This window comes from Rhinolophus ferrumequinum, chromosome 8 (assembly GCF_004115265.2).
Source record: "Rhinolophus ferrumequinum isolate MPI-CBG mRhiFer1 chromosome 8, mRhiFer1_v1.p, whole genome shotgun sequence".
NCBI classification, from domain to species: Eukaryota; Metazoa; Chordata; class Mammalia; order Chiroptera; family Rhinolophidae; genus Rhinolophus; species Rhinolophus ferrumequinum.
In genome coordinates this window covers 25,690,708-25,812,603 of record NC_046291.1, presented here as the reverse complement: position 1 = coordinate 25,812,603, position 121,896 = coordinate 25,690,708, and the positions used below count along the sequence as shown (strand labels likewise).

At 39.1% G+C, this 121,896-nt stretch overlaps 4 protein-coding genes across 5 annotated transcripts; 2 read left to right on the top strand and 2 right to left on the bottom strand.

Moving 5' to 3' along the window:
• Positions 1-5,160: 5,160 nt before the first annotated feature.
• FAM237A (family with sequence similarity 237 member A) lies at positions 5,161-9,218 on the top strand. Its single transcript, XM_033111656.1, has 2 exons — positions 5,161-5,572; positions 9,079-9,218. Exons 1-2 carry the CDS (start codon positions 5,161-5,163, stop codon positions 9,216-9,218), a joined length of 552 nt encoding a protein of 183 aa, XP_032967547.1.
• A 2,989-nt stretch (positions 9,219-12,207) lies between these two features.
• DYTN (dystrotelin) lies at positions 12,208-68,469 on the bottom strand. Its single transcript, XM_033112340.1, has 12 exons — positions 68,361-68,469; positions 63,034-63,108; positions 60,191-60,392; positions 58,483-58,568; positions 57,866-57,966; positions 53,373-53,444; positions 52,950-53,113; positions 47,692-47,803; positions 46,042-46,190; positions 28,877-29,036; positions 25,580-26,084; positions 12,208-12,311 (listed from the first exon to the last, which is right to left on the bottom strand). The coding sequence occupies exons 1-12, from the start codon at positions 68,467-68,469 to the stop codon at positions 12,208-12,210; spliced, it is 1,839 nt and encodes a 612-aa protein (XP_032968231.1).
• A 9,245-nt stretch (positions 68,470-77,714) lies between these two features.
• Positions 77,715-101,328, bottom strand: MDH1B (malate dehydrogenase 1B). Of its 2 annotated transcripts, XM_033112613.1 has the most exons (10): positions 101,218-101,324; positions 97,741-97,875; positions 97,398-97,540; positions 95,186-95,682; positions 90,747-90,888; positions 89,198-89,361; positions 87,643-87,782; positions 87,288-87,339; positions 82,418-82,498; positions 77,715-78,272 (listed from the first exon to the last, which is right to left on the bottom strand). In XM_033112613.1, the coding sequence occupies exons 3-10, from the start codon at positions 97,514-97,516 to the stop codon at positions 78,244-78,246; spliced, it is 1,224 nt and encodes a 407-aa protein (XP_032968504.1). In that variant the 5' UTR covers positions 97,517-97,540; positions 97,741-97,875; positions 101,218-101,324; the 3' UTR covers positions 77,715-78,243. The 2 variants fall into 2 exon arrangements, with proteins under 2 accessions (XP_032968504.1, XP_032968505.1); XM_033112614.1 differs by lacking the exon at positions 97,398-97,540 and having other exon boundaries at positions 101,218-101,328.
• A 1,986-nt stretch (positions 101,329-103,314) lies between these two features.
• On the top strand, positions 103,315-120,810 carry FASTKD2 (FAST kinase domains 2). Its single transcript, XM_033112612.1, has 12 exons — positions 103,315-103,441; positions 104,136-104,960; positions 108,151-108,254; positions 109,329-109,437; positions 109,718-109,841; positions 110,113-110,252; positions 111,396-111,568; positions 115,965-116,128; positions 117,100-117,312; positions 117,691-117,778; positions 119,491-119,605; positions 120,608-120,810. The coding sequence occupies exons 2-12, from the start codon at positions 104,238-104,240 to the stop codon at positions 120,725-120,727; spliced, it is 2,073 nt and encodes a 690-aa protein (XP_032968503.1). The 5' UTR covers positions 103,315-103,441; positions 104,136-104,237; the 3' UTR covers positions 120,728-120,810.
• Positions 120,811-121,896: the final 1,086 nt, after the last annotated feature.

The following is a 121,896-nucleotide window of genomic DNA, read 5'->3' as shown; positions in this document are numbered from 1 at the left end:
CGTCTTTCATCTTTCTATACCCAGTTTCCTCTCTTTTTCTAACCTGCTTATACGCTTGATTCCTTTGTGTCCTTCTCTTTCATCAGCATTTACCAACTTAGCTCAAACACTGCAATGATGTATCAATGACCGTTCTTTTCTCCTACATTTAGTCAGATGAGTACTGCAGGAGAAAAAGAATAACTAGAATTTATCAAGTACTTGCTACATACAGCAGCATTCTAAGTGTTTTCCATGTATGATCTCAATTTATGCTCACCAGCCATAAGGGAGATTTTTGCCCATTTTACTGGCAAGAAAACTGTTTTACACAGGTTGTGTGATTTGCCTACCATATTACATCAGATCGAATATTAAAGACAGGGGCCTTCGGCATTTCCTCACTTTCCATTTCTGCCTCAGCCCACCACTTCACCTCCCCCAACGCTCAGTTGAAATTGATCTTAATAAGCAACTTGGTGACCTCCTGTTTTTAGATCCAATGGAAAAATTTTTGTCTTCATTTCATTGATCCTTCTTTTCTGAATCTGAGTAATATGGTTGATATCTTACCTCTTTGTGAAAATCTCTCTCATTGGCTTCCAAGGCACCAAGTTTTCCTGGTTCCTCTTAACTCTCTGTTTCTTAATCATATAAATGTTTACATTTCCCAGTTGCTATTCTACTATTGTACTCACTTTACATACTTTCCCTGAGGGTTTTAAAATACTGGCTATATGTACATCTAAATCCCAAATCTAGACTTCTTTCCTTTGCACTGTATCCCAAGTATTTATCTTTAGTCCCCACCTTTTGCTTTCCTGTTCAGCATCTCCATTTGGATGTCAGTCCTCTCAAACTTAACAACTTTAAAAGCAATTTCTTGATTTCCCTTTCCTAAAACTACTCCTCAAAACATTTTTTCTCTCTTAGCTGATGGTAATTCCCAATTTACAGTGGCTTAGCCCCCAAATTTGGAGTCACCTTCAATTTCTCTTTTTCTTGCACCCTACATGCGGCTCATCAATAGTCCTGTCCTTTCTGCCATCAAAATATGTTCAGAATCTGATCAATTTCACTGACTCCCCAGCTACCACTCTCATGTAAACCACCAATGTATTACATCTGGATTATTGTACCAGCTCCTAACTGGACTCCTTACCTCTCTCTGCCTTTGTTCCCCTCTAGTCTGTTCTCTACTGAGCAGCCAGGATGGATTTTTGACCACCTCTCTGACCTCATCTCCTAGCGCTGTACCTGGAATACACTCTTCTCTATGCTTCCCCAATGCCCAATGGAGCATTTTTTTTCAATGTATATGCGTGATTCACTCTTTCACTGTAATAGGTCTTTATTCAAATAAACCTATCAGGAAGGACTTCCCAGTGTCCCATATAAAATTCCATCATCCTTTCTAATCCTGCTTTACTTTTTCTTGATGATTTTTTGTTTTTTCTTGTCACACTTGACACATTACATATATATTTTTCTTGGGCTTCAGAAGGATAGGTAAACTCTCATTGTTGACTCATGCATATCACTATGTTTATTTAATTAGCTATTTATGTGTTTGTTTTTGATACATAGCTGTAACTTCACAATTCAACCCAGAAACTAGAAACACAAATTATTATCCATATATATAACTTTAAAAATAAAATATAAACTTTATTTCCCCGCCCCCAGTAGAATGTCATTTCCATGAGTGCAGGGACTTTGCTTTTATTCCTTCTGTATACACAACATCTAGAAGAGTGCCTGGCACACGGCACTTGAAAATAAAGTAAGCAATGCCTGTTTATATTCCGAGGTTTTCAAGGGGAATGTAACTATCAACGTGTCCCAAACCCCCACGTGGGGGAATTAAATCCCCACATCCCTACCTCCGTTCTCCCTTCTCTCTCTACACCCCTTTCCTTGAATTTGCTCCCCAGAAGCACAGATTTGCTTTGAGTGCTTCTTCCATGCCTTTGCCCATGCTGGCTTCTCTGCCTAGAGGAGACCATCCCCTCCCTTTTGGCCTCGTGACACCTGTGTAAATCCTTCTTCAAGAGGTTCACCAGTCACTTCCTCAAAGATGTCGGCTCTGTCCCCGCCTGGCCCTTTCCCTTCCCGTGCCTCTGGACTCTCCCAGGCCAATCTCTATCCTTGTGCTCACATTCTCTTTCTCTAATGACATTCTCCAAGAGGCTGACGACGTCAAGAAATCCTTGAAGCAAGTCCAAGACTTCACCTATGATCTTCTCCCACATCATTAGGGTGCAATTAGAAGCAGGCATTATGCCCAGTTCACAGAGTGAGAAACTGAGGTACACTCCATCCAGTTTCAGAGCAGGAGAACAATCCCGGGACTCTTCAGGGATCCTCTCCAGATCTCTTTCTTCCTATTACTTGGGAAGGGGGTGGCTTCTCCATATTTTCCGTAAACCTTGCTATAAGCCTGGGTTCCCCCCTGTGCCCCTCTGGAAGGTAACCATGGATACTATTGAGCTGGCACAAAAGCGTTCAGTTGTTGTAGACTACAAGTGGTTTTCAGGACGCTTAGAGGGTTTGGAGGAGAGGGGTAAACCCTGGAAACACTTGCAAAGGCCGGGCCTCGCCTCAGGCCCCTGGGCTGGGTATATTTCATTCGGGGCGGAGCTAATGGTCAGCGGAACCCCAAAGGGGTGACAGGGCTCTAGCCCCGACTCCGATACTAACCAGCTGTGAGTTGGGGATCAAAGGCAATCCCAAGCAGTTCCTCTTCTCGGAAAGCGGGGACCCCCGCTGTGACTGTGGAGCGGTGAGCTGACGCAACGGACGCCAGCAATAACCGGGGTGCTGAGTGATCCAGGCCCCAGAGTCTGGAGATGAGGAGTCTCCCGTCCCAAGTCAGGGGGCGCTTCCAGTAGGGCCACGGCCCTCCTCATGTCCTTGCCCCACGGGTGTTTTTCTCCTTACAGCCAGGTCCACAGGCAAGCAGGAGAAAGTCACTCACACCCAGGACGTCTCCGGGAAGCACCTTGTTTCCTCGCAGCCCTTACTGACCGCTAGGAGGGTGCCCCCGTGCCTTCTGCGACCGTAAAGGTCCCGGGACTTCCCTCACATTTCTTTATTCTCAGACAAGGCACGCCTGGACAGTGGGCATCTGGGGAGTCCCGCTCGCTCCCAGACCTGCGCCGGGCTGCACCCCAACTCCCCGTTCCCGCCCGCAGCGTGCCGCCTGCCGCGGTGGGCGCTCAGAGGCTCCCTTCGGCAGGGCGGAGGGTGGGTGTGGGCCAGGGTCCAGGAGGGTGCGTGTGGCTAAGCCGCTCATTTACTGAAGAGAGGGGAGGGCGGGGCGGGGAGGGTGCGGGCGATGGCTGGGGGGCGAGAGGTGGCTGCAGGTTCCCGGCGCTTTGACGTAGGTTTGCAGAGGCGCGGGACACTCCCACTGCTTAAAAAGAGGCCCCGGTAGCTTTCAGGACACTGAAGCTGGGGACCTTCATTCGCTTGGGAGCAGCCTGAGCATTTTCTCTCCACACACTCCAGGGAGTCCAGATTGGGTGAGCAGGTAAGTGCGGAGGGGCGCCCTTCTGCCGCCTGCGAGTACAGGCGTAGAGTAAGGGGGCTAGTGGGGCACAAAGGACGCAGGGTCCCTGGCAGCTCTGGCCCGAGGTGTGAGAGGCGCTGCAACCAGGTACGGGGTCTAGACGCGCCGAGCTCAGCGCGGGCTCAGAGCGGGCCTCGTCGAGGGATGAGGAACTTCCAAGCCCCAGGCAGACTCTCCCGAGAGAAGGGACCCTACGCGAGCCACTGTGAGCGCCGTGGAGCGAGGCGACAGGGACCGGGACGACGCTAACTTCAGTAAGCTGGACAGCGTCCCGCCCCCGGTCTTACACTTAGCACGGACATCTCGGACTTGTCCTCTATGAAAAATCAACGTTTGGGGCCCCTCAATTTGGATATTTTAGTTCAGAAGAGGACATATTGAATATAAGTTTGTTCAGGGAGATATCCTGTGTACCTGATCTGAAATACAGAGAAAAATTTTTTGAATAACTTTGTATCTCAACGTGCTTTTTCAAAACAGGAAAATACATGTTCAGACAGTTTCTGAAATACTGTCTTTAGAGTGCCTCAATATGTGTTGTTGCTATGCAGGAATGAAAGATTCCTCTTGTGATGTTATCATTAAATGTTTGAGTATAGACATATTCCCATGAGCTGTGCTCTGCTTGCCTTTATGGTACTAAGACATCTAAAAGGTTTGGAAATATAAAATGACGCTGTGAGCTGGATATGCCCTCCTGCTTTCTTTTTACGTTAGAGGTGTTTCGGTATAATATACATTTTGTGTAGTCTGTGAAGAATCAGATAACCTTTTTCTTCTGGGAAAATTTAGGTTATTCTTTTAAGGACATCATTGCTCATTGCCCTTGTTTGAAGTGTAACATAATATTTCAAAGTGATATATGGATACCTTGATTTTATTGCAACAGGCTTTGATAGCCAGAAAAGTTGAATGAAAGGCAAATGATTTTTGTTCATATTCTTGAGATTTATAGCAAGAAGAGAGAAGTGAGAAAATGTCATGCTTATAAAAGTTATATCAGAATTGTAGAGCATTTTAGGTGTTTGTAAAGTGTCTATTGATTCTACTCTAATTGGTTAAATATATATCCCTTGATTCACATACTTTTTAAGCACATTATCTGTGTTTATTTTTATTTACATTTTATAATTCTTATACCTTTTTTTAAAAATTAAAATCACCTTGGATAAGAAAGCATCCAAGAGTCAAATATATTCAAATTCTTAAATGCATGAGTCCTTTATTAAGATAGCTAAGTTCAATTACAATATAGAATAATTAAAGCCATTAAGCAAGATTTTAAATTATCACTTAATATTCTTTTTTAAATTATATTCCTCTGTACTAGGGAAAACATGTTCACTTATTTATCTTACAAAAGAACACATTTTAGGAATAAATATTTCTTAGTATCTGTATCTTGGTTTTACACTACCTGCTGGACAATGAATCGGTTTTAGATAGAATGGGGCTTGTAGCATGGGAGGAAGGATAAGAGTTTTCCTAGAGACAGTGGTGTGTTTCTTTTGCCAGCACCAAGGTTCTTAAAGACATACTTGTTTTCTTTACTGAATGGAGCACACGCAGGGACTCATGTGACATGTTTCCATCTGTGCATTTTCAGGGCCATGGCTGACCCAGGAAACAGAGGAGGGATCTACCGCCCTTTGAGCCTCACCTGCTCCCTGCTCATTGTTGGAATGTTCTGTGTGTCGCCTGTCTTCTGTGATAGCCAGACAGACGTGCTGGCTCTTAAAAAAGCCAATCCCCAGTGCTGGGAGTCTTCCTCAGCGTTCCTCCTGAAAATGCAAAAGCCTAAAATTTCTAACACAGTTTCAGATTTCTGGGATTTTATGACCTATCTGAAGTCATCTGAGAACTCAAAGCATAAGGCACTGTTTTGGGAACTCTCCCAACGCTTCTTGGACATCTATGTGGACTGTGTTCTCTCCAAGAACCATGGCTTAGGAAAGAGGCACTTGGCTGGAAAGGAAGAGAAGATCTCAGCAGTGCATCCACAACACACAGGGAGAAAACAAGGTGGTCAATCCCTGGTCCCAAGTCTTGAAAGGGTCAATTAACTATGGATGTGCTGAACTCTGAGGAAGAGGGAAAATGGCTTTAGGGATGTCCATTGCCACATATACACCTCTCAGAGGTGACAGGAAGATAGATAGCACTTCCTTTTGTGGTTCATAGTAGCTGTTTATATCATCATATTGTCCTTATCCCCACACTTCATATGAACAGCAGCAAGGAAGAGTCAGAAAGACAAGTAAAGAAAAGCATGATTCCCAAAATACAACATAAGGCTATAAAGGGATGCCCCAAAATTAACTCTTTTTTTTTACCATTAGCCTGAACATTGGGTGTCACAACCTGTGTTTATTTGCCATGGAATTGGGAAGATGTGACTATAAGCCTTGGGAATATTCACAGCACATGTGTTCTTGACCCTTTTAAACTAAAACAAACAAAGAAACATTGTTTTCATGAAAATGGAGGGGGTCTTTGAGATGTCCTTAGTTTATGAAGTAAAGGGTAGAAAAATTTTCTGGCTTGTAAATTCATTCCTCATTGTTTTTTAAACGAATCTCAAATAAGTAATTAACTTCCAGCATGCTGAGTAACTAATGTTTCATAATTTGGAACTTCTTACAATTGTAGAGGTTTTCACTCTATATTTGTAGAGTGAAATATTTGTGGAGTAAATATTATATTCAAAAACAGTCTTCTCTGGAGGCACTAGAACAAGGGTGTCAAAACTTTTTTCAACATTTTTCACCGAGGGCCATATGCGATAAAATACACAAACAGCCGGGCCACTCACTCGAGGTGAAGTACGTATTGCCTCACCTGGTTTATTTAAGTAAACTAAATATATTTTTGGAATTTGCTGCGGGCCAATTAACAATGGATTGCGGCCGCAGTTTTGACAACCCTGATCTAGAAGAAATATCCTTTATAGAATTAGAATGAGGAATAATTAGCCCCTGTGAATAAGCTGAGAGATACATTAGCCCTATTCATATTGGTTTTTTCTTTCTTTTTTTGATGTTGTTTCAACCCATGAGCTTCCAATGGTTACAATAAGGGCCAATTGAATGGTAGTGACTCTGAGAATTACTTAAGCACCAGTGGAAAAATGAGGCATAACTAATTTTACATTTGTACATTTTATTGTGAGAATTGTTATACATTCCTATAATCTATTAAAATAGCAATTAACATTAGTAGTTTTAAATCGACCCTTATGAAGATATTGTAGAGCCTTTATATATCTAGTTTGTTTTAGCCACGGTAATTAAAAATCCTCATGATTTGCTGATCCATAAAACAAGCAATCCACTGCTATTATTTATAGATAAGTTTATTATTTTGGGAAGTGTTATTGTAACTTAAACCAATTTTCTTTCTTAGAGAAAGTATTCTTTCAGCAGCTTAGCTACTAAAGTAGAAATACAAAATGAGTATCTTTAAATGTTAGTTACCAATATTTAAAAAATATTTTGAACAGAGGCTGCCAAGACGTCAGCATCAGTAAGGACTGTATGTTTTCTTCATCTGTACTGTAGAGCCCTTTCTTCCATTCCTATCATATTGAGCTGTTGTACTGAAATGACTATCAATATTTATTTTTTGTATTTTGCACTCATTTTGAATTACTCAAATATGTGTTCAGCTGAACATGAAAAAGATTATATATAATATATACATTCTTTCTTTAAAACAGATTTTGATTTGCTTGCTTGCAATGAGGCTATCAGAATAGTCTGAGTCTGCATGTAATTTTTTGAGCATACTTCAACATGGAATTTCTATTTCCTTCTGTAAAAAAGAAGTAGGTTTACCTTCAGCTTTGGAATCCACTTTCTTCAGCTTGCTGCAGAGTTGCTATTGACCCAGCTGATCTGCAAACTTTAGCTGGAGTTCCTATGCAAGTAGCAAGAGTGAACATTTCACTTTATCGGAGTTATTTTAATGTTTGACATAAACAATTGTTTGCAGACCAGGAAACAAGACTTTCCCTTTGGTTTCTATAATTATAGTCAAAGAGGGTCTTGGGTCAAGAAGACACCATGTCTAAAAGTGAAATGGTTGCAGGAACATCGAGATTTCATCTCAAGAGGCTCGATGAAATCTCTAGTGGCTCAACTGGTCTCTGGATGTGCCTGCACAAATTCGTCACAAAGTTTTTTTTTGTTTTGTTTTTTTCCTGGTCTTTGGGGGATTAATATGCTACCTGGTTGGGATGGGGGTGAGGGTGAAGAGGTGTTTGTCTCTATTGTTATGGAAATCACATCATCAGAGCAGAGGGAAAGAACTAGAACAAGTGCCTACGTAATATGCAAAAAGTTCTGTTATTTTTATCTCTTCACATTAAATACACTTGAGAAATGTTGCTATAAACCATGCTTTGTTAAAAATATAAAGCTTCTATATAATTTTGTACGCTAATATATTTGTTACTGTTGAGTCAACAAATATAGAAGCAAGAGATATCAAACAGCTATGTAATTGAACAAGTTAATTAACTTATTTAGTCCTCAGTTTCTTCAACTGAAAGAGAGGGACATGGAAAGAACTGAATGACCATAAAGTCTCTTCAGGTTTTCCATTCGAATGTTCTGTGAGTCTATAAAAAGAAATGTACAAAAGGCATGTATTTAATTATGGAAAGAATCTGGGAGAGATTTACCCAGAGGACAGCGTACCAAGCTGGATGATGGATGACCTGGACACTGTGGTTTCTTATAACAATGACAAGCAGGAACAGAGGAATTCCAGAAGTGAGAATTCCAAAAAAATCTAAGGGCTAGAGATATCACCATTTGAGAAGACTCAAAATATCATTGCTATTTAGTCTAGAAAAATATGGGCTAACAACTGAATGCTGAAATATCTGGAAGGTGTGCAGAGGGTGTACCGGGTTTAACCACTACATTATGTTGGATTATGTGAAGGGAGAGAAGGACAGGAGGGAGGGCAGGGGGGGAGAGAGAGAGAGAGAGAGAGAAATTAATTGATTTAGGAAAAAGAGTAGGCTGGTAATAAACAGAAAATAACAGAGTTGAGGTTAACTCATGGAATAGTAAAGGCTTCAATACAAATGAAGGGATTTTGAAGTAAATCATTGTATGTGTCAAAAATAATGGCCTCTTCCTTCAACAAATATTGCTCTGAGAGGAATGAAAAACCTGCCTGTCTGAGCCTGGCAGTTTGCATGTTCTAGAAAAATCTTTGGGTGGTTTAAAGTTTTTTTCTTTATATTTTTATATTAAAAATTATAATCATTTTTACTTTTTTAATCAAGAGAAATATATCTTAATACATAATAACAAAGAAATGTATTACAATTTACTTAATTTATATTATATAACTAAACTGCATAGGACAGATAACACACCTCTGTAATAAATTTATACAGAATTTTGATCGCAGTGGCAGAAACAGCAAACTTCCTTTTAAAAACCAATATGTTGATATTTAATTAACCTAAAAATAATTTGGTGACTTAATTATTTGTTCCTTTTCTCTACTTTCAGGTGCATATTCTCAGCAACTAAGAATCCCTTCTGGGAAGAAGAAAGAGTTGATTGAAAATTTGCTAAGCATGCATCTGCACAGGAGTGAGCCTAAGTTCGCTGGGAAAGTGACCAGTGGCCTGGAAAAAAAGAGAAAATAAATCTAACCTCAGAGCTAACTCACATCTTGTAATTTAAATATATATCTATATATATAAATTTTTTCTTGTCTCCTGATCATTTATTTACTTGAAATGGGGGAATATCAAGTGATAAATATTAAGCCACATTCAGAGTACTTAGTTTCATTCTTTTAGGCTGCTAGCGTGTTCTTCAAATGGTGACATTACTGCCAGATCATCCCATTGTCTGAAAGAGTTAAAATAGCTTCCGAAGATGAATCTGAGGGCTACTCAGATTCTTTGTATGCATTTGGATCATTTGTTTTGGGATGCTTGACATTGTTAATGAACTAGAGTGCCATACAGTTAACGTGACAACATTGCATGACTTCCAAGCCATTAAACACTGGATAGCTTATGCACAAGCATATAAGGGACTATATTTGTTAGTTACCAGTTACTGATGGTCTGTAATACCTGAATCTTGTTTGAAAGAATATTTTTGAATATTTTGAACAGAATGAAGCAAAAAACAAAACAAAACAAAAAAACAGGTGAATAAGGTATTCTAATAGAAGCAAAATTAATAAAAGCTCTGGATCCCAAGTAATGTTATTGAAGTCTCTTTATTTCAATATTTAATATTATTAATATAATCCAAACTCTTATAAAATAGCAGTAAGTATGAATTATTTCCCAAAGAGCATATTTTCTGTTTGATTACATATTAAAACTTTATAATTGGTTACATTTTGCATTGAAAAGCAAGCTGAAAGTAAAATGAACAGCTTTATAAGAAAATAACCATTTAAATGTTTTCCCTCAAAATGACCAGGCCTGAATAAGGTTCATAGCAGAGAAGTCCAATTAGCAAATTTACTTGAGTTCCAGACACACTGCTATTTTTATCTCTAATTATTCTCATCTCTCAATCATGATGACTGTTATAACCAGTGATTGACAACCAGTCTGAATTTCAGAAATGTTAGCAATCCACTTGCTTTTACCGGGTCTAAAGAAAGCCTCAGGAAATGTTTTCACTAAGCGTTAGGGCCCTCCATAAGCTAAAAATCTTATGTAAAGTGTGTTATTAAAGACAGCTGCACCTGAGGATTAGCCAAGTCCTTCAATATGGGAAACATCTGGGGAAGGACTGGGAAGGGCCTAGCCTCAGCTTTTCTTGGATAGGAGGACATTCAAAGCTTCCACTCTGACTACCATTTCTGCATGCGCTTATGGTTTTGCTTTCATGCTACTCTCTCTAATGTTTTTCATCATATTCTCAAAAATGGCCACATAAACTCTTTACCTCTTATAAATCATTGAAAAAATGCCACTCTTACTATGCTTACAATGCCTGCCTCTTGTTTCTCCCTCACCTTGGTACTACACATCGGGGGCTGCCAAATTTTTCTGTAAAGGGTCAGATAGTAAATATCATGTGCTTTATAGGCTATCTGGTCTTTGTCGCAACCAATCAATTCTGCCTCTGTAGAATGAAACCAACGGTGGACAATAGGTACATAAATTAGCATGGCTGTGTTCCAATTCAATTTTGTTGATGGACCGTGAAATTTGAATCCATATCATTTTCAGGTGTCACAAAATGTTATTCTTCATTTGATTTTTTCAATTATTAAAAATAAATGTAATAACCACTCTTAGCTCACAGCCTCTACAAAACAGGCAGTGGGCAGGATTTAGCTTGTAGCTTGCTGACCAGTGTCTAGGGCATGCTTATCAAACTTGTAAGGAACAAGCTGGGATGAAGTAAGAAGGAGAATGAGTAACAAAACCAAAATCAAAAATTTGTGATAGGCTGAAAAGCAAATTCAAAAATATTAGGATGAGCTTGAACAGGGACAACCTAGTCCTAATCCTATCCAATTGGACATCATTTCACTCTGAACACAGTGCTAGAAATCATAGATCATATAAATAAAAATCCAAAGTCTCTCTAAATGGAACATAGACTGCACATCAAGATAATAGGTAAAACAATGTGAAAACATAACAATATTTATGGAGAGAGTACAGAGCAGTAGTGAGAGTAAAAGCCCAGGAACTGGGTTCAAGTCTCAAATTCATCAAGTAGAAGCCAAATGGCGTTAGACAAGTTACTGACCCCCTTTGTGCTTCAGTTTTCTCATAAAATGAGATAAGTACCTGCTATGTTTGTTGTGAAGATTAAATGAGTCAGTACCTGTAAGGTGCTTAGAAACTAAGTGCTCTAACAGTCAAAATATGTTAGCTATTACTTCAGATGTTAAGTTAAGCCTCTCTCTCCTACATACAAAGGAGGCACACAGGTACTTTGGCCAAACTCATTGGATTCAAGGTTTTAGTGAGAAATGTTCATGTTTTCAAAATAAATTTATGTTGAGATAATTTTGATTCAGATACAGTTATAAGAAATAATACAGAGACATCCTGTATATGCTTCATCCAGTTTCCCTCAATGGTAATGCCTTGCATAACTGGGATACGGTAATACAACCAGAAAATTGACATTGGTAGAATCCACAGAGTTTATTCAGCTTATGCTAGTACTGCATGCACTCACGTGTGTGTGTGTGTGTGTAAGGAACAAGCTGAACTCACGTGTGTGTGTGTTTCTGTGTAGTTTTTTGTAAGCCTATTTCTCCAGCAGGAGAATCCAGATAGAAAATTAGACCATCAATTCAGTAATTTAAATAACATGGAAGACAGTTACATGAATTCATGTGGATGACACATTTGAATATTACTATTAATACTAACATACTCAAAGTCAGAATGGCCCACTGCTGGAAACTCAGCACATCTGGATTTGCCTCGGCCTCTTCTTTCCATTTCCCTCTACCACCCCTCACTCCCAAGGCTTCTCTCTGAAGAACTAAGACACATGAGTAGGGAGATTGAAAAATAAAACTTCTCTTCACGCTTCACACCAGACTTTTAAGAAGATAGAAGGTGTAATTCTTTTTGTACAGATTTTGAAAATACATTTCATCATCAACCCCAGGGGCCTTTGAGACTGGATTCCTTTTCACTTCGAGTTGGGCAAGGTGATTTGTTCAACAAGGGCAGAGAAGGCCCTGCACATTCGCTCAGCTCCATGATACAGGTCCGTGCTTTCTGAAGATTGCGAGTCTGAAATCAACAAACAGGAGAGTCCTTCAGAGAAAATACCTGTAGGTTTCCAACCTGATCTTAATAAAGCTCTAGGACAGGGAAGAAATAGAATCCATCTCTTCTCAGTCCCTCATGACAATGCCCTTTCTCTAAGCTAGCTAGCAGATGAGATGACCATTATTTACCAGGAGCAATGACTAATCCAACCAGGTTGTTGGTTCTTTTTTTTCAAAAAGATTTTTATTAAAAATATAGCTAACATAAAATATTATATGAGTTTCAGGTGTACACAATAGTTGTTCAACATTAATATACCTAAAGAAGTGATCATTATAAGTCCAGCAACAATCTGACCTCATACTATGCTAGCACAATATTAGTGACTATATTCCCCATGCTGTACGTTACATTCCCGTGACTCACTTGCTCCATACCTGGAGATTTAAACTTCTTATTTGCTTCACCTTTCCCTCCCACCTTTTTAAATTTTTCAATTACAGCTAACATTCGATATTATTTTGTATTAATTTCAGGTGTATAGCATAGTAGTTAGATATTTGTATAATTTAAAAAGTGATTCCCCCTGACTAGTACCCACCTGGCACTATACATAATTATTACCATATTATTCACTATATTCTCTATGCTTTACTTGACATCCCAATGACTATTTTGTAACTACCAATTTGTACTTCTTAATCCCTTCCCCTTTTTCACCCTGTTCCCCAACGCCCCTCCCCTCTACCACCCCAATAAATCTAGTACCCATCTGACACCATACATAGTTATTACAGTATTATTGATTATATTCCTTCTGCTATATCCTACATCCCCATGACTACTTTGTAACAACCAATTTGTATTTCTTAATCCCTTCTGCCTTTTTACCCACCACCTCAATCCCTCCTGCCCCCCAATCTGGCAACCATCAAAATGTTCTCTGTATCTATGAGTATATTTCTGTCTTGTTTATTTTTTTGTTCTTTAGATTCCACATATAAGTAAAATCACATTGCATCTGTCTTTCTCCGTCTGACATACTCCACGCAGCACAATACCCTCCAGATCCATCCATGCTGCTGCGGATGGAAAGAACCCATTCCCATCTATGGGTAGGCAATATTCCACTGTATATGTACACCACCTCCTCTTTATCCATTCATCCATCAACAGACACTCAGGCTGCCTCCACATCTTGGCTATTGTAAATAATGCTGCAAGGAACATAGATACACACATCCTTTAGAAGTAGCATTTTGGATTTCTTCAGATAAATACCCAGAAGTGGGATTACTGGATCCTTCTTTGTCTCTTGTTATAGCCTTTGCATTAAAGTCTGTTTTGTCTGGTATAAGTATTGCTACCCCAGTTTCTTTTATTTTTCTCCATTTCCATTTTCATGAAATATCTTTTGCCATCCCTTTACTTTCAGTCTGTATGTGTCTTTCAATCTGAAGTGGGTCTCTTGTAGGCAGCTTATATAAGGGTTTTGTTTTCTTATCCATTTAGTCACCTGATGTTTTTGATCAGAGCATTAATCCATTTACATTGAAAGTAATTGTTGATAGATATGTACTTGTTGTCATTTTATTATTCATATATTTTTTTTCTTCTTAAAGAAGCCTCTCTAACATTACTTGTAATACTGGTTTGGTGGTGATGAACTCCTTTAGCTTTTTCTTGTCTGGGAAGCTATTTATCTGTCCTTCAATTTCAAATGATAGTTTAGCTGGGTAAAGTATTCACGGTTGTAGATCCTTGTTTTTCATCAATTTAAATATTTCCTGCCAATCCCTTCTGGCCTGCAAAATTTCTGTTGAGAAATCAGCTGACAATCTTATGGGAGTTTCCTTATAAGTTACCAGTTGACTTTCTTTTGCTGCTTTTAGGATTCTCTCTTTGTCTTTAACCTTTACCATTTTAATTATAATGTGTCTTGGTATAGTCCTGTTTGAGTTCATCTTGTTTGGGACTCAGCACTTCCTGGACTTGTATGTCTATTTCTTTCACAAGGTTCAGAACGTTTTCAGTCATTATTTCTTCAAATAGGTTCTCAATCCCTTGCTTCCTCTCTGCTCCATCTGGTACCCCTATGATGTGAATGTTGTTATGCTTGATGTTGTCCCAGAGGTCTCTTAAACTATCCTCATTTTTTTTTTTAATTCTTTTTTTTCCTTTCACTGTTCTGATCAGGTGTTTTCTAGTACCTTGTCTTCCAAATTGTTGATTCTATTCACTACTTCACCTAGTCTGATGGTGATTCCGTCTAGTGCATTCTTCATTTCAGTTATTGTATTCTTCACTTCTGACTGGTTCTTTTTTATGATTTCTATGTCCTTTTTAAAATATTTTGATTGGGGAATACTGGGGGACAATGTGTTTCTCCAGGACCCATCAGCTCCAAGTCGTTGTCTTCAATCTAGTTGTGGAGGGCGCAGCTCACTGGCCCATGTGGGAATCAAACCGGTCACCCTGTTGTTCAGAGCTCACTCTCTAAGCAACTGAGCCATCCGGCAGCCCCTCTATGTCCTTTTTTATGCTTACTATCCATTTGCTGTGTTCTCACTAGGTTCCTTGAGCATCTTTATAACCACTGTTTCGAACTCTGTCTCTGATAGGTTGCTTGCCTCCATTTCATTTAGTTCTTTTTCTAGAGTTTTCTCCTGTTCTTTCATTTGGGACATATTTCTTTTTTCCTCATTTCGGCTCCTCTCTTTGTTTCTTATGTATTAGGTATATCTGCTACATCTCTTGCTGGGTGGCTGTGGGGACAGAACCAGGAGTGCAGTTTCCAGGCTCTCGCCCTCACGTGGAAAGGTACTCACTCGGGTAGTAAATGGCCATCAACTGTGATTGGATGGCCTTCAGCTGTGGCTAGTTGGCCGTCAGCTGTACCCAGTGAGCCATTGGCCTCTCATATAACTGCTTTGGCTATGCTAGCAGAAAAATGGGGGCTAGCAAGAAGATGGTGGCTGAGCTAGCAAGAGCAGATTGCAGGTAGCAAGGGGAGTCAGTCAGTTGGCAGAAAAGTGGACAGCAAGTCGCACGTTGTGTGAATCCAGCCTCCAGTGAGACTATAGTGGTGTGACTCCCCTACCTATGGCCCTGTGGGTGTTCTTTTTTGGCCTCACCATATCCTGTGTTCTTAAGTGGGGAGCGGGACCAGAGACCCCGCATGATACCCTGCACGACAGTGGCCTTATGTAGTAGGAGCCCTGTAGGGCCCTGGCCCAGTCTCCCTGTTCACCTGAGCCAGGTGCTCCAGCAGTATCTCTTGTGAGGGTTGTGTGTGCACTCCTGTTATATTTGAGCTTTGATTGCTATTGACATGTCAGTGGGTGGAAATGACCCTCAGGCTGATTGGCTGTGGGATTTGGCCATGTCCACAGCTTTTGGGCTGCTGTGCCCGGGGCATACCACATGGAGCGGGATTTGCCCCAGCAGGCTCTGGTGCCTGTTGAGACTGCCCTTTGGTTGTGCCAATTGTGGGGCTAATTCAGTGGTGCTCTGCTCTGGTCTGAAGCCAACCTCTAAAAATGTTCATTCTAGGGTCTCTTGGGAGGGGCTCCGGTGCACGTCTAGGTCAGCCACTGCCTGTGACTGGTCAGGGACTACCTGGTTGGACCTACAGAGTGACCCACAGTTGGTCACGGCCTGTGGGAGACCTGGAGACATGTGGGAGAGACCATGTTGTGAACTGAGGATGGCTGCCACCAGTACTGGGCCTGTGGTAGCTCTGCAAAATGCCAGGACACACTGAGGCCTGCTGCCACCTGCTGCTCGTTACTGGCTCTGGTAAGGTTCAGCTGCTGATAAAGCCTCCCATGGTACAGAGTCAACAGGGTGGAGCTGTGGAGCTCACCAATTAGATTCAGATTTGGCTGTAAGTGTAGGGGGCAGGCTTAACACAGGAGAGATGGAACCCACCTGCCGGCTGCAGGGGAGAAGGACTCCACACAGGGAAAATGTCAACTGTCCTCCAGGCTTCTCTGCAAGGCCACACTCCTCAGTCTGCCCCCCGTTTGTCTTTGACACCCCTCGAGTCACTGTCCCTCTGCCGGAGCCAAGGGTGAGTACCTATGAGCGTGTGAATCTGTGTGTGGACCCTTTAAGAGGATGGCTGGGTTTCCTGAAGTCTTCTATCCCACCAAGATGGTCAGAATCCCCACTGTCTTTCATAGCCAGATGTTGTGGGGACTCCTTATTTCAGCACCAGTACTCCTGGCTGGGGAACCTGCTGTGAGGCTAGGGTTTCTTGCTTCTCCACTGGGAACCTCCGTGGCTGAGATAGCCTTCCCAATTTTCATCCACCACATGGAGGTTTGGGGCTGCCCTGTTTCTTGTCTCCACCCCTCCTATCAGTTTCAACACGGCTTCTTTATATCGTTAGTTACAAAACTTCAGCCAGACTTCAGATGGTTCTCCAGGTTGATTGTTGTATAATTTAGTTGTTATTTTGATGTGTTCACAGGATGAGGCAGGCACAGTGTTTAGCCACTCCACCATCTTGGATCGTTCTCAAGTTGTTGGTTCTTAAAGGGCATTTTAAGATGACTCCAAGTACAAATTTGAGTAGCCAGAAAGCCCACTCTAGAGCAGTGGTTTCCAAACTCTAGTGTGTATCAGAATCACCTGGAGAGTGTTAAAAGAGATTGCTAGATCCCACCCATGTTTTGACTCAGTATACAATGATGGTTAATTTTACGTATCAACTTGATTGGAGTCTGATGCCCAGAGATTTGGTCCAACATTATTCCAGGTGTGTCTGAAGGTTATTTCTGGATTTGAATTGTTAGACTGAGTAAAGCAGATTGCTTTCCCTAAATGTGGATGGACCTCATCCAATCAATTGAAAGCCTGATTACAACAAGGTATGAGTAAGAGAATTCCTTCTGCCTGACTGCCTTCCAATTTGGACATTAGTTTTCTTCTGTCTTCAGATTCAAAATGAAACACCAGCTCTTCCTAAATCTTGAGCCTATCAGCTTTTGCACTGAACTACTACCATTCATTGACCTTTCTGTGTTTCCAGCTTGCTGACTACATATAGATATATAGATAGTTATAGATAGCATGTCAAGTAAGTTCCCAGGTGATATTGATGCTGCTGGTTTAGGCACCACACATTGAGAACATCTGCTCTATAGCTATTGATTAATGGTTTGAGTGGTCCCCTATGACCTCTGTAATAGGGATTGTGCTGTAGAAAGATCTATAATTTGGCAGTTATCAACTAAAAGTTTGATATGCATAATTTTTACCCTAAGAGTTCAATTTCTAGGAATTGATCCTATAAACATACACATGAGTGCAAAGATATATGTTATAAAGACACTAACCAAAACAGTTTTGTGATAATAAAAAATTGAAAGTAATTTAATTATACATCAGTAAATAAATTATGGTGTATATATACTGTGGGGTATTATGCCACATTTTAAAAATGACATTGCTCAATGCCTAAGATATATTGTCAAGTGAAAAAACAAAAGTACGTACAATCTAACTTTTGTTGAGAAAGTAAAGACATACATATATGCAGAGAAAAAAAATTGAAGGAAAACTCACTAAACTGTTAATAGTGGATACCTCTGCAGAATAGTAGGCAAGGAATGAAGCATATGATAAAGAATTAATTAAAAAAAATTTTGCTCTTAAGCATTTTAATTTTACAATGAACATGTCATATAATACTGTTTGTGTAATTAATAAAAAAATAAGGTCACAGGCAATGAAAACATAGAAAGTCTTATTTTGCTAGCTATACACTTTAGTTAGATGATTTATATTGTAGCTCCAAGTGTGCTATTTTCTGTTGAACCATGGAGGAAAGTTTTCATGCCTTTTTTCCTCTATCTATTGTCTAAAACTGCTCCAGAATGACAAGGACTTTGAATAAATAGTATTTTGTTGCCTGAATAAAAAACCCTGGCCAGAGGCAAACTTATTTTAGGATATTCTGTTTCTCAGCCCACATGATAAACATTTAAAATATAGCAATAAATAAAGAGGGAAGCATTAATCCATTTCATACATGGGAGTTTTCTCATTGTTTGGTTGTTTTCTTTTTAAGCTCTAGTACCTTGAAATTTTAAAAATAGCTTAAGATATACACCAAGCACCTACTGTGTTGTTTGGCATTTACTTGAAATTCAGCACATAGGTGGAGGCCTAATGAGATGTTAAATAGAAATACCTGTGAAATCAACATTCTGAAGGATATTACAATGGGAAAATAATGCACTTGAATGTTATTACAAATCTATCTGATCTCTGAATGAATCAAGGGTATAGGAGAAGGCTATCAGAATGATGGATTTAGAAGTTTAAAAGTATTAGGTCATATAGTCTATGATTACTTTTCTGTGCAACTGAAATACTGAATCTGTGTCTTCCTTACAACAATAATTAATTAAGCAAACCAATAGTATTGAATATCTACTCTGTTCATCTAGTCTGCTGGTCATTCCTTCCAGTGCATTCTTCATTTCAGTTACTGTATTCTTCACTTCTGACTGGTTCTTTTTTACCAGTCTCTTACGGTTTCTATGTCCTGTCTTATGCTTGCTATCTGTTTTTGAAGTTCTCACTAAGTTCCTTGAACATCCTTATAACCATTGTTTTAAACTCTGTATCTGGTAAGTTGTTTGCCTTTATTTTGCTTAGCTGTTTTGCTGGAGTTTTTTCCTGTTTTTTCATTTGGGATATATTTGTTTGTTTCCTCATTTGGGCTGCCTCTCTGTGTCTGTTTCTATGTATTAGGTAGGGCTGCTATGTCTCCCAGTCTTGCTGGGTGGCCTTATGTAATAGGGGTCCTGTGGGGTCCAGGGGCACAGTCTCCCTGGTCAACTGCTCTGGGTGCTCCAGGAGTGTCCCTTGTGTGGTTTGTGTGTGCCCTCCTGTTGTAGTTGAGCCTTGATTGCTGTTGGCATGTCAGTGGGTGGGATTGACCCTCAGGTTGATTGGTCGTGGGGTTTGGCCATGTCCACAGCTTATGAGCTGCTGTACATGGGGCTTACCCTACGGAGCAGGATTTGCATCAGTGGGCTCTGGTACCTATTGTGACTGCCTTTTGGTTGGGCTACTTGTGGGGTTAATTGGGTGGTGCTTTGCTGTGGTCTGAAGCCAACCTCCAAGTACATTGGTTCTGAGTCCTCTTTGGAGGGTTCCGGTGCAGGCCCAGTCACTGCCTGTGACTGACCGGGGAGTGTCACGGGGAGTATCTAGTAGGCGCTACAAAGTGATCCACGGTTGGTCACTGCCAGTCCTGTACCTGGAGGCATGTGGGAGAGGCCACACTGCGAACTGAGGATGACTACCACCAGTACTGGGCCTGGGGTAGCTCCGCAAAAAGCCAGGACACTCCAAGCCCTGCTGCCACCTCCTGTAATGTTCAGCCACTGATTAAACCTCCTGCAGTACACAGTATGGTAAGGCAGGGTCCCAGTGAGTCAGCAGGGCAGATCAGCGGAGCTCACCAGGCCAATCAGATTCAGATTTGGCCTGTTGTGGGCAGGCTCAACACAGGAAAGATGGTAGTCAGAAGTTGTGGGGGCTCCTCTTCTCGGCACCAGTACTCTGGGCTGGGAAGATGGGTGTGAGGGGTTGGGGTCCTTTGTTCCTTCATGGGGAACCTCTGTGGCTGAAATATCTCTCCTGATTTTCAATCACCACACGTGGGTATGGGACCAGCCTGTTTCCCATCTCTGCCCCTCCTCCCGGTCTCGATGTGGCTTCTTCTTTATATCCTTAGTTATAAAACTTCTGTTCCGCTAGACTACAGATGGTTCTCCAGGTTGATTGTTCTATAATTTAGTTGTAATTTTGATGTGTTCATGGGATGAGGCAAGCACAGCATTTATCTGCTCCGCCATCTTGGATCTCCTTAATGCCAGATTGTTTTAAAAACATGTATCTATTTCTTTCTAAATAAATGCCCAGGATCCAGCACAGTGCTTGGCATATAGTAAATGCTTGATAATTGTTAAATGGATGAATGAGTGAATGAATGATGAACCAACTAGACATTTTTTTCTGTCTTTATGGAGATTTATTAAAATATTAGTACACATCCCTAGGATACCCAGGCAGCATTTGAGAAGACTACCTTCTAAATAAGTGAGATAAAGATACAGTAATGAACTTCTCTTTCTGGGGTTGCTAAAGCACTGTTCTTTATTTTCTTACAATTTGCTGAAGTTCATGCTTCATTTTTTGAATTTTTTTTGGCGCGAAGCTTTACAGTTTATTAACACTTATATTTCATTATTTCACTTGATCATAGCAACAATTCTGTGTGATGTAGCAATTACTGCCATTTCCATTTTATGGTTAACGCACCTAAGGTTCAAGAAAGCTAATGACCAACACAAAGCTAGAAAACTAGCAAATTATAGAAGTAGGATTCCTACCTAGTTTTTCCATCCTGGGGTACTGCTGCCTTTTCCTCATATTGTTGTAATATTCTGATACTGACCTAGAGATGAAAGAGTACCTAAATATTAATAATTACAAAGCTAACTCCATCCCGATGTGAATTCCACTTTCTAGACCCAAAGTTAGGCCTAACTCCTACCACCTCTGCTCCATACGTTTTCTGCACCACCAAATCATTTGTACAACATGCTCTTATTTTTTGTGGCTAACTGAATTATAATTATTTGTTCAACTTTCTGTTTTTAAAAATCTTTTTTCTGGGGTTCATTTTTTTATTAGTTTCAGGTGACAAAACAATGCAATAGTTAGACATTTCACCCCTCACAAAGTAATAAGACTCCTCCCCCAATCTATTGCCCCTCTTACATCGTATATATTTATTCCAAATTCATTGACTTTATTCCCTATGCTATACTCCGTATCCCGTGATTTTATATATATATATATTTATAGTTGACATACAATATTTTTCAGCTTCAGGTGTACAGTGCAGTGGTCAAGCATCTACACTATCCATGAAGTGGTCTCCCTAATAAGGCATATTCCCATCTGATGCCCTACAAAATCTTTATAACATTATTGATTATATTCCCCAAACTGTCTTTCATATCCCCCTGGCAATATTGTAGTTACCAATTTATGCTGTCTAATCCCTTCCCCTTCTTTCTCATCCCTACCCCTCTCCCTTCTAGCAACCATCAGTTTTTCCTCTATATCTCTTAGACTATTTCTGTTTACTTTGCTCATTTACTCAGATCTTTAAATTCCACATATAAGTGAGATCATAAGGTATTTGTCTTTCCCTGTCTGACTTATTTCATTTAGCATAATGTTTTCTAGGTCCATCCATATCATTGCAAATGGTAAGATTTCGTTCTTCTTTATGGCTGTGTAATACTCCATTGTATAAATGTACCATAGTTTCTTAATCCAGTCATCTACCAATCGGCATTTCAGTTGTTTCCATGTCCTGGCTATTGTAAATAGTGCTGCAATAAACATAGGGGTGCATATATTTTTTTGAATTAGTATCTTGGATTTCTCTGGATAAATACCTAAGAGTGGAATTGCTGGGTCATAAGGTAGTTCCATTTCCAGTTTTTTGAGAATACTCCATACTAATTTCCATAGTGGCTGCACCAATCTGCAATCCCACCAACAGTGCACCAGGGTTCCCTTTTCTCCACAACCTTGCCAGCACTTGTTGTTTGTTGATTTATTGACGATAGCCATTCTGACTGGAGTGAGGTTTTCACTCATTTCATCTCATTGTGGTTTTTATTTGCATTTCTCTAATGATTAGGGAGGTTGACCATTTTTTCATATGTCTGTTGGCCATCTGATGTCCTCTTTAGAGAAACATCTCTTCATGTCCTCTGCCCATTTTTTAATTGGATTGCTTGGTTTTTTGGTGTTGAGCTGAATGAGTGTTTTATAAATTTTGGATATTAACCCCTTATCAGATATATCATTGACAATTATCTTCTCCCATTCAGTAGGCTGCCTTTTTGTTTTATTGATGGTTTTCTTTGCTGTGAAAAAACTTTTAAGTTTGATGTAATCCCATATGTTTATTTTTTTCTTTTACTTCCCTTGCCTGAGGCGATTTATCAGTAAAAATATTACTCAGAGTAATGTCTGCAAATTTACTCCCTATATATTGTCATTTTTTGATTTTTTAAAATAGTAGTTTAGATGACGGTTCCAGATGGGGAAGAAAAGAACAGGAATAGTCCTCCAACATCTCCACCCTTAACCAGGTTCCCTGAATCCCATCTCTCTATTCCCTTGCCTTCCCTTCTCATCCTTGAAACCTACAGTGGTGAGTAGATGGCATAAAAGTATGGGAGAAAAGCTGGGAAAAAATTTCAGAGATGTATGCAGGAAATTTTACTCAAAATGGAAAGAGAATAATTTAATGAGAAAATAAGACTAGAGTACTTTGTCACCACAGAAGCAAGTAGTGTTAGATGCTCTTTCAATCTAATTCCTTTACTGCAAGTTTGAACAAATTGTTTGCTACTGATTTTCAATGCAACATTTGGAATTTAAAAAGATTTTTGGGAACATCTTCTACACACTTTCTCTCTTCCATTAAGCTGGCATAGTCTCTTGAAATCCTATTATCCTAGCTCTTAATAATGAGTGACTCTATTCAGTCAATGCCAACAACTGCCCCCACCAGGCTTGCTGTTTTGGACTTAATAAGCCTTAAGTAGTATAAAGTTCATTTTAATTTCCAGGATGTGTTGACTCCTTAGGAAACCTTCAATCCAAAAGGGTGGTCAGCTACTAGGATAACCACAACACTGGCTGAATATGTTGGCACTGAATAAATTTTCACATGTTACAAACAGTAGATCTTTCAATTTTCCCAACAATTCTCAAATTAAAAAAACAAAACAAAACAAAACTAGAACAGTGAAATGATCAGAAACTTCCTGCTGTTATCTAATTCATCTATGACGGGATAGAAATAAAACAAAGGTAACTAATACCTTAATTTATTTGCCTTTCCACATCTTCATCAGTGTGGTTATCATACTCCTGTCTCTGATTAAGTCTGAGGTAATTGTGGTAAGCATGCATAGGTTATGCATAAACTATGGAGTATATTTTTATAATCCATATTGCCAATGGCTAAGTGGAATTTACAAACAGGATCATATTCAATACCAGACTGAAAAAGGAGATAAGCTTAATAAGAAATATTTCAGGGAGGAGTGACAGTGTTTAACAAAAGCAGATAGTAACCAGGAAGGCTGATATATAATAGATCCTATGCCTAAAACCCTCAAAGAAATAAGACTGATATAAAAGGAACAGGACTATAAATTTAAATCTTATCAATTAGTAAATATCTGCTGAATAATCACAAAGTATTCAGTACTCTAGCAACAAAAAGGGAAAATGTGCATCTTCTTGCTAATATCCTAAGAGCTTTTGTGTAATAATGGATACTTCCTGCAGAAAGTCTCAGTGGTTCTACTTAAATTGTAAATGAAAGCAGAAGTAAATTTTTTTGAGACATACATTTTTTATATATTTTACAAGATTGAATAATGTTAACTGCATCTTCATCCATTATTACATCATCTGCATTTAGAAACGAATCTTTTTCATGATCTTTCCTTTGATGCTTTAATGATAGGTCTTGATATAGTCACTTAAAATATGCATGAATCTTTTATCTTTAGGCATCAAGCAGAGCAAAGCATTCAGATATTGCCTTCCATATATACATAGTAGACCTAGTCTGTTAGGAATCTGAAATGTACAAAATAGCCAACTAAATTTGTGATGGCTGACCCAACACAACATTTTAGAAGTCAGTAGCTTTCATAAAGTCAACTGTAAAACCAATAACAAAAACTAAAATGAGATGAAGATATCAGATACAAATGAATTTCTAGACTAAAAGCCACATTTTTATGTGAAATTTTTCTAAAAACGTCAAGTGGATATTGACTTTGCTTTGAAAACTTATCATGACCCCAGTGATGTTTAGATGGAAACACAGTGGGTGGAATCTTGTGTCAGCCTAAGAATTAGGCACAAGGAGTTCCCATTCTATGTTTGCCTCAGACAGTCTGAGCATGCTTCCAGCATCTTTGTGATCTTGTTTTCTCTAACACGAGGATTGTAACTCCAACTCCCTTCACAGTAGAGATTTTTAGAATCACCAAATAATTACCTCATCGACTTGGCTTTATGAAGTTCGATGTCCAACTGACATTATGTGCCCATTTTACAGTTTACCAACTGTTAGATGCTGAATTGTGTCTCCCTCCTCCAGTTCCTATATTGAAGTCCTAACCCCCAATACCTCAGAATGTGACTATATTTGGAGGTAGAGTCTTTAAAGAGTTAATTAAATTAAAATGAAGTTATATGGTTGGGTCTTAATTCTTAATCCAATACGAGTAGTGTCCTCATAAGGAAAGGAAGTTTGAATAGGGCCAGGCACAGAGGGAAAATGGTGTGAAAACACAAGGAGAAGACAGCCATCTACAAGCTAAAGAGAGAGGCCTCAGAAAATGCCAATGCTGCTAACACCTCGATCTCTAGCCTATAGGACTGTGAGAAAATAAGTTTTTGTTCGTTTGTTTAAGCCACCCAGTCTGTGGCACTTTCTCATGGCAGCTCTAGCAAACTAATACACTAACTCAGAAACATTTTGAGGTCTTCTCTGATGCAGAAGCACATGAGAATGTTATCTTCTGTTTTATCACAAGTCTCTAGATGATCACTCCAACATAAAAGATCTTAGGCTTTCTTAAAAAGAAATAGATACAGATATTGCTATATTAAGATAATAAAACACTCTATAAATAAGACAGTGTCACTCCAAAACACAAGAAATAACTCTCGCAAAAAAGGATTAGAAAAAAGAGGCTTCAGAATTTATCGATGAGTCATAGCTTATGAAGAAGATGATAATGATGGCACTAATAACATAAAAATCTTAATTATGCTTCAGAAAGAGTGTATCATTCTTACCCCCATTTTTAAATGGTAACATGAGGCTGCCCAGTTATATGTGTTTTAGCACTACTGATGATAATAATTGCAATAACAAAATCATAAGCATTTATCGAATTCTCAATATATACCAGGTACTATACTAAAATCTCATATGATTTATCATCTTTAATGCTCACAGCAATCCTACCAGTTAGGCAATATTAGAAATCAAGTTCAGAGATGCTACTGATGTAGCAGTCACTACTCTGACTGTTACTCACCAGACGAACTGTAGCTATTGGGCTAATGTCATTAAATCAAGTGTTTTAAAAGGCAGCCTGAATCCCTGGTCATCACTGTATCTCTATTGATTGTGCAAATCTTACCTGATGCCATTTCTAGAGTGAAGGCATCCATAAGTTTTGACAATAATTCTTGCAGTTCCTCTTCCTCCAGCTCATCCTTTTCCTCCTGGATGTTGAGTGTCTCTTTCCTTTCCACGGGTGCGAGAGCAGGACTGGGTATTTCAGCAGGAGTAATTTTGGGGGTGTCCTCCATCAGTCCTTCGTGGGAACTGGATGGGGAGCTAAGAATTTCCTTCGAGGTCTTTTGTGCTTGGCTTTGTGTGCTGGTGCTTTGAGTGGACTTTCGCTGTAAAATGGCCTCTGGTGATTCTGAATTTGGCAGAGCATGTTCTGTGTTTGCTTGACTTCCATTTCTGTCAGTCACCGTGTGGTTCGGAAGAGAGTCCCATTTTGAACCATCCTCAGTGGCATTCTTGAGCTGGGAAGAATCTCCTCCCCTCTGAACACGTTTACCTTTTCCATGGTCACCCTTTGAAACCATATTTTGACTGAAGGAAGATAAAGGATGGCGTGGCTGCAACATTGCCTGGAGAAAGAAAGCTTTATTTATTAAGAAATTAACATATATCTTATTTTTTTCATAAATATATATAATTTTAATATTCTAATAGAAAATTTTAATGTAAGATGTTTTCTGCTCTCTAAATACATTACTATTAATTTTATTTTATGCTCTTAAATCTGTCTACAAAAATTAAAACAGCTCAGATATTAAAATATCACAAAGAATAATCACAAGGAATTTGGGAAAACATTAGGTTCTAAAATCACAGGTTCTAAAATTATAAAGAGCTTCTTTTTTTTTTTTTTCCCCTGGGCTAGATCTCCTCAGGCTTTTCCTCTCTTCCTTGTACCATACACACCTATCTAAGCTGTCAGAGCCTGACTTTTGAAAGTGTTAGTTACTGGTGAGGCTTATTTATGATGCTTGAAGACACCAGGGACATCTTTACTGATGGCATTTCAGGCCTGGTGGGAGGTGGGACAGGAGTTATTTTCTGAGAGCTGGCTTTCCTTCCTTTAAGCCATATCATGTAATAAACACCTACAAAGCAAAGTGGTTTTTTGAAATGTTTCTAAGATCCATTTTTCATGTTTGATTACCTTGTATTCTAAAGAGAAATAGGGAATCATATTTAAATACAAGAAATATGTTTGGGAGGAAGGCATTCCCCTCAAAGGCAAAACTCTTAAAATAGATATAAGATGTCATATTATGTGGTTAAAAGCACAGTCTTTCCATTTCTTTTACAAATGGCAAGGGAAAAAAGAGAGGTGAAATCTATAGATTAAAGGAGGCTTACGAGACCATTATATGACATAGACAGTGTTTGGATTGTAACATAAATAACCTACTGTAGAAAAAAATTGAGACAATTGAAAAAATATGAACATGTACTGGACATTTGATGACACTAGGAAATGATTGATTATTATAGGTGGTGGTGTTATGTTTTAAAAAAGAGTCTGTTTCTTTTGAAGACATATACTGAAATATTTCCAAATGAAAGAAAGATGAAATTGTGTGTGTGTGTGTGTAAGATAAGGAATATCTGAAAACATTAGCCTATATTGAACTGATAGATTAAAAAGTCTTAAAACATGTTCATAACAATCTATCAAGGTATGTATTTTGTGAAGGGTGTCATGATAATCCATAGGTTTAAAATCTAGGACGTGTGCTCTCAAAGTGTGGTCCACATACTCCTGGAGGTCCCTGAGATCCTGTAAGAGTTCCGTGAGGTCGAGACTATTTTCACAATGATCCTTAGATGTTATTTGCCTGATGTTTGTGTTGACATTTTCATGGAGGTTGCAAAATCAAGAGTTGGTAAAGCTAAAGGCAGCAAGACACAGATCCAGGCAGCATCACTAACCAGTGCTATTTTAGTCTTAGTTGTCATGCACTTCTTCACCATCATGCGCTTGCAGTTAAAAAAAAAAAAAAAGCCAGTTCCACTTATGAAAAGTCTTGATGGTGTAGCAAAATTCTTAATTTCCACAGTAATAAAACATGTCGTTTAAAGGTTATATGTGACAAAATGGGAAATGTGCATAAAACACTCCTGATGTTTACTGAAATATAAAAGTTGCCTCTTGTGCGAAAGAATTACTTACAGGCTATGTAATTCAGACAAGGGTATTTGGCAAATATCTTCTCAAAAATGAATGAAATGAGACTGTTGCAGTAAGAAAAACACTTAACAATGTATGTGCCCAATTTTAAAGGTTGAGCTTTTAAGCAAAAATTAGAATTTTGGAAAACTTGCATCCACCACCAGGAGATTGTTTCCAATTCTTAAAGACTTTCCTGATGAGATTACTGGTGACATTAATGAGTGTGATTTTCTTTCTTTCTTTTTTTTTTTGGTTGTGTATAATGAGATGGGTGAGTGTTAGGAAGTTCAGGATAGCTAAATGAACTTCTAAATGACATTGTATGATGCTACACAATCATGCGTGAGTATACGTTTCATCCAAAGAGCACAGCAGAACATTGTCTTTTAATGAAACAGAGTGTAAAATAGATATGATTTCAGATTCAATATTGGAACTCTCCTTTAAGAAACAGTCTTTTATCATGTTTTGGTGTAGCAGCAAAGAAGATCTCCAGTTATCTGAAAAGGCTATTAAAATACTCTCTTTTTTTAACTGCAAATCTGTGTGAGGCCAGATTTCTTCATATACTTCAACCAAAACATCTTGCAACAGATTGAATGCTGAAGCAGTTATGAAAATCCAGCTATCTTTTAGTAAGCCGGATATTAAAGAGATTTGTAAAAAAAAAAAAAAAAAAAAAAAAAGTAAAATAAGTAAAATGATGACACTTTCTAAGTTTCAAAAAATATGTAGTTACTGTTTAAAACTGTTACGTATATAATAGATTTTATTATTTTCATTTTGAAATTAGTTAATACATTCATTTTTAAACCACTTCTTAGTCTTAATTTTTGATTATGATAAATAGCAGTAGATATAACCCATAAAAACTCCTTGGGATCCTCAAAAATGTTTAAGAATGTAAAAGTGATGCTGAGACAACAAGGTTTAAGAATCAATGCTGAAAGGAACTGCTTTGACCCAGGTCTATTGTTTCTAAACGGTATAGTTCTTTCCCAATGGCACTGTCTTCACAAAGGGGGAGAATATAGTTTGGAGGAAGAAAGTGGGAGGTGGTGGAGATACAGAGAGAAGAGGGAAGGGGAAGAGGCCGGTCAAGGTGAAGTATGACGCTTCAGGCTGTAGGCTTCCCTTGGCCAGAGGATTTGAAGTCAGACTTCCAGATGGTCCAGGTGGCCAGTCTCCCACATCTCATACCTGTAGGTCCTGTCCCATTTGCTGTAGCTTGGTCCAGAGACTGTCCTGGTTAGCTGTGAGTTGGTGAATCCTTGTTTCTAATCTGCAACTTTTTTCTTCCTGGGAGGCGTAGATGGCTTGCAACTTGTCTTTGTACCGGTTTAGTTGTTTTTTAAGGAGCCTGGAAAGAGGACAGGTCTGAGTGGGTGGTAAGGACAAGAAGCCAGCACACTCATCAGAGACTTAGCCAAATGTACTCCAGGTCCTCTCCGTGGGAGAAGATGCTGGAGAAGCCTGGGCACCCACTGTTGATCAACCCTGTTTTAAACTGTTCCTCAGGTAGAGCTGCCCTTTGTGTCTATTAGATACACGATTCCACTAAGAATTTCACCGGCTTTAGAGATGTTTTAGGAAACTCATCAAGCATATTATGGATTACTTTTGACAGCACACCTTCACCAGATACTTACATTTGAATATATTGACTTCTATTCAGTATGCTTTTGTCTGGAAACACTCCATTTAGAATGATAGTATACGTGTCATGGCTAAACACCTCACATCTCACCAAGATCACAGGCAGGAAACAGTGATGCGATTCATGAGCTGTGTGTCTGTTTGGCTTCTCTCCCTCAGTCTACATGTTTATTGTTTAAGAATGAACCCAGTAGTCAGGGTAATTCTCAAGGCAGATCATGTCATTCCTCTGCTCAAAACCATCCAATGGTTCCCCTCCTTGGTTAGAATATGTAAAAGTCCTTACAGAGGCAGACGAGCCCTGACAGAATGGCCAAGACCCTCTTTTCCTCTTCGACCTCCTCCCTGCTCTCTCACTGCCCTTCAGCCACACAGAGCTCTTGACAACCCTTTGAACACACCAGGCACGTTCTCCCTTCAGAGTCTGCTCCTTTGGCTCCTCTGCCTGGAACCCACGTATCCTCAGTTTCTTGCTCACCTTACCCCGTTAAGTCTTTTCTCACTGTCATATTTTTTAGTGAGGTCATCCCTGACTGCCCTACTTAAAATTGCAAGCCAGGAGCCCCCGACCTCACCTCCAGCACCTCCAATCCCCTTTCCTCCTGTATTTGTCTCCATGGCTTTTTGCCATGTCTAATTGCTACAGAGTGGGAAGAGATCTTAGATTTTGACTTCGTTTCCAGCATTTACACTTCTGGACATTCACATTATATGACATATTACCTGTTTTGCTTATTATTTTACTTATGTATCACTCAGTTTATTGTTTAATAATTGTTTATTATCTCTTTATTCTGGCAACTTTTTCTATATTGCTTGTTGCCATAGCCCCAGACCCAGGCCTAACATAGTTGCTGTTACAAAGTGTGTATATGATTAAAATTGGCTTACAAAAATACAATCGTATTCTTAGATCAGTGCTGTTGGCGTATTGTGGAATTTGCAGAAATGGGCTTTCTGGTGGGAAATGCAACAACATTCTCAGTGGTAAGAGCCTTCGAAATTCCTAATTGCTGTAGATCTTGGAGAGGTCTTAGAATTTAGTTTGTGCTCCAATCTGAAGCAGGCATCTCTAAAGGATAGCCCTCAAACTTCCAGACAGTCACGCTCAGGAGAAACGGGAGTCTGACTCTAAAATCCTTGATCATAATTGGAGATTCAAGCATATCCTTACACTGGGTTTCCCAGAAAGGAATCAGCCTAGGGATTTGATACAGCAGACAGCAAAGAAACAGTCTCACAAGGCTTCTCTAGACAGTATTTTCTGTACTTAAGGGTGTTGCGCTTGTTAGGACCACTAGTAATACCAGTTTCTCTTTCTCCCATGTTGTCCACCTCCACCCCTCTCCTTCCTCCATCCACCATTTTTGGACAACTAGAAGACATGTACCCCAATCCTTGCACGATCCAAGTGAAAGCAGGCAAATCCCTAAAACTCCTATCAGAAGTATAATTCTTTCCTTACTCTGTTTTTCTTTCTTTCCTTTTTTTCCTTCTTTCTCTCCCTCCCTCCCTCTCTCCCTCTCTCTCCCTCTCCCTCTCTCTCTCCTTTCTTTTATTCCTTTCTCCCTGTTAGTATTTCCAGCAACTAGGAGCCCAATACTTTCCAGAAAAATATCCACTGTTATCAAATAGTCCAGTTTATGTCAGAAATATTTCCTTTCAAATGATCTGGAATCTTCCTTCGTAAACTTTTTTATCTTTATATGTAGTTCTGCTTCCTGGAGTTAAGGAGTCCATGCAGTGGTCCCTCAGATAGAACACAAATACCCCTAAGGCAGGTTAATCATTCATTCGCAGAACAGTGAAACATTCCTTTCTTTGATTAACACCTAGCAGAGTGCCGAGTCATAAATAGGTAACTAATGATTGAATGATACTCTTTCTTTTAATGTAGTCTGATACAAGGTTGCTTTCTAAATAATCAGTGACACAGTGTTGGCTGTCGTTGAACTTACAGTTCACTATATATCTCAGCCCTTTCCCACACTATTTGTCCTGAACCTGGGCCTGTAATTGTAGGCCTTGCATTTAATTCCTTAAAATTGAGTCTTTATTAGAAGCCCCACTGTTGCACACTGTCATACTCTCACATCGTAGCGATCTGAGATCGTCATTCAGCTTATTGTCTATGCCTTCTGACATCATGCCACACACAATAGAAAAGCGTGCCTTCTACTATTTTATCCAAATTATTGATAAAAATAATGATGCAGACTGGAACAAAGGATAAAGCCTTCACATAGATTTTATATATTAATCAGCCTCACACTTTGGTATACTTTGTGTTGATAAATAACCTTCCAGGAGACCAACGATGTGTGTAGTGGGTATGAATTATGTAAAAGGGAATATCTTTGTTTAAAATAATTAGCTTGAGATAATTATTTTAAGAATTGCTTTACAGAATTAAATTTCAAAATTTCCTTTTTATGTCTACATTGTAGGTTTCAAAATTGCCTTTTTATTGGTATACTATTTAATTTTATCTAATTTATTTTTCTTATACCAATACCATGAATAAGATGAAAGTTGCTTTTAACATTTAAATTATTAAACTACTTTAAAAGTGTTATTAAGCTTCTTTTCGAGTTATCACAGAATTTAAAAAATGTTCCTTATCTTTCATACATTTATATTATGAAGCACATCTCATTATATGTATAGATAGAAAGAGAGCGCATCTAGTAAATACTGAATACTGTGCCTGAAAACAAAGGTCTTCCCTCAGAGGGAACTTCTTGAGGATTCAAGAATTCTGTCTTCTAAAAAAACAATGACAACAGGAGACAGGAACTCTTGGAATAATTAGTTCCTTGACACACAATAAAAAGATGGTAGACAGTTTCCAACAAACCTAATAAACCTGGTAGAAAGTCAGATGTTGTTGGAGAAAAGGTGCTGATTTCTTTAGAAGTAGGCAAAACATACACACAAGACACACACAGAGTCAATAATTCACTGAAAATGCTTAACCAATTTTCAAGGAATAAAATTAGGCAATCAAAATTCAAAACTTAATATAATTAGCCAGATAATTTTTGTTACGCTCCAATACTCACAGGCCCCCCTCTACCTTCAAACTGGAATCATAAGAGTTCTCTGTTTAAGGAATGCCTTCCAAAAAAAAAAAGAAAAGCATGGTAAAATCTTTGTAGAAAAATTTTCTACAAAAGCAAAGGGACATGATATTCATTTGTCTCTGCCATCAGTATTTGTGCACACACATGGTTCCTACCTTCTTTCCCTATGGAGAGTCTTAATGGATTCATGCGTTCTCGACAGTTCATTCCTAATGCTGACTATGGTCTAGGGAAGGAAGAAACAGAGACTGTAAGTTTTCAGTTTTTGGTTTGACTTCAACCCACTTTCCTACAAATTCATCATCAGAACATGATAATGCTATTTAAAAAAATATACAGTCTGTTTCGAAATGTGACTAATATTGGGGTTTATGTCCCTATGCATTGATGCAGAGATGTTCGTGTGCTCAAAGTACATCACATACTCTCATTTTTATATAATAGCTGTCATTAAAGACATTTAAACATAACAAAGAGTTCTTGGTTTAAAAAAATCAGTTACAATAGTCTTTTGCCTGAGTTTGGTTGCTGCCTGGAACATCTTCTTCCCCAAAGCCATCTACAAAAGCAGTGGAGTTACTTTGTTTCTCTTGGCTCAAGAAATCTTGTACTTCTACCTCCTACCTTAAACTTTCTTGTTTTTCCATTGATTCCTTAGAGCCGTCCCTTCTCTTGTAATTCACCAAGTCTCTCTGAATTAATAATGGTCAGTCCACCTCTCAATTAGGATTTTCCTACTTGTCTCTCACATCACAGTCTGCTCCCTGAACTGCAGCCCAAGGGCAAGTCCTGACCTGACCCAGCCTGGCTCAGGCTCCTGGGGCACCATGTACCAGCCTTTGGCTCCCACACGCCTGGATAGGAGATTGGATTTCATTATTCTGCATTTATAAGCAGCTGTGGCTATAGTCTATGGCCTTCCCCCCTCCTTGAAAAGGATTTGAAGAGGGGCTGGCCACCTTGGGAAACTTCTTCCATAAGAAGAGCCTGAAAGAGGAAGTGGAAAGGGCAGGAAGACGAAGCTGAGCTACAGACTTGAAGTCACATTCTCTGGCTGGTGCACACTCTCTGTGGCCCCTCTGAGTGACCTGTGCCTGTCTGCCTTTTCATTCAAATAGTCAAACAGCTTCCAAATGCCTAGCATAGCCTTTGAATCAATCAGGGAACTTCATATTACTAATATCAATGTTATTATATGGCACATATTGTTCTGCAATTGAGAAACACATCAGCTCAGCACATATGGACCTGCCACAGTTTATCCATAGACTACATACCATAGTTTATTTAGTCATTTGAAATTGAAGGACATTAGACTGTTTCCAATTTTTTCAAAATTATAGGCAGTGCTGCCGTGAACTAAGCGGTACCTGCCTTCTTGCCTATATATGTGCAAGGTTCTCAGGTTTTAAGTTTAATAGATACTAGCCATTTGCCCTCTTTAGATACATCCATGCACACATGTGCACACATGTATGCACATTTGAAAATGCATAAAATAAGGCCTGCAAAGGCCTACCCCAAACAGATACCTCTGGGGAACTAGGGACTGGACCTGGGTTGGGAATTATGGCTGAAGAGGACTTTACCTTTATTTGTAATATTATAATTTTTTTATAAGGCAAACAGATTCAGGTCTTAGTTGTCTAATTAAAAATTCTTTTGGGGGGGATAAAAATCAAAGAAAAAAATGTACTATATACGTACGATAGGCTGTAGCAACTTTAACAATGAAAAGAAGTGAGAAGGAGTAAAAGGAAAGTGAAATACAGGAGGAAAACCAAAAAGCAAAACCTCTTTGAAATTTTTTTCCCTCAGAACAAATAAGTGTTAAAGTGAAAAAAAAAAAAATTCTGCATTGTGAAAATGGCTTTTCTTCTTCTATTCGAAGCAGGAAATAGAGCAGCTTTGCATCTGTCCTCACACATGTAATTCCAGCTCTCTGCAGAGTGCTCCAGTAAGAGGTGATGTTAGGTATGCAACGAGAGGTGTCTGAGTGGCCCCCTGACATGAGCTGATGATGGGAGCATACACAGACTCGAAAAAACATCCCCCAGAGGCAGCTGCACAGGGTGGTCTCAAAACTTACTCTCCACTCACACTTCTACTCAGAACAACTGCAATATGAGAACTATAATTTCTCTTTGATGATTGAAAAGCCTCACAGATCATCCTGTTTTGAAGACCTTTCTTATGATCTGACAGTACTGATTACAATCACTGAGGGAAAGCCTACAAGTGGAGGAACACGTAAGAGGACAAAGAAACAGCTGATTGAAAACATGATGAAATATTTGCAGAATGTACACTTGAAAAAAAAGAAGCATTGCTAATTCCTCTGATGAAAAAATTTCATTGGGATTTTTAAGTTTCTTCCCTTATCTTATTTTTCATTCACCACCCCCCTTTGTCTCTTCCTTGTAAGTTTCCTGAACATTTTCCTCACGTATCGATAAACTAATCCCTCCCCCCCATTTTTTCTTCCCCCTACTTTTCAATGACATCAAATCTTGGGCTACTGAGCTGCCAAATTAAGGCCCTGTGGACAGAAGAAAGTTTTTACCTGTAAGTAAGTTACATTCAGAAGTTTTAGGCAGAGACTTCGTACCTATGGACACTGGAGTAATTTAAGGATACCGAAGTTGAGTGCAACTTACCTTTCGGATATAGACTTAGGTACAGTCCTCTCAAAACTAAACTTTGTCGACTGAGGCAGTGAACAATACAGTCCATTGGTTGCATACCAGAGGGGGCATGTGTTGTTTGGGTTAGAATTGCCCACTCTTTGGGGGCAACAGGTGAGAGAAAATTCATGTTACTCAGCTGCATGTAAATGAAGATAGCTTTTGTGTTTCCTTAAGGATGTCGCTATTGAGTCTCCTAAAACATGCCACAAATGAGCAATGCAAATTTTACTGTAATTAATTGTGTTTACCACTGTTGCCATTAATTCATAATTCTTGGCTAGATAGAAAACTTATGATGTACTTCATCCTTGCAAAAATCAGAGTAACCTGATTGCTCTATGCTTCAGGAAAATCTATGCAATGATTATACTAAATAGGTCAAAGACTGACAGGTAGTTAGGTATTTTGAGAATAGTATAGGTTTTCTTAATAGATATTTGGTTTGATTCTTCTGATACAAATTTGAATTTATTCTTTTGGAGTAAGAGTTGAGCAGATTTGAGTTGGATTAAATAGAAATTGGAAGATTTGAAAAATGAATAAAATGATACATTTAAAATACCTTTCTTACCTAATTAATTTGAAAATCTTTTAAATTATCAGAGTTAACTGAAGAAAGCATGAAGAAACTATTAAGCTGGAAGAAATAGATAACTATCTAAATATTATAAAGGTTCCAGTGTCCTAGGTTTTTACTCTTGAACTCTAGCAATTGTTAAAGAAATAAAGAGTTCTTAAGTTAGATAAATTGTTTCAAAGACAAGAAAAGATGAAAAATGACTGGTTGCTTAATATAACCATCAAAACTCAGATGCTCAAAACTGACAAAGACAGTATTGAGAGAGCAAGAGTGAGACTATTCTGACTTGTGTGTTGCAGTTCTAAATAAAAAAATGAGCAAATCAAATTTTAAGTGTATTTAAAGAATAATCTGCTACAAACAAAAATAACAGTTCTAGCAATGCCAGGAATGCTGACTATCAGGGACTCTACTAATGCACTACTTCCCATAAGGGAAAACATGGGATAATTTCAAGTGATGCTAAAAAGGGATTTAAGAGAAATAAATTCAAAATCACTTCTGATTGCATACCAAAAAAATATAAAAATAAATAAGTAAAAAAAAAAGGAAAAGAAAATGACTCCTTCCACCTTAAAAAGAATCTCAAACCAACAACTAACAGCATAAGATTTAATGGAGAAACACTAGAGAAATGCCCCAATTAAATCTAATTTAAGATAAAATAAGCTGCCCTGTCATCCCTTGCATTATTCAATATTGTTCTGAAAAACCTAGAGTCTTTAGGGAATGAAGACATGAAACAGAAATGAAAGGTTTAACTATTGTAAAAAAAAAAAGAAAAAAAAAACAGAGAGAGACACCAAAATATCTTTTTTTCCAGGCTGCTTAACTGTCTATCTAGAAGCAAGAGATTCACTAAACCAATATTTGAAATATTCAGAGAGTTCAGAAAGGTTCTCTTTACGAGATAACTAATCAAAAACCCATAACTTTTTAACATGTCATCATCCATAATTAGGAAAAGATACAATCGATGTGACCTTTATTCACAATAACAACAACAAACATAAGGTATCCAGGGTGCCCTCAGTCAGAAACAGGTCACAGGATAAGAAGTAAGCTTATCCTGGAATCTGACAAGACCCAGTAGGTTCTAGATGCCTCGGGGGCCACTGAGAACAAAGATAGCAGTTTGAACCAGCACAAAGGTTTGCGAGGATACTGAGGGGGAAAAAAAATTACAATTTATACTATATATCCTACAACTCAATAGCAAAAAAACCTAAATAACCTGATTAAAAAATGAGCAGATGATTTAAATAGATATTTTTCCAAAGAAGACGTACACATGGCCAGCAGGTATATGAAATGGTGATCAATATCACTAATCATCAGGGAAATGTAAAGCAAAAACCATGAGATATCACCACATACCTGTTAGAATGGCTATTATCAAAAAGACAAGAAATTGTAAGTGTTGGTGAGGATGTGGAGAAAAGGGAATCCATGTGCACTGTCGGTGGGAATGCAAATTGGTGCAGCCACTGTGGAAAACAGTATGAATTTCCTTAAAAAATTTAAAATCGAGCTACCACATGATCTAGCAATTCTACTTCTGGATATTTATCTGAAGGAACAAAAACCCTAACTTGAAAAACTATATTCACCCCTATGTTCATCACAGCATTATTACAGTAGCCAAGATGTGGTAGCAACCTAAATGTTCATCAATGGATATATGGATAAAGAAAAAATATATATGAGTATACACACATACACACACACACTCACACACACAGGAATATTATTTAGGCATAAAAAAGAAAGAAATCTTGCCATTTGTGACAACATGGGTGGACCTTGAGGGCATTATACTAAGTGAAATTAGTCAGACAGAGAAAGACAAATACTGTATGTTTACATTTATATGTAGAATGAAAACAAAACAAAACAAAACGAAAAACACAGAGCTCATAGATACAGAGAACAGATTGGTGGTTAGAGGCGTGGGGATGGGGATAAGTGAAATGGGTGAAGGGGATCAAAACATACAAATTTCCAGTTAGAAAATAAATACGTTTTGCAGATGTAATGTACAGCATGACTATAGTTAGTGATATTGTACTATATATTTGAAAGATGCTAACAGAGTATATCTTAAAAGTTCTCATTACAAGAAAAAAATTGTAACTGTGGATGATGGATGTTATACTTAAAATCATGAGCACTTTGTAATACATACAAATATTGAATCATTATGTTGTATACCTGAAAATTAATATAATTCTATATATCAATTATATCTCAATAGAAAAACAAAAAACAAAAAAGAAACTATCAACATTGGGTCACTTTGTAAATAATCCCATATGAGCTACATTAATGGTGTGAAAAATTGGAAAGAAATGAAGTTTGAATAGAAAAAAAATAAGAGAAAACTTGTTCTGTAGTATATTAATGAGTATCATAAAGCTGGACTAATTCAAATAACATTCATATGTAAAAATAAAGTTAAAAGCAATTGAGCTGAATAGATGGCAGTAAAAAACATTCTAAAACGGTAAACATTTTAGTATATGTTAAAGGAACCACTACAAAGAGAAAAGATTTACTTAAGGTTAGATAAAATTGGGTATTTTAAGTAAAAAGTAGGAGTGGGGGAGTACTTTGACCTTCTATCATGCATCAAAACAAAAAGTTTGTTTTGTTTTGTTCGTAGATTTAAACATTAAATGTCAAAGATAATCAAACCATGTGAAAACAAATGAAGTTAAAGAATCATTTAATTTCTCAAAGAAATTAACTTGGAGAAAGTTTTCCAAGCATAAAACTATGTAAGTAGTCAGAAAGAAGATTGATAATGTTTTTATAAGAATTGAAAATGTTTACATAGCAAGTCACATTATAAATAAGACTGAAAGAAAATAGCTATGAAGACAGGCTTCCAAAAGTTACACTTAAAATTTAAGTTTAAATATAATAAATTAATAAATCAAACTGATGAATCCGTAAAAAGGGGCAGAGAACACGGACAGAAGAGAAAAGACAATGTATTTTTCTTCTAAATTTGCCTTCTAAACTATGTGGGGTAAAAGAAGTTTCATTTCACTCTATCAGAGAAATGAAAATTAAGGCAAATATGAGATATTCTGCTCATAAAATTAACAAAATTTAGACTATGGTACTAGTTAATATTAGCAAGGATCAAGGGAGATAAGTTACTTGAATTCCCTGGGAGTGTAATTTAGTATATCCTTTTTAAACAGCAAATTTTTAAGTATGAACAGTTTTAAAAATGTTGCCACCCTCATTTAGTGATTCCCCTTTAAGAAACGTTCTGATGAAATAATTGTGGAACCATGTGCAAAGAATAATGTACAAGGATTTCAATAATACAATTTTAAATTATAGCAAAAATTAGAAATAACCCAAATATCCAACAGAGAAGTTCAACAACGTTAAGTCCATTTAAATAAAAATTATACAACCATTAAAATGTTTTTGAGGAACTGTAATAGCAATGAAAAATGCTCACAATATAACTTACATTGATAAAGGACTATATAATCAATACATTTTTCAGTATGACATACACTATCTTAAAAAATGTTAGCAGGGAAGAAAATATACCAAAATATTAACAGTGGTTATATCATGGATTGATTGTAATTTTAATTTTGTTCTTTGCTCTTTTCTGACTTTTCCATAATATGTAGCACTTTATGATTGGAGATAAAAAGTTATTTTAAAAATTATGTTCCTAGATTTCCCCTTGATCACATTAATATCTTGAAAATATTCCCCCAAATAAGGAATGATTCACCAAATCTCACTGGATCATTGCAAAATGGTCCAGGTGAGTTGTGCCTTAATAACGGTTTCTTTCCCTTTTGGACTCACCTGATGATGTGGGCTGCTGTCACTGGTTTGTTGAGCCTGAGATATCCTTTGAGATATTCGTTTGGAGGCCTCTGCAGCTGCTCTTGCCACTGGTCCAGTTGGACTTACATATATTGGTATTTTATTGCTATTGTGCTGAATGGAGAGCCTGTTAGGAAGTAGAGTTTTTTGAGAAGTTATAATAGTTTTTAATGATCAGGTATGACATCAAGGAGAATATTTTTAGAAAATCTTAAATCAGGTATTAAATTTGATATCCAAAAAATATCAATAAAGGAGCACAATGATTTTTTTTTCTCCATGCTCTTATCCAACTACTCAGTTGATAGAGAGCCAATTAGCCAACAGAAGGAATGCAAATCCCATTTCCCACTTTCCTGACAATCTAGAAGTGAGAATGCAAAGAAACTCAAGGATGACAGCAGAAAATCCCCCAGGTCAGACACGAGGGGTTCTAAGCGCAGGTGTGTGTGTATTATGTCATATCTGAAAGAACATAGAATACACTAGGCTATTTTAAGGCATGTTCCATTTTATACAATTTCATTTAGTTTCCTTCCTTTATTCAAAAACTCTTTAAAGTATCTAACCATCTTGAGTTGTTGCAGATAAAAAAAGCTTTTTAAAGAAAGCAGAGAACTCCCCGGTCACAGAGACTTCACATCTAATAAACAGCAACTATACAATCATTTTTGACATAACACAATTCTTTCTACAGAATGCAATGAGAGTATATAGGGAAAGAAGCAATTATTCTGTAGTGCATTAAATACGTGTTTAAGGGGTGGGCATTTTGGGGTAGAAAAGCAGGGTTACCCATAACATCTTTGTCACACATCTTCCGAGTGACACACTCTTTCCTATTCCATCTGAGATCATTTTAATAGGTTGGGGCTGTTCAACACCGTTCACTAAAAGCCTATTAATTCTAGTAGTTTTTGCTAGCGTTACAGTCTTGGGGATTCCCAATCATATTAGCTTTCTTGGGGATTCAAAATCCCATACAAGTATACAAATATTTACAAGCATCAAAATACATGCTATTGAATTTCTTTGTGAAACAAAAATGACATCATCTCATACACATTATTCTGCCACTTGACCCTTTCTCTTTATGATGATAAATGCCCTCTAGTGTAATAGATTGGTGCTAATTTGTTCTTAAGTAGATTCATCACATTTTGTCCTATGTCTGTATCATGTTTTCTACCAGTGGGACTCTTCGGTTGTTTCTGATTCGTTGCCCTGTCCTCCAATGATACAATGTTTCTCCTTACTTACTATGTAGTGGTGCTCTCATTCCTATAAGACAGAGTTCCAAAAATGGATCAAGGGTCAAATTTTAGTTATATTTTTATGTTCAGTAGATACCACTCTTCTAAAGACAGTCCCTCCACATGTACAGTAGATTCCATCTCCCTTTGCTGAGTGACTTTGCTCCAACAATTCTTCCCTGCTCCACCAAAGTATTTTCTCTCTACAAACTCATTTCCTTAGGTAGACTAATACGCTAGTATTTTTTTTCCATCATAACAAAACAGTCTCTTAACTGCAGTTACTCTGCCACCTGGACTACCTCTTTGCTCCCTGGACAGTAAAAAAATCCTGAAAAAAATGATTACTTAGTATCTTTAATTCCTCATCTCCTATTCTCTCTTAAACTGCCTCTAGTCTGATTTTTTCTACTACCACTGTCCGCCAGTGCTCTTTTTGATGTTATGAATGACCTCAAATGTTCCTCATTGCTAAACCCAAAGATCAGTTTTTACTTGACCTTGCAGCAGCATTTGACACAGTAGGCTATGCCTGCCTTGGAACTCTTTCTTTTCCTATCTTCCAGGATTCCTTATTTTGTTGGTTTTTCTCCCACCTCATTCATTTCGGTTTCTCGGTATCCCTTGCTGGTTTTTCTTCTTCTCCCCAGCTTTGTAATGTGAAATATCACAGAGCTCAGACCTCAATTCTCCTTTCTTCTCTGTACTCTCTGTTTGGTGATCTCATACAGTCTCATGGCTTTAAAAGCCATATACGTCAACAACTTCCAAACTTTTATCTCCAATAGACTTTCTCCCAAATTTCAGACCGGAATAGCCAACTGTCTACTCAACATCTTCACATGGATGTCTAAGAGACATCTCAATCTAAACAAGATTCCCCCACAAATCTGCTCCTCTATAGTCTCCCCATTTCAGATGACACAACTTTATATTTCTGTATAAACCACCATGACCATATAGTTTAGTATAGATACAAGAATTGACCCATGGATCTAAGGGTGAGAATATCAATGCTATTAATTGATCCAAGTATATGAGAAAAGTTACTAGTTGACAAAGTTGGTATTTTAATTAAGTGGGGAAAAGATAGCGTAACTGGCTATCTATCTGAAAGAAAACAAAGCTAGACTCTTGCTAAAATAATTTTCGAATGGATTGAAAATTGAAATTCAGATTAAAAATAGAAGCATTAGAAGCCAATTTAGGAAAATATTGACATAACCTTGCTTCTACTCTGGCCTCCTGAGTACGTCCCCAACATCTCCTTCATTCCCTTCAGCCTCACTGGCCTCCTTGCTGTTCTTTGGACCTGCCAAGCTCGCTCCTGCTTTGAGGGGGCTGTCTCCTCAATTTACAGTGTGCTTTTCTCAGATACTAGAGTTAGGTTCTTGCAAGTCTCTGGTTAGAATATTTTCGTCCACGAATCAACCTTAGTTTGTGTGTGCTTCTGTTTAAAGATACCTTATTTAATACACATTGTTTGTTCATTCACATTGAACTTAGGGGCAACAGCCATACAACTCATTCTTGAATGAAGTTTGCCTAACACCCGTATTTTCTTGTTAAGGCACATCACAGCCTTTGTGTGCTTAGGAACACGACCATTTCAGCACGATGTTGGGGGCCATTTGAAACAGTGAAATCACCAAAGCAAAAAGCACTAAACATGTAGAAAACATGGCGCAAAATAGACTGTGGCAAGCACATGTGTTTACGGTATGGGAGCTGAAACAAGAAGGCATTTCAGCCTCCGCTGTGTGTCAGGCAACTCAATTATTTATTTGTTTTGCTGCTCTGTGTCTGTCTGCAAATGACCAAGATAGTATTTTGTGAGTAGTGGTTTTGGGGTTACAAATACATTTGCATGTGTAGGTGAATGCAGAAGTATGGAATCTGCAAACAATGATAAACTTTCTAGCGGGCTATTGCTAGTATAGTGAAGAGCTATTAATTTGTACATCTGTATTTTATTTTCTACCACTAAAAGCCTATTAATTCTAGTAATTTTTGCTAGATTTACATTCTTGGGGATTCCCAATCATATTTGCTTTCTTGGGGATTCAAAATCCTATTAGCTGCAAATGAAAGTAATTTTGTCTATTCTTTTCCACTGTTTTGATTTTCTTTTTTATTATGTTTGCAAGAACTTCCCAAAATATTTAATAACATTGGTGGTATTTGGCACCTACCTTTTGATTATGTTTTTGTAAGAGAAAATATTCTCAGTGTAAACTATTATATGGAAAGCAAGTGAATGCACATCAAAAGGGAGGAGGCTTATTATCATGAAGAATAGTTGCTGAATCAATGAATGAATTCAATATTACTACCACTTGGCAAAACCATTAAGCTCCTAGGAGATGTTCAGTCTAATGTGTCAACTTATTAGATATCAAAGATGTGTTTTGGCCTATTGTCACATTGTAAAATAGTAATATTCTACATTCATTTCTCCTTCATCAGCCACTAATCAGAATTTCTGAACTCATCAATATCTGGGCTAAACTGAAAATTATTTCATAAGAATTCTACTTTGGGGAACAACTGTATTGTGTTCGTGTGGACAGAGTATAACACATTGATATTTAAAAAACCTTTAGCTTTACACAGAGCTTGCAGTTTCCTTTCCTCTTCTTATCTCCCCAAATACCACTCTGGGAGCAGAAAGGGCAGGTTATTCCTATTATCAGGTAAAGAAAGTGAGTCATAGAAATGAGAAGTGACATCCCCAAGGCCACGTGCACAGTTGGCTGAGGACAAGGTTTCTGTGTCTCTCTGTTCCAGGCTCAATCAAACTTCACCACCTTCTTTCAACACTGTAATTACTCTTGTGACACTCTGTCATGCTCCATTCTAAAAGAGTTCATGATCTCCCATATCTATCCACCCATAAACCCCTTTGTCATGCATCTATCCATCCATTTTCTTATTCAGTTAGTCAGTCATTCAACAAACATTTATTGAACATTTATCATATTCAGACATTGCAACAGATTTTGGCAACGCAACTGGAAACAATAAAAGGTTCCTCCCTCCTGCCCACCCCCGCCTGAGTTTACATTATAGCAAAAACAAAATAACAAAAAACATAATCAAAGTAACAAACATAGGTTGTTAGATGCTGACGAAGTGCTTAAAAAAAAAAATAAAGCAACGGAGGAGGATTGGGAGTCCCAGAGTGTGGGGAGGGTCTGAAATGTCAAATGGGCAGTCAGGAAAGGCCTCAAGGATGAGACGACATTTGAGCAAAGACCTTTTGCTCACGAGGAGCCTAAACATTTCATGGTGGTAGGCTATGGGTACCAAATCTTTAAAGGAAATTCTTAAGAGAAGGGTATTTGGCTTAGTCTTATGAGGAAAAGGGAAGAATTGGGGCTGGAGTACTCTTTTAAAATAAATTTTACAGATATTATAAATGGGATTTTTAATACAATTTCCAACTGACTATTGCTAGTATAGTAAAGAGCTATTAACATGTGCATCTGTATGGAGAAGATGTAGGTGGTGAAAGAGATGAAACTGGAGAGGTTACCAGGGTGGTCCAAACATACAGAACTTTTCTAAGTCATGTTACAACTTTGAGTCTTTAGCTTAAAAACAGTGGGAAGATAATAGAGGGACATAAGGCAGGGAAGTCTCGGGGGATGGGTATGGGAGCAACGCCATTATATTTCTGTTTTTAAAAGATCAGTCAGGTTTCAGTGGCCAAAAGCAATACAAATAAGAGTATGGATCCTTGTGTTCTAACTATAAGAATGTAGGAATTTAAAGAAGACCTTAAGGAGTCAATAAATCCGGATGACTAAATGACATGTTTTGTCGTTACTCTGCTCGGGAAAGGTGAAATAAGTGGCTTGAAGAAGACAGGTGAATTAGAAACTGATACCTTTGCTTTGGTTTTTAAATTCAAATTCTTTGTACTGTATTAAAGATATACATCAAGATGATACTCCAATTCTCTAACTTTAAGGCTATATTGATAACAACCTGATAGATTAAAGTGACATAGGCCTAATGAATGGCATCTAGCTGCAAAGTCAAGATGTGTTTTTTTCTTTAAATAGCCCCCAAAAATATATTTAAATCACATCAAATTGTAAAGTGACAAAATGACCACAGACATAGTGTCTGGGATAGAGATGGAAATATGCTGGTGTATGTCTGAGGAAAGATTAGAGAATTACAAAATAAATTAATAAATGAATACTGATTTAAACTGTGATCTCTGTTTCCTCTCCCAGTAGATAAAATGGGAGTAAATAAATAATTCTGTTTTTTTTTCCCTCTCAAAATTTGAGGATCATAAACCCAAGGGTACAGTATCTCTTTCCTTTACGTTCTGCAATTTTAAATTATGAAGTAGTTACTTCAAAAATTAAGGTCGAAGATGTTTTGAAAGTCATCTTTAGGTTGCGGATCAGGTCTGTGATTTGTGATCTCATATACCCGTACTGGTGGAGTGTCCTTTAGAATGGCCCTTTGGAGCCCGATTTGGCATTCTGAATTTTGAGGATTAACAAAATTCACAACTCTTGACCCAAGACTTTACTTGACTAACTTTATCTTAATATAATATATAAAAAGTAGAGGAAGATACATGTTTAGGGATGTTGACACAGAAGTTAGGGGGGCAAAATTTGAAAATAACAAAAATGTTAAGGGATTGCTTGTGAATTATGGCACTTCCTTGTAACGATGAGAGCGAGGCCATTAAAAACGACATATTGGAAACTAATGACGTAAGAAGTACTCTCCATTTAATGTAAGTGAAAAGTAGAATGAAAAAATTGTATTGATAGCATAATTACTGTTTTGGAATACTAACATGTGAATAGCGCTAATCTGTGAGTGATCCGGTAGTGTCTTTTCTTTTTTCTTTTCTTCTGTTTTAATGAAAGATCAATTCTGAATTAGGCTTTCAAAAGCAAACCAACAAAAAAGTAGGACTATGAAACTGTTACTCAAATACTCTAACATTAAAAATCTTCTGTGTCTGTCCAATGACTTTAATTGGAATAATTCCAAATGATTGAATGAGCCACTTGAAAACCTTTTGCCTCTTGTTCTGCTTTAAAATTAAAGGTCATTTCCAGAGGGGAAAGCACCGTAAGCCCTCCCCAACGTCCCCTCACCTCACCTCCTGCCATCTTTAGGATCATTAGCATTATGAAAGCTGCTGCCTGTGCTCTGTACCCAGGCCCTGCGCCCATTCTACGGGCTGTCACTCAGAGACACCTACCTGGCCTGTGTACGGTCAGCCATGTCGTTTGGATTCATCTGGTCAAGCACCCACTGTCTTCTTGCAGCTTCATTCCTCCTGCAACGCCCTTGGAGCAGGGTGTTTCTGAGGGACTTGACGAGGAGTTTTGTGTTCTCCTTCGCTGACATCTGCTGGAATGGCCAACATTACCAAGGGTGTCAGATCACTTCAACATGGTCTCCTTTCCTTGTGTGGGCAGACTGGCCACGATAAAAGTGTCTGGAATTATTTTACTTAAGTTTATGTCCTCAGAAAAACCATCTGACTTCCTTACTACCGGAATGCCTTCACATTCTCTCCGTCTACAGATACCCATAGCATAAATTTCCAAATTCAACACCTCCAACTTCCCCAATACCTCTTCTTCCTTAGAGTGACCCAGTGATGTGAAATTTTAAAGCTTGAAGGGGGGACGAAGGCGGACTAAGGCCGTGGTTGCTAACATTTGGGTTGTGGATTCCTTTGAGAATTGGGTGATCACCCATGGATTTATTTCCAGATAAAATGCTCATACATCCAATTTGGTATAAAATTGCAGTGGATGCACGGACCACCTGAAGTCCACCCATCAACCGCATTAAGAACCTCTGCCGAAAGGAACAAAGAAGGAATGAAATGGTTTATTACAAGATTTTCAACATGTGAAATCTAAAGTAATAACAAAGCGACCACACGGTGTCAGTCTAACATTGACAAACCCTATTTCTCTCCCGGTTTTTAGAATAGAAACAGGAAGCTCACAGGCCAACGAACCTGAGGATCTGGGTGAATAAAATTTAGTAAAGAAATGTCCACTGTGAATTATTTGGCAAAAACCAGGCACTTGACTTTTGTGGACCATTCGTGTTAAAGGAGAGATGAGGGAAAACTGTCCTCGGTAAAACTGGTTAGTTCATCAACATCCCTCACTATTGTGGTATTTGAAGGTGACGTCACCTGTATGAAGAAACTGATTCATGGGAACTTTGTATGAGAAGAAAGTGTTCTTTCTGGAAAAGTTTAAACTCTCTTTGTTTAAAATTTGCTACGCCGTTTGTCTTCTTAAAAAGATCTGAATTCTCTCACTGACTATTTAAATTTTTCTTACGAAAGAAACGTTTGAAAGGCAGCTGTGAAGTCTTAGTTTTATACTCCTCCAGTTACAACTGAGCTACTACTCTTTCTCTTTCATTTTCCCTAAAGAGAAAGTACTTGACATTTAGGGGCTCAGGAAATGACATGTCTAAAAAGAAAACGTCTCCCAAAATGTACTTGCCACTAGAAACCTTTCGGGATCATGTGTAACCAAACCAGAGCCGTTTCTTTTTAATCCATACCCGTTTCCAATGCCTCACCCCTCTGACACCTCAGATATTTTCTATTACACAGTATGGGATCAATGGCTTCTGACTGGACTCTGGCCTTTTCCTGTCCCCAAAAGTTTTTATTAAAATCTACAATGTAAAGACAGCATATTTATATTGAGAAATATTTAAGGGTAGCTTCGCCACTTCCTTAGTCTTCGATATCGGCATTATAATGTACGAAAGGAGCAGAATCTGTGGTTTTTATGGAAGGAAAGTGTTTAAACTGTTGTAGCTTATACTGGCACAATTCATAAATAGTCTGGTGCGGTGGGTTAGATCTTACCTGGACGCAATGCTCAATCACAGGGTGAGACTTCTGGTGAGATTCGCTGTGAAGACCAGATAAGAAACACACCTGGCAGATGTCAAAGTTGAGGCACTTCAGGCAGCGGTACCTGCCAATTAAAATAGAAGTGCGGCTGGCATCATTACTAGTAGGCGAGCAAGGGAAACAATATTCAGATGGAGAATGAGCACCCCGAAACATACAAGAGATGTCTGAGCTATCAGGTGAGTATAAGGTTTCTCACAAAATTTGTAGAGGTGGTAAATGACTCTCATGTGTTTATTTAATCAAAGAAATCTTCTTTGGATAGTATTTTTATAATATGGCATTATATGAATATAGTTTTATTCAACAGACTATAGTATTCATTCCTCCCCCCAAAATACGAAGCACTTATATATATATATGTAGGGTACTGAGTACTACAACCGTTAGGACACACCTTTCAGTCTGCAGCCACATTTTGTGTTGCTGCACAATGCATTAAAATATTTTGAATTTAGTTGCCAACTTAAAAAAAATGGGAGATTTCAATAAAGTTTGAATTTTGACTTCTCTTAAAAATGTGCAGGACATGACATTGGACCTGCATTCCTGCATGGTGTTGGGGGAAATGAGTAAAGCCATAGATAAATAATTTAAAATAAACTTTTGTCATTTTCTAGAAGTCTGTAGGTAGAAAAGACAAAAAGTGCAGGAGGTAGAGTTCCTCTCCAGACAACTTGTTGGGGAGCGAACACCACACCCAAGTTTCTTAACACACCAGTTATTGAAAGCTTCCTTTTATGAACAGTTAACAACCTAAAGCTCAGGAAAGAATCTTGAGACACTCTGGTAAGGAAGTGTGTCCCGTAACACGAAGGGAATATTGTAATAGCAGGGGAGAGCTGAAGAGACCTAATAGTCATGAATTAAAAAGTTTTAAGGATATTGGAATGGGAGGATATTGTTTTTCTGGAAAAGATCAGCGATCTATACTTTTTTTCCGAATATTTTAGTTCTCTTCTGCCATTGTAGTCTGTGTGGCATAAAGTTCTGTCTTCTTTATCAATGGTGAGGACCAAAAAGTGGCACCTGCTCCTTTCAGAATGGAGACACACTGTTCCAGGTGCCACAGTCCCTGCCCCGCCCACCTCCCTCACTAATGCCACACTTGCCTTGCCCCTATAAGCTTTGAGTTTTCAATTCCTTTTTTAAAAGTTACAAAAAGAAAGAAAGGAAGGAAGGAAAGAAGGAAGGAAGGAAGGAAGGAAGGAAGGAAGGAAGGAAGGAAGAGAAAGAAAGAAAGGAAAAGAAATATGACAAGATCCCTATGCTCTTCAAATCTTGTATCTTGCTGCAGAGAGATGATTTGGAAGCTTGAGATACTAACTAGCAAAGATAAGTAACATGATTATGCATCAAATGAGAGGCACAGGAAATAAGTGTTATAAGGGGGAAACAGAGGGAGATCCCTGGGGGCTGGTATCATTTGAAAAGTTTTCATGGAGGAAGTGAGACTCATGCTGTGCAGAGAGTGCTGGGCTGAAGGAAATTAAAGTGGAGGAAATCCCAGAGAGAAAGCCGAGGAGCAAGGTGATGGAGGCTAGAGTGAAGAAGAAGGGTTTGGAGCAAGTCAAATCTATCGGACATGCTAATTACTCTGAAGAACAGAGGTAAAAACTTGGAATGCCCTTGAGGCCAGACGACAGAAGGTCTTGAAAAGTCTGACCAAAGTTTGAAGGCAGAACAGGAGAATGTAAGTGCCATGAGACCAGCCCTCACTGTCCCTGTTCACTGCTGTACTGTGACACCTAATCCCATGGTGAGATATTAATAAATAGTGTTGAATGGCTGTAACAGTAGCTAACCTTTCTGACCACCTTCTATGTAGCAGGCAGTGTACATGTGTTGGCAGTTAATCCCCATGAAATGTCTTTAAAGCAAGGTATTATTATTACTCTCATTCTATAGATGAAGAAACTGAGTCAGAGTTAAAGCAACTTGCACAGAGTTACACAGCTACTTGGTAAGTGGTGGAAGTAGGCTTTTATCCCACGGACGCCATCTGGATGGAGAGCCAGCTATTTTAACCACTATAATGGACCACCAAGGCAGGAGGCTTGAGTTTGAATGCACACACCACAAGCACTGGTGATCTTGAAATGGAAACTTAAGCTCACTGTTTTGGAAGATACCTGATCCATGGCAGGTTTTCAAGGAACATTAGTTGAATGAAGTTAAATGAATGACTTAGTTTCTTCAGCAGAAAAATAGGACTGGTAAACCCTGTCCTCTCAGCCTTGCAAAGTTTTTACAAAGCTTTGAAAATTATTTAACATGCATAATTGAGAAGCACTTTTTACATGAAATGTATAATACAGTAAAGTATTTTTATAGGAATTATTTGATAAGCCACCCATACTGGCTACTTTATCCAGCATTACTATATGGTTGCAGTTGACTCGTCTAGGACAACATGTTGACCCTAACCTTGTATTGGTTCCTCTGTGCTCTGAAACTACCTACAGGTGTATGAGAAAGGGTATAGTGTGGACAGTAAGGCTGGTCTGTTGTTGGTTCTTTATCAACAGAGAACCAAGTTTTTCCTCCAATCTTATCTCATCCCTATATGGCTTTGACAGAGCATAAAGGTGTCACGTCCTGCTAACATTTAACACTTGGCTTAGGAACAATCTCTGGTTTTTCTACCTTCTTTTATGTGAGAAGGTAAAGCTTTTGCCCTCGTCCTGCTACCTCCATATCTGTGAACACTTCTGCTCTAACATGGCTTTATTAATCTCACTAAAACTAAAAGCCTATTGCTGGAGTTTACAAGAGCCAAAACACAGGTTTAAGGTTAGGATTGCAGTTGCATTCATGGAATTTTGAATAGATTCGGAAGGTTATAGCTAAAAGAACCCTAAGACATCATTAGAACCACCCCGCCTTATTTTACTTACAAAGAAACTGAGGCCCAGAGAGGTTAAAGGCCTTGCTCAGACCACCCGGCTATCTTATATACAAGTATGAGAACTATACGTTGCCTTGGATGTTTAGGAGGAAAGATGCTTCACATGGAGGCCTTTCTAAGAGGAATCTTACCCTTATTCTTAATATATAGGACATAATCTAAAACTTAAAGTATGGCACTGCTTGTTTTCTGCCTCTGCTGTTTTTTTGAGTGACCCAACCAAATCATTCAAACTCTTTGAAACTCCTTTATAAAATAAGACTAATAATAGCTGCTTCATGTTATAAATAACAATTTTGACAAAATATTACAATGGAAAAATTGTGTTTCATGTGATTGCAAAGTGAGTTCTGTACCTGGCCCAGTGTGAGACATGTAGTAACTACGTACCTAATTAATATTTGCTTCTTGGTTAAATGATTATAATATACATATAATATGATAAAGTATATTCATGTTCCTCCACCGTCCAATATAAAAAGAGTTTATTTTTCATTGTAGTGTAGAGATTTCTTTGGTGTGGCTTGCTTGGTTTTCACCATCCCTGCTCATGTATATGTTTTATTGTTTCAAGTTCACTTACATGCAAAGAATTTTTCACGAGTAAAGCTTCACTGTGTACTCAGAATTCTTTGCAAACACAATGTATTTTCTCAGCAAAACGAAAACTTGATTTCCAGGTTTTTAGTGGACCCAGCAGACCTATTTTACATCTGTGGGGAGCATGTTTAAGGTCTGGGACTAGTTAAGATTTGGAAGTACAGGAAGACACAAGGAGCAGAGGCCACAGGAACCAGGCCCTGGGTCCTCACTCCTTTTGCTCCTTTGGAGCAACCCCTCCTTTGACTTGTTTTTATCTATATAGGGGTCGAGAATGAGTCCACCTCCGTGGAGGAGTCTAGAATGTGCCACCTGGCATGCAGATTATTTTGAGCTGAAAACAATTAAAGCTCAGGAAGAAGAGTTTTGTTTTTCACCTTCCCCTTACCTAAAAGAATTCAGATAGAAAAATCTACTTTGGGAAGGGAACCTTGGCATATATGAATGAAGTATGGAAGACAGGGAACATCCACTCAAGTCTGTCTGTTAAATTCCCCTCTGTGTCCCGTTGTTTCCGGGTGGCCAAGCGTTTGTTTACATGTTTGCTTTTCTCATGTGCCTGTGAATTGCATACACTTTCCTTTGAAATCCCAAACCCCTGTCTGGGTCCAGAAGGTATATAAGCCTCAACTGCCCAATGTGTCGGTATGGTTCATATTCTTCTGGAACCTCTATCTATCTACATATATATATATAATAAATTTGGTCATTTTCTCCTGTTAATCTGTCTCATGATAATTTATTAGTCTAGCCAGAAGAATTGAGAAAGGCAGAAGGGAAGTTATTCTTTTGCTCTCACAGCTACCTGGTCGTCCCAGCTCTCCAGTCCCATCACATCTCCAGCCCTTGCATCTGTGTTCACTCACTGTGATCATGACGACGCCCTGTGCCTGGTCTAGACCTGTTGGTTTCCTGTTCTCCTCCCAAGTCTTTAACAATAACTTTCATTTCACTTCCTTATTGTTTTATTTATGGAAGACCTACAATATCCTTTCCCTAAGATGGGATTTTGACTGCCATCCTCAAAGCTATGGAAAGGTCTGAATTTCCTCCCTCCAAACTTAGCTTTCAAATATGCATTTACCCTAGCTGGCATGAGCTGCTCCCACAAAACCTGATCATACCTTTGGCTCCAAGGAATGTTGTCAGTTGTCTGCACAGGGGGCGGTATAGCAACAGGATTGCTAAGCGGGACTATAAATTCAGATTGCCAGCCTCTGCCACTTGCTAACCATGTGAACCTAAGCAAGTTATTCAGCTTCTCTGCAAATTAGGGATAATAATATCACCTTTTATATAAAGTTATAACCAGTTTTAAATTAAATGATCCGTGTGAACCACACAACCTAACAGTTGTGTAACACTTAATAAATGCAAACTATTATTATTGATGGCTCCAAAGTATTGAAGTTGTTTTTTTCCTGTAACGAAAGACAACATTTTTTCCCCTTAAATGAATAAAAGTGTCTTCTGGTGAGAGTATATGTCAATGGAAGAATTTAATATTCCACTAATTATAGAAAGTAAAACATAATTGATCATCACCCAGGATCCCTCATGCAGGAAATTATCGACCCTGAAAAAAATCAACTGAGTTCCAGATGTGTGAGAAGGACTGCAAAAAGAATCTGGAGAGACAAAGCTTCCACCATAGGCCCATCTGGAGAATGACTGTCCGTGTAATACTGATGAGTGACTGTACCTCAGTCCTGTGATCGGGAAGTTCCTGCAGATTCTACACCGGACAGGGTGAGTGACCATTTCAGTGGCTGACAATCGGTGGCAGGTTGGGAGCCAGAGGAGGATGGGCGGCTCAGACTGTAACCAAGAGAGGAATTTCTCTTCCTTGATTGCTGGGCTCAACACCTGGAAAACAATGGCGCACTTTGATATGTTCCTAGAAATGACATCGGTCTCTAGTATAGATGAAAATGTACTTTTCTCTTCTTTCCTGGCTCTGTTTCTGTCCGCGCTGCTGAAAAAGTTCACCCCATGAAAAGTCAGAGGCAAGTCTTCCTTCTCCATTAGGATGTCTGGGACGTTGTGTGGAGTACAGGTCCGTAATTTAAATCAGTCGGAAAACATGTATGCCCCCAACTCCCACAGACATTTGCATGGCACTCACCCCTTGGAAGCAGCTGCGTATAGCACTTTCCACAGAGCACAGAGCACGACTCTCTCCCACGACGGTTGGGATCTACAAGAGGCAAGAAACTCCACGTCAGCTGCTAGAAAATGGAACAATACGTAGACCCTGACAGCAGCATGCCTGAGTGGCAGTGCTTATCGCCGTGGAGTCACAAGAATTTGGTGTCTGAGACCGGATGAACTGTCGCAATCCAATCAAACAAGAAATTGATGGGGCTTGTGCAATGTATGATTAGAGACAATTGAAGAACCAGTGGGAAAAAGTGGAGCTTTGGGGACAATACAGGGATGGCTTCTATTTCTTCTTACGATCCCAGTCAAATTATTCTAACCTTTCTTTTCCCCTCGGTTACCTATGAATTACATACAACAATGATACTGTATTAAAGGTCAGGTTAGTTCTAAGAAAAACCTTTCCAAACGCTTTCATATTGTCTTCTTTTAACAAACATCAATTTCTGGTGTAGAGCAGTAATCATCGTCCTTGTTTAAATCAAGGGATGATTGAAATTTGATATTTTGCTCAAAGTTAAAAAAAAAAAAGCGAGTTAGCTGCAGAATTGAGATCTCATTCCAACATTTCGTACTCTGTTGAGGGGTTCTCACAAAGCTTTGTCTCACCCCAACCTTACCTATATTCCAATGGCTCCATCTACACTACTTCACTCAGTAGTTTCTATCTTTCTATCACAACCATCTGAGTTTAGCTAAGGGACTAAAAAACCCCTCATGACTGCTAAGATGTCCAGGGAGTTGGCTCTGACATTATCTATATGCACATTTATGTTTACCTGTCACCTCCATTTATGCCCGTTTGGTTGCTGGGTCCTAATTTTGTGTCTGATGTCTTCTACAGCACAGGCTGTCAGCAGGCATTGCCTGCAAACTCGGAAGTAATTTCAAAGCCCCCTCCTGCTGGGTCCATCAATTCGAATAAACATTCTTCTAATCAGGAAAGTGGCACTTAGAACCACTTTGCTGACAATTAGCCAGGCAGAAGTCAACAAACATTTGCGTAATAGTGACAAGATGGCTTGTACTTTACATTGATAATCACCCCATCCAGCTGAACATAAGTAACTACTCCCTGTGTTATTTAGCCTTTGTTTGAAAAAATAACTCATTACCCATACATTGACCGGTGAATGCTGTTGAACTAACTGGACCATTTATTTAGACAGTATCTTTGAGCCCTACTAAAGGGGTTTAACCTAATTTGTGAAATAAGGGAAGTGTATCAGATTTGATTGAGGTGCCAGCTCTGTGATTCACATACCCGGCAAAAGAAAATTCACTGCCACAGTGGGTTTTCATCTACACTTATTCTTTAAGCATGTGCACAAAGATTTTGTGGATTAATTGCCCATTTGATTAGCTTCTTGCAGGTGTTCTACGGAAAAATTAAACATGGCGAGATGACACACTGGCACAGGCAGAGCACCACTTGAAATGATAATTAGGATTCTTGGGGGAGGGGTTTGCATCACAGAGTGGGACCTGGAATTTTATATGGAACTTCATCTCTGAGTTCTTAATGGAAATCAATGGGATGACAATTTGCTATGCAAATCTCCGCCTCCCTAACAGCTTTCTCAGGAGCATACTAATGCATTGGGGGTGACGGGACCTCTGTGGGAGCTGCCAGTATAGCAGCTCATTGACCTCAGTTGAGCCTGGAACAAGGGCAGATTTTTAGGGCCTGCTGGGTGGGGGGCCAGCCTGAGGACAGCTGTAGTAGTCAGGAAACAAGCACGAGGATTTTGACAGGAGAAGGAAAAGGCCCCTGAGTCCATCGTCTTTCATCACATCCACCTACACGTGCCAGTCTTAGAAGTCTGACTGTGTAAATGAGTGGACAGATTTCCCCACTCTTCCCAGCTCCCCACCAGCTTGAGTCTTGCGATGTGGGGATTATTGGGGTAGCACCTTTGCTGCAGTAGCTCCTTGAGACATGCCTGAGAGGCAGTAGAAAACTCGCAGTGTGGTCCGTGTGCTGCCACAACTACCGGGACAGCTCTGAAATAACTATGCCTGACGTTTTAACCTTATACATTTATTTTCACAAAGCATTGCTCCTTTAAGAAATATGAACATCTGGAATTTCCAGAATAAATTAAACATTAATTATTATGATTAATATCAACATCAAATATGAATATTAAGACAAAGCAAAGCAGATGTAATTTTGGATAGGTTTCTCCAAACCGTACTGCCTGTCCTGGAGTTCTAATTATCTTCCTCCTTACCCACTTCTCGCCCCCATGGTGACTATCCCCAGTTCAGAATTCCTGGCCCTGAAGGGTACTAGAATATGCCATCCCAAAATATGCCTCTTTGGCATATGACTTATTTAATGTAAAGGCCATTGAGAACCAGCAAATGCAGGAAAAGTTCTAAAAATAGTGCACAAGTTTTTCTTTTGTAAAGAAAATGTACATTTATAAAAGAAATTTCCCTTTGCCAAAGATGTCTGTCTCCCTCTCCCAACCAGGAAGAGGTGAACTCTTAAGAACACTTATCAATGGAGAAGGCACAGACTTAAAAGTGAACAACAATCCTTACTAAACAACTCTTGTTCACCATACTTTTCCTGGTCACCTTCTCATATCGTGTCTCTCCCACTCGGAATCCCAGAAACTCTTTTATTTAGCTTAAGGTGGTATGGAAGTCTGAGTTCTAACCATTTCTTTGAGTTAATAATCACTGGGTTTTCTCATGTGTATGTGTCATGCACTTCTGTTTGTTTTTCTCTTGTTAATCTGTCTTTCACCAATTCACAAGGTCCCAGTCAGGGAACCTAAGATGGATAGAAGAAAACTATATTTTTTCCCCTTCCCTGCAACCTAGATTGAGGAGAAAAATGACTGAAAGTTACTATGGCTTCACAGTGCCAAAAACCAGTGTGGGGATTTTACAGGGGCTGGAAGAAGAATAGAGACATCCTCAAAATGGGTAAAAGTACCGTGGGACAGCATCCACTTATCCACAAGACAATCCATAGCCTGCTTAATCCACTTGCAGAAGTTCTTCTGATTACATCATTTTATGTGATTTTAACATTTAAGTGACATATTTGCTTTAAGCAGGTTAAATTTTCTTGCCTAGCAAGGATAATAATAATATTAAATTTGCACCTTCTTTCCACATACAATGTGATATATAGATGATGTATTACAGAATTGTACACCTGAAATCTATGTAACTTTACTAACAACTGTCACCCTAATAAATTTTAATAAAAAAATCTGAACATTCTTAAAGCACAGGAAATCATAGAAATCTTAAGTATTTGAGTATTCAACATTGCATTTCATTTATGTCTTCGTTAAGCATTTGTTGAAGACCTTAGTGCCAGGAAATTTTCAAACCTTTGGAGACATAAACATGAATGAGATACAATCATTGTTCTTGAGAATCAGTCTAGTGGGGAAAGCATATATCTAGGTAATAATTGCAACAAAATTTGACAAGTATTATAACAAAGTTTGCACAAACAGTTAAAGAAGCTTTTAGTGAGGAGATGACTAATATTTGAATGATCTTGAAAGATGAACAGTATTTGTCAAATGAAAGGATAGGCAGTGCTATTGCAGCAGATGGAACTGCATAAATCAGACATGGAGAATTTGGTGCAGGTCAGCCCAGTAAGGATTTTGATATGCAAGAGTAATCGGGTGTAAGGAGTGTAAAGAAAAATTAAACACTCTGGGATAAGCAAAAGAAACCACTGGATACTTTTCAATGGGGATTATCTGAACCTACAGAGATGTGCATCCACTATCTTTGATGAGGATGTTTTACAGCTCTGTAGAGATTACACTTAATTTGTAGAAAACTGATCAAAATAATTCTTGTCTACAGACATGCAGATAAATTCTGTCCTGGTTGAAGAACCACCTTTCCCTTTCCCCAAAAGCAAGCCTTGTATCACTTTCAAATTCATTTTAATATTCCTAATCACTCAGTTTGTCTTTTTTTTTTTTTTTTTGTTATTACTTTGAACTATTAGTAACATCTTAATGGTGCCCTCTTTTAATTAATAAATTAAATAACTTTTTTTTTTTATATTTGTATGAGAATCGTGATTTTACCTCTCTTGGAAAGGGGAAGGATCGGTTCAATCCTGAAAACTTTGCTTTTGATATTAAGGAGTTTAGGCTTTATTCTATAAACATCAATTGCCAATGAAAAATTTTAGACATGAGGGTGACATGTGCATTTTGGAAAAGTCACTGGCTTCAGTGTGGAGGTACCACTGGAGAGGGGAGAGGCTTCAGCTGGGGAAACCAACTAGGAAATGACTGGAATAGATCAGGCCTATACTCAGATAATAGCAGTGGCTGTAGACGGGAGGGATTGCATGCGGAATTATATTAAGGTAGAAGTGACACGGTAAAACTCAGATTCTTTAATAACAAATGTCGCTAATAACTAGAACAAATTTAGGATTCTTAAATATTAGAGATTTACCTGCTGTAGATCTGTTAGTAGATTTCTCAAAACCCTTCGAGTCATGCGTGCCCCAGAATCATAACCTCCCCTGTTATTTTCTGCATAGAGCTGAAAAAGAGCTAGACACATAGGGGGAAAAGAAATCTTTAAATTGAATTCTTGCAGTGCATCTTCGAAGAGTATGTGCTTTGAATTCTAAAGTTTATTTGTGGATATGAAGGGGGGCAAAAAGGAACGTTATTATTCTTGATGCTTTGTTTTTTCTATTTGGAAGGCTTCCCAAACTAGATAATTGGATAATTACTGAAAACCCATGCACATTTCAACCCCTTGATTATTCAGCAGATGGATGATGAAGACCCTGAGGTTGGTAAACAGCGATGTGAGGAGAGTCCCAGTCTTTAGAGGAATAATAACCACTGGTGTCTGAAAAATCCCTATACAAATAAATATCAAGGATAACCCAGTTATGAATATTTAGAAAGCATAGATTGATATCTTGAAAAATTCCAAGTTGTGCTGAGACCATGATGAACAAGACACGTGGCTGGGATATAGGAGTGAGTGAAGAAAATGATGTATGGAGATTTGGAGCCCGTGGCACGTCAGACAGTCAAAACTCCTATGTATCTTACCTCTGTATTTTGTAAGAGGGCTGTCCCCTGACAGGGCAATCAGGGCCGCAGCTGCAGGTACAAGCTTGAGAAAACCCGTTCCTGTGCTGCATGGCAAGAAAACACAAAGAATGGGAAAGGCAAGGTTTCTCATGGTGAAGTGGTTTATAAAAACCCATAATTATTAGTGGATATTTCTGCCATGGTGTTACAAGTTCAAGCTTTTCATGATAGGTTTTTCCAGTATTTAGAATTTGAAGTACTGAGAATTAAATTAAAATGTTTAATTAATTAATTAATTAATTCGCTCATTCACCAAATATTTATTGGGCACCTCCCCTTTGCTAAATAGTGTGCTACTTATCCCCTGGGGATAGGGGGTCCACAGTGTCTTCCTGGAGTAAGTAGTCTCACTTCCTTCGGATCCACATGCTGGGAAACCAAAGCACAGAGATAAGCACCAAAAGGCAGGGAAAAGGAGCAAACATTTCCATTTTAAAAAGTCCACCAGTTCACAGACCCTCTCTCAGAGCTTAATCATCCCTTGCTCATTGGCTGTGCAGGTTCCAAACCTGTAAAATCATGTATCAGAGGCAGGGGGATTGTTCCGAGCAGGCACTGATATTAGAAATGACGTCAAAGGCTTAATTTTTAGGGAGACTGAAATCATGAAAAAATAACTGGAGGCCATGTTTGTGTATTATTTGTGCAACTAAAAAATTAATAATAACCTAGAAAAGGAAACACTATCGGGAATTTGCCAGATGGCTAAACTATGCTTGCCTCTGGGAGGAAGGCCTTTGGGTGGTATTTCTTCTTTATTCTTTTCTGCCCTTTCCAAAAGTCCATTCCAAAAAATGAGCCTTGCTGGATCCAGACCACATAAGGTAAACAGAATGAAGTGAGACAGAAGAACGGTAAGCCCCAGAGCCAGTGAAACACACACACACACACACACACACACACACACACACACACACACACACACACACACACCATTGACTCCAGGTCATGTATAATCAAGCCTTTGACATGGTCTAAACGGGTTTATAGCGCAATAAACTGAATGGTTATGTACTCCCGAAATTTACATGTTGAAATCCCCAAAATGATGGAATTTGGAGGTGGGAATTTGGGAGATGATTAGATCATGAGAACAAGCCCTTATGAGTTGGAATTGCACTCTTAGAAAAGAGACCCAGTGTAAGCCACACAGTTTATGGTATTTTTGTTGTAGTAGCTCCAAATAGACTAAGACAATCGGTTAGCCATACATGCATAGGTTATGTAACCTTAGTCAGCTTCAAAAGCAAAACAAAACAAGACAAAACTAAACAAAAGAAAAACTAATAATTGGTTACAAAGAAATGAGTAAGGAAATAAGCTACCAGGGACTCAACAGAAAAATGTAATTTTTCATATGTATAGATATGTAATTGCCCTCGCCAAAGGTATGCATGGTCTCTAGAGTGGAAATGAGTCTGTATGAGAGAAAAGTAATGTGAGTTTTACCCTCCATCTTTTTGCTATCTTGGGTCATTTATGTAAATAGAGCTGATAAACATGTACTTTCTTTGTTCGCCTCCTGAATTAGAAATACCTTGCAGAAATCAAAGAAACCTTTTTATATATTAAGCCTTAAGTAGACATTAGACAACACCAAATGGTCAATGACCAGGGGCAGCCAAACACTGCCCTTGAGGTCACAGCATAACCTCCACACCCTCACCTGTCATACATCGCTGTGAGAAGGCTGAGAGTGAGTTCAGGAGTTCTGGGATGCACTTGTCCTGATTTTTCCACCCTGACTCTCTGAAACAGCTCCTGGAGGGCCTGGAAAAGATCCTGCACGGAGAGGGGCCTCTCTCTTGCTTCCCAGAAACTTTGACATAGTAAGATGTGTTGAATCAGAGAATTGTCGATCAAATCCACTGTAGAAAGCAAATGAAGAAAGAATTGAGTCTTATTTTCTGATGGGAACAAAAGGCGTCAAGTAAAGCAAATGTCATCTAGTGTTTTAATTAAGACTGTTTTTCATTGCGGTTATTTTCTTGAAAGGAAATTAAATATGACCACCATTTGGATATAAATCTCTTCTATATACTTCAGGCATTACTATTCTGATGATCAATTTGGTTTGGAAAAGTACATCTGTTAGTAAAGCATAGTTATAACATTATTTCCAGTATAACCTCTGGATGTTGCGCTATAGAATGAAGTTGAAAGGAGAAAAAGTGAGAAACTTGGAAAATAGCCTTGCGGTGAAAAGTTGGGGAAAACAGTTTTATGTTCTTTAAGTGGATTGAGCAAATTTACCTTTCATGTTCAAATATAGCTTTTTTCTGTCTGCGGCCGAGCTTCAGAAGGAATATTGTGTGTCAAAATGCGATTGCCTTAATTAAGACACCCAATGATTTTTATAAAAGCGCAGTTGCTAAAGTTGGTATCAGACTCTTTAGGTCCTACCCTCACCTCAATAATATTTCTTTTTTGATCTTGGTTCCATTAGTAGTATTAACTGGGTAAGGCACTAAATAAAACCAAAGTTGCTTACAAAAACTAATGGTTTATTTCTTATATATTTTTAGCACCTCTTAAAATTTTTACGAGGCAATGAGTATAAAGGAAGAATGAAGTGGAACTCACTCTATGGCTTCTTGCAGACACAGGGTGACAGACAAAATTAATAAACACCCATTTGTGTCATCTGAGAGATAGGATTGTCAGTGGCACCAAGAGCTGCTGGCATTCAAAATGTTTCAGCCTGTGAAGTGATAAAACCCTGTGCTTTTCTCTACTTCATAAATCAACCTCACAGATAAGAAATCTAGCAAGCATAGTAGCATTTTTTATTTGTTCTCTGATACTGCTTTTAAAGGGAGAGGCTAAGGAAGTGAGGAGTAGGTTTTGGAATGCAATTTAAATAAAAACCTGGTGGTGAAGGCTGAAAAGTCTTTTATTGTTACTCAATCGCAAAACCTATCACCTCGGCCTGGCATGATGTACTCAGGACATACGTGTCTTCTGCTAAGAGTTCTGTATTACAGCAAAACAGACAACAGAGGTGTCCCTTAATCTCACACAAGATTTGCAGCAATGCTTTCCAGATCCTGCTGCCTGGAGCGCCTGGTATGCTTTATCTCTGTGTTTGGGACATTTTTTTGGTTTTGAATTTTTGTTTGGATATCTTTTCTAGGTAGAACTTTTCAACTACTAGTTTTGTGTCTTGTTAATATTTCCCATGAGTATTATTTATAAGTACTGTATCTGATGCCAGGGATAGTAAAAAGTACAAAAAGATGCATCCTCAAATTATGTTGTTTGTACCTATCCATTAATAATGGAAGATTATATAAACATTTGATGTTAACTTTCTTTAATGGGAGAAATTCGCCAGGAAGATAGCATAATTGAGGGTAAGTTTTTAGTGAGCATATTTTGCCTTTTGTTCGTCTCTGGAATACTAAATAATAGTTATAGGTGAGTTTATTTGTTTACATCATTGATTTAAATTTTTTTGTTTTTGTTTATTGTTGTTTTTTTTAGCCAAGAATCCTTTCTCAAAGGACCCTTACACAGAAATGCAATATGGAAAATAGAGAAATGCAGAGTTGTTCTGGTTGAGGAGATGGTTTTTGGGGTTTTCCTGGCTTGCCTATACTTCCTTTCCTACCTTGCTAACTGTTTTGTGCACTACTTCACAACCATGCACACTTTGTGAAGCATGATTTGAAAACCACTGGTCTATATAATTAGTGGTAGAAAGTAAAATATAAAAAAAAAATCGAACATTTAGGAGAAATGCCATGTATATGACACAGCTTCTTTTAGGTCTGATATGGTAAATGTCATAAATTATTGCACATGGAGTGATTTTTTTAATGCAATGCAGAACTTATTAGAAATCAGTAACTTTAGATATGCCGAATGCTTGTTGTTTTTCACAGCCAGGACCCACTTTGTTCCATTTTTGAGGAATTTTTATGGGATAAATGTTTTTACTGTATTTTACCTAGATAACAGTATAGAAAAAGAAAATCATAGCATTCAATCAGATATAAATTTAACGCAAAGAGCTGTTCTCAAGGGAACTCTTGAGATAGTTTTAAAATTTATGGCCCAGGGATTATTCATCTGAACCTACTTTTGCCTGTTCGGCGAGAGAGAAGAGGTAAAACTTGAAAATGCAAATCCTATGTGATAGAAGGCATTTAAATGTTTCATACTTAAATTTATAAGTACATATTCTAAATTAACTTATTTTGGAATTTCATTTTGTGTTAATATTGGTATCCTGAAAAGGAAACCAAAAAAAATTTGCAGAAACCAAATACGAAAAAAAAAATCCTTATCCAAAAATCATTTTCTATTTCAGTCACTGAAGCTGTCTTTGGATTGAACACACATGGTATCCCCTCCTCCCTTCATCTTCTCTGTTACAAATGGAGGAAATGCACAGATCAAGCCTTCTGGAGTCTGGCAGGCACTCACGTGAGTTTTTGTTTTCTTTGTGCCTTTTACATCACACACCAGGATCAGATTACTTCAAGTGTTTCAGATCTCTGTACTTACATTGACACATGCTTTGCACTGATCGTAATTTGAAGGCTGTTCTGTAAGTGGAATTCTCAATACTATTAAGAGCATCTGTAAAGGAAACATGAAATAACATGGATAAAGGACCGTCTCATTAGTTAACTCCCACATCCTGGAAGGGAACCCTAGAGATCAGGTAGCCCCACTTTATCTTGCAAGTGAAGAAATTAAGGTCTAGAGCTCTCTTGCCTACCTGGGAACAAATGATGATGGTCTACAGTATCGTAGGCTACAGGTGACCCTAGAGTCGCCCTGCCTGTTCACCCAAATTAAGGAATCCACCAAAAAGTGAGGCATGCTCCTCCACAAATCTGTCCACTTTTTACAGAAAAAGGAAATGGCTTTACGAAACAATTAGGATAAAAAAAAACTCTATGTAGAATATAAACTCAATTTTGTTAATATATTCTAGTCATACGCACATACATGTATTCATGCACATATAAAAAGTGACTCAAAATCTGTCCATTCATTCATTGAGCAAATATTTATTGAGCTCTTACTATATGGCCCTGGCATGATTGCAGGCCCTTGAAATACAGCAGTGAACAAAACAGATAAAAGTCCCCACCATGCAGAGCTTAATTTCTAGTGGCATTCACCAAATTGGTAGTAGTCGATATCTTTGAGTACTTGAATTCTTAGTGCTTATAGTTATTTTCTTTCTACTTGTTGATATTCCCTAAATTTCTAAAGAAGAGCATATGTTATTCTTATAATCAGAAAAGAATTATTAATAGAACTTCTTTTGAGGGTTACTACCACCAGCATCACTACAATAGCTAGCATTTCTGAGCACTTACCAGGCACTGAGTGTTTGTTTACACTTTTCACTATGGAGAAGAGAAAGCTCTGGAGACTTACCTAGTTCCTTTTTCTTTGGGGGAAACTAGTTTATTTTTTGATCTTCGGTTTCCTCATCAGATAAATAGTGGTTATAATACATTCTTCATAGGGTATTTTCATGATTTAAGTAAGAAAAGGTAGGCAATATAATTACTAAATTATTATTGAGGACCCACATTTTCAATTTGTTTCATTGATCTTCCAAATTTGCTTTTCATTTAGTTTGAGACTTTCATTTAGTTTTAAAAATCTCACAACAGAGCTTTTTGTTACCTAAAACTGAAATAATCAGTTTTCATATCGAGAAAAAGTAAAATCTAAAAGAATGCCATTGACCACTGAGCTCATATGATTTATATTATCTAGACTTAAAATTCTCAAAACTACAAATTTAGAAAATATCTCCTAAATTTCTACCACACACCAGGCTTTTCTTCTAGAGAGGTTTATAGTTAAGCCATCATAAAATAGCTATTCATATCTATTAATGTATTCATTAATTTGCTACACACACACACACACACCACCCAAGATTTGAGTGCCCATTAGGTCTCAGGCACCATGCTGAGTACTAAGCACAATTGGGGGTTCCCAATGTCAAGAGAGGGACAAGCATGCTGGCGCCATGTTCTATAATTGGGCTAAACACAGAGGAAAGCATACTGAAGATTTCTCAGGGGAGGTGAGATGAGAGTTGGCTCTTGAAGGAGAAGTAGGGAATTTTCAGGGGATTAAGTGGGTTGCAGGGTTTGGGGGAATGATATCCCAAGTCTAGGGAAGAGCATGTGCAAAGGCACATGGATGTGAAGCTTATGGAGGTCAGTATGAGTGGCAGGTGTAAGAGAGACTTGGGGGAGAGCGGGCAGAGGTAGGTTGGTCTGAGTTCATTAAAGAGCTTGCGTTCGTCTGCAGGTATCAGGGATTAATACACACTTTATAAAGCTCACTCCAGTGGTTGTGAAGAATGGATTGTGGGTGAGACCAGAAGCAAGAATCTACCTCAGTCATTCAGGTCCAGATGATAAGATTGATCATGATTCAGCCTTAAGGAAAATTTAATGAATTTCAAGAAAGGTAGAACAATTACAGAATTCTCTGACCCGTAATACAATAAAACTGGTCACACTTAATGCAAAGATAAAAAATATTTACCATCGTGAAAATGTTTTAAATTCTTCTAAATGTCATGTGGTCAAAGAGGAAATCAAAACTGAAGTTAAACGCTATTTAGAGGCTTAAAAATAAGGAAAGAATTACTGAATATCAATGCCAAAATTAATTTGGCTAAAAATCAGAATAGGAGTAGAATTGGGAAATGAAACCAAAAACTGACTTTTTGGAAAGAAAAGTAAATTTAAGCAAACAAGAGAAGAAGAAAAATATAAAACATTAGAAATGAGAAAGGATTTATATTTACAGATACAGAATAAATCTTAAAATAAAAAAACTATGTACAATTTTATGCCAACAAATTTAGAAACAGATGAAATAGAAAATAGAAATAAAAAATATACTTAAAAATTGAAAGACTGATAACTACAGATTTTTTTTATAAAAAGAAAAACTGTCATCAAAGATAAACAATCATAAGTAGGGATAGTTTTATAGTTGAATTCCTTTAAATGATCAAGAAATGGGAATCCCTATGTTACTCAACTATTGGAAAAACTTAGACACTTCCCAATTTATTTTAGAAGGCTAGTATAACTGCAACACCAAATCTTGATAATATTTTATTGAAGGTATTATTATTATTATCATTATTATTATTATTATTATTGAGAGAAAAGCAGTTAAATTCTGAGTTGAGACTTTGAGGGAAATTTGTATAATTGGCCAGGAAAGTCCTTGAATATGGTTCTGTTCCAGCATTAACTCAAAAGTCTAAAGTCTGAAGTCTCATCTAAATACCATTTAAATCTCTCTCTATGTCATATATATACCAGGGGTGCCAAAAAAATGTATCATCTTTTGTTATTGGTATATAATGTGTATTACAATTTTAATAGTTTTTTTTCCTTTCTTAAAGTGCGCATACATTTTTTGGCACCCTCTCTCTATATAATCTTATTTAGGATTAAAGGAAAGATACTACATTAAATATTAGCAAAAATTTTCAAGGACATATTAAAGAATAATGTTCCATAATATAGATTTATTCAGGAATTCAAAAATTGTTCAACAGCTAATTAATATTGTAAAAGAGAGAAAAAAGATATAGAACCATTAGATTCTCCAATACATTGGTAAAATTATCAGCTGTTCTGATTTTAAAAATAATACTTGATCTAGAAAGAGAGGAAACATTCAAAAATGTCAGAAGTTAATAGCAAATTACATATGAAAAAAGTGATAAACAAAAGAAATCCCTGTTAAAATCAGAAAAAAGTCAAGAACACTTCTATATCACCACTATGATTTAAGACTGAAGCAGAGAAATGAAACATAGGGCATCAGGGCCACCACCATCGCCTCAACACTGTGGCAAACAGGGCTGTGTCTCTTTGACAGACCTGTCAAGATAGCTCTCCAGGAAGTGAGTATTAGTCCATTGGAGCTGGCAAATAATAATTAAATTGAAACTTACTGGCTGTTATTATTTTGGAATTCTAATCTACAAAAATAAATAAAAATAAGAGATATAAATATTAGAAAGGAAGAGATTTACAATGATCTGATTGCCTATCTAGCTAATTCATAAAGATCACCTTCAAGTTGGCTGGATTTGGGATGATTGTTCGAGAACCAATAACTTCCCTTTATATCAGTGGTTTTCAAACTTTAGCTTGGATCAGATTTACCTCAACGACCCATTAAACAGATTGCTGGGCCTCGGTCCCAGAGTACTAAATGATGGCCTGAGAATTGCCAGGCAATACTGATACTTTTAATCCAAGAACTATACTTTGAGGATCACTGCTTATACCAATAATAATCAGTTAGAATACATAATTTTAAACATCTGTAAAGTGCCTAAAGTAAGCTAAACAACTAATGTGGAAGACTTTATAAAGTTTTAGTGAAAGATGTTAACGACAGTAAAAATAAATGGAGAGATCTATTTCCTTTATTTCTGTATATTCTTGGGTGGGAATGTTTAATATCTTGATGTAAATTCTACCCCAAATGAATCTATAAATTTAAAATAATTCCAATTAAAATTCCAAATGTTTTCTGAACTTGACAAACCGATAAAATTAATCTGTAAGAATAAATGCAATGTGGGGTTACTTGAGAAATAGAGTGATAGTGGACCAGACTAGGGTCAGATCTATGTATATATAGGATTTTAGTGTATGATAAAGATAATGTTTTAACTCAACAAGGAAATTTTAAGTTATTTACTACACAGTGCCGGGTCCATTGAATATATTTTGGAAAAATATATATAGTTTTATATCATAAACAAAAATAATATCAGGATGTTAAACATGAATGATTAATTATTAAGACATAAGACTAGTAAGAGAAATTATGGGAAAATTTTTGGCAGTCTTGAGATTGAAAGACATTTTAAAGCATGATTACAAGGCCAAAATCATGGCAATATGTCTATAATTTAGTGTGATCATATTTTTGTAAATAACAATAATAGTAAAAGATAATAGCAAAAAAGAGCAGAATACCACAGTGGGGAAGGTTGTATATCAAAGTTTAACGGTGTTTTTCTGGGAACAGGGATAAATTATGGGAGGGGTTTAATTTTTTACTTCCTATAACAGGATTGGGATATGAATGGGAATAGGGAGTGAAAATTGGGGACAGATACATGACATAATTTGCTCGGTGAAATTGACAGGAATTGGTGGCTGAATGAATGTGGGAGGGAGCCCAAGGTGTAGGAAGTAATGGGGAGGAAGACGTCTGGGCGTGGAGGTGGAATGGGAGTCTTTTTTAATGCACCGAGTTTCAGGTTTCTGTAAGATGTCTGGATGAAGACGTCTTGTAGACAGTTGGAACTCCCTCCGAAACACTTGGAAGTCCAGGAGTCTGACACTGGAGGTTGTACTTAGACGCCTGGGCTTGGAAGGGAAGGAGTTGGAGAGAATGGTCCTTGAATTGCAGCTCCTGGAGCGGAGATGACCTGAGAGACATATCCGTCAAGGTGTCTTTCTGACAAAGCTTGTGGATCAAGCAGAATCCAGGGAAAGGCTACAGGTCATAAACTAGGAATGTTAGACTGGAGCCAAAGAGTTCCACATAGTGGGGGAAAGAAGCCTAAGGAGATTTCCCCGCTGTGGGGAAGTAGTAATGAGCACTTTTACAAGTATTGGTGTCCGAGAGCAGAAATACAATGTGAGTCAAATATATCATCTTAAACGTCTAGCAGCCACATTTTAGAAAGGAAAAAGAAACAAGTAAAATTATTTTAATAATGTGTTTCATTTAATCCAATATATCAAAATATTATTTAACATGCAATCAAAGTAATTATTGAGCTACTTTTCTATTCTTACAAAGTCTTAGAAATTCCACGTCTTTTTGTACACTTGCAACACATCTCAGTTCGGAATAGCCATCTTTCAAATGCTCAACAGCCACCTGAGGATGGTGGCTACCAACCATATTGACAACTCAGTTTTAGAGACTACTGGGAGGGGGAGCTCTTCAGGGTGCTGAACAAGCCCAACTTTTGATTATACATCTGGAAGTCAAGGTCACTATTTGGGATAGGATAGAGATTTAGTCATCAGTGTTGGATGTGAGCAAAAACTATTAGATCGTCTAACTAGAGTAAGTGAAGAGGCAATTCAGCTAAGTAACAGAACTCCTGAGGGACATAACCACTTAAATAACAGAGGAGGAAGAGACACCTACAAGAAAGCATGAGAAGGGAAAGCCAAAGAAACCATGAGTTACCAATAGTATAAAGGCCAAGAAAGGAGAGTTGCAGAAAGCTAGAGACAAGCCAATACTTCAGTACTGGCAGCCACAAGGAGATCAATCAACTATGGGCTAAAAAGTAGCCTCTATTTTTTTATGATTAACTTGATTATTGAAGACCTCACAAGAACAGTTTAAATGTGGCTGTGGGGGTCAAAATCAAACTGCACAGGATTGACCAGCAAGTGTTAAGGTGAAGAGAAAACATAAAAGAGGCCACTTTTTCAAGAGCCTGATTCTGAACGGAAGATGAGAGAACCGTGGCTAGAACAACACATAAAATCAAATTGTTTTTCACAGGAAGAAAGATTTCACAATGTATATATGGGTCAGGGAGGAGGAGCCAGGAGAAAGGATGAGGTTAAGGACTCAGGAAGTAGAAATCCAGGTGGTATTTAATATAACAAAATCCCTCTCAGAGGGACCCTGTTCCCTTAGCCACCCAGTGTACATTCACCCTTCTTCTGGCAAACGACCTCCCCCTAATTTTAGTCAATGAAATGCTAGTAATGTTAATTCCAACTCTTCTATTTCCATGGGGTACATGTAGCCCAAGCCTAGCCAATCAATGAATGCACCATTGCCCTTCCCAGACATGGGCATATAACCAAAGTCAAGCAAAGAACACAGCAATGAAACTTGAATCAAAGACTCTTTGCTCAAATCATCAGGGAAGAAAACTACTTCTTTTCCTGTTGGACTTGCACTTGGACTGGAGCAGCAGTTACTGTCTTGTTAGGGTGTGTAGCTTGAGAATGAAACCAACACACCAAGGAGAGCAGAGATGAACTTGGAAATGGAGAGAAACCACATTCTAGTGACATTGTCTAGGCCCAGGGCAAGCTAGTCTTCCCTTGGGTAATTAGTTATAGAAGATAATGTTTCTTTGAGTTGAGTTTTCTGTCAAAAGCAACTGAAATATTGCTAACTGATACAATCCCTGAAGTAGAGACAATGGATAGGGGAAGATGCCCAGGTGAAGGAATTAGCTTTAGCGAGACCACTCCTCATTCCCTGAGAGAAAGAATAAAAGGATAGGCTGGTGGGTGTGGGGAACAGTGAACATCTGCGGGCTTCTGTTTTCTTTATGAAGTCGGGGACAACTTTACTCAGAGTGGTGGGGAGGTGGTGAAGTAGAACCCTTGAGTGGTGGTGAACATTTGGAATTGTTACAGCAGGAAGTGAGAGAGGAAACCAGTCACAAACTTTGGAAAGGACTGCCAAACAACTTCGCATCTCCAGTATATCTTGTGATAACAAATTTCAATTAAATCGAGTTTATATGCATGATGCTCAATTGGAGGCAAGGATTTACATGCCAGCCAGCTTGAAGCTCAGGACTTACGTGTATTTATTATGTTGAAGGGACAATGCCTTGAGGAAAATGAAACTAGTTTCAAATTTAATGTCGGCTGATGACCATAAAACTCAGGAAATTGGGAGTAAGTGGTAAGTGTGCTTGAGACGCGTTTGTGACTAGAAATACAGCCAGCTCTTTAGCTTTTGCTAAGCAGTTCCTCGGCAAAACGAGTAAAGGGCTTATCAGTGGATTCCATTGGTCGAAACATATGTAGCAGGATAATTTATGGCAATATTTCTTTCATCCTTGTTTTTGCAGCAGTGGGAGAATTAAAAAAATGAAAAGGCAATGTATCCATGTCCATTTCTGTGTGTGTTCCAAGGTCTACACTCCTTTTACTTTCTTGAGAGAGTTACCAGCTTCATTGTGTTTGAGGGGCCACCCTGAAGCCAACCCCATTCAGGTCTTAGCATGAAAGGCCCATCAACACATTAATACCACCCAGGGAAATGGGAGAGTTGGAATCCACACTGCTAGCATTTCATGGACTCAAGTCTGGGTGAAGTTGTTCTTCCAAAGCAGAATGGGTGCACTGGTTCACCAGGTGAAAGGCAAATGGATTCTGGGTGGCTCCGGGAATAGATTCCCTCTGAGAGGGACTCTGGTACAGTGAATACCACCTGAAACCCCGCTTCCTGAATCCTTCAGCCTCATCGTCTCTTCTGGCTCCTCCTCCATGATACATTCTGGAATCTCCTTTGCCTTTGAAAACCAATCTTGATTTCAGTGTTAGTCTAGCCATGGCACTCTCTTTTTCCTGGAGGGGGATAGAGGCTGATGCCTGGAAAGGAAGTTGGGAGAGGCCTATCTGGTGTGGGGTTTGGGGCCCTTTCCAGGTCTGCCCTTATCAGTTCCCTGAGGGTAGGGAATGGCTGCACAGTGTAACCAGGGAGACCAGGCACTAGACTTGGCAAAGATTTCTGTGTCCAATGTTGACATGGAGTCCCATGTCTTCAAGTGGACCCAAAAGCCAAAGGCAAAAAGCATACATAGCAAGTGGTGGCCACGATGGCACTTCAGACCTGATATTCTGAACACTTCAGACCAATCCATGTTCAGGATAAAAACCTTAGAGGTTTCTGTCTGTCTCAAAGGGATGGCTTCTTCCCAAACGTAACTTAGTCTAAATTTCACACCAAGCTACAGTGACGTTATTTTGGTTTGGAAAAGGATGTTTGTTGCCCTTGAGATTGTGGGGTCAAGTCCTATCTGTTATTCATGAGCGACATTGAGTGCCAGGCACTACGTTAACCACTCAGGGGGTTGCGGTGCTGGATCCGGTCAGACCCCTCCTAGAGGAGTGAGAACACAACAAAAGCCTCTCCCGGAACATATATTGAGTCAACGATCAATGAATAATCCTAAGTCAAAGTACCTACCCCAGGTGAATGTGGGCTGTGCCTAAAAATGTATCACAGAATTGTACACCTGAAACCTATGTAACTTTACTAACAATTGTCACCCCAATAAACTTTCATTAACAACAAAACAAACAAACAGAATGTCACCTCCACATCTTTTTTCACCCTCCTGTTTTTAACAGGTACAACCATGTGAAAGAACCTACACATTGCTTTAAGTCTTTTGTTATTTAATATTTCTTTATATTTTAAAAATGCTTAGTTTTCAGATAAGAGTTCAATGTTAGAGTATGGGAGAAGTCAGAAATACCTCTGCCTCTGTCTAGAGAAGTACAACAAAGGCAGAGTAGAGATAACAGCCTGGAAATAATTTACAAAAGCATAATGCCCAACATTTTTTTTTTCCTTGGGGAAATTGGCCCATTTTTTTGTCGTGGTTCCTCTCAGATGCACCAAATGAATACAGAGAATCAGCAAACCAGGGGCTCTGCGGGTTCCCAGATGCTGCTCTTGGTGGAAGAGTGGTTCTGTAGCTGCTCTACCATCTGGCCCATCACACTCCTGTCAAATTATGTTTTGCAGTGTCATCTGATGAAGTTATGCAGCATAACACGGCAAGCTGTGATATAGTACAATGTGGAAAATGAATGTGTATCCCAGGTGATTCACTACCAGCCCTGCTTCCTCAAGGCTGCTGCTTCTTTTTTTCCTCCCTGCTGGTGGGCGAAAACTCAAGGAAGGAAGAAATGGCTGTGTGTGTGTGTGTGTGTGTGTGTGTGTGTATACATACACATATATATGTGTATATATATACACACATATATATACATATATATATACACACACATATACATGCATATATATACATGTATGTATATGTGTGTGTATATATATATATATATATATATATATATATATATATATATATATATATCAGGCCCAAAGGTATGGACAAAGACGTTTTAGATGCTTAAAGAAATAACGCAAGCTGCATATGGTCTTGTTTATGGAAGCATTTTGACTGTGAAATATGTTTTGCTTTAAATAATTCTTTAGTTTTTAACCAAATCAATATGTGTCATTTCCTACAGATACTGAGAATGCAACAAGATCTCTTTCAGCTGTCCATCATCTAGTTTGGTGATCCAGAAATAGATATTTTAGGCCAGTGGTCCTCAAAGTGTGGTCCCAGGTGAGTAGAATCAGTACCCACCGGGCACTTGTTAGACATGCACATTCTCAGACCCCACCCTGACCTACTGAGTCACAAACCATGGAGGTGAAGCCCAGCATTTTAACAAAACATCCAGGTGATTCTGACACATGCTAAATTTGAAAATCATCCCTTTAGGGAGAGAAAATTAGATTTTGAATGGACTGTCTCCTGCTTCGTGTTAAACTTATAATATGAGGGTTGAAATTTGGGAAACCCAAAGACAACTTGAATTACTCATAGCACTGTTTTAGAGAAATAACTTGAGATAATACAGAATTTGATATAAAACAAGTAAAGTTAATCTAGATTTTAGCTGGGGGACGAAGGCTGCCACTAGATCCAGCAATAAAAATGTCACAGGCAGTCCTGGGCCTATGCTGGCTTTTGGAGATGCTGGAAGAAAGGGGAGTTAGTTTCCCCATACCCATTGACGAATATTCATATAGTGCCAACTGTGAGATCTTTCTGCCAACTTTGGGCCTACACAGTACTACACAGTAATATCACTGTGAACTTACCCCTGATATTAAAATAGCTACAGTGATGTCATTATAACAGAAAACTATGAAGATAATTTAAAAATAAGATAAGGCACTTTGTGTAATTAAAATAGAATTCTGTTGAGACCAGGTCTTTTGTGAAATTATTTTTGGTGCTTTGGAGACAATAAACCAAATACTCTTAAGTACATTATGAATTTCTGTTTAGAAGAGAGAAAGTCTTTCTCATCACCCAATAGTTTCTTTTTCAGCCACCCATTTACCAAATGTCTACTCCGTTGCAACTCAGAAGTCTGAAACTACAACATCTGTGCCTAATTTTTTTGTTTACAAACTGTGCTCAGTAACTTGACAATAATACTCACCTTGTTTATCTGGGTCCATTTCAGGAATTTCTTGGAATGACAGATGGCAAGAATGTCCTCCTGACTGGAAATGAACCAATATTTTAAGCAGAAGGTTGGGGGTCGGGGAACACAAAGGCAATTAAACAAAGTCATTTCACCAGTAGAACAAGAATCTGAGGTGTTTAGGGAGACTCTGGAGTCTCTTGGGAGGATAAAAATAGAGAACATAGGGGTAGAGGCTTCTTATACTGGTCACACTTCCAGGAATTTAGAGCTGTAGTTCAGAAACTGAGAACAGTTCCTGAAACTAATACTGTGAGGGCCTAGAACTTTCGAAGCATTATTTTAAGAGTGAACTGAATTCTTACTTCAAGAAAATGTAAATTTTACTTGAATTTTGAAGGACAAAATTTGAAGCTTTCAATGCTTAAATTTCTAATATCACTATGCTATGCAATTCTACGGATTAAATTTCTGACAAGTACTATCCACTTAAACACCTTATCATAAACATGTGTACGTGCATATAAAGAATTCAGTTAATATTTTAACCAGTAGTAAATCAGCAACCTGTTGTTTCATATTGCACCTATTGTTCAAACTCAATATATATACAAATGTATGTTCACTTCCAAAAAAATAATGGGTTAGGCTATAAGAAAACCTTATACAATTCTTAAAAAAGACATTGTTAGTCATGAGTGGTTGAAAACTGTTTTAAAAAGCTACATGATAATTAAACTTAAATAGTACTTTCTCCCCTCTTCTAATGAATGAATTAAGGCACAAATTATTGGACAAATAAGTAACATTTTAAGGAGAAACTAAAACAAAAGGTGATTACATTAATTCTTTAAAAATATGATAGCAATAGTGATAATTCCAGACTTGTGGAAACAGAAAGGTTTCAAATATACTCAAGTAAGATTTGTTTTGAAAAATCGTAGTCAGGGAAACCAGGTTAGAATTCTTAGTGTAGAAATGCCCCAAACTCTTCCTGAAGTCCTCAGGTGGGGGCAGAAGTGTTCAGTACCCCATCCCATCAACAGTAAAGCTGGATATACAATCTCTCTGCCTCCACGCCAGGTTCTTACCTTTCTTAGTTTTCTTGGAGAAGCGTTTTAGTCAAACATTCTGTATAAATTACTCAGCAGTTTTGGAAGAGGGAGAAGCTGAGTAATAACAGATTTCCAGATGTGGCATTCCTAAGGAGATAGGATGTCTTGTCCTGACTGCCCAGCAATTGCATGCAAAACAGTGATACTGTGTCTACACTGTGTTTTAAAGGCTCCTAGAAGTGCATTCATTAGTAATAAAGATCTTGAATAATTTAAGGCCACTCCGGCATCTCTGTTTCAAAGGGCTATTTCCGTATTAATTTCGTGTGTAGGAGAGGCAAGTAAAACATCTTCACAGTGCGTGGATACCAGGGGTAACCACAGAGATTAGGAAACAGTAAGAAGGGCTCCACATGTCAGGTAACAGCCACCTTCCTAACTATCCCTGATAAGAGTGACCTAGGAATGTAATCTAACTTATTTGATTAATTCTTTGAAAAATGCAGAGGTATGGCTGCACATTTTTAAAAAGCACCAGATATTTGAAGCAAGTCTTCAAAAGGATAATAATAATTTGTTACAAAGACACATTTCCTCTTAAGTTTTAAGTATAATCTGAAAACTGTACTTTTGAAGAGATTCAGATTAAAAATAAAAGTGTTCTAAACCTAATAGCACTTAAAAAAAAAATCATGTCACATGAACCAAATGTATTAGAACTTGACCACTAATGTCTTTAGGCTGCCGAGGAGAGAGGGAGTCAATTTTAACATTTCTTTCAAGGGTTAGAAGCCAAAGCACAGGCATAATACTCTATGAGCAGTACCTGGAGAGCCAGAAGGGCTGGGAGTCCATGGTACCAATTAAGGTACCTAAAACAGTTAACAGTAAGTGGTCACTACTTCACTCCAGGATGTCCCATAAGAAAAATCTGCTTTGAAAAGTAAGCGTGATATCCAAGAATAGCCAATTTATTCCTTGCTTTTTGAAAAGTATCAGTATCACAGTATTGGTTTCTTAAAAACTGAAACTTGGGACATATAAAAAAATGAAACTCGGGCATTTAAAAAAATGAAAATTGATTAGTAATGGGGCAAAAATGGTGTCAAGTAGAGGGGGTAAAACAATCTATCATTTGCCTTTCTCTATGCAAATCTATTGATTTTCAGGGATCAGATGAGAATCTATACCTGAGTGCTGCAGACTGAAAGTTGAAATCATATTTGGAAGTTTTATATTCCATTATATCTGCATCAAGATATATCTGAGGTTTTGGCAATAGAGGGCGGCTGGAATGTTTTTCCTGAATGCTGCCATGTTGAGATTTGAGCAGATCTCTGGCATTAAATATATAGATCAAGACTCATGATAGTAAAAAACAGTAATAAAATAGAACAATTATAATAATATGCTGTGATAAAACTTATGTGAGTGTGGTCTCTCTATCAAAATATCTAATGGTACTATACTAACCTTTTCACGTAAAGCAAGCACTTTATGGCCTCTCTTTGGCATATCTGATTGCCAGCATCATTACTCTTGTGCTTTGGGCCATTATTAAGTAAAATAAAAGTGATTTGAACACAAGCACAGTGATACCACGACAGTTGATCTGATAACCAAGATAGCTACTAAGTGATTAATGGGCAAACAGCGAGGAGACACTACATAATGGGATGATTTGCGTCCCTGGAGAGATGGAGTGGGATGGTTCCAGATTTCATCACACTGCTCAGAACAGTGCACAATTTAAAGCTTATGAATTTCTGGAACTTTCCATTTAATAGTTTCATACCACAGTTGACCACAGGGAACTGAAATGAAAGAAAAGGAAAACGTAGATAAGGGGGGACAACTGTACTTTCTTCCTGGTGTAATTCCATATCTTATATTAAGCTGGGACAAATGTGTGTAGTAGATATAGGGATGAAAATCAATTTGCTCTACTCTCCTAGAACACCCTGGTCATCCTACCGTGGTTCAAATATCTGATAGTTCATATTCATGTTGGAAAGTACAGCCCGCTGGGGATGGGGCTCAGTGTTTCCTACAGTGTCCCTAAAAAGGAGAAACTCTGCCACGTTTCTCTCTAGCCCCTTCCTAGATCTCCACCTATTGGAGAAGCAGTTGATTATCTGACTGGCCAGGACTAGACATCCACTGGGAAGAGTTTCACTAAGGGGCACGACCACTGTCTTGAAAGGTGATGTGTGTTCATGGTTGTTTTTTCTGTTCCAGCTTTTCCACCTGGTTCCTGCTGATAAGTGGTTGGCATAACTGATTCAGGGGGAATGGAACAGGAAGCTCTGCTTAGGTTTCTTGGTTTGAGTTACATCTTTCAATCTTGCTCAGTTTTACCATGAAGAAGCCCTGCAGGTGGACAGGCAACTGCCACATGCTCAGCTATATATAGAGCATCAGGTGTCTTCCCATCCAGTTATTGTTCTTTGTACTCACATTCCTTTGATTGAGGTCCTCACAAGGAGAGGTGGGGAAATAGTAGGATTAAGGCACAAAACCTTACTCAAAGTCCTTAACACAGACAGACGTTAAGGTCTCTGCACAATAACACCAAATGAGGTGCTGACTTTGGAAACAAGCAAAAGTTAATCATGGTTTTGAATCATGATGGTGGAAAAGGTAGCAGCATCAAAAATTTCACTGAATTTTCAGAAAGTAAGTTATACTTTAAAAGCTATTTTAAAACTACAGAGAAAGCACAGATATCAGCAGTTTTTAACATGACTCCTGGGCTCTCAAAAGTTCCTAATTGGTTTTTGAAAAGAGTCCTATTAGCTTGAAACTACATGAGCATATTGGTTTGACTACTACTGCTTTAATAAAAAGACTGTAATTTTACTTAAACCATGCAATTATATGGTAAAAATATTATGCTTTTCTTTCAACAAACAGACCACATCTGATGTCAAGAAACAGAAAGTTATTCAATCTAAGCCAAAGTGTGATTTATTGTTAAGGTAACTATGTCAAGCAAATCCAAGCAAAGACAATGCACATGTAGGTCTTCTGAAGGTGGTGAACCTGACCAGCTCTTAAGACCTCACAGGCAGAACTTTGTGGCCTTCTCTAGTTCACTACCATTACCATCACTCAGACACCAACTTACTCGTCCATTTTTTTCAGTTCAATTTTTTTATGAGAGATCAAAAGACTATCTGATCGGCTTTTCTTGAGTGAGGTGTGTTTCTTTTGGCCCAATCAGTTGAGTCCAACGTGGTAAGGAAATCTGAGCAAACCTGGCCACCTCGGCCCATGGCTTAGGTACTGTCTCTCGGAGGAAGCAGGTTCTCTCTGAAGGATGTATGAGCAAGGATGCCATGACTGACAAATCTATTTTATTTTAGTTGAAAAATTATTAAGTGACACCAAACCATTTATGAGAAAATGCAATAATAAACATCCATGAGTGGTTACACAAAATAGTTGAACTCTGATGTTTGTGTGTCTGTGCAGTCACTGTAATTTGTCTAGCATAATATTATCTAAGACTGAAGTAAATCTTTCAAATTATTCTTCCCTAAGTACAGACATGTATGGATTTTTTATATTTATTGTAATACCAAATAATTTTATAGTTGGTCTAATTTGATCTGCTAGTGTTCCACAGTTTTGCCTTCAGAGCCTGTAAAAGGAAGAAAAATGAAAAGATGTAATAATTTAAAAAGCACATTAGTAGACTTTGTTTTTATTATCTTTTTTCTTGCTCCCCTTTCTTTCTGTTTACCAGATTCCTGTATTCAATCTGATTCAATAGCTTAGGGTGTGTGTGTGTGAAGGGGACCTTGTGAGGGAAATCGAAACACAAGATCATCATTAGACCTTCTACTGTTTCTCTGTGCAGGCTCTCTTGGCTTCTTTGCTTCTCATTCTGAGTTTGTTTGCAGGTATATTGTCAGTTCCATTTCCTCTCTTGGTCCTGCTTCTCCTGTATGCATCAATTCTAATTCCCTACGGTTAGCCCCACTCCAAAGCCTGTCATACTGTTCATTTTCAGAATGGAAGATGCAGTGGATTTATTCATGTGAATGAACATTTAAATAAAAATGTGGAGGCATGAGCCAATATCCTGATTGGTCCATGACAAAGAAAGCTACATCAGCCTGTTTTCATAAAATATTGGGACAGCTCAATTATATATTTTGAAAATCTGGACTCACAGATGTATCTGTGTGCATTTCTTATTCATTCTGAGGGAAGGATTTGGTTGTCACTGTCATAGACCTGGTTATAAAAATAGAATTAGGTTCTAGGAGAATCAGCAAGCAAGGCTGATCCCTACGGATGTGGGAGGGCGGAGGGTTTGAAAAGCACTGTATCACAGGGACAGGATCTCGTCTACCCAGTTTCATTTACAAAGTAAGAAAAGACTAGTTAACGTTTTATGTACCACCTATCATTTACGGGTTCTTGACTGACTGGCTTTTCAGAGTTGGCTTGAGGAATCAGATCTGAAAAATCCACTGCAGTAAATAGAGAATTAAAAGAACAGAGTCTTTAGTATTTAAAGCACACTTAGTTTTGCAGTTATTCTCATTTTCTCCTATCTTGTTTCCACTCCAAATTTCTCTGAATGCCTCGCTTTCTTTGGGAGTGGCAAGATGCCAGGTCACTTTTTCATGGAGTCTCAACCCATGACAGTGGCTTATCCACGGCCCCACGGGCAACATGTGCAAGCAGATGTCCAGCATCTTTCTACCATCCTCCCTATGGAGTCTTGGTCCCCATAAGGATCACTCGGATCACTAGGCAATTTCTCAGTGCTTGTCAGCTCCCTCCCATTTCAGGTACAGAAGTAGTGAAAATGGAAACAGTTTAGGTTATTACTATTTTTTTGGATATATGATTTTACAGGCAGATTTAGCAAATATATAAGCTTCTATGATATTAACCACATAAATACTAACAAGTAACAAAATATTTATATTTTACACATACATATATATGTGTGTGTGTATGTATATGTATGTATGTGTAAAATATATATAAATGTGTAAAAAATATATAAAAACTATATATATAGAGAGAGAGACAGAGACAGAGAGAGAAATTCCTAGATTCCCTCCGTTAAAGAGAATTCTAACTCAGGCTTCTTAGTCTCTTCCTCTCACCCCCCTCCTGAGGAAGATCCTGACTTGCCACGTCAGCTATTTGGGGCCTTGTAATGAGGGAATGGAGAAGAAAGGGAAAGGTGGGAAGGGTGAAGACAAGGGGCCAAAGCTGAGATTAGACTATTGGGGGAGAGTTTAAGTTTACGTATGACGCAGAAGCAGTCTTGGTATTAAAAAAAAAAAAAAATTGTGGACATTTTTATCCCTCCTTCACAATGTTTATGAAGTATAAGAAAAGACACAGAGTTACTTCAAAATTACTTCAGTTGCTGGGTTGAGACGGGACAGCATGAGTCATGACTCTTAGCAGAGACTGTAACTTGATTGACTTACCAACTGGCATAACTAGATCTTTTTTCTTTCTCTTGGATTAGATCAGAATACGTGCTACCTTTATGTTCTGAAGCCAAAACTAGACGAAACATGTTGGGTTTAAATAACAACCTGTGACATATTCTAAGTTGGTGTTTTCAAACTTTGTTGACCGTGACCCACAGTAAAAAATGCATTTCACATGGTAGCCCAGTACATGAACTTCTGTGCATATAATGAAACAAAGAGTTACACGAAACAGTATTTACCCCTTTCCAAACTATTCTTACCATTTCCTTATCTTTTCTATTTTTTTTCTTTCTATTCTAGTTCATTGAAAAAAATATTCTGGTCTCCTTACTTTCCTTTTTATTATCAATTTTATTCTAGGTCAAAGAAAAATGCTAGTTATGAAATTGATTTTATGACCCACTAAATTTTTTCACAAACAACCTAACCCACAATGTGGAAAGTATGTTATATTTGATTCTAATGCTTATTCAACAAATAGCCCCCCAAACAACCTGAAATCAATCCCATTTTTTTCTACTTTTATCACCACTAAATTTCTTTAGGCTGTATGAGACTGTAACTCAGTAGAGGGCCTAAGAACCTAAATTTTCAATTAACAACTTAAATTGTTCCAATGCAGACTCAGGAATGCATACGCTACTACAATTTGGCTTCTCTTCCTCTGTCCTGCAAAGCTGCCAGTCACCTGCTTCATGCTGGAGCTTATAGTGTTCCCAGATCTCTCACAAGAGCTTTATGCCCTCAGTCCTTTCCTTGAGAATTGCACCAGTATCTGAGTATAACACCACCAGGGGTACCACCTGGGCCACCTGGCATAGTACTGCTGCCACCCACATACCTAGGGATAATGTGTATCTGACTGGGCCTCTTAAGCTATCGCTTCTGACTGGGACTGACTTCACCACGCTCTTCTGGACAGTGATTTGGGCTGCTTGCTCATCCTCTAGAGAGCCAATGAAGCAGGTTAGTCCTCTAAACCTGATCCGATCTATTTTATGCTTTGTCTTGCCACCCACACGGCCATACTGCTGGGCTCCCAACCAACCTTTCAGCCAAAACACAGATGCCCCCTACCTACCTTTTCCAGCTTTACTCATCCATTTTGGATCCTCTGCTCTTGCCCAGCTACCCGACTCGTTGTCTTCTGAATATAATTTTATACTGCCTCAGGTTCATACCTCTGGTCATGCCTTGATCACCTGAAATGCCTCCTTTGCCCATGTTTTTCCTTCTGGTAGGATACCTTTCACAGCCTCTTTCCTACCCAATCTTCCACTTGCACGTCTCCTTTCAGTAAATTACATCAGTAATTCCTACTCATTCTTCTGGACTAAGTTCCCATTTCATCTCTTTGTGGAAACTTTTCCTAATACTCCTAGTCTATGTCGGGAGTTCCCCTGGGTGGTCCCATTGCACCCTGGGCCTCTCTCTATCATAACACTTACCTCTCAATAAGGTAGTTATTGATTTGCTTTGCTGTTAGGTTGATGCAAAAGTAATTGCAATTTAAAAGGTTAAAAATAACTGCAAACACCACAATTAATTTTGCACCAACCTAATATTTCCCATGCTAGACGGTGAGCACTTTGAGGGCAAGAATGATGTTTGATGTATGTTTATGTGCCTAGCACCTAGAACAGATTCTTTTAAAAAAAATTATGGTAAAAACATATTAACATGAAGTTTACCTGCTGCAACAATTTTTTGTTGTACAGTATAGTATTTTAACTATATGCATATTGTTGTACAGTAGATCCCTAGAATGTTTTCATCTTTTGTGCCTAAACTAGCAGTTTCTGAATAAATGCCCATTCGATGATCTTTAGCCATCTTAGGTCACAACTAGATTTCAAGACACTATTAAATTTTCTCCTTCATACAATACAAGGATCTTTCCTTGTAAGTATCTAGATTATTAATTATGTACTTTCTTTCCTTTTGACCCATTTTGCCCTAGTTCATTGTTTTTTAAGCTGTTGCATATCTTGGCACTACCTTTTCATATTTTCATGGCTCCTTTCCCCTAGACATGTTTGTGTGGCCACAACTCCCTACATGTGTCCCCCAGGGTCTCTCACAGTGACCAGCATGCAGAAGGTGCTTAATGACTAGCTGGTAATTGCCTTCAAAGGTTTTATTAGGTTTTAAATATGATCTTCTTTTTGAGTATAGGATGAGGGTGATGAAGGACTCAACTTCTGTTTTATGGCTAATAGGTGATCGAATTCCTTTGAAATTTAGTGAAAATTTTTTGACATTTAGTGTTAAGCCTTGGATATAAAGGGCATTTCTTTTCTTCAATCGATATACCTACCATCTGAGACTGTTTGATTTTCCTGGTTGTCATCTGTGGTGGGTAAGGTGGTCTTTTCATCCGTTTCGGCTGAGCCGTTTTCTAAAAGTCAGAAAATGAAGTATTAAACTTCATTGAAAAGATTAAACAATCCTCATCCATAAATCATCTCAGTGATATGCTAATAAGCAGAGATGTCTGTACTCTGCAAATTCTGATTATTTTCAATGCTCTGATCATGGAATCTCTGGAAGCACCGGTGTTTTGGACAAGGTCCAGTGGTGAAAGAGTGAAGATCAATCAACTCTATATATGCTTTGACCTTTGTTAATAAAAACACGGCATAAAATCGGGTAATTTTCTTTCAGAAAACCCTCTGTAACGCAAGTGTCGTGGGAAATTTAGGACTATCAGTCAATGGAGTCAAATGTAGAACGACTGCTTTATAGCCCATTATCCTGAAAGGAGTTTGGAGCTCTAGTATGCCAAGTGCGGGAAACCACAGGCAGGGCCTCTCAATTCTGAGAAGAAGAGTTTGCCTTAAAACCAGCTGCTCATCCGAATTCTGCGCCTGCACCCTCCGCCTATGCCCTGCCTCCGGGCTGTGGTTTGGCCCACTCCTGGTGACTTGCGCACCAACCAGAACTGAGTCTGAATTCCCAAAGCCCGCCCTTGGCCCTCAACTTCTTTCCCTTGTGGTCTCTCCGCCCTTCCTTCCACTTCCCGTACTTTGACCTCCCTAAACGTTCTCTGGTCTGGACCAAGGGCAGTCCTGTCCCCTGCCAGGTTCTTTTTATGTTTAATCCATTCTGAGAGGTAGCAACTGTTTTAATTGGTTGAGCTTTATACCATAGTGGTTGTTGAATATTTTCAATATTACCCCTGCCTGCAGCTTTTTATTTTATTTCTATTTATCGCTTCCTTCTATATCCAATCTAGACCCCTATAGTCAGTGCATCGCCTCATCAGCTTTCTTGCAATTATCCTCAACTTCTTTGCCTCACCCCCTTCCTTCCCAAATGCTATGTCAAATAGCAAAACTGTACTCATTTTCCATTTCCATATTCAATGCCAATGACCAAATCACTTTAGCACCCATTTAGGATGCCAGTAAAACAAGAGAAATAGGAGAAAACAATGTAAGAAAAATAAAAACTTTGGGGAAGTAATTTGATATTCCAAATAAAGTCATAATGGAAATACCCAGAATTTTGTAGGAATACAGTGTAATGTTATTTTTATTCTAACTGCATTTATTCTACTAGCAGGGGTGGCAGTACATTCCAATAAATCATGCACCTAAGTTTCCACTCCTGGTTCCAGGCAGGGAATCACACAAAAGCACACTGGAGTCACTACAAGTTTAGTTTCTAACTTTCACTGAGCCCTCAGTTCTGGGGGGGAAAAAATTGTCATTTCCATTGTCCTTCTTTCCTTTTCTTTTAACAGTTATTTCAAAACTTCACCTCTTTCTTTATGACCCTAGTCTTGGGGACCGGCCTTGCTGCCAATTTTGTTCTGAGTCTCCCCACCCTACATTCTTCTCTGCATCCACACCCATCACCTCTTCCCTTCTCTTGGACCTCAGTAGCAAGACACTTTCTGTTTGAAGTGTATCCCATGGTCTAGAGCTTGTTTTCTACTACTGTCTTTAGGATCTTTCTCCTCATTGCCCTCCATCTTCACCCTGTCCCTCCCCAGTGGGAGTTAAACGTTAATATCCAGCCATCCATCGACATCTATCTGTCCACCGATTTATATTTTTGGATGTGTGAAACATGCATGTGGAACAAAATTCAAAAGGCTGAGACACCATGCAGCGAAGAAGTCTTCCTTCCTCATCCACTCAGGTCCTTCCCCAGAAGGTCATCATGGTTATCAGCTTTTTCTAATCACTACCAGTGCTCACTTGGCCTCCAGAGACATGTGTCCATAGCACACCAGACATTTTCACTTAGAATCCTCTCGAAAATCTGCTCCTTCTCCTATATCCCTTAAACCACAGTTTCCTAATCGTTTTCATGACTTAGTACACACAGCAAATGACAAGGACAATTGAGGCAACCAGCCGGGGAATTCCGGCTGCCCCAGAGTCAGCCCCTGGGGCCCAGGAGATCAAGAGCCCCCCACACCCAACCCATCTGTGGCTGACTGCTGGGGAAGCTGTCTCAGGTAATGACACCACCATACGAGTATGTCCAGATGCCAAAAACATCGGGGCGTTCTTGACTCCCTGAAGCTCTCATTTATCCTCTAGCTCAGATTGGTCAAGTTCTGTCACAATCTAGCCCCTTCTCTACATCTGCATGGCCGCTTCTTGATTAAGGCCCTCATCATTTCTCTACCTGCAAAAGAACTGGTCGTATTACTATTTCTGGTATTTCCTCTCCAATCCATTCTTCCCGTATAAACAGAGCGGCCATTGTAAAATTAAAATCTGCTTCTATCCCTCCCCTGCCTTAAAGCCTGCATTTGTTTTAACAAGGGAAGTACCCATCTGCCTCCTGACCTTTCTCACCTCAAACTTTAGTTTCCCGATAAAATGAACTGGCAATTCTCTAAAAGTTCTTTGGTACTTTTTTGCCTTCGTATGCGTTGCTCCCTTCTAGATGGAACAACCCTCTCATATGGCTTAGCGAATGCCCTCTGTCCTCGCAGCACTAGGTGTAGATGTTACTTCCCAGAAAGCCCATATCAAAATTCCTGCTGGGGGATTCCCGGTGCTCTCACGGCACAACACGCAGAACATCATCCCTCCAGCCCACAGCATTAAACACACCAGCTCTGCAGCGAGGCTGTGGCTGCTGAGGCTAGGGGCCTCCCCTCCCACTCTGCTCCCATTTCTGCCCTCCCCATTCCACAGAATTGTTCTCATCAAAGTCACAAATGACCTCTATGTCATACACCCGTCAGGGACTTTTCATTTTATTTGTTTCCTCGGCAGCACCCGACACTGTGGACCAGCCTTCATTCCTGGAATACTCTCTATCGTTAGGTCTTCCACGACATCAGATTTCAGGGGCTTGTGCTGTCTCTCTGATCGTCCCTTTCTCACAGTCCTCTGTCAGCCATGCCTGTTCTACTGAACCGTTGAAGGCAAAGTTCCTCCTGGCCTTCTCCTCGTATTCTCTCTAGACGATATCCAGCACGCTCATGGCTTATCTGTTTATGAGGCAACCATTCCCAGTTTGACAGCTGCAGTCCAGATCTTTCTGAGCTCCAGAAAGTATGCAGTTCTCTATCTGATGTTTGCATTTTAGATATCCCATAGGTATTTCAGAATCAAAATGCAAGAAACTAAACTCATTCTCCTCTGGCACTGTGCCCTGCCTCTACCACCCAACACACACACATTCTCTTTCCATCTCTTTCTCAACTAATGTTCTATGACTACTTTCCCCTTATCAGTAAATCCACTCCATTGCGCAACCAGAAGAAGCCTCAGTCCTCTGTTAATCCCAGAGCCATTCCATCAGCAAGTCTGGATAATTCCACCTCCTAAATATCTCAAAATTCTACTGCCTCAAGCCTTGCCTGCAATCACCTATTTCTTGTGTCACCGGACTACCCTCCTGCTACCTGTTTTTCTGCCAGCAGTCTAGCCTTGTTCCAACCTGTTTCCCAAACTAATTGCAAACCTGATCAGGTCACTCTCCATCCAGAAGCCTTCTGTAACTTGCACATATACTCTTCATGGCTTTGTCTCTCAGCTTCACCTCTTTAGGCTGCGGCCACACAAGCTATTTTCAGTTTTTCAAACCAATCGATAGAGGTTTTCCTGCCTCAGGTTCTTCTCTTTAATCCTCAGGCATAAGTTTGCACAGCGCAGTACCTTGTACTTCTCATCTCTAAGAGTCACCACCACTGCAGTCACTTGTATAATTTATGATCCCTTGATGGACTTCCAAACGGGCAAGAACAGGTCTTATTCACCCCATATTTCTAGCTCCTAGCACTGGCTTATAGTTGGTAATCCATAAATATTAATAAAAGGAAGGAATGCTGTCCTCTCCAAAAGCATTTGATTAAAGCTCTTTGCCTAAATGAACGTATTTATTTCTATGTTTCTATTTCCATATTTAAGGTAAGATTTTCCTTAAGGCAAAAGAAAGAAAGATGATAGCATTTCCTTATGAGTTGATGATTAGAGAAAATGCCAACAAGAAAAGTAAGCTTATTGAAATTTATTTATTTTTTTAAGCTACCTAAAGAAATGTTGTGTTGTGGGGTTGAACTGTTCCCCAGGAGATTATGCTGAAGTCCTAATCCCTGGTACTTGAGAATGGGATCTTATTTAGAAATAGAGTTTTAACAGATATAATCAAGTGAAGATGGGGTCATACTGGATTAGGGTGGACCCAGAATGCAGTAACAAAGAGAGATTTGGAAACATAGACACACACACACGTGGCAGGCAGACATGTGAAGACAGAGGCAGAGACTGGAGTGATACAGCTACAAGCCAGGAATGCCTCAGATGCTAGAAGAGACAGGACAGATTCTCCCCGAGAGCCTTCCCAGGGACCACGGCCCTGCCCACACTTCAGTTTAGGTGTTCTAGTCTCCAGGACTATGAGGGAATACATTTCTGTTGTTTTAAGTCATCCAGTTTGACATCACTTGTTATGGCAGCCCTAAGAAACTAATACATATGTATTCACAAAATGTATAAGGTCATAGTATTTCTAACATGTGATTTCTTTACCATTCCTAGGAGGTGTTTCATTTCCAAGGACACAATGAACTTGGCAGTGTATTTTGTCAATAATTTAGTTTAAAGGTGATAAAATATGGATTATAGTTATCGATATTAAATAGTGACTCAGTTTTAACAAATATTTTAATACTCTTTTAATAGCGGCCCAATAAAACAGCACATCTAAAAGATTACCTGATTGATATGGCTGAAAATTTATCAAGTCTCCCAGCGCAACAAGTTTCTCCTGTTGAAAAATTATATAATCAGAGAATTAAATGACCACAGTTACTAACTTAATCATTCTTTAATAGAAAAGCACTTTTGATTCTTGACTTTAAAATAACCAACAAATATTTTTAACATACCAAAAATTATGTAACTAAATAAGTAGTACTCGTCTGCTTTCTTCCAACTTGTGTTGGCTCCTTATTGTTTTTAGGAAGCAGATTCTAATTGAACCCAAAGAAAACCAATGTGTGCCTTGGCTTAGGGGAATCAGATAAAGTCATTATCAAAGTCAGTTGCCTTGTATCTAGTCTGACATTACCTGAATCAGATCATTTGTCATTCTGGTCATTATTTGTTCACTTATTTCAATATCTTCGAGATCTGTAAGAACCACCCAAGTTCCATTCTCAAATTTCACAGGCATAGAAAAGACAATTCCTTCAGGTATACCAAACTGGCCTGCAATGAGCAAACACAGAGCAAAACAAAACAGAAGCACTCAGAACAGTAAGCCCTACCTATTGAGCATTGTAGGAAAGAACAGACATACTCGTAGTACATGATTTTTAGTGATAATGGTGGAACTAAGTTTCTGGGAACCCGTCCGGAGGGAGGCATGAAACACTGACTCTAGAAGTATTGATTGAGCAGCTCTCCAAGTTCTGACAATCCCCCCTTCTGTGTTTCTCTGTCAAGAGAGAAATGTTCCTTCTTCTTTACCCTCTTTGTGCTGGGCTCAGACTCCCTGCCACTGCCTGGAGGGCTGATGCCGTCTTTGTTTTCTATCTTGTCTGAGTTCCCTTTGGCTGCTTCCCATGGATTTTCCTTATCCCCCTCGGGCCCACGACCGTTCTGGCCTTCCACTCCTCTAGCCTCCTATGGCGGTCACATAGCTAAGGGATGAGCACTGGGAAGGGAAAGAGAGGGAGCAGGAAAGTCAGTGATTTCCTCACAGCTCCCAGGTCCCAGGTTGGATGTGCTCCGAATCAAAACGAGTGACAGTACTTATTACCAACAGAGCAACATTCAGATAAAACTGCACCCCCACTTTTGTGCCTCAATCAAATAAGAAAATTACGCTTGCCATTCTAGTCATCAAAAATGTTGCCGCGAGGGCAAAAAATTGCAGATAGTCAAGAAACTAGGATCTAAAACACTTTCTTCAGGGGGTGTCCCTGGTCCTCTGTTCACTTTCTATTGGTTTTCTCTCTAAAGAACCAGCTTTATTGGTGAACAACACACGAAGGTTTACCTTCGTATACGGTACAGTTTAACTGTGGTATAATGATCACTTGCTCCTCGTTCCTAACATTGCATTGTTTATTGACGAATTCCTACAGAGATTAATTAAATTTCCTACAAGGAAAGACAAGGTTTAAAAGGCCGATTTCACTGCGACGGTAATATACTGATTTGAATTCCCACAAAGGAGATGTTCATACATCTTAATTTCAATGGAACAAGATTCACTGAGTGCCTGCCCACAAAGGAGCAGCGAGAAGACCCAGGCAAAGCCCTGCCCTCAGGGTACACACACGCAATGGAGGGAACACACACAAGTAATCGTACCATCCACAAAGGCAGGCGGTAATACGCTCTCTGATGGAAGAACACAAGGCTCTGTGCGCGCAGAGGAGAGACAGAGACTAATTGATTTGGGGAGATTTCCTTGAGCTGCACCACAGCCATAAGAAGAATGGGGAGGATGGTCCCACTAATCCAGAAGGAATACAAGGAACACCACTATGAAATTGTGAAAATACAGGCAGCTTACGGCCATGTTAAGAGACACACAGGTGGGGAGTCAGAAGTAGGAACACAAGTCATGCATGGAGGGTTTTCAATATTACGAGACGAGAAAGACCCAGGTTTACCTTCACTCAGTACTCCTAAGGACACGATCTCCTCAGGTGGTGAGCCATGGTACCAGTATTTCAACGTAGTGGCGATACTGTGTGCAGCTAAGATGCCTCCAAATTGTTTTCCCGTGGTGGTCAACTGTTTAAGAGTTGCCACAAAGTCTTTGTTTACCCACTCACTATAAGGAGAGAAAGAAACAATTTTACAATGGAGGGAGGAATGGAAATGGAAACGACTGTTCCCTGGGTCAGTGCATCTAAGTCCAAGAATTTTGTGAACGTCTCCACAAAAGAGGAATGTGACTTCTTCTGTCTTTTCTTCAAGCTTCTTCAATCCCATAACAAGTTGATTGAAACGTAATGAAATAGAACAGAAAGGAATCCCAACGTTTCAAACTAAAAACATGATAGTATAAATACGGAACACCTAAAAGTGGTCAAAGGATGCAAGAACAATTACTTTTATTACAAAGAATTTATTCTATGTAGATGCTATCTTGGAACCAGTGGAATCCTTCATTTTAAATAAAATAATATCATAAAACACTGAATTATTCACGTTGACAACTTAGGGGAGTAATTATGTTTTATAATCTGAAAGTTTAAAGTCAGGGAATAGTCCTGCTGGACTAGAGCAAGTGCTAAATGGCTGCCCCAGCTAAGCCACCACGATACAGCTCCACTGGTCACCACCCCTACCTAGCAGGCAGCAAACGTAGAGAACCGTGCTCCAAGAGGATGAACCCAGAAACATATGATTTCTATGGATGGATGAAGTTCTTGAGGTCTGAGGAAGGGAAGGAAAGGGAGTGGAAAGAGTTACAAAGTTTTGAAAGATGCTTCAAAGGCACTCACTCCTTCGCCTTTCTCTCCTCTGCCTTATCCTGACAGCATTGACTGTGACGGGCACGATTCTAAGTGCTTTACTGTAGTATTAATCCATTTACTCTTCCCAGTGACCCTATAAGGCACATACTACACATACTACCATACCATTTCCACTTTGCAGATGAAAACACTGAGGCACAGAGAGGTTAAGTAACTTCTCTACAGTCACACAGCTAATAAGTGGCTATGTGAGAATTCCAACCCGGGTGGCTTGGTTCTAGAGCCTGCGCTCCTCACCACTTCTTGATTCTGCCTCTCCTGGGACAGAACACCCAGCATGGCCTGGACCTGCTCCCATCTTAATTCTTTGTTCTTGGAAAAGTTTTAACCAATTTCAACCTGAATACATACTCATACCTGTGTCTTTACGTTAAATAAGATTCACTTTACATACGCTTGCTTTAGAGATAACTTTAATGGAATTATCCACTTTAAGGGTAATCTGAATTATAAAAATTCATAATTTCAAAACCAAATAAGTTGGGGGTAGAGACTGACTAGTTGAAATTCTATGGAACTCTTTCTGTTTCTTCCATAAAGAGCATAAACAAAGATGAGTGTGAACAATGCTAAGTTATTTTTGTACAAAGATTTCTAAGATGATTTAAAAGATTGTAACAACTATTAAACATTTATTCAACATTGTTAGTACACGTCACTTAAAAATAGACAGTACCTATCAAAAATCAAGCTTAAAACAGGGCGTGAAAAGTGAGGAGGTCCCCAAATAGCACTCTCATATCTGTAAATCTTGGCTTTTCTCAGATCAACGTAGCTATTTCCACTAATATTACCCCAAATTATCACATCTTTGATGCCTGTGAAGAAAATAAACAAAATTAACATAATAATGAACGTCATTATAAAAAATTGCCTGCAGCTTATTTATTGTTCATGTGCTTGTTTTCGGATTGGTCCTTTAGGATAGATCCTAATAATATAAAACAGATGTAAGTTTATGCGGCCTAAAACTGTGCCAATGATGTGGACCATCTCCTTAATCACTAGGGTTTGGCAATCCCCACGAATGCCCTACAAACGGTGTGGGCATATACTGAAGTCAAGAAATACTGAAATGCTCCCTGAAGAAATCGCTACTGAAAATTAGACCACTGGCATTGGTCCTAAATTCGTTACTCTGCTTGCCTTAAGATAACTTTTTCTCTGCTTTGATTCTGACAAAAAGTCCTTGATTCTGACTGGAGTAGAAATTTGGGCAAATGACTTAACTTCCTGGGGGGGTTCTGTTTCCTGCAGGATGAAGGTGCTGAAATAAGGCGGTCCTGAAGAACATCTTAAGCAACACATCGTTATTGAATTAGCTTCTGGGTGTGAGGCACTTTCAGGTGGCAGGCTTAGAAGAAAGCCAAGCAGGCCAAATCCTTGCAACATTCTGGGGGGGACGGGGAGGGAGGAGGGAGGAATGGGTGAGTGTGGGGACACAGTCCCAGAGAGCAGTTTCCAGGCTCTCGGCCTCACCTGGAAAGGTGCTGGCTCAGGTAGTAGATGGCCATCAGCTGTAACTAGTTGGCCATCAGCTATAACCAGTTAGCCATTGGCCACTGATATAACTGCCGTGGCTGAGCTAGCAAGTGCAGATTGCAGCTAGCAAGTGGGGTTGGTTGGTTGGCAGAGAAGCAGATGGTGGATTGCGCATCGTGTGGTACCTGCTTCCTGTATCTCCAACCTAGCTGCCGGTGAGAATATAGTGGTCTGACTCCCCTATCTATGGCTCCGTGGGTGTTCCTTTTTGGCCTAGCCATGTCCTGCATTCTTGTGTGGGGAGCAGGACCAGAGTCCCTGCATGACAGTGAGAAAACAACTACATACAAAGCGACAGGTACTTTGAAGAAAAACGAGAGGATGGGGTTGGAGAGAAATCTAGGCTGGTATTGAGTGTGAGTCAATAATTATAAGTTTCCTAGGAATATTGTATCCAAAGTGAAAAGTGATTGTATTGATTTATTTATTAAGTTATTTATTTGCTTAAAGACTCAATTTCCTTACAAGGCCACATCACTTCCTGTGGTGAAGATTAACTTTTTTCCTGTTCTCCTGTATGAGGTTAAGATTGCTGTTGGCTTCAAGTAACAGAATATCCTCCCGACTTGGCTTACATGGAAGGAATTGACTTTTCTCAGATAACAAAAGGTCAAGGTAGGCAGTGACACTGGGGGTTGATCAGCAGCTCAAAGACGTTATTCTCTTGGCCTTGCCCTCACGGTCCTAAAATGGCTGCAGCAGCTCCAAGTTTCACACACTCACACAGTTGTGTTCACAAGCAGGCAGTAGGGGAAAGAATGGGACAGAGGCTTTCTCTTTTTCCTTTTCAGGGAGTTAAGTATCTTTTCCAAAGGACTTCAAGTAGACTACACCGGTCAGCCACCCCCAGCTGGAAGAGAAGCTGAAACAATGAGTGTCTCTGAACCTTTATGGTAAGAGACAGGCTAGGGGTTGAATGGATCTTGGGTAGTCAATCATCAGTGTCTACCATCTCCTCTAAGATTCTCTCTCTCATCAAAATGACTCATGAAGTAGGTACTCCCTCCATCACCCAACTCCCAAGAGAGCTAGTGATGTGTACTCGGGCCCTTCTATTAGCTTCATGTAGGAGGGAAGGGAAAGGGATTGCTCGTTTGGAGCTCATGGGATCCCACATGGAGAAAATAATTCTCCAGCCCCAAACAAGCGTATGGTAGGCATTTGTCTTCAAGTTTAAAGAAGCCTTTTAATCTCACTGGGTATCATTTTTCTTATCAGCTTTAAGGCCCTTTGTAGCTCGAATGCCCTAAATTACGCTAGAGAGAAGGACAGTGGACATCTGCTGTTGTCTCCTTCCAGCATCTCTTCCTACATTGTTTTCTTTAACAGCATCCTGGTTTTTCTTTCAATAACTATTGTTCCCCACGTTCTGTCAATATGATTTGGGGGGGGGGCTGCCCTCACCCCACAGGTCTATCAGGAGGCATGAGACCCAGATTCCAGAGTCCTGGCCACAGTGATTGAGTCAAAGATGGACATGTGGTCCAGGCCTGGCCAATCAGGTATTATCCTGCTACTTCAAAGACTCGAGAGAGAAAGCCCAATTTCAACTGGGGTAGCTAAGCTATAAACAAATAAGTCTGGGGATGCCAGTGGCCATTTTGCCACGTCTTAGAGAGCCTGCTTGTGAATCAAACAAATGCTGAGGAAAGCAGAGCTGAGCGATAGGCCAAGGGAGAACACAAGCCGGTCCTGACATCAGCATTCACTCCAGCATCCAGCTGTGTCTGAAGTAAGAACTACCTCCTGTGCTTTTCAGTTATGTGAGAGTTCTCTATCTCCAGTCACTTTGAGGGGACGTTCCGTCACTTGCAACAGAAAGTCCCAGTTAAGCTAAAGCACATGGTCTGAGACACCGAGTTATGTATGAACCAAACTCAGGATATCCTGAAAAGGTTTGCTACCCTCTTGGCACCTGTAATTCTCCCTGAATGATTCCCCTTGATGCCGTGTTTCCCCGAAAATAAGACCTAGCTGGAAAATCAGCTGTAATGTGTCTTTTGGAGCAAAAATTAATATAAGACCTGGTATTATATTATTATGTTATGTTATGTTATATTTATTATGTTATATTATACCGGGTCTTATATTATAGTAAAATAAGACCGGGTCTTATATTAACTTTTGCTCCAAAAGATGCCTTAGAGCTGATTGTCCAGCTGGGTCTTATTTTCGGGGAAACACGGTGGTTTTTCTATTTCATGTCATTACGTTCAAGTCTGTCTCTGTTGCTGAGTCTCTCCTTGCTGCTCCACTGAGAATTCTACTTTGACTACTGTTCCTCTAATGGCTTTTCTTTTCCCAATTTTTCTTCGTTTTACTTTTTTTCCCCGCTTCTTATATGCTTATTGTGCTTGAGTACTGCAAGGCTTAGAACTTATGGCACCAGCAGAACCACAAGAGAGCAGCTTTCTGGTTGGAAGCCCCAGCCACCCTGCACCTTGTTTTAAATTTTGTAGCTCTGTGTCTTCTTGACACTTTCATCAGAGTATCATAGACCTTGTGTGATAAATCAGTGTCTACACATATGCATATAAGGTGGACAGCGGAGATACAATGATATGGAAATGTTTTCCTCTCCTACTGAATAGTTTTAGAATCAGTTTGGCTGAGAGGTATGCACTGACCTGGGGCTAAGACGCTGAATGAAGACTTGTATTGCCAGAATACCGGGCGTTATGGTTCTAGGGCTTCCCTGTAAGGAATGGGTAATACAGCCCTTGCTATCGCGTGTTAGGGGCTCATGAAGTCCTTCGTAGCCCCATTCAGAGCATTCTAGGCTCCCAGTTCATTGTCTTCCCGATAACTATGAGGCCGGACAGATGGCCTTGCACCTCCCGTTCTCAGTGGACTCTGTTGTGCCTGCTCCATCTGAGGGCACAACGAGCTACGAATTGTCATGTATGACAAGTATTTTTAAACATAGCGCTCCCCTTTTAAATACTATAACCCATTTTCTGACCTAGTCTCATTCTCATATGATGCTGATGTCTAGCAGCTCAAAGATTCGTAAGAGGAGAAACTGATCAGGTATCATCATCCCAGTGACAAGTTTACTATCCTTGCCAATGTTTACCAGGTGCCAGGCATTCTAAGCACTTTAGAAATATTACCTCACTGAGCCCTCGCATCAATTCTAGGAGGTCGACAATATTATCATCCTCATTTTACAGATGAGGAAACTTAAGCACAGCAAGGTTAAGTGATTGCCCCAGGTGGGAAGTGGGGTGCAGCCACTTGAACATAGCCTGATTATTTTTAAAAAGCACTGATTACCTTAGTTGACTGTTATCTGGGAAAAAAATGGAGCCTTGGGTTTCAAATTATTACTTGAAAATGTAAATCTTATGATAGTAAATATGTGCTTCTTAATTTTTATGGCGATGGACAAAATCAGTCATGGAAGCCAGTTTAAAAAACCAATGTTTGCACAGCAGTCAAATCACACAAGAAGTTCTTTGTATCTGCTTCACACTTCCTATTCCCGATATCCTGAAAGGTTCTTCCTAGCTGCTTTGAAATCATGTTGTTTAAAAACAAACAGACAAACAAACAAACAAACAGTTCACTCACAGGAAGGGGTTGTTTTCAGTTTTCTGGCTAGGGCAGCTTTGGCTTCTCCTTCCACCCCCAGCGCCACAGCGATAATATTGTGCGCGATGTTTGGGGCATATCTCATAAGCAACACCGCTTTAAGATTGACGAAAGTTTTCCCTCCTACAAGAACTCGGACGGAGTCATGAGCGTTTTTCTCGATCAGGTATCCGTAGAGCCTGCACAGAGGGACCCGGCTCCGGAGGCAGTCTTCTAACGTGTACACCTCCCGGTCAGTGGGGTCGTCCAGGATGATGATCACGTGGGCCTGGCGGAAGGCCTCCTCCACTCTAGTGCAGATCGAGACGCTCCGGAGGAAGGGCGACACCAGGTCCCACGTCTCCTTCGCAAGGATTTTGAGATGCTCTTCTGCCTGCTTGTTGTCAAATAGAGTTATGCTAATTTCCGTGTGCACTCCAAACACTTCGCCGCTGGTCAGTATGGGAATTAAGTTGTAGCAGGCAGGAGTCGACGCACTAATGAAAAGCCCGATTATGAATGGTTACATCTTTGGCCCCTTTTAAGCCTTTATTTTTAATAGACATTTCTGTATGTGCATTAATAGGGTGATTTCATGTTTTAAATAGGCATACACAGCTGCAACTTTTTCCCCATCTTTTGCACATGCTGTTGTTTCTTTTTTAAAAATTTAGCTTTATTGAGGTATAATTGACAAAATTGTGAGATATTTAAAGTGTACAATTTGATACATGTATATATTGTGAAAGGATTTCCCCATCGAGTTAATTAACAGGTTCATCACCTCACATACTTTTTTTTTTTTTGATGAGAACACTTAATTTTTAAGGCTAAAAATCAAAAGTAGAACAAAAACTTCTCACTACCAACCCCTTGCTCTGGCTTTCTGAAAATAATCCCCAAATAAGAAACGTACCTGTTTATAAGGCTTTTCAAATAAACTAGAATACGCAGAGAGCAAAATTTCAAAGAACTGCATCACACTACTCTAAGTACATGTTTATGTTCTCTCCTAAGAAGATAAATAAGCTTCATTTAACCACAGCTCTTTTCTATTTTATACCCTTATCCACAAAATAATGACGTTTTTTGGAAAGGACTAATCTTTTCCAAATCCTTACTATGAAGCCTAAATCAATGTGTATCAGTATCAGTATCTGTACCCATCACTCAGCAGGTATTGGTGTACTCTATGTATTGTTTGCTATCAGCTAAGAGTCGTAATGACTCCTGAAGGGAGTTTGGAAATGCATCTGGGCATTCTGGGTTTCCACAGTGGGTTTGGGGAGGGGTAAAATGGGGGTTTCAACAGTACCTGCACCATTTTAATCCTTTAAAATACCTAAAGCAGATGTAATATTTATGAAATCTGGGTGTTAGTTTCATGTCAGTTCATTACATCATTCTCAGTTCTTTTCTGTATTTGAAATATTTCATAATAATTTTTAAAATGAGCATCTCTATTAGGATACATGCACGTGTAGTGAGAAGGGCAGTATGAGAGACAGACTGAGGGGTGAGGAAAGGAAAGGGGGAGGGAGAGAGAGCAAGATGAACAGCAAGACAGACAAAGAGCGAGACGGTACTGAGACAGAGAAAAAGTGACGACAAAGACTACAAGAGCCGAGGACTGAGAAAAATGAAGAACAAAAGTGAGGAGAAAAAGAAAGGAGCAACAGTGGGGGTGGGGGTGGGGAGGTAGGGACACAGAGAATGCATAAGGAAGAGTGAAGACAGCTCTAGCAAGTGGGAAAGAGAGAGAGGGCCATAGTCAGCGAGATGGGATGGGGGTGGGAAGAGGGGAAAGTAAGCAACGGAGACAGCAGGAAGGATGGCAAGGCAAAGAGCAAGATAAGCGCAAGAATGAGAGCAAGAGATGGCATGAGAGCCACAAAATGAGGGGACGAGAGCTGGAGACAGAGTTATCAAAGTAAATATCTTTGCTAGCAAGTTGCTCTTAGATTTAATATGCATGTATATATATGCATACACATATATACACATATTAAATCTATATGTGATCTAAAGTTCATACGTGGCTCTATTGGGGGATACATATATACAGGTATATGCATAGATATATGTATATATATACATACAAATCTCAAACTTGACATTCAAATATTCTTCCATTATGAAGTTAATCTCACACCACCCTCCTTTCGCAATATAAAAAGGCAATCTCGTGAATCTTGGGGTTTGACTGTCCCACCTGGTGATCCAGACCTGCAAAGGGTCGATGAGACTTTTCAGAGCTTCTTTCTCTAGTTCTTTTTCTATATGTGAACCCAGGTTCTCTTGAGCAATTACTTTCATCAGCTCAGTCGTCATACTAGAGGTGACACCATAGTAAAGCTAAACATTGGAAAAGAAAAAGTCAACACCAGAGCAAAGATAACTAGCTGACAAGGGCTATAATGGAAAGTTCTTGGTTAAAGCCAGAATGGACTAAAAGAGAGCCGAGAGAATGCCATAGAAAGTGAGACATTTGAAAAATAAAATAATGTGAAGGAATGATAATGTTTTGAACGGATAAATTAGCTTAATTTATATACCTGGGCATGCTCCAGGAATTCATTATATCCTCCCAAAAGCAAACCCTTTCCTCCACGATCCAACAGCTCTCTCCAAATGATGGGGGAATCTTCGTGACTCCATTTATTCTTTTCACACAAATCTTTCAGCCACTCCTATCAAATGATATTATAAGTGAAGTCACATTTAAATCTGTCTCAGAATTCAATGCTTTAGAATTCAAACTCTAAAATACTAGCTTGTTTTGTACTACTACTGTGTATACATAAAATTTAGATATCTGAACTATAAAATGTAAATATAGAAAATAGTGATGAATTAAATAACAAATTAATTAAATAAGAAAGAATATTCTAAAAATTCATGACGAAATGAAGGTACTGAAAGTTGCTCTCTTTGCTGAGGAGACATGGAGTACAAGTGTTTAGTTTAAAAAGAAGTCACGTCTTCCAACTCAACTGATTTCAGAAAAATTCAACTGATTTTTCCCTTGTTCTTCTATATGAGATATTTCCAGTCTTAGGGCCATAAAAATTTGATATTGCTTTCCAAATCTGTGAGTATAGTTTATATTGTTCAGATTAAATTAATGAGCTAAAACTTATCTGGGGATTTCTGATAGTATGTATTAGAAAAAGCTCAAATCATCATCTGGTTTATGTAGACCAGGCCTTCCAATGGCAAAGGTGAGTAGAGACAGACAGCAACATTCTTACAGGTAAAGTACATGATAGCCTTCTTATCTTTGGAAGCATGTGTAATGAGGCTACCTTACAAATAAAATCTCAGAGACAAATTCCTCTGCCGATGTTGAAATTTCTCTGCCTTTATTCCACCTTAAAGAAAACAGTGGTGCTGTGAAGATCCCACGACTGTCTCTCTAGTCACAACGTAGCCCAACCAGTAAAGTGCTGAGCTTATGAAAGAAAGGATCTACCCCAAAGACCTAGATGACCAAGCAGGGCACGTTGATGTCCTGGCAAGAGCTGGGAGAATACGTGTAGAATTGGCCCCTGAGGGTGCCGAATCAAGAGTGCAACGTACATCTGACCAGGGAGAATTTATCAATATGAATGAATCACTGTTCTGCAATTCAAGAGTATTTGACTCAGAATGAATGTTCATTCATTGTCCACGACTCAGAAGACAGTAACATGCCGCTCACAAGACAGTAACATCCATAACGTGCTGCTAGGATGGCTCTCGGAAGCTTGGAGAAAGGAATGGCTCACATGAAATGAAACAGAAGTGCCAGAACAGCCATGGGAGACAGCGGAAGAAGGGATGAAAAAGCTTAGAAAAGTGGCTGTCCATTCTAGGCCAGGGCTGCTAAAGGACATGCTGCTACAGAGCTGGGATGGCCACTGGGATGATTGAATCTTGAAACAAAAGAGGCCAGGGAACAGTTCCCATCAGAGATGATCTATTGTGAAAGAAGCACTAAACAACCCAGCAGTAAGATAATATAGACAGCTGAAGGCATAATGCACTCTTGAAAGAACGAGGTTACACAATGGCCCTACAGAACAATCTACTGCTCACCAAAGGTCATGTAGCAATGGCTGCTGCTAAATGTCCTGTGTTCACAACAGAGACCAGTGCTCTCCCGGATAATGGCATATCCCCTGAAGACACCAAGCTGCTTCTTGGTAGCAAGTTGATTATATTGGATCCCTTCCACGCTGGAAAGGGCAGTGTGGAAGGGATCCAGTATAATCAACTTGATTCATCAATGTATGTTTTGGGCAAAGAGTTATCGTCCCTGCTCATAGGGCTTCGGCCAGCACCCTGTTTAAGAGCTTATACAATGTTTAACCTACCAACATGGGATCCTGCATAACATCACTTCGAATCAATGGACCCACTTTAGAGTAAAAAAATGTGTGGCACTGGGCACTTAACCAAAGGATTCACTGGCCTGATCATATATCACACCACCTAACAGCCTGGCAGAGGGACAGAACAGCCCACTGAAGTTGCAGGCACGAGCTTGGAGACTGATACCTCGCAAGGATGGGGCACCATCTTTCAGGACGCAATAAATACCTTAAGTCAATACTATAGTGTTTTGCCCCATAGGTGGAATGCATGAATCCAGGGGCCAAAGGGTAGAATTAAGAGTGACACTGCTTACCATCACTTCCAGTCACCCATGTGGGGAATTTGTGTTTCCCAAACCCACTGGCCCTAGACAATGTGGCCTCTAAATCCCAGGGTGTTCGTGCTTCTATCAGGAAGAGTCCCATTAAACTTTAAGCTATGGCTGCCACTTGGTCACTTTGAGCTCCCGTGCCAAAGAGACCAGAAGGCAAGGAAAGGAGTTACCATTCTGGAAGGGATAATTGGCCCTGATGACCAGGGGCATGGGGGGGCAGCTATTACCCAATGTGGGCAGGAAAGAGTATTTGTATCTAGCTGATCCACGCGGACATCTTTGGTACTGCCTTGCTCAATTCTGACAGCAAATGGACAAGTGCAGCAGTCATGTCCTGAAAAGGGAATGGAGACTGGGGTTCAGGCTCCTTAAGGAATACAGGTGTAGGTCACCACACCTAAGTCACCTGTCCAACAGACGGTGAGGGGAACCTATAATGGAGAGTAGATAAGAAAGGTGATGTGTGTCAGTTATGGCCCTGAAACTGTGAAGTATATTTCATTTGACTAACATTTCTCTTGTAAAGTTTCCTTAGGGAGAGACGCCAACCAGAATCCTGGAAAAGCTGTTCCCAGATGGTGTGAACTTATTACATAGAGCATGTGGATCCAGGGCACTCACTCCCTTGGCCACCAGGTGTATCCACAGCACTCCCTCCCTTGGCCACCAGGTGTATGGGCTGCAGATGGCTCAGTGCTGAGTCTCCCTTCAATTCCCTTGCCTAAGGTTAAATCCCTTTCTGGGGCAGCTGTTAGCTGGGGGAGTACAAAACCCAGCCCCCTTGCCTGTATTTGGGACATCTCTGAAGGGCCATCCCAGCTTCAGAGTTCCCTGTATGATGGCCTTCTGTTGCAGCTGGATGGCCGTTTAACTTCTCCCACTGCCCAATCCTGCTGCCCTCATTCCTACCCAGGATGTTGTTCCCAAGAGCACCCCCTCCGTAAAGGAAACTTCCTTCACTCAAGTCTCTGTTTCAGTCTGTTTCTGGGAAAAGCCAGTCCCAAAGAAGGGTATTTCAAATAAATAAGCGCCACATGTCATTAGAAATCAATGTGAAGGAGAACAAAAAGTTAAAATGTGCAATATAAGTTACCTGGATTCTTGGGGGAGAAAATCAGCCAAATTTATTCTACTTATTGATTAGGGTCTCATTTATTCTACTAGGTATTAGGAGAAAAAATAATGTTTTGAGAATGATAAGAGAGGATTTATTAGCAGTAAAATATCAGTAGTACATGAGCATTTATTACTGGAAGCCTATCAGATACACTAGCTAACATTAATCAAATTAGAACAGAATTTTGTTCATGTGTAAGTTCAACGAATAGTAAAGGCTTCTTACCTCCCAAACATGAGGATGTTGCGTAATTTTAAATATCTGAAAATCAGGAAGATTCTTTTGTAAATAATCTGCCAGAACTTCTGCTTTAGCATAAAATGGGCAATCTGCTCTACCTGAAAGAGTTCAAATTAGCAATGTTTTCTGTCATCATACAGAAATTATCATGTAATCACAAGTATTTGCTATATAATTACAGAATTAATCATACAGTTATATTTTATAACAGAGAGTTACTATAGTATAAACTTCCACTACATAAACTTTTGATTTTTATTATATTGATAAAAATAAAATAAATTTCAGAGGAGGCCAGAATTTTAAGCAATAAAATGTGGAAAGGAAAAAAGACTATTGAATCTTCAGTCTCTTCCAGGACTATGTTAGACCTCACTTCCTCTATGAAGCTTCCATGCTACTAACGAAGCATGAACTACTAACAATGAACTATTCATTAGTAGCCATGAAAAGGCAAAGTGTGACGTGAGCATGTACTTTGAATAAAGACTAAAATACTGAACACGGCTAACAAGAACCTGTGTTATTTAACCCTGGCTTCAGCCTATGCTACTCTCTTCCTTGTACTCTTTGCTCCAATCCTACTTAACCTATTTCAGTTTTCTACTTATTGTATACTCCCAATCATCATTAAGCTAGCTCTCCTCATTACAACACCTCTTTCTACTCCTCATACCTAAATTGCTCTCCTTCTTATTTCCTCTCTGCTAGGTAACTCTTTCTTGTCTTTCAGGTCCTTGCTTAAAAATTGCTCCATCTACGAAGCCCTTGCCTGACTAAATAAAGTCCCCTGCCACTGACAGTGTTCCTATAGAACCCTGCCCTGACCCTGCCACACATACAGCATTCTTTGTTAAGTTTGTTTACCACTCTCTTCCCAGCATTTGGTCAGTCAGTGCTCAAAAATATTCTTCTGAGTGAATAAAGAAGCAAAAAAAACAACAAACAAACAAACCAAAAAACAACAACAAAAAACAGATTTAAGGCAGATGGGAGATGTCAATTGTGTTACTGCATCAAAGAGGTCAAATATAAGACAAAGAGTGGGCAGCTTCTACAAAAGTCATTGGTGACCTTGGTGAGGGCCATTTCAGAAAGGAGACAGATTGAGTGGAAGAAGAACCTGGAGATAGAAGAGCAGCCCACTTTTAAGAAACTCGCTGAGAAGGGAAGGAGGCAGGTACAATAGCATGTTGTAGTAAAAAGCCTCTTCCGTGCTTTTCTGGAGGCCAGTGGTCATTTCCAGTCCTTCTCCTCCATGGCGGACAAGGTGCAAACCCATTAAGGATACTCTCCTGCTTTAAAATATTTAATGACTCCTTATTGCTTTTGAGATACAGTTCAAACACCTTTATTTGGTGCAATCGAGGTGCAAGGATCTGGCTCCAGCTCCGCTTCCAGCCCCAGGTCCAGTCACTTCCTCCATCTCCAGATCATTAGGCCGTAAGACGTAGCCTCTGTGCCTTTATCTGGAATGGCCTCTCTATCACAAACTTTCACAAATCAGTTCCTGTAAACACCTCCCAGAGCCCGGGGCACACTATCAAAATTACTTGTTTACACGCTTCTGCACCCTATGAGACTGGAAGCTCCTCGAAGGCAGGGATGTGTTTTTCCTTTCACTGTATCCCCAGTGTCCAGCAGCGCTTTGCACAGGGGCACTGCCCAGTAAACGTTTTTGAATGCATGCATAAGAAAGCCTGAGGTGGTCCATATTGAGGCGGGAGTTGCTAGAACTGAAAAACAGTCATAGGAGGAGAGCAGTTGTCGGTGTTTTGAGCGATCTGCGGGCGGAGGCGGGGATACTCACCCGCAAGCACGAACTTGGCCATGGTGAAACCGTGAACATTGGCTGCAGCCAACGGCGACTCCGGTTTCCTGGCAACCACGCCGCCAAGCGCATGGCGCAGGCGCTCTCTGTAGCTGAGCGCGGGGGTCTGTCGCCCCGCAGGAGCGGTTGGGTGTCGGGGTACACGATCATACATTGCCTTTAAAAGCTCTGCGGTCTACCCCGTTCCTATCCCCGCGCCTAAGAAAACGAATCATTCTCTTCCGTAGGCTTTTTTTCCCTTTAAGGGAATCTTTCTACAACCTCTGCGAACGTACACTTTTTGACCTATGAAGGATCCGTCAAATCTCGCGATGCGAGCAGCTCGCGGGGACGCTGTCATGGCTGCGCCTGTATATAACCACGGGGTTCTGACCTAAGGTGAGTGGAGGACGAGCGTAGGTGAAAGAGTTGGCGGTACTACATTTTAGACTTGCTGCCTTTCGGAGAAAGGTCTCAGGAGTTGCCCGGGCATTAAGTTTAGGGAGGTGCGTTAATGCTGGGCCCAGCTCCGGAGAGACGGGCTCCTGACGCTGGTTTTGAAATCTTGATGAGACTGGCTGGTTGTCTCTCCCAAACGCAGGCCACATGCAAACATCAGTTTAGTTTGCTGCTTCCTCTCTTGAGCCATTGTGCTTGTTCAAATCCCCATTCTTAACAGTCCGGGTTCTGCTGTTGCTAAATCCTTGTGTTGAAAAGTATACATCAACGTTAGACCTTTAAGTTTCATTGAAGACATCTCCAAGGCAATGGTGACATAAAATACGTTCCTGCGGAGGAAGCTTTGTGGGAACACTTTCACCAAAAATCCACTTCATGTTTTTTAAAAAAATATTTATACAACAACCAAGTCTCATTTGGTATAAATGTCATTTATACCAAAGTAACCTGGCTCCTTTAAGACAACACATAGTGGTAAAGTGATGGAAACCTATACTGGTAAAAGTTTCACCATTTCAATGTTAATCTTTAATGTCTCCATAGGTTCCCACTTTAGTCCCTATTTAAATACATTTCATTTCTTTAATTAATAAAGTTTTAATTTTTATTCCTTTCATAATTCCTTCCCCTACAGGAAAACAAACAACAGCATGTGTTCTCTTTCACTAGTAGAAGCGACGTTTGTGTCATATTGACAATTTTAAAGCCATTTGAAAGTGTTTCACTGGATAGCAAAATGAATAACAGAGCAATTTCCTTTTTCTGGAACCACAGACAATTCAGTACTTTAATTCCAACAAGCAGAACTGTGAGGCTGTATCCTTTGGGATTTTGTGGACCAAAAAATGTGTATTCAAACTGGAACCCAAGAAACCTCTTAAATAACTTCGATAACAGAATGCAAGCACCTGTAAGATATCTCTTTCAGGATGCCTTGATTTTTAAATCAGGAGATGATGACTTTCAAACAAAGGGCATGAGCACTGGAACAGTCCTTACATTCTGCAGACTGTTTTGTCCTAGAAGACTGTCCTTTGACTTAGGACACTCTCCTGTCTCTAATAATGGATTGAGGAAAATAAAATTGCATCATGACGCCTCCAATGAAGATGTTCTCACCAAGGAAACAAAACCCACCCCTATCAATTTTAGAAAACTGTCTCAGGAGTGTAATTCCCTGAGTGATGTGTTGGATGCATTTTCAGAAGCACCTACATTTCCTAGTAGTAACTATTTCTCAGCGATGTGGACAATTGCCAAAAGGATGTCCGAGGACCAGAAGCGCTTTGGAAAACAACTGATGTTTGACCACCCCGCCTTTACCCAGCTGTGTGAACACATGATGAGAGAAGCCAAGATCATGCACTATGACGACGTGCTGTTTAGTCTTCATGCAATAGTGAAGCTTGGAATTCCTCAGAACACTCTGCTGGTACAGACTTTGCTGAGGGTGGTCCAGGTAAAATCAAAATGAGACTTACGCATCCATTTACTTGATTTGCATATCTTGAAAGAATGAAGGGAAACAAATGTAGCCTGGGCATATTTTGAAATAATAAGGAGAAACAGCGATGTAACCTCCTTGGAAGAGACTATCAGTGGAATGGTAGTTTCCTTTATATTTGTTTCTGCATATATATGATTTAGCGACCTTAAGTTAGCTAGCTCTTTCTTTCCTTTTGCTATGGAAATTTATGAAAGCTTGCCACATTTTTCTTCTGCAGTGTTGAGTAATAGTGAGCAATAAGCTAAAATGAGGAGAGAAACAAAATATACAAGAAACGTTATTTGAAGGAAGGAGAGAGGGAAGGGAACTAATATTTTTTGAGTATCTACACTGTTTACCTATATAATCATATTTAATCTTTTCAACAGTCCTGCAGAGTTGATGTTATCTCACTTTTGCAGATGAGGAAACAGATTTAGTGATACTAATTAAGCAAAATGGCTAACGTCACAGAGCTAATAGATTCATTCATGCAGTAAACATTTATTGGGTGTCAACTATGTATCAGTTACCGCACTTATCACTAGGGATATAAAGATATAGAAGACATGATTCCTGCTCTTACAATCTAGAGGGAATACGGATATTTCGTAGGCAATTACAAAAATAACCAACATTCATTTAATGTCATACATTTACTGTGTTATAGGCAATGTACTGAGAACAAGGCAATATAATTGTGAACAAAACAGTGGCCACACCCAACTTTAGGTGAAATGAAACAAAAGTATAGAGTTTTATAAGAGTGTATAATTGGCTTCCCGCCTTGTCAGGAGAAGGCCTTTATAATGGGAAGAGCAGATGGGGGAGGATACCAGATTAGTGTTTGAGGCAGAGATATGTTTAAAAGTAGACTTGCCTCATGTAATCCTCAGTGTAGCCTTTTGGAATAAGTATGTTACTCTCATCTTACTCATCATTAAGAAATTTAGGCTTATATAGGTTAAATAACTTGCCAAAGGTCACATATCTGTTAATGTCACTATTTGTTGGTACTTTATAAATATTTGCCGAATGAATGAACAAACACCTAGTCCATGGTAGAACTAGGATTTAAGCCCAGTGGGAGATGATGTCTAAGCGGAATCCAAGGCATCAGCAGCAGTTTGTGAGAGATCAATAGTGAAGGGGATGATGTTTCAATCAGGAGATGGTGTGGTTCCCCCCGAGCAAAAGTTTGGCAAGTTTGAGGAACTGAAAGTAGTTTGATATGGCTGAACTACTGGAATGCTGGGGTTGTGTGTTTGAGGGAGTGGGGAGGAAATTATGTATGTGGTGGTCAAAGAGGAGGGGTTAGGATGTGTAATGCCAAGACATGAGGCTGGAGAAAAGGGGCTGAATCATAAAGAGCCTTTTATTCCCAGCTAAGGAGTTTGGATTTATCCTATAGGCAATGAAGATCCATTGAAGTATTTTAAGCAAAGGGTCAACGTGCTCAAATTTGTATTTTAGATCATTGTATGAGGGGAAAATGGATTGGAAGAAGGATGAAATTAGGTGGAGGAGCCACTTTTAGTTTCACACAGGGGAGTCAGTATCCTGTTTGATGTCACTGAAACTACACCAGATGTGATGAGGAACGATACCTTATTAAAGTAATCATTTGCCTTTTAGGAGCGGACACTTCAGACTTGTAAACTCAGTAATCATAACGAAAAAATTTTTAAAAAGACAGAAATTTCCTGAGAATGATCTGACATATATCCTATTCTATAGAATTCAAGAATTGGGTTTATACGAGTTTTTAATTTTAAGTTTTTACATTAGTGTGATTTCCGTATGTCCTCAACCAAGAACTAATTTTTACTGTGTGTTTGTGTGTGTGTGTGTGTGTGTGTGTTTAAACCACAGAATATCCATGTTTACTTGATAGACTGTGTCCCATCTATAGTTATTTTAAAGTGATTATATAACAGTAAGTCACTTCATCTGGTCAGAGATGCTGTTACTAGACTTTGGACAGGTATTCACATCAGCACAGCATCTGCATTGGTGAGGGGTGGATATTTGGAATCAAAATATTTGAATGTACGATTGTGTCTCACTGACCTGTTGGAATGTTGTAAAGACATTTTAGCTAGAGATGAATGGACAGTGTGTGATCAATAAATTTGCCCTTCAAACACATAGCCAAATGATCTTTACTTTCACAGTAGATATTTATGACATGTTGTAAATTGTTATGGAAACCCTCCCATGGGAATGAGACTTCTTTTTTTCTTCCAGCTTTATCCATTTCTTATCTGGTTCTGACTTGAGACTTTGTGCCTTGTTAGTCATTTAATTTTAGCAAAAGATCATACCTCTTGCAGCTTAAGTTTCCTCATATATGATCACAACTATTCTTGTGAGGTGTGTAGACACGTTTGTGATTAAATTGTAGAGCACTAGGTAAAGCTGTGTTTTTATTATCTGTTTTCCAAATTATGCCCACTGCCATTTCTGAGATCTAAATTAGTATGCTAACCCAAGCGACCTGAAAAAAGGATCTGGGTCCTGGAGCCCCCCTGGCGACCCAGATAATGGTGGTGGAATGTGACAGTGTGGATCAGAAGATCAACAGCTGAAGTTACAGTTTGATACCCAGGAAAGGACACAGGGAAATTAAAAGGACAGAGTTATCTAAGGTTCTTTAGGGGTGGGCAAATTGCCCTCTATACCCCCAGTAGCTTGTTTTTTTTTTTTTCCAAGTTGAAGTTTTATTTTGTAGACTTCTGTGGAATCTCAGGGGTCTTAGGTTACAGCAGGAATTAAAATTTGTAGCCAGTTCCCAGTAGCTTTTATATTACTGCACTTGTTGTTGTCGTCATGATGACCTTGAGTCCTAGGAAGAGGTCAAAATAATGTTTGATAAAAGTTATTTCAAAATCAGAGGAATATAATCAATATCAAACGGATTTTCAGTGATAATTGTGAATGTAAACAAGCATTGATGCATAAAAGAGCGTGTATTGGTTATTTGGAAAATTCATTACGTATGTTTTAGATCCTAAAGATGGTGTTTATTGAGGACTGACTGTATGAATTATTGGTGTGATGCTTAATCCTTTAATTGAAAGCATCAGTTCAGTGGTTTTGCTTGGATGTGATAGTCTACTGTGGGGTCATCATCTGTAGTGTTTCTGTAATTATATTTCCACAGGAGCGTATCAATGAGTGTGATGAGAGGTGTCTTTCAGTTTTGTCAACTGTTTTAGAGGCAATGGAGCCATGCAAGAATGTGGATGTTCTTCGAGCAGGATTGCGGTGAGAACTCTCTTGTGCTTTCGTCATGTGGCAATCTCTGTTTCTCTAATATCTCAAATCAAAAATCAAAGATGAAAGCTCAATGAGGTTTTTTTTTGGTTTGGGGGAGACTTTGATGGTAGTTTTAATATCTTGTAAACTTAAAATTCTGACCCTCGATTCAGGTAAAGGTAGAAATAATGCTTCTTTTAAGGTCCACGATAAAAAAAGGTATGGATAACATTGAAACGAAATTTAAAAGAGTACTGATAAGACAAGTACCCATCTGACACCCTACAAAACCTTTACAACATTATTGATTATATTTCCCCAAACTGTCTTTCGTATCCCTGTGGCAGTATGTCTCATTAGGGAGACCACTTCATGGACAGTATAGATGCCTGACCACTGCGCTGTACTCCTGAAGCAGAAGTTGAATAATATTGAATAATAGTTGTATGTCGATTAAAATTATATATATATATGGTCATGGGATGTGGAGTACAGCATAGGGAATATAGTCAATGGAATTGTAACAGCGATATGCGACGTCAGAGGGGCAATAGATTGGGGGAAGGGCGTTATCACTTTGTGAGGGGGTTACTATTACATTGTTTTGTACACCTGAAACTAATAATAAAAAAAAAGGGTACCGATGTGGGCTGGGGGAGAATTGACAGGTATTCAATTCATAATGGTTATTTGACCCCTATGTGGATGTTACATGACACTGGACTGGCTTGACCAGGAGCTTAAGTTTTATGATTTACAAAATTGATGCAACTGATATAATGTCATAGATCAGGGAGGATAATACTTAATTCTCTGTTTAATTGACTCTGCATTGGATATCTTATAATCTGCTGATGTGATTTGTTAATTCATAGAGACAGCAGAATAATGTGAGAAGAAATAGTGCTAGCCTGGTCCTGGATCTTTCACTAACTACTTGCATTATCAGGGGCAGATAGATCATTTCTATTGACTTCATATTTCTTGCGTAGAAGTAGGAGCTAGACCAAATAAATGACTTTTAAGATTTTTCTTCTGGTTTTAAGATTCCAGGATTGTGATAGTTACTGTGTTTGATTATAGGATACTAGTTGATCAGCAAATTTGGAAAATAGAACGTGTCTTCACATTACAAGCTGTGATGAAATGTATTGGAAAAGATGCACCAATTGCTCTTAAAAGAAAAATGGAGGTAAACCTGAATTTTCTCTAGTGGGTGAGATTTGAAAAAAAATATTTCTTGTGAGCTGCTATCACTTCTTAAAGTCAATTTTTTAGGAGGACATTGTGCTTTTGGGTTTAACTATGCTAAAGTGGAAAAATAGAAGTAGATTTATGTTTCTCTCTATAGAAATAAATCTATATTTAATTTATATATCTATTTGAGTTATTTTGCTCAGTCCTTTTTATTTAAAAATGAAACTTTAATTTATTTTGCCACACATGGTAAATTTAATCTTGTTTTCCTTTAGATGAAAGCCTTGAGAGAATTAGACAGATTTTCTATTTTGAATAGCCAGCGCATGTTTGAGGTCCTAGCCGCCATGGATCATCGTTCTATTATACTTCTGAACGAATGCAGTAAGAAGGTCCTAGGTAAGGGGAATTTAATGATTTCTAGTATCTGACCTACTGTTCTGGACTATATGTGTTTTAAGAACATTGCTGTTACTGTATGAAAAATGTATGATGATATGATTAGATCTAAATTTTATTTTTGCCTGTAGTTTTTTTTTTTTTTTTTTTACAAAATACAGAGTTGTTTTGTTTGTTTGTTTTTGGCAAAAGTATTGAGTACAGAGTGTCTTGGATCTTACATTCAAAACGATCTGGTTATTTTGTTTGTTTATTTAACTCATTCTTAAAGGTGATATCCATGGGTGTCCGTTTAGAATATTGATGAGCATATTGCAGTCTTGCAAAGACCTCCGATACCGTAATTTAGATCTTTTCAAGGGAATAGCAGATTATGTGGCTACAACTTTTGACATCTGGAAGTCGAAACAAGTAAGTATGTTAATAGTTTAGAATAAGCCTCAGAAACTGTCAAGAGTATATTAACTCATTTAGCATGCTAAGTATTTCTATGTCAACTTTACAGCAGTTAAGATACCAAAATATTCTAATGCTAAATTGACTTTTGAAAAATTAGCTCCTTATCATTTCTGTCTGGCAGTTACCTGTTAATGTACTACTTAATCTTTTGACCATTTTTCTATCTCAAATAAAAGTTGTCTAAAGTTTGCTATTCTATTTGTTTCTTAAAAGGTTGTATGGCACTTTGGATAATTAGGATTTGTTTTTCTCCTTTTTTGGTTAGATTTAGAATAATAAATATGGGTGGTATGAGAGGCTTATGCTTTTTGAAGAACAAAATATAATTATTTAACGATCACATCTATCTATAATATTTATGAAAAGTTTGCTGGTTTCTTTCAGAGTAAGGGCCTTTACGTTCAGGGGTTATGTTAGTAATATAAACCTGAATGTAGCAGCTGGTAAAAACTTATTTTTGCAATTGAGCAGTGGTAACTGTTAGATCACTAGACTCAGTTTACTTTGTAGGGTAAGATGGATATTGAGTTGACCATGGAAATTGATTTTAGAAAGAGAAGTGTTTATCATGAGAAAGACCAAAAGGGAAATGACAAGTGAACTGGAAATTTTGATTTGATCAGATTATTTCATCTCTGTTGTCATTTATAGAAATGTATCATGAATATAGAAATTTTGAGTTATCTCATATGTTACAATATAGGAAGTGTCTAGGTTTGGAAGGGGGAGCAGTTCAAAATTGAGTTGGTAAATTTTAAAAATTTCAGAAAGTTATATGAGTAATTAAAGTAGTTTTCAGATACATTGTATGAAAAGCCTATAGAAAAGGATTTATTTTTAAATGAAATGGAGACATGGAAACCATTGTATACTCTGGTTCTCCCCTTGTGAAAAGAGTTTGCTTATTAACGTAATACCTGATTTAAACATTACTGGAAGAGATTTTGTGAGGAAAAGATAATTGTTCCTTTTTAGGGAATATTCTCTTGATCAGGACAGTTCCATTGCTGTTTAAATTTTTTGAGCTCTAAAGAAATTACTACTAGCATGCTGTAATTATTAAAAAGTTTTTCCTCAATTCACTCTTCTTTTAAGGTTCTTTTTCTCCTCATTTTATTTGAAAACCTTGGCTTTCGACATCCTCATCTGATGGACTTATTTATGAAGAAAGTAGTAGATGAACCTGACTTCCTAAACATGCAGAGTGTTGTTTCTGTTCTTCATGTGTATTCTTCTCTCAATCACACCTACCGGTGCCTGACCCAAGAGTATGTACTTGTTCTTTTTTTCACTTTTTTATTGCCATATAACGTACTTACAGAAAAGGTTACAAATCGTCACAAGGTCAGTGAATCATTCCAAGCGCATACATCCATGGTCATCATCCATGTCAAGAAGTAAAACATAGCATTCCTTATTTCTGAAGTCACGTTTTTAATGTTATTTTTGCTGTGTATTGTCTTGCTTGTTCCTTTGTTCTTCCTGATGTATTTGTTACTTCAGCATAGGAGTCAGTCTTCATTTCAAACTCTCCCAGCTTATTCCCTCAGCTCCTCAGTTCATAGTTCAGTTTTGACCCTAACTACTCATTAGGTCCCAAACTACTGCTTCCTAGTCATTTTATTTTTTATCACAGCCATGCATTTCTACTAAACACAGCAATTCCTCAGACTCGCCAGCCTCTTTCATCCCTCTGCTTTCCATCCAGAACATCTTCCCTTCCTCTCTACATCAGTTAGGGTTCGTTACAAACTAGGAACACACATAAAATGTAATTTGTTAGAATAGTGGTTAAGAGCACCGACTCTGGAGACATCTTGCTTAGGTTTGAATCCCAGCTCTGCCACTCTTTAGCTACTTCACTTTTGGCAAGTTACTTATCTCTGCCTCAGCTTCTTCCATCTGTTAAAATGGGGAGAAGAAATAAGAGTTATTTCTAATCACGTTGGATAGTTTTGAGGATTAAATGAGTTAACCTAAGTCAAGTTCTTAAAACAATTCCTGGCATACAGTCATTGTTAGATTTAAAAAAAACAGACTGCAGGTCACAGAGGCCTTGGAGGAACAAAGTAGGGCGGTTCCAAGGGTCTCAGTGGCAAACTTCACAGGCTCTGTCTTTGTCCTCCAGTGACTTGACTCCAACTGCTTGACTTCAACTGTGGTTTTCCCTCATGATTCAGATTCCAAAAGAGAAAGTCTGACTGAGTTTGGGTCACGTGCCCATCCATTTGATGCTGGTACTCAAGGAAGTGATGCTGGGCCTTCCCTGATTGTCTCCATCAGAGCCCCTGTGCTGTCACATCTTATACAGGTCACTGTAATACATGTCGAGAAGCCTGTCTCTTCCTCAGTCAGAAAGCTCTCTAGAGTCAAATTCAGATTCCTGTTATTCTGAACTTAGCACAGAGCCTGGTTCAGAATACACATTTAATAAAGCTTGAAGTGTTCCCCAGATTCGGTCTTCTTCTATTCCCCTGATTTTCTTATGAGGCTGGCTCCCATGTACCTCCTATGCTCTCTTGACTAATACTGTCAAGCTGAGTGGTAATTAAATCTTTAGGAACAGCCCCACGATTCCATGGGATTAGAAAAACAAATGCTGGGTGGTTATCCCAAGATATAACTTTGTCCAATAAAATTATTATATTGGAAATAGAGGGGTGGATAACAAAAGTCATCTTCACTTGTCACGTAAAACACACAAGGCGGTGTATTCTACAGAGGGGGAGTCACGAATGACATACTTTTGTCTGTCTGCTCTGCCTTCATCTACCTACTGATTCTCAACAGGGGCTGATTTTGCCTCCAAGGGGACATTTGGTACTATCTGAAGATTAGTTTTCGTGCTGGGTGTGTGTGTAGGTAGGAGAGTACTAAAGTCCTCTCATGGGTAGAGGCCAGGGATGCTGGTAACATCGTACTGCGCATAGGATAGCGCCACACAAAGGAGTACTCATTCCAAATGGCAGTACTGCTGAGACTGAGGAAGCCTGATCCAACACTTAACCTCCCACACCAACATTTCTCCTTTGGAGAGATGGGAGAGTGCGAGTGTGGCTGATAGATCAAGATGAATCAGTGAGAATTTCCTGGCTGCCCATATTGTGCAGTTGCCCGAATTTGGTATCTCAAGAGTATAAAAGAAGTTTGTGTTCCCCCTCCTTCCTAGTCCAGGTAAGAAGGCAAATGTTGCACATTCAGAAGAAGGCAGTAAATGGTAGGGACCAGATGAACGCTTGATGGAGGAGGGAGAAAGGAAGATGGCATCTTAGGCTGGAATGGCAAAGGTTTTAGAAGCAGGATAACAAAGCATTTGGGGAGTGAGTTGACTAGAAGAGATGGATTAGGTAGGAGAATGGTAGAACATTTGGCTTAGCACATTGTATATCCACATGCTACACATTAATCATTTTATTTATGTGATGGCCCCTGGGAGAGAAGGTGTGTTAAATCCAGTGTCTTCCTGGGTTTGAAACCCAAGGAAGAAAGCACGTAGCATTTAAACGCTGTCATTTCAGTCCTTTGGTTTCTCCTCTTCTTGATCTGTGCTTAATCACCCTGTAGATAATCCCAGACTTGCACTTCTGGTCGTTAGTGTGCTCATGGACTCCAGAACTCCTGTGGATTGTGTATGGTCACTGGAGACCCCACAAGTGTCTCCTGTTCAATGATTCTGCAAGTCTGCTCGTTCTTTTTCTTTTTTGTCAGTTATTTACTCTTTACCAACCCCCATGCAATGTGATTTTTTTTAACCACTTTTTTGAGGTATAATTAACATGTAAAAAGTTAATGTATACAGCTTGGTGAGTTTTTAGCTCATTATTCTCATTTCATTCTTTTCCACTAACATTCTCCTCCTTGTGTCTTCGTCTTTTTGTTCATTTAGTCAGAAACGTACCAAGCACTCAGGTATTTAGGACAACGATGAAAAAGACATAATCCTTTTTGTCAGAGGATTCTGTGTATTAATAAGGTAGACTCAGAAATTGACAAATATAGCATGAAAATTGGAGCAACAGCGTTTTATATGGAGGACATAGGGACACAGGAAGGATGTGCCAGGATGCAGGTTGAGGTGGGGGCCAAGTAGTGCTGCCTGGAGGAGATGGTACCTGAGAAGACCTTAAAAGATGAATAGATAGGAGGGAAGAGAAGCAGAGAGGGACATTCTGAGTAGAAGGACTCCATATTCAAGTCAAGGACGAAAGAAACAGCAGAGCGTGTGCAGCAAACAACACGTAGTTTGGTGTTTCTGAAGCATGAGGTGCAGCGTAAGGAGGGGATGAGAGGACTGGAGAGGTGAGAACCACGCAGGCCCCAAACGGAGTCATCTGCAGCCCTGCCCTTGCGTGCTGCGTACTACAAATTCAGTCAGTTTTCAGTGTAACGAGTGCCGCCGCACTGTTGTCCCCAGGACCTGTTCCCATCCCGTTGTAATTCCCCAGTCCTGCTTAGCCTGCCACCGCCGGCGCCGCCTCCCTCCCACACACATCTGCTCCTACCCATGCACCGCCCAGCTGATCTCACGCCTTTTCCTTCATGGCTTCATTGTTTGGAGGGATTACTTCTGGGCTATTGGAATCACTTCTCTGTGCCTTGACCTCCCTAGTTATTAGAGCACAAATAGCGCACACTTTCAGGGCTTCATTTCTTTGCTCAGTTTCAAATGATCGTCCCTTTTCCCATCTTATCCCCTTATTGAAATCCTCCTGGTCCCAAAGCTACTCTACCTACTTTCTTTCCTGTGCACCATCACAGTACTTTGCACGTACTTCGTGTTTGTCTTACATAGCGATAGATAGCGTATGCCCTAAGAGTCAGATTGACCTGGGTTCAGAGGGTACTTGTGTATCCCCTGGGCGAGTGACCTTCCCTAATTTTGATCTTTCCTTTCTTCATCTGTGCTGAACTGCTTTGTGCTACTGGGTTGTAGGATTAGACTCGCAGTTCTTTTAACTCAGAGTATTTTTTTTTATCTTAATAAAAAACATTTATAAGATGAATTTCACATAAAATTCAACTTTTTAAAGTGAATAATTCAGTGCCATTTGGTACATTCATAGTGCCGTGTAACCCCCACCTCTATCAATTTCCAAAACATTTTCATCTCTACTTGTGGGTCTCACCTCTCTGTTGTTTCCTTGCTCTGCAGTACAGGACTTAACTCAGAGTATTGATAGCCAGAGAATATTAATTGGTTATAAAACCACAGTGGTGTTCCAGGCCTTATAAACATACTCATGATAAAAATCTAGCATAATGGTTAAAAGGCTATAGAGACTGAGAACTTGGGTTCGAATGCTGTCTCTGCTACTTTCTGGCTGTGTGTTCTTGGACAAGTTACTCAACCCCTCTGAGCCTGTTTACTCATCTTTATTATGAGGATAATAATAACATCTACCCCATAGTTTTAATAGGAATTAAATAAGTTAATAAAACATTTATTTGCCCTGTGTAAGACATATAGCAGTAGCTAACATTTATTGAGTACATATATTTATTAAGAGATAGACCCCTGACCTGAAAGATGTATTGATATAAGATTTTCTTATCTCCTTTTTTGGGTCTCCTTAAAGCCATTGGTTCTGTGGCACCTCTCTAGCTCTACCATGACCTTATGTTCTCTTTGTATTTGAAAGCTGACTTTCCTTTGTTGCCCTGAAGGTTCCTAGACGCTATGGCCAGTGCTCTGACTGCTTATCTTCACCACATCTCTTCTGAAAACCTATTGAATGCGGTGTATTCGTTTTGCTTGATGAACCATTTTCCCCTGGCCCCTGTTAATCAGCTTCTTCAAAAGGACATCGTCAATGAGCTGCTGACATCAGGTGGGATATCAGTGCCCAGGGTGACTGAAATGAGGCAGTGCCACCCGCTACCGTGTGGTTCTGCGTGGGGTCTTGGTAGGAGCAGAGGTGGTCCAACAGTGCAGAACAGGTGCGACTGAGGAAAGGGCCGATAATGGGAAAGTGAAGGGTCAGTGCTTCCAACCAGCGGACCTGTGGAGCCACCTTGAGTGACAGGTCCTACGTATTAGGCAGGAATGAGAAACACATCGTCATCATTCTTTTTATTCACACTTTATGCACCTATACAGAGGCTAAAATGTTGACGTCATTCTTTCTGCCTTGATCGAAGCATTTGTACTTCCTGATCCTTACATGTCACGTCTGAAGCCAAGTTAAGTCAACTTTTACAGCTCTCGCTGCTTTGTCTCTCCTGGCCTTAATGAGGGCTCAGCCTGTTAGATCAAGAAACCAAATAGTTTCCAAAGTAGTGAACTTCTCTATTCTAGGAGCCAAATTAATTGTTGATTTTTGATCTTTAATGGTAAACAAGGAAAAGCAATATCAGGCTAGGTGTACAAAATGTGATGATGTGCCCCCGAGAATAGAGTAGTTTAAATTCTTTTAAAAACTACGTTATGAAATTCCAAAGCTGCATTGGGAAGAAGGAAGACCACGTGCTGGTTTTTCATGCAATCTAATGTGGGGGAAACAGCCTGGACCCCAGGAGACCTGGAGTCTAGTCCCAACTTTGCCTTTAGTTAACCGTGAGGCATCTTAACATTCCTGGGCATTTCCTCATCTCTTCAATGAAGACTTTAGACTTGAAAGATACTTTCAACCTTAAAAACATCAATTCCTGGGTATTGATCTAGATACTATGGGAACTAGGGAGACACAGAGAGTCCTCCTGATAAGACACAGATAACCGGAAAAACAGGTGCATTCATACAGCTTCTTAAATGTGTCATTGGTATTTTTTCTTAACTACGCATTTCTTTCTCTTTTCTTAGGTGATGTGGAGAGGAATGTCCGCAAGCTTCATGTTTTGACTACCTGCCTACAGCTTGATGATACTTCGTATCACAAGGCCACCGACTTCACACTGCCATCGCTGCCGTCCACACCATCACGTCCTAACGCAAAGGTTGCTGAGGCACTAAGGAGCCTTCTGGGAGAAGGATGCTTCTCAGAAAACGTCCAGTTGCCACATAATTATCATATCGGTATGATACGATTTTCCTTTATTCTGTTCTATTTATTTTCCTTTCTTCCTGACACAAGAGTAGGAGCTTAGCATGGCAGCTTAGTGTTGTGCACGAAGCCGGACTGCCTGGGTTTGGATTGCTGACTCGTGTTGGGACATCAGGCTCTCCCACGCTCCCTGTCCTTGTGTGTGAAATGGCAGTAGTAATAGTGTCCCCTCCTAGGGTTCCTGTGGTGAGTCAGTGAGGTCGTACGTGTAAAATCCAGACCAGTGTCTGGCACGTGGTAAGCCCAATGTATGGTAGCTGCTGCCAGCGTTAATTGATGGTAGTAGGAGACATTTGGGAAGAGAAAATCACTTAGAGCAATGTTTGAAAACTTAATATCAATTCTTTCAGATTTTGAAATCAGAATGGACACTAACAGGAGTCAAGTGCTTCCACTTTCTGACGTGGATGCGGTAACTTCTGCTACAGACAGTCAAAGGTGTGTATTGGTTTGCTGAGCTTTCTCAATTTAATTCTTAATTCTCAAAGACTTCCTATTAAGTAGCAGTAGCAGTTTTAAGGCCTTATATTTGTCTGGAGCTCGTAATGCACCAAGAGACTTCTCATCCATTAGTTTACTCCTTAGGTGTAAGTCTGGGCACTGGTTGAAGATAGAGGACTGGCGTTGGGCCATTTAATGAAATAGGCAATTTTTAAAATTTTAGGTTTTACAGCTAAATAGTTCCAGAAAACAATGTTAATATAATTGAAACTATCAGTGTAGTGTAAACGTTTGACAAGATAACATAATAGTGATCATAAAGAATTAAGGCTTCTACAGAAATCAAATACCCAATCAATATTTTGTTCTACCCCAAGACCTTTGTAAAGGTAGAGAAACTTTAGCTTCTTAATGAAGCTGTGTAGTACATGGGTCAACCTGTATTGAAGTTATTCGTAGTTGTTTCCTTGGCCCACACACTACGGATGGGGTCTCTGGGAGAAATGTGATACTACATTGGAGAGAATGTCCTGCCTTTCAAGCAGGTGCATCAGATCGTGTTGCACACACCCCATGTTCTGTCAGCTTGTGTGAAAAAGCTCCCCTACGCCCGGTGGGGCACCCAAGATGAATCAGATGTGGATCCTGACCCCAAGGCTCCCATTTCCCCTAATGCTTTATAAGACATGCTCATAAATACAGTAGAGAGAGGTACAGAAGAAAATCTGTAGGATTCCCTCTTACCTGCCCATCCCTCTCCATTCATGTACAACTCTGTAACTTTCCCCCCTTTCTGAATCCATCTAGCTTGTTCCTTGGCCGTCTTTTTCAACTGCTGTCTTACGTGTTACCAATATCCCGTCAAAAAAGGCTTTCTCTCTGATGTTGCTCAAAGATCATTTTTCTTTTCCATGTACTCCACTGTTCTGGCATAATAATAGAACATAGTAGTTCTCAGCGTAAAGTACTTAGAAAAAATGAGGAATTTGAGCATTCCTTTAAATACATAAAATTTCTCTTAGCGTTATCTCAGATAACAGCCAGAGTATAACAGAGGACGGTAAGGACACAAATGTCTTTCTTTTCCCCAGGGGACTTTAATCTTTCCAAAGGCAAAGAATAATGCAAAAAACAAATTACACATTTCACATTTTTGTTGCACATACAGATTTTATCTTTTTAACAGTCTTTCCTTTCCTTTAGTGTTTTCTTCTTTGTATTTGGTCTCGCTATTCTCATTTTTAACTGCTCTTTCTGGGAGGCAGTATGTACAAGGAGAGCATTGACCGTTTGGTACCAAGCCTCTATCCGTCCTACCAGTACTAGTAGCGTAAATAATTACATTTAGATCAAAGGTTAGCACTGCATAGGAAAGCCTTAAACTGGGAGCTCTCATATCTGAAATTTTTCCTCATCAAGAATGTAGCCACCCTTAAAGATGGTTTAGGGATAACTGTTTGTGTAAAGCATTGTTGTAAGTTTTTGGTTACTAAAGTAGCCTTCATAGACTGGAATTGCTACAGAGGCCAAGTAACAGGCAGTGAAGGCCTGCGACGGTGGGGAGCGGTGAGGGCGGTGGGGAGCGGTGAGGCCTGTGCGCTCTCTGGTAGTGGAGAGCTCGTTTGCAACCTCCAAAAAGCAGGAGTACAGCCACAGTGTAAACGATCATCTCATTAGCAACTAATGTCATATTATGTTTTTGTTTTCAGAGTAGGTGTACTATGTGTTCCTAGATCTACGTACTGTTTGGATTCAAACCACCCCAGAGGATTCCTTGCTATGAAAATGCGGCATTTGAAAGTCATGGGTTTTTATGTGATCTTGGTAAGAAAACTATGCAAATGAAGTATCTTTCAAGTTACTGAGGTCCATTCTGCCAGGAATGTCGTGGTTACAGCTGGTTACTAGGACCCTACAGAAATTGTCAGCAGTATTAGAATAAGCATTGTAGTTATTGTTTTCTTCGAAAAAGAACATTCCTAGTACATGGTCTGGCTTCTACTCAGCTGATTACTGTCACTTACTAGGGTTTTATAAGTGCTACATTTGGTCAACTGTAATTCTTTTTGTTAAGAGGAAAAAATGTAAGTAATATATTTTCTTATTTAATTTAGGACACATGAAACCATATTCAGTTTCTAGGTTATCATGAACCAGGGAGGAAAAGATGTTAATTAAAGCTTTGTTTTCACCGGCCAGCGTGAGGCTGTTATAGGATGTTTGTCACCAGAAAAAGCTGGATGGTTGTAAGACGATGGTTCTTCCTCTTCCCTCTTATGCTTCATTTTGATTCCGAGCACCACAGCTTTTTTTGAACAGCCTCTCCGGATGTCTCTGTATGGAGCAAGAACTTTACACATAAATTTATATTCATGTTGATGTTGGGATCTATCTAAATGCCACTCATTCAGTTCCGCACATAATGTGGAATGGAAACATTTGAATCTTGATTCTGTACTTTAGTATACCAAAATGGATTACGCATGGGTACTGAGGTGAAGGTGGCCCGTTTCTCTTAATGGCTTACTATTTAAGACTTTTTTTCATATTGGCTATTATATATATTCTAGGGAAAATTATCCCAACGAAGAACTTTTTGCATCCATTCGAGGCATTTTAAAGTTTTTATAACTTTCAGTGTTAGCGTTTTCTTTAATCCTACAACATAGTCTTAGTAAGCCTTTAAAATATGAGTAATTATAACATTTGATTTTAAAAAGAAATCAGCTTGATATTACTTTAGTATGCTTAGGTCTTGAAACTAGCTTTTATTTCATGTGTCAGCATTTTTTTGCAAATTGATCGTTTTCCTCTTTCTTTGATAAGGTCAAAAATTGGGAGATGGAAAAACTAAGGATGGAGGATGCAGTCACATTTTTGAAGTCTGAAATCTATTCAAGTGAAGACCTTCCAACTGCTGATGTTAATTTTCAAAGCACCTGTTAAAGTACAAAGCAACCTTTTCATATCAGGAGACATCAATTTGCAAAAATAACTTTAATAAAGATGCAATTCAGTTGTCAATGGAATTCACCTGACTGCTCACCATAAAAAAATGTGTTACTACAGTTCACTGTTAAAATTAATTTTAAGAATGGAGGAAATATTCTTATTGGCATTTTAGAATATGGTGAGAAAATTCCAGAAGGGTCATTTTTCCAACCATAACTATTCCCTCTAGTGCCCAGATATTTGACAGATTCATGAGATCTAGGCTTTACTGTTTCTCATCAGTTTTGACGGATTGGAAACGCGTTTCTTAGTGGCGACGGGTTGCAGGTAAGTCGGTGTGGGCGTCCTTCTTTGGATCTGCAGATTTATTTTCTCGCTAGGAGCTGTTTGATGCCTCAGCCATTGCCCACAGTTTCAAGCACTGGCCACGTAGCAGTTGGACCAGGTTCTCAAATCGTAGACTGTAACAATGAATGAGGTAGCAGGTTAAAAATGGGTGGGGATCGGACATCTGCATTTGTCTGTCACAAACATTCTAGGTTGAGGTGCTTTGTGGGCCATACTAAGAAACACAGATGAGAGAACAGAGATGGCAAGGAGTCCAAGTTTATTAAAAGTGATAGGCTGTGGGTTGCTAACATCATAATTCTTGTTAAGGTCATTACTTTTTCTTTCTTTCCTTCTCCCCCTCCCACCATTTTGTGATGTCTTTTAAATTCTATGAGTGTATATATATATATATATATATATATATATATATATACACACACACACACACACACGGCTGAACTGTGTTGTGAGTCAGTTTTAAGGACTATTTTTAAATTATGTTTGTTCATTCTTTTGTTGAAATATTTGTTCAAGTTTGCTGTCTACCTGTCTACCAGTATTTGATTAACTGGGGATACAGTGAGTTTCACCTGTGAAACCTGAGTGCCATGTAAGTTAGTTTTATTTTACCCCCATGCAAAAGACTGAAAGTTTATGTCCCCTCAGAATTTATATGTTGAAACCTAACCCCCAATGTGATCATATCTGGAGGTAGATCTTGGGAGATGATTAGGTCGTGAGATGAGAGCCCTCATGAATTCAATTAGTGCCCTTAGAAAACAGACCTCAGGGAGCTCCCTCATTGCCTCTGCCACGTGTGGACTCACTGAGAA

What these genes read in the sequence shown, in the direction of transcription:
- FASTKD2 (XM_033112612.1), top strand. Translation starts at nt 104,238, where the DNA reads ATGAATAACAGAGCAATTTCCTTTTTCTGGAACCACAGACAATTCAGT. An exon ending in CAATGAGCTGCTGACATCAG is followed by an intron (nt 116,129 to 117,099) that starts GTGGGATATCAG and finishes CTCTTTTCTTAG; the next exon opens with GTGATGTGGAGAGGAATGTC. An exon ending in TCTGCTACAGACAGTCAAAG is followed by an intron (nt 117,779 to 119,490) that starts GTGTGTATTGGT and finishes TTTTGTTTTCAG; the next exon opens with AGTAGGTGTACTATGTGTTC.
- FAM237A (XM_033111656.1), top strand. Translation starts at nt 5,161, where the DNA reads ATGGCTGACCCAGGAAACAGAGGAGGGATCTACCGCCCTTTGAGCCTC. An exon ending in ACACACAGGGAGAAAACAAG is followed by an intron (nt 5,573 to 9,078) that starts GTGGTCAATCCC and finishes CTCTACTTTCAG; the next exon opens with GTGCATATTCTCAGCAACTA.
- DYTN (XM_033112340.1), bottom strand. Translation starts at nt 68,469, where the DNA reads ATGGTTGGTAGCCACCATCCTCAGGTGGCTGTTGAGCATTTGAAAGAT. An exon ending in TACGCAGCTGCTTCCAAGGG is followed by an intron (nt 53,114 to 53,372) that starts GTGAGTGCCATG and finishes ATTGTTTTCCAG; the next exon opens with GTGTTGAGCCCAGCAATCAA. An exon ending in GCTGACCGTACACAGGCCAG is followed by an intron (nt 29,037 to 46,041) that starts GTAGGTGTCTCT and finishes TCCTCTTTCCAG; the next exon opens with GCTCCTTAAAAAACAACTAA.
- MDH1B (XM_033112613.1), bottom strand. Translation starts at nt 97,516, where the DNA reads ATGACGACTGAGCTGATGAAAGTAATTGCTCAAGAGAACCTGGGTTCA. An exon ending in ACTGAAAACAACCCCTTCCT is followed by an intron (nt 90,889 to 95,185) that starts GTGAGTGAACTG and finishes TTTTCTTCACAG; the next exon opens with GCATCAAAGATGTGATAATT. An exon ending in CTTAGGAGTACTGAGTGAAG is followed by an intron (nt 87,783 to 89,197) that starts GTAAACCTGGGT and finishes TGCTCATTGCAG; the next exon opens with GCCAGTTTGGTATACCTGAA.